This window comes from Peromyscus eremicus, chromosome 18 (genome assembly GCF_949786415.1).
Source record: "Peromyscus eremicus chromosome 18, PerEre_H2_v1, whole genome shotgun sequence".
Classification (NCBI taxonomy): Eukaryota; Metazoa; Chordata; class Mammalia; order Rodentia; family Cricetidae; genus Peromyscus; species Peromyscus eremicus.
Window position 1 is genome coordinate 42561424 of NC_081434.1, and position 144179 is coordinate 42705602.

Genomic DNA, 144179 nt, shown 5'->3' on the forward strand with positions numbered 1-144179 from the left:
TGGAACTCAGTGACATTCTCCTACCTCCCGAGAGTTGGGACTAAAGGAACGTGCCACCAAATCATGGCCTAAACATAGGGTTTTTAAGTACACATGTGGATAACAGGCAAGCTGCTTGCCTGTTTTTATCAATGGCAGAGGATCAAAACCTTGACTTTAAATAATTGATCTATTCCATTGAGTTTACCAGGAGATTTTTTTCTGCATCTTATTTTTTGGAACATCATTGCCTTTCCTTTATGATTTCTTACTCTTCTGATCCTTACAGAAAATATTAATCCCCAAGTAAAATGGGTCCAATATGAGTTTCTGTTTCTTCCTCATTGAAATCCTGCCTTAGATGCCAGACACTCACTCTCCCAGCAGACTTTCATCCTCCAGCCCCAAAGCATTAAATTCTTACAGGATAATCTGTTATTTAAAAGGGTATACTATGAGAGTATATATAAAAGGGTATACTCAAATTATTTTGAGAGAGGTTAATCATGGTGGAATTTGGAAGCCTTAGGATCAGAAGTTCTAGGCCAGCATCACTTAAAAACTTGATTCCTAAATCACCAATATTATGGGGGCCCAATTTTGAAAAGGAAAAAAAATGGAAAGAGCTATTTCTCAGTTTGCAGAGTACTTGCTTAGAATGTACTAGGCCCTGGGTTCAATCTTCAGCATCACAGATAATCAGGTGTGGTGTCACATGCCTGTAATTCCAGTACTCAGGAGATACAGACAGATACTATAGGTCATACTTAATGACAGATTGGGTAGGAGACCAGCCTGGGATACAGGAGAATGTTTCTCAAATTAATAATAATAATAGTTGTGGTAGTAGTAGTAGTACTAGTAGTAGTAGTAGTAGCAGTCATAGTAATCTTGAGGAACTCAGTTAGGAGTTTGAGGTTGGTATCCACCTTGCCTCTTCACTTAGAGTAGAGCACAATCTCTTAAATGTCAAACATGGTTTCTTCTTTTAGGCACGTGTTACTTTCTATGTAGTTGATGCCTATGTTTAGATTATTGATGGTTTCCTACACCAATGAGACAGTAAATCAAAAGGAAATAAAAATTCAGTATAGAAGTATCTAATACCATGTGGCAGGAGAGCGTAGTATAGTCACCAACAGGGGATTGCAAGCAATAAAACCCGAGAATTCAAGGAGACTCTAGTAGGTAAGGCCTGTCTGAGAAATCTGCCTTCTAGAGAGCATGGTGTGGTGGGAAAGAGAAGAGAAGAGTTTGGGCCAGGAAAGAAACCCTTCTCATTGGATAATACACAGACTCATTAATCAAAGTAATTGTTATGAGGACCAATGACATGAAAGACTGAAGCAGGAACATCACAAATTCAAACTAAACCATGACAATGTAATGCAACCCTGACTCAAAACCACACAACCAGACAAAAACCAAAATCCAAACAAACAAAGACCCCTGCCAATGCCCTGTGGGATTCTTGTGTCATCATTTTCTCTGTGCCCCACATCTACTTATCCCAACCCAATAGCCTGTAGAGATTGAGGGCATAATATTGTTTGAGGGTACTTGGTCCATGTTTATGCCATCCCATAAGTGCACTTTCACTATTGACTCTCACGGTATTTATCCAGAGGTTGGGTTGTGGAATGAAAACTGTAAACTAACCACTATAACCTGCCACTAAGCTCTGAAATCATCATATGGAGAAATATTCTTCCTTAGGAATGCCCGGCCTTAGCTGGGCTTGTGGAAAGCAGCTTTTCTGATCTTCAATTAGCCAGTCTACCTTTCGCTGCCGGGCTTTTACATTTTTCTCTTTTTGTAGAAGTTTTCTTTACCTCTTACTCTGCTTCTGGCTGTGTGGCTGGATGGGTAGGGGGCTGCTCCCCAGCATCGTCCTCTCTTTCTTCTTTTCTTACTCCTTTCTCTTCTCTTATTCTCCTTCTATTTATTTTCTCTGACTGGCAACCGCATCTATATCTCTCCTGCCTAGCTATTGGCCATTCAGTTCTGTATTAGGGCAATCAGGTGTTTTAGACAGGCAAAGTAACACAGACTCACTGTGTTAAACAAATGCAACACACCTTTGCATCATTCAACAAATATTCCACAGCATAAACAAATGTAACATATCCTCAACTAATATTCCACAGCAGTTTTTCTCTTGTGATGGGTTCTTTATTAAATACCAAAGCCATCCATTATATTCCTTTATTTCTTCTGAAAGTGCCATCATACCATTTATATTATTATACTCTTGTAAGAATTTGAAACATTATTCGAATAGCCAGGCACTTGGTCAATATTTAGCCTGGGTCATATATTCAATTTCAGAGAAAAGGAAGAGGAAAAGGTAGTTATAAATATCAACTCATATTGTACTGGATCGGGTGGTGCAAGCTTTTAATGCCAGCACTCCTCGGGCAGAGGCAGGTGGACGTCTTTGAGTTTGAGGCCTACATATGAGTGAGTACCAGTAAAGCCAAGAGGACATAGTGTGAGCGTGTCTCAACAAAACAAACTACAAAAACTAGAAACTATGGAGTAACATTATTAGAAATGTGGGCTATGTCTCTGTCCCCCCTTTTATTTTTTCTTTTATGAATTTTATGAAGAATTTTTCTATTCATTTTACATACCAACCACAGATCAGCCCTCCTCACTCTCCCCCAACCACAGCCTTCCCCCCCAAAGCACCCCTCATTCCCACCCCCTCCATTTTAAGCTCTCCCATGGGGATTCAGCAGAGCATGGTACATTCAGCTGAGGCAGGTCCAAGGCCCTCCCCTCTGAACCAAGGAAGCAAAAGGTGTCACACCTTAGGCACATGGCTCCAAAAAGCCCACTCATGCCCCAGGAATGGATCCTGATCCCACTACCTGGGTCCCACCCCACCCCCCAAATAGCTCAATCTAAACAACTGTCTCCAGTAACCAGAGGCCTAGTCTAGGCCAGTGATCGCTCCACAGTGAACCCTCTTTTAGACATGCACTCCAATACAGTGTCTGTAAAGAAAGAAAGAAACAACCAATTTTTTCCATTATAATAGTATTTTATTACTTCATAGCAATAAAAGAGATAACAGTACAGTAGGAAATATTTACAAAAACACTAATGTGCTGGATTAAAGGTTCTCCCTTCAAGGCCACTGGAGAAGAAAGGCTGGACAGGGTTTTGGAAGGTGCCTGGGGGGTACTTATATATGAGGGAACTCTTGGCAACATTCAGGAAACTTAAACATCCATCATCACAATCCAGGAATATCCCAACCCGGCCCAGTGGCCTCTCTATATAGTGCCGGAAGACTGGGCATGTGGTGAGGACACTGTAATGATTCCCCTCCTTCACACACACAAGAAGAAAGGCACCCTCATAGTCAGTCATTCGGTTGGTATTCCTTAACCAGGAATCCCTACAGACCCCTACAGCCCAGTCCCCAGAGCCCTGCAAATCCACCTCCCAGTAATATTTCCCTGAGATGAAGTTCCCGGATCCCCAAGAAGCCAAATAGTATCCAACAGAATCCACAGACGAATCCTTACGGTGATGTCCGAAGCTGAATTTTCTCAAGACATTAAACAGGTTCATCTTGTAATGGAATGTGGTTATATTTTCAAAGAAAATGTGCACCTGGATGTGCTTGAACCTTTCAGTCAGTCCAGTGATGGGTAGGGCACTGAGTTCAGGTTGCATACCCTGGGGCATGCTCAGCTGCATTGACTCACTCCTTCTGACCATGTCATCCAAACCCTGGAGCAGTACCACATATGGCTCCTGGGACATTGCCATCAGCTCCCGATACATATCTCTTAGTTCTTTGCTCTTTTGCACCATCATGGCTTCACTCTTCCTCAGTTTCTCTAAAACACATTGGCCTTCCTTTCTCATGCAGTCGATATGTTTCTCTCCCTCTTTACAGAGGAAGGGATGCAGCTCCCTATACTCGGTCCTGATCATTTCTTCCCGCAGAGTCACATAGTCCATCCACAAAGTTCTTGTTCTCTTCTCGGCCTCGATATTCTCTTGATTTTCTTGGATCTTCTCCCATAAAGATGCCATCTGCTTCAGAACTCTTTCCATTTGATGCTCAGCTGCTGCCTCAATGGGACAATGTCTGTGACCTCTGTGCTCATGGGAGTTAGAGCAGAGTTGACAGAGGAAGATCCTGCTCTCAACACACAAGATCCTCTTTGTCTCCTTGTGGGTCCCACACTTATGCTCCTCAGAGCTCAGGTCCTTCATGAGGCTGGCTTGTCTGGCAATGGACACCAGCTTCTTCAGAACAACGTTGGTTCTCATTTCCTTCTGTTGGCATGGTTCCCGACACATAGGGCAGTGGACTACAAGTTGCGTGTCCTCCCAGGAAAGCTGGAGGCAGGCTCGACAGAAGCTGTGGCCACAGCTTATGGTGACTGGCTCTGTAAGGCAGCTCAGGCAGATGAAGCAGGTGAGTTCTTCCTGGAAGGCTTGTGACATGTCTGACTCCATTTTCCCACGGAATAGACTCTGGTCTCAGCAGTGTCTGCTGGGGTCACAACAATGTTAGCTCAGCTCTGTGCAGTGATCCTCAACGTGAGGGCGAGGAGGATCTAGCAGTCTAGGAGCCAGAAGCTATGGAAACACACTCTGTCTGGTCTAGAGGAGAAGGAACCTGCCTGGCCCCTGGAGTGTGCTTATATACACGCTAGAGACCACACCCACTCTAAGTAGCAGTAATCTGATTGGATGGAAGATGGAACTAAATCTATGGCCAACACCCACAAAACAATCCTCCACAATAAGGTTTCCTGAGTCACACATCTTATCTGGGTGTGATAGCTCACACCTGGAATACCAGGGCCCTAGGGAATGGGATGTTGAGGCAGCAGGAGTTTTAGTTCAAGGCCTGCCCGGAATATACACTGAGAACTTGTCTTAACAAAAAAAACGAAGAGCAATTTTACTACGATATTTCACTGTTTCTAAATATTTTGAGATGTGCTAATATTTTTGGTTTACCTTTTGCAGTGTAACAGTTAATGATATCAATAGTGATTTTAGCAAATATCAACATTAAAAAATTCCTAATCATTCCTTGAGAATTTACTTCAACTTATTTTCATCATATTTACCTCAACTGCAATTTCTTCAAGATTCATCCCTTTTTCTACCCATTCCCCTTACTGTTCTTTCCTACTTGCATTTTTTTTATTTTTTAAATATATGGGGAAACCAGGGAAGGGATGGTGGTGGCACATGCCTTTATGCTTAACAATCAGGAGGCAGAGGTAGGCATGTCTCTGAATATTTCAGGCTATCCTGGACTACAGAGTGCATTCCAAGACAGGCTTCAAAGCTGAACAGAAATCCTGTCTAGAAAAAAAATAGAAAAACAAACAAACAAACAAAAAACAGTGATAAGGGAAAAAATATGTTTAATGAACCAAAAGCCAAGAGGCTATGGTTTGTCTTGTGAGGGAATTTTCTGAACTGAATCACTGGAATTAGGAAAGCCCACCTAAACTCAGATGTTTTGAGATGTGAGAATTCATCTTGAATCTTAGCTGTACCTTCTGTTGGCAGCCTGTATAAAGGACATGGAAGAAGGAAACTCTTTCGTCTTTGCTATTTCTCTTCTTGCTCTTGTTCTCACTGGCAAGGTCATCCCTTCACTGGTGTAGGACCCTACTTTTTGGGTTAACTATTAAGAGGACTGGCAGGTAAAGGACCTTTTCTATTATTTATGTGGCCAGCCAGTTGTAGTCATTGAGATATGTTTAGTATTTAGAGAGCACGAGGAATCATAATGAGTTTGGTAAGATAGATTCCAGAGAGTGTATAAAATGAGGATGAGGAAGACATAAAAATTAAATGTGACTTAAGGAATCCTAGACTAGTGAAGTTGTCCTGCATGGAAAGTTTTTTTTTTTTTTGAGGTTTGTAGCTAGAAATATGGTTCAGGTAAGGATTATTCCAAACTGAGTTGGGAGGAATCCTAGAGGTGAAGTCAGGAAGTGTGATATCATTCATGGTCTGGCTTCACTGTAGCATCTTTCCAGTGTTGGAATTAAAATCCCTCCAGTCGCAGGTGTTACATGATAGGAGACCAAGAGATGGAGCCTACTGTTTCCACTTAGGCAATTTCCTTTGCCTCCAAAGTCATTGCCAGATCCTGGAAAGCCTTAACCCTAGTTGATAGGATCATGGAAGCCATTTAGAAACTGCCTTTGAGAATACCAGGGCCAAAAAGGCAGATGATTTGCTTCATTTAAGTGAGCATTTGGGGTGTGAGCTAAGCTGTTTCAGAGCTCTCTGATCTTCCTCTTTGGGGGTCTGAGGATTAGGAAGTGTGGGTTGTATTTTCACTTTCCTGAATTCTCTGTTTAGCTCTATATCCCATTTTTAACTGAGTTCATTGCTTTCTTGATGTCCAGTTTTTTGACTTCTTTACTTATTTAAGATATTATCCATCTGTAGTGTGTGTAGTGGGCAAAAATCTTTTCCTATTCTGTAAGTTGTTACTTTGTCCTTGGGATGGTGTCCTTTGCCAAACAGATGTTTTCAATTCCATGAGGTTCCATTTATTATTTGTTGCTTTTAGGGACTGTACTATTGGTGTTCTGTTTAGAAGTCCTTTCCCGTGTCTAGGAGTTCAAGAATATTCTCCACTTTCTCTTTGATTAGGTTCAGTATATGTGGTTTTTGGTTGATGTGTTTGATCCACATGCAGTTGACTTTTATGCAAGGTCGTAGGTATGGATCTATTTTCAGTGTTCTGTGTTTTGAGGACATTATCAATGTTTCAGATAGAAACAATTACAGTATGATCCTAGAAAAATACAGTGGTCCACCTGCACTGGAATGCTGACATAATCCTACTTAAACCCAGATTTTTGTTGTTGTTGTTGTTGTTTGTTTGTTTGTTGTTTTGTGGTTTTGTTTTGATTTTTTTTTGTTTTTTTCTTTTCTTTTCTATTTTTCTCTTTTTTTTTTCAATACAGGTTTTCTCTGAATAACAGCTCTGGCTGTCCTGGAACTCACTTTGCAGACCCTACTGACCTGGAACTCAGTGACATTCTCCTACCTCCCGAGAGTTGGGACTAAAGGAACGTGCCACCAAATCATGGCCTAAACATAGGGTTTTTAAGTACACATGTGGATAACAGGCAAGCTGCTTGCCTGTTTTTATCAATGGCAGAGGATCAAAACCTTGACTTTAAATAATTGATCTATTCCATTGAGTTTACCAGGAGATTTTTTTCTGCATCTTATTTTTTGGAACATCATTGCCTTTCCTTTATGATTTCTTACTCTTCTGATCCTTACAGAAAATATTAATCCCCAAGTAAAATGGGTCCAATATGAGTTTCTGTTTCTTCCTCATTGAAATCCTGCCTTAGATGCCAGACACTCACTCTCCCAGCAGACTTTCATCCTCCAGCCCCAAAGCATTAAATTCTTACAGGATAATCTGTTATTTAAAAGGGTATACTATGAGAGTATATATAAAAGGGTATACTCAAATTATTTTGAGAGAGGTTAATCATGGTGGAATTTGGAAGCCTTAGGATCAGAAGTTCTAGGCCAGCATCACTTAAAAACTTGATTCCTAAATCACCAATATTATGGGGGCCCAATTTTGAAAAGGAAAAAAAATGGAAAGAGCTATTTCTCAGTTTGCAGAGTACTTGCTTAGAATGTACTAGGCCCTGGGTTCAATCTTCAGCATCACAGATAATCAGGTGTGGTGTCACATGCCTGTAATTCCAGTACTCAGGAGATACAGACAGATACTATAGGTCATACTTAATGACAGATTGGGTAGGAGACCAGCCTGGGATACAGGAGAATGTTTCTCAAATTAATAATAATAATAGTTGTGGTAGTAGTAGTAGTACTAGTAGTAGTAGTAGTAGCAGTCATAGTAATCTTGAGGAACTCAGTTAGGAGTTTGAGGTTGGTATCCACCTTGCCTCTTCACTTAGAGTAGAGCACAATCTCTTAAATGTCAAACATGGTTTCTTCTTTTAGGCACGTGTTACTTTCTATGTAGTTGATGCCTATGTTTAGATTATTGATGGTTTCCTACACCAATGAGACAGTAAATCAAAAGGAAATAAAAATTCAGTATAGAAGTATCTAATACCATGTGGCAGGAGAGCGTAGTATAGTCACCAACAGGGGATTGCAAGCAATAAAACCCGAGAATTCAAGGAGACTCTAGTAGGTAAGGCCTGTCTGAGAAATCTGCCTTCTAGAGAGCATGGTGTGGTGGGAAAGAGAAGAGAAGAGTTTGGGCCAGGAAAGAAACCCTTCTCATTGGATAATACACAGACTCATTAATCAAAGTAATTGTTATGAGGACCAATGACATGAAAGACTGAAGCAGGAACATCACAAATTCAAACTAAACCATGACAATGTAATGCAACCCTGACTCAAAACCACACAACCAGACAAAAACCAAAATCCAAACAAACAAAGACCCCTGCCAATGCCCTGTGGGATTCTTGTGTCATCATTTTCTCTGTGCCCCACATCTACTTATCCCAACCCAATAGCCTGTAGAGATTGAGGGCATAATATTGTTTGAGGGTACTTGGTCCATGTTTATGCCATCCCATAAGTGCACTTTCACTATTGACTCTCACGGTATTTATCCAGAGGTTGGGTTGTGGAATGAAAACTGTAAACTAACCACTATAACCTGCCACTAAGCTCTGAAATCATCATATGGAGAAATATTCTTCCTTAGGAATGCCCGGCCTTAGCTGGGCTTGTGGAAAGCAGCTTTTCTGATCTTCAATTAGCCAGTCTACCTTTCGCTGCCGGGCTTTTACATTTTTCTCTTTTTGTAGAAGTTTTCTTTACCTCTTACTCTGCTTCTGGCTGTGTGGCTGGATGGGTAGGGGGCTGCTCCCCAGCATCGTCCTCTCTTTCTTCTTTTCTTACTCCTTTCTCTTCTCTTATTCTCCTTCTATTTATTTTCTCTGACTGGCAACCGCATCTATATCTCTCCTGCCTAGCTATTGGCCATTCAGTTCTGTATTAGGGCAATCAGGTGTTTTAGACAGGCAAAGTAACACAGACTCACTGTGTTAAACAAATGCAACACACCTTTGCATCATTCAACAAATATTCCACAGCATAAACAAATGTAACATATCCTCAACTAATATTCCACAGCAGTTTTTCTCTTGTGATGGGTTCTTTATTAAATACCAAAGCCATCCATTATATTCCTTTATTTCTTCTGAAAGTGCCATCATACCATTTATATTATTATACTCTTGTAAGAATTTGAAACATTATTCGAATAGCCAGGCACTTGGTCAATATTTAGCCTGGGTCATATATTCAATTTCAGAGAAAAGGAAGAGGAAAAGGTAGTTATAAATATCAACTCATATTGTACTGGATCGGGTGGTGCAAGCTTTTAATGCCAGCACTCCTCGGGCAGAGGCAGGTGGACGTCTTTGAGTTTGAGGCCTACATATGAGTGAGTACCAGTAAAGCCAAGAGGACATAGTGTGAGCGTGTCTCAACAAAACAAACTACAAAAACTAGAAACTATGGAGTAACATTATTAGAAATGTGGGCTATGTCTCTGTCCCCCCTTTTATTTTTTCTTTTATGAATTTTATGAAGAATTTTTCTATTCATTTTACATACCAACCACAGATCAGCCCTCCTCACTCTCCCCCAACCACAGCCTTCCCCCCCAAAGCACCCCTCATTCCCACCCCCTCCATTTTAAGCTCTCCCATGGGGATTCAGCAGAGCATGGTACATTCAGCTGAGGCAGGTCCAAGGCCCTCCCCTCTGAACCAAGGAAGCAAAAGGTGTCACACCTTAGGCACATGGCTCCAAAAAGCCCACTCATGCCCCAGGAATGGATCCTGATCCCACTACCTGGGTCCCACCCCACCCCCCAAATAGCTCAATCTAAACAACTGTCTCCAGTAACCAGAGGCCTAGTCTAGGCCAGTGATCGCTCCACAGTGAACCCTCTTTTAGACATGCACTCCAATACAGTGTCTGTAAAGAAAGAAAGAAACAACCAATTTTTTCCATTATAATAGTATTTTATTACTTCATAGCAATAAAAGAGATAACAGTACAGTAGGAAATATTTACAAAAACACTAATGTGCTGGATTAAAGGTTCTCCCTTCAAGGCCACTGGAGAAGAAAGGCTGGACAGGGTTTTGGAAGGTGCCTGGGGGGTACTTATATATGAGGGAACTCTTGGCAACATTCAGGAAACTTAAACATCCATCATCACAATCCAGGAATATCCCAACCCGGCCCAGTGGCCTCTCTATATAGTGCCGGAAGACTGGGCATGTGGTGAGGACACTGTAATGATTCCCCTCCTTCACACACACAAGAAGAAAGGCACCCTCATAGTCAGTCATTCGGTTGGTATTCCTTAACCAGGAATCCCTACAGACCCCTACAGCCCAGTCCCCAGAGCCCTGCAAATCCACCTCCCAGTAATATTTCCCTGAGATGAAGTTCCCGGATCCCCAAGAAGCCAAATAGTATCCAACAGAATCCACAGACGAATCCTTACGGTGATGTCCGAAGCTGAATTTTCTCAAGACATTAAACAGGTTCATCTTGTAATGGAATGTGGTTATATTTTCAAAGAAAATGTGCACCTGGATGTGCTTGAACCTTTCAGTCAGTCCAGTGATGGGTAGGGCACTGAGTTCAGGTTGCATACCCTGGGGCATGCTCAGCTGCATTGACTCACTCCTTCTGACCATGTCATCCAAACCCTGGAGCAGTACCACATATGGCTCCTGGGACATTGCCATCAGCTCCCGATACATATCTCTTAGTTCTTTGCTCTTTTGCACCATCATGGCTTCACTCTTCCTCAGTTTCTCTAAAACACATTGGCCTTCCTTTCTCATGCAGTCGATATGTTTCTCTCCCTCTTTACAGAGGAAGGGATGCAGCTCCCTATACTCGGTCCTGATCATTTCTTCCCGCAGAGTCACATAGTCCATCCACAAAGTTCTTGTTCTCTTCTCGGCCTCGATATTCTCTTGATTTTCTTGGATCTTCTCCCATAAAGATGCCATCTGCTTCAGAACTCTTTCCATTTGATGCTCAGCTGCTGCCTCAATGGGACAATGTCTGTGACCTCTGTGCTCATGGGAGTTAGAGCAGAGTTGACAGAGGAAGATCCTGCTCTCAACACACAAGATCCTCTTTGTCTCCTTGTGGGTCCCACACTTATGCTCCTCAGAGCTCAGGTCCTTCATGAGGCTGGCTTGTCTGGCAATGGACACCAGCTTCTTCAGAACAACGTTGGTTCTCATTTCCTTCTGTTGGCATGGTTCCCGACACATAGGGCAGTGGACTACAAGTTGCGTGTCCTCCCAGGAAAGCTGGAGGCAGGCTCGACAGAAGCTGTGGCCACAGCTTATGGTGACTGGCTCTGTAAGGCAGCTCAGGCAGATGAAGCAGGTGAGTTCTTCCTGGAAGGCTTGTGACATGTCTGACTCCATTTTCCCACGGAATAGACTCTGGTCTCAGCAGTGTCTGCTGGGGTCACAACAATGTTAGCTCAGCTCTGTGCAGTGATCCTCAACGTGAGGGCGAGGAGGATCTAGCAGTCTAGGAGCCAGAAGCTATGGAAACACACTCTGTCTGGTCTAGAGGAGAAGGAACCTGCCTGGCCCCTGGAGTGTGCTTATATACACGCTAGAGACCACACCCACTCTAAGTAGCAGTAATCTGATTGGATGGAAGATGGAACTAAATCTATGGCCAACACCCACAAAACAATCCTCCACAATAAGGTTTCCTGAGTCACACATCTTATCTGGGTGTGATAGCTCACACCTGGAATACCAGGGCCCTAGGGAATGGGATGTTGAGGCAGCAGGAGTTTTAGTTCAAGGCCTGCCCGGAATATACACTGAGAACTTGTCTTAACAAAAAAAACGAAGAGCAATTTTACTACGATATTTCACTGTTTCTAAATATTTTGAGATGTGCTAATATTTTTGGTTTACCTTTTGCAGTGTAACAGTTAATGATATCAATAGTGATTTTAGCAAATATCAACATTAAAAAATTCCTAATCATTCCTTGAGAATTTACTTCAACTTATTTTCATCATATTTACCTCAACTGCAATTTCTTCAAGATTCATCCCTTTTTCTACCCATTCCCCTTACTGTTCTTTCCTACTTGCATTTTTTTTATTTTTTAAATATATGGGGAAACCAGGGAAGGGATGGTGGTGGCACATGCCTTTATGCTTAACAATCAGGAGGCAGAGGTAGGCATGTCTCTGAATATTTCAGGCTATCCTGGACTACAGAGTGCATTCCAAGACAGGCTTCAAAGCTGAACAGAAATCCTGTCTAGAAAAAAAATAGAAAAACAAACAAACAAACAAAAAACAGTGATAAGGGAAAAAATATGTTTAATGAACCAAAAGCCAAGAGGCTATGGTTTGTCTTGTGAGGGAATTTTCTGAACTGAATCACTGGAATTAGGAAAGCCCACCTAAACTCAGATGTTTTGAGATGTGAGAATTCATCTTGAATCTTAGCTGTACCTTCTGTTGGCAGCCTGTATAAAGGACATGGAAGAAGGAAACTCTTTCGTCTTTGCTATTTCTCTTCTTGCTCTTGTTCTCACTGGCAAGGTCATCCCTTCACTGGTGTAGGACCCTACTTTTTGGGTTAACTATTAAGAGGACTGGCAGGTAAAGGACCTTTTCTATTATTTATGTGGCCAGCCAGTTGTAGTCATTGAGATATGTTTAGTATTTAGAGAGCACGAGGAATCATAATGAGTTTGGTAAGATAGATTCCAGAGAGTGTATAAAATGAGGATGAGGAAGACATAAAAATTAAATGTGACTTAAGGAATCCTAGACTAGTGAAGTTGTCCTGCATGGAAAGTTTTTTTTTTTTTTGAGGTTTGTAGCTAGAAATATGGTTCAGGTAAGGATTATTCCAAACTGAGTTGGGAGGAATCCTAGAGGTGAAGTCAGGAAGTGTGATATCATTCATGGTCTGGCTTCACTGTAGCATCTTTCCAGTGTTGGAATTAAAATCCCTCCAGTCGCAGGTGTTACATGATAGGAGACCAAGAGATGGAGCCTACTGTTTCCACTTAGGCAATTTCCTTTGCCTCCAAAGTCATTGCCAGATCCTGGAAAGCCTTAACCCTAGTTGATAGGATCATGGAAGCCATTTAGAAACTGCCTTTGAGAATACCAGGGCCAAAAAGGCAGATGATTTGCTTCATTTAAGTGAGCATTTGGGGTGTGAGCTAAGCTGTTTCAGAGCTCTCTGATCTTCCTCTTTGGGGGTCTGAGGATTAGGAAGTGTGGGTTGTATTTTCACTTTCCTGAATTCTCTGTTTAGCTCTATATCCCATTTTTAACTGAGTTCATTGCTTTCTTGATGTCCAGTTTTTTGACTTCTTTACTTATTTAAGATATTATCCATCTGTAGTGTGTGTAGTGGGCAAAAATCTTTTCCTATTCTGTAAGTTGTTACTTTGTCCTTGGGATGGTGTCCTTTGCCAAACAGATGTTTTCAATTCCATGAGGTTCCATTTATTATTTGTTGCTTTTAGGGACTGTACTATTGGTGTTCTGTTTAGAAGTCCTTTCCCGTGTCTAGGAGTTCAAGAATATTCTCCACTTTCTCTTTGATTAGGTTCAGTATATGTGGTTTTTGGTTGATGTGTTTGATCCACATGCAGTTGACTTTTATGCAAGGTCGTAGGTATGGATCTATTTTCAGTGTTCTGTGTTTTGAGGACATTATCAATGTTTCAGATAGAAACAATTACAGTATGATCCTAGAAAAATACAGTGGTCCACCTGCACTGGAATGCTGACATTATCCTACTTAAACCCAGATTTTTGTTGTTGTTGTTGTTGTTTGTTTGTTTGTTGTTTTGTGGTTTTGTTTTGATTTTTTTTGTTTTTTTCTTTTCTTTTCTATTTTTCTCTTTTTTTTTTTCAATACAGGATTTCTCTGAATATCAGCTCTGGCTGTCCTGGAACTCACTTTGCAGACCCTACTGACCTGGAACTCAGTGACATTCTCCTACCTCCCGAGAGTTGGGACTAAAGGAACGTGCCACCAAATCATGGCCTAAACATAGGGTTTTTAAGTACACATGTGGATAACAGGCAAGCTGCTTGCCTGTTTTTATCAATGGCAGAGGATCAAAACCTTGACTTTAAATAATTGATCTATTCCATTGAGTTTACCAGGAGATTTTTTTCTGCATCTTATTTTTTGGAACATCATTGCCTTTCCTTTATGATTTCTTACTCTTCTGATCCTTACAGAAAATATTAATCCCCAAGTAAAATGGGTCCAATATGAGTTTCTGTTTCTTCCTCATTGAAATCCTGCCTTAGATGCCAGACACTCACTCTCCCAGCAGACTTTCATCCTCCAGCCCCAAAGCATTAAATTCTTACAGGATAATCTGTTATTTAAAAGGGTATACTATGAGAGTATATATAAAAGGGTATACTCAAATTACTTTGAGAGAGGTTAATCATGGTGGAATTTGGAAGCCTTAGGATCAGAAGTTCTAGGCCAGCATCACTTAAAAACTTGATTCCTAAATCACCAATATTATGGGGGCCCAATTTTGAAAAGGAAAAAAAAATGGAAAGAGCTATTTCTCAGTTTGCAGAGTACTTGCTTAGAATGTACTAGGCCCTGGGTTCAATCTTCAGCATCACAGATAATCAGGTGTGGTGTCACATGCCTGTAATTCCAGTACTCAGGAGATACAGACAGATACTATAGGTCATACTTAATGACAGATTGGGTAGGAGACCAGCCTGGGATACAGGAGAATGTTTCTCAAATTAATAATAATAATAGTTGTGGTAGTAGTAGTAGTACTAGTAGTAGTAGTAGTAGTAGTCATAGTAATCTTGAGGAACTCAGTTAGGAGTTTGAGGTTGGTATCCACCTTGCCTCTTCACTTAGAGTAGAGCACAATCTCTTAAATGTCAAACATGGTTTCTTCTTTTAGGCACGTGTTACTTTCTATGTAGTTGATGCCTATGTTTAGATTATTGATGGTTTCCTACACCAATGAGACAGTAAATCAAAAGGAAATAAAAATTCAGTATAGAAGTATCTAATACCATGTGGCAGGAGAGCGTAGTATAGTCACCAACAGGGGATTGCAAGCAATAAAACCCGAGAATTCAAGGAGACTCTAGTAGGTAAGGCCTGTCTGAGAAATCTGCCTTCTAGAGAGCATGGTGTGGTGGGAAAGAGAAGAGAAGAGTTGGGGCCAGGAAAGAAACCCTTCTCATTGGATAATACACAGACTCATTAATCAAAGTAATTATTATGAGGACCAATGACATGAAAGACTGAAGCAGGAACATCACAAATTCAAACTAAACCATGACAATGTAATGCAACCCTGACTCAAAACCACACAACCAGACAAAAACCAAAATCCAAACAAACAAAGACCCCTGCCAATGCCCTGTGGGATTCTTGTGTCATCATTTTCTCTGTGCCCCACATCTACTTATCCCAACCCAATAGCCTGTAGAGATTGAGGGCATAATATTGTTTGAGGGTACTTGGTCCATGTTTATGCCATCCCATAAGTGCACTTTCACTATTGACTCTCACGGTATTTATCCAGAGGTTGGGTTGTGGAATGAAAACTGTAAACTAACCACTATAACCTGCCACTAAGCTCTGAAATCATCATATGGAGAAATATTCTTCCTTAGGAATGCCCGGCCTTAGCTGGGCTTGTGGAAAGCAGCTTTTCTGATCTTCAATTAGCCAGTCTACCTTTCGCTGCCGGGCTTTTACATTTTTCTCTTTTTGTAGAAGTTTTCTTTACCTCTTACTCTGCTTCTGGCTGTGTGGCTGGATGGGTAGGGGGCTGCTCCCCAGCATCGTCCTCTCTTTCTTCTTTTCTCACTCCTTTCTCTTCTCTTATTCTCCTTCTATTTATTTTCTCTGACTGGCAACTGCATCTATATCTCTCCTGCCTAGCTATTGGCCATTCAGTTCTGTATTAGGGCAATCAGGTGTTTTAGACAGGCAAAGTAACACAGACTCACTGTGTTAAACAAATGCAACACACCTTTGCATCATTCAACAAATATTCCACAGCATAAACAAATGTAACATATCCTCAACTAATATTCCACAGCAGTTTTTCTCTTGTGATGGGTTCTTTATTAAATACCAAAGTCATCCATTATATTCCTTTATTTCTTCTGAAAGTGCCATCATACCATTTATATTATTATACTCTTGTAAGAATTTGAAACATTATTCGAATAGCCAGGCATTTGGTCAATATTCAGCCTGGGTCAAATATTCAATTTCAGAGAAAAGGAAGAGGAAAAGGTAGTTATAAATATCAACTCATATTGTACTGGATCGGGTGGTGCAAGCTTTTAATGCCAGCACTCCTCGGGCAGAGGCAGGTGGACGTCTTTGAGTTTGAGGCCTACATATGAGTGAGTACCAGTAAAGCCAAGAGGACATAGTGTGAGCATGTCTCAACAAAACAAACTACAAAAACTAGAAACTATGGAGTAACATTATTAGAAATGTGGGCTATGTCTCTGTCCCCCCTTTTATTTTTTCTTTTATGAATTTTATGAAGAATTTTTCTATTCATTTTACATACCAACCACAGATCAGCCCTCCTCACTCTCCCCCAACCACAGCCTTCCCCCCCAAAGCACCCCTCATTCCCACCCCCTCCATTTTAAGCTCTCCCATGGGGATTCAGCAGAGCATGGTACATTCAGCTGAGGCAGGTCCAAGGCCCTCCCCTCTGAACCAAGGAAGCAAAAGGTGTCACACCTTAGGCACATGGCTCCAAAAAGCCCACCCATGCCCCAGGAATGGATCCTGATCCCACTACCTGGGTCCCACCCCACCCCCCAAGTAGCTCAATCTAAACAACTGTCTCCAGTAACCAGAGGCCTAGTCTAGGCCAGTGATCGCTCCACAGTGAACCCTCTTTTAGACATGCACTCCAATACAGTGTCTGTAAAGAAAGAAACAACCAATTTTTTCCATTATAATAGTATTTTATTATATCATAGCAATAAAAGAGATAACAGTACAGTAGGAAATATTTACAAAAACACTAATGTGCTGGATTAAAGGTTCTCCCTTCAAGGCCACTGGAGAAGAAAGGCTGGACAGGGTTTTGGAAGGTGCCTGGGGGGTACTTATATATGAGGGAACTCTTGGCAACATTCAGGAAACTTAAACATCCATCATCACAATCCAGGAATACCCCAACCTGGCCCAGTGGCCTCTCTATATAGTGCCGGAAGACTGGGCATGTGGTGAGGAGACTGTAATGATTCCCCTCCTTCACACACACAAGAAGAAAGGCACCCTCATAGTCAATCATTCGGTTGGTATTCCTTAACCAGGAATCCCTACAGACCCCTACAGCCCAGTCCCCAGAGCCCTGCAAATCCACCTCCCAGTAATGTTTCCCTGAGATGAAGTTCCCGGATCCCCAAGAAGCCAAATAGTATCCAACAGAATCCACAGACGAATCCTTACGGTGATGTCCGAAGCTGAATTTTCTCAAGACATTAAACAGGTTCATCTTGTAATGGAATGTGGTTATATTTTCAAAGAAAATGTGCACCTGGATGTGCTTGAACCTTTCAGTCAGTCCAGTGATGGGTAGGGCACTGAGTTCAGGTTGCATACCCTGGGGCATGCTCAGCTGCATTGACTCACTCCTTCTGACCATGTCATCCAAACCCTGGAGCAGTACCACATATGGCTCCTGGGACATTGCCATCAGCTCCCGATACATATCTCTTAGTTCTTTGCTCTTTTGCACCATCATGGCTTCACTCTTCCTCAGTTTCTCTAAAACACATTGGCCTTCCTTTCTCATGCAGTCGATATGTTTCTCTCCCTCTTTACAGAGGAAGGGATGCAGCTCCCTATACTCGGTCCTGATCATTTCTTCCCGCAGAGTCACATAGTCCATCCACAAAGTTCTTGTTCTCTTCTCGGCCTCGATATTCTCTTGATTTTCTTGGATCTTCTCCCATAAAGATGCCATCTGCTTCAGAACTCTTTCCATTTGATGCTCAGCTGCTGCCTCAATGGGACAATGTCTGTGACCTCTGTGCTCATGGGAGTTAGAGCAGAGTTGACAGAGGAAGATCCTGCTCTCAACACACAAGATCCTCTTTGTCTCCTTGTGGGTCCCACACTTATGCTCCTCAGAGCTCAGGTCCTTCATGAGGCTGGCTTGTCTGGCAATGGACACCAGCTTCTTCAGAACAACGTTGGTTCTCATTTCCTTCTGTTGGCATGGTTCCCGACACATAGGGCAGTGGACTACAAGTTGCGTGTCCTCCCAGGAAAGCTGGAGGCAGGCTCGACAGAAGCTGTGGCCACAGCTTATGGTGACTGGCTCTGTAAGGCAGCTCAGGCAGATGAAGCAGGTGAGTTCTTCCTGGAAGGCTTGTGACATGTCTGACTCCATTTTCCCACGGAATAGACTCTGGTCTCAGCAGTGTCTGCTGGGGTCACAACAATGTTAGCTCAGCTCTGTGCAGTGATCCTCAACGTGAGGGCGAGGAGGATCTAGCAGTCTAGGAGCCAGAAGCTATGGAAACACACTCTGTCTGGTCTAGAGGAGAAGGAACCTGCCTGGCCCCTGGAGTGTGCTTATATACACGCTAGAGACCACACCCACTCTAAGTAGCAGTAATCTGATTGGATGGAAGATGGAACTAAATCTATGGCCAACACCCACAAAACAATCCTCCACAATAAGGTTTCCTGAGTCACACATCTTATCTGGGTGTGATAGCTCACACCTGGAATACCAGGGCCCTAGGGAATGGGATGTTGAGGCAGCAGGAGTTTTAGTTCAAGGCCTGCCCGGAATATACACTGAGAACTTGTCTTAACAAAAAAAAAAAAAAAAAAAAAGAGCAATTTTTCTACGATATTTCACTGTTTCTAAATATTTTGAGATGTGCTTATATTTTCGGTTTACCTTTTGCAGTGTAACAGTTAATGATATCAATCTGTGATTTTAGCAAATATCAACATTAAAAAATTCCTAATCATTCCTTGAGAATTTACTTCAACTCATTTTTACCATATTTACCTACACTGCAATTTCTTCAAGATTCATCCCTTTTTCTACCCACTCCCCTTTCTGTTCTTTCCTTCTTGCATTTTTTTTTAAATACTTGGTGAATCCATGGAGGGGATGGTAGTGGCACATGCCTTTATGCTTAACAATCAGGAGGCAGAGTCAGACATGTCTCTGAATGTTTCAGACTAGCCTGGACTACAGAGTGCATTCCAAGACAGGCTTCAAAGCTGAACAGAAATCCTGTCTAGAAAAAAATAGAAAAACAAACAAACAAACAAAAAACCGTGATAAGGGAAAAGAAAAAAGATGTTTAATGAACCAAAACCCAAGTGGCTATGATTTGTCTTGTGAGGGAATTTTCTGGACTGAATCACTGGTATTAGGAAAGCCCACCTAAACTCAGATGTTTTGAGATGTGAGAATTCATCTTGAATCTTAGCTGTACCTTCTGTTGGCAGCCTGTATAAAGGACATGGAAAAAGGAAACTCTTTTGTCTTTGCTATTTCTCTTCTTGCTCTTGTTCTCACTGGCAAGGTCATCCCTTCACTGGAGTAGGACCCTACTTTTTGGGTTAACTATTAAGAGGACTGGCAGGTAAAGGACCTTTTCTATTATTTATGTGGCCAGCCAGTTGTAGACATTGAGATATGTTTAGTATTTAGAGAGCACGAGGAATCATAATGAGTATGCTAAGATAGATTCCAGACAGTGTATAAAATGAGGATGAGGAAGACATAAAAATTAAATGTAACTTAATGAATCCTATACTAGTGAAGATGTCCTGTATGTAAAGTTTTTTTGAGGTTTGCAGCTAGAAATATGGTTCAGGTAAGGATTATTCCAAATTGAGTTGGGAGGAATCCTACAGATGAAGTCAGGAAGTGTGATATTATTCATGGTCTGGCTTCACTGTAGCATTTTTCCAGTATTGGAATTAAAATCCCTCCAGTCGCAGGTGTTACATGATAGGAGACCAAGAGATGGAGCCTACTGTTTCCACTTAGGCAATTTCCTTTGCCTCCAAAGTCATTGCCAGATCCTGAAAAGCCTTAACCCTAGTTGATAGGATCATGGAAGCCATTTAGAAACTGCCTTTGAGAATACCACGGCCAAAAAGGCAGATGATTTGCTTCATTTAAGTGAGCATTTGGGGTGTGAGCTAAGCTGTTTCAGAGCTCTCTGATCTTCCTCTTTGGGGGGTCTGAGGATTAGGAAGTGTGGGTTGTATTTTCACTTTCCTGAATTCTCTGTTTAGCTCTATATCCCATTTTTAACTGAGTTCATTGCTTTCTTGATGTCCAGTTTTTTGACTTCTTTACTTATTTAAGATATTATCCATCTGTAGTGTGTGTAGTGGGCAAAAATCTTTTCCTATTCTGTAAGTTGTTACTTTGTCCTTGGGATGGTGTCCTTTGCCAAACAGATGCTTTTCAATTCCATGAGGTTCCATTTATTAATTGTTGCTTTTAGGGACTGTACTATTGGTGTTCTGTTTAGAAGTCCTTTCCCGTGTCTAGGAGTTCAAGAATATTCTCCACTTTCTGTTTGATTAGGTTCAGTATATGTGGTTTTTGGTTGATGTGTTTGATCCACATGCAGTTGACTTTTATGCAAGGTCGTAGGTATGGATCTATTTTCAGTGTTCTGTGTTTTGAGGACATTATCAATGTTTCAGATAGAAACAATTACAGTATGATTTTAGAAAAATACAGTGGTCCACCTGCACTGGAATGCTGACATAATCCTACTTAAACCCAGATTTTTGTTGTTGTTGTTGTTGTTTGTTTGTTTGTTGTTTTGTGGTTTTGTTTTGATTTTTTTTTGTTTTTTCTTTTCTTTTCTATTTTTCTCTTTTTTTTTTCAATACAGGTTTTCTCTGAATAACAGCTCTAGCTGTCCTGGAACTCACTTTGCAGACCCTACTGACCTGGAACTCAGTGACATTCTCCTACCTCCCGAGAGTTGGGACTAAAGGAATGTGCCACCAAATCATGGCCTAAACATAGGGTTTTTAAGTACACATGTGGATAACAGGCAAGCTGCTTGCCTGTTTTTATCAATGGCAGAGGATCAAAACCTTGACTTTAAATAATTGATCTATTCCATTGAGTTTACCAGGAGATTTTTTTCTGCATCTTATTTTTTGGAACATCATTGCCTTTCCTTTATGATTTCTTACTCTTCTGATCCTTACAGAAAATATTAATCCCCAAGTAAAATGGGTCCAATATGAGTTTCTGTTTCTTCCTCATTGAAATCCTGCCTTAGATGCCAGGCACTCACTCTCCCAGCAGACTTTCATCCTCCAACCCCAAAGCATTAAGTTCTTACAAGATAATATGTTATTTAAAAGGGTATACTATGTTCAAATTACTTTGAGAGAGGTTAATCATGGTGGAAATTGGAAACCTTAGGATCAGAAGTTCTAGGCCAGCATCACTTAAAAACTTGATTCCTAAATCACCAATATTATGTGGCCCCAATTTTTAAAAGGAAAAAAAATGGAAAGAGCTATTTCTCAGTTTGCAGAGTACTTACTTAGAATATACTAGGCCCTGGGTTCAATCTTCAGCATCACTGATAATCAGGTGTGGTGTCACATGCCTGTAATTCCAGTACACAGGAGATACAGACAGATACTATAGGTCATACTTAATGACAGATTGAGTAACAGACCAGCCTTGGAGAATGTCCAAACCACAAGCTCAGTTTATTCAGGAAGAGGTAAGCTTTATATACCCTCCACCCCATCCTGGGGGTTGGTCTGATGAATATGCATCATCTGGTGTGACATGGCTGCCTCTAATTGTTCCAGGTCATGTCCAGATCATGTTTCAGCTGCTATTGCTAAGATCATCAGGCCGACCCAGGCTGGCTCTAAGAAAGTATCTTTTTTATTTGTTTGGGCTGTCTGGCCCTCAAGCCTGTTAGGGATGAATCATCCCACATGTCACCATGCCTGGCTGTTTCCAGTGTGGCCTTGAACTCACAGAGATCTAGACAAATTTTTGCCTCTGGAATGCTAGGATTAAAGGCTTATGCTAATTGCATGTACATGGTGGCAAAACACCATAAGTATAAAGAAAAGCATCACAAAATATCGCAACATACATTGAGGGAATTATCTCTGCTCTTCAGATATCACAAATGTTATATTTCAAGAAAACCAGAGGCAGAATGCTTTTCATTTCTTTATTTCTTTTATACAATTTCAATGAATATTCTTATTTCCAAAAATGCCTGGATCAATATACTTGTGTTTCCCTTTAATTTGGTGTACATTATGATTTCATGAACATGTGTGTACAGTGTACCACATTTTACTGGTAGCTAAATATATGACATCAAGCACACAATACATCTAGTTTTTCTCTATTATGTAGTGGGTATACATGGAGTAGGCTATGCCATCCACATCCAGAGGCAATCCCCCTGTGTATCCCTGAGGCCCATGAATGGAAAATCCTTGTGCAGCCTAAAATTCCTGGAACTTACTGAGATACATCCAAGCCTGTGAGTTCTGGGTTTACAGGAGTGTGAAACCTCATCTGACTAAAGAAGAGTCTTAGAGTGAACAGTTTGAAATTTATTTTATTCGTAAAATACATTCATTTTACTCAATGGGGGCTTTCAAAACAGAATCATTATATACAGTGTATAGCCTTAGCAAACTATTAAAACAATGACAAGATAAAAGTAATAACAAAAATTAACACAACCTTAAATGAAAATGAAGAAAACCAAAAACCAAAGCAAAATATCCCAAGATATAAAACAAAAAAAAATTGAGGAAATTGCAACTTTCTTTGGAATTTCATTCTGGAAAAACAGAAGCGGTGAGGAACTGGCTTATTCTCTGTAGAGAATTATCTTCAGCAACACTTGCCCATGACATGGCGTCAGCATCAGCACTGCATTAGAGAGGATCTTATGCTTTTGGTGCAGTCTGTCTGGATGGCAATGTGACATTAACACAGTCTTTCTTGTCAGATTTCCCATCACATATGGACTCAGGGTTTTTAGCAATTTAATTTGTGTTCTCTGTATCTTAGACTTATTTCTGACACAAACTTTTTTCTGGGGATAGTGAGCCAACAGATGTGGATCAGATTATGGCTGGATCGCCTGATGGTAGGTTGATATTTGCATCACTAGTGAGTTCAAAGCTGAAAAGAGGTGGCATTTTCTGAGGAGGCCTTGAACCTGGAGTGTAGAATGTCATGCCTTCAAGGTGTCCAGGCTGCTTCTTGTCTTCTCAGTCTTCTTAACAGGTGCTGTTATGGAAAATCATTAGAAAAATATGATTCAGAAACAGTTTTGCTGTGCCACTGGCAAGAAAATCAGGGCCTATTCATCCCTAGTAAAAAAAAGTTAAGGAAGGAAACAAACCCCATGAACACCCTGCTGTTGGAGATGGGGCTCAATGGTGGATTACTTGCCTGGGACATAGTGTTTCTGCTTCAGCAGCTCCATGTGCAGGAGGCTCTTATCCTGGACTGCTCCATTCCTGCTGGAGGTTTTCAAACCTAAGGGAAGAAGGCAGCAAGAGCAGAAGCCCATGGGGGCGGGGGCGGGACCTGCCATGTCAGCTTTTGAGCCCCAACTAGATCTACTAAGCTAGACAATCAAGCAGTACCTTTCAGATGAGTTAATTCCCTGCTTCCCCAAGGGAAAATGGTCAGAGAGGACCTGGGCAAGATTTTTTTCTCAAATTTTAAAAACTGCTAGAAGTTGAACTGGAAAATACACACTGTGCTGGATTACAAAAAAAAACAGCATATTTCTCCTCAGTCCAAAGGTATCATTTTGGAGAAATATCAGTATGACAAGGTCTGAGGCACAGATCAGGAGAGATGCAGCTGGCCTTGATTAGATACCAGGTGAATGTGAACTTCCTGGAAAACTCTACGCCTGCCCTCTAGTGGAGCCTATACAGCAATGCAGAATAGCCTTTGATTATTCCTAAAGCTCAGACCCCTGCATGGGATTAAATTGTCAACTCCTACTCTGTTTATGACCAGTGTAAATCTTCTCATGAGAAACTGATAAACACTGAAGAGAGCCAGCAATCAGCAGTAGGCTGCTGTTTGCTATATGCCAAAGGGTAGAAACTTATCTCTGAAGTGATGTTCCTGATGAAAAATAAAGTTGCAAGAGGATGCAACTTCCCTTCATGATTGATGATCCCCTCTAGGTTTCTGGCTACCATGGAAATATTTGTGAAGAGATCTAAATTAAGAGATGAGATACTCAGAGCATACTAGAGGTCTCAAAACGAAAGAAGGGGACACAATCCTCATAAGACAAAGGAGAAAGCACATTGTTTCCTGGACATAAGTTCCTGTTGACTGAGTCAGCAATGACAGTCTGAGGTATTCTTTCCCTGGCTGTGGCTGGAAGCTTTGCCAATCGAACAGAAACTCAAAGAGGACAGAGATCCAGGTACAGTGGACCCACTTGGATCCACCTGCTTCTGGAAGCCTAGGTTCCTACCTCATCTGGTACACAGTGAAGTGATGCTGCAGCTTTACTGCCAAGTCCCTTTGCCAGGTGAGCAGCTCCTTCTGCTTCAGCAGGGACTGAAGATTTTCCTCAAGTCTTTGATGTTCCTGCTCATTAGAAGATTGTGTTTTTAGGAGAGGGTTTCCTGCACCCATGAACATACAGATGCATGAAGACACACACACACACACACACACACACACACACACACAGGAGAACACATATATGTACATGGATGCATACATACAAGCACACTACATTGCATCCATTTTAGTTTCCTAGATAACACTGATGTAATAGGAGATCACCTGGGATACTATGGAGAAGAAAGTGACCTTTCATTAACCCACAGACTCTCTACTCATATTCCAGCCCAGAGGCAGGAAAACACAGGAAACTCTGAGCACAGGGATGTGGAGAAGATTGTGTACTTTTACTCTGTTTTGATAATTTTCATTTTAATTTTAATTTATATGTGCAGGTGTTTTGCCTGCCTGTGTGTCAGATTAGCACATGGGAGAAAAACTCATTGGACAGATAAGTCAATGTAGTGCTTGCCATATAAACCTGTACACCGACAGGTGAATTGCAGGGTTCCTTGACCAGTAATCTAAGCTCTCCTAGCAAGTTCCCAAGTCAGTACATTGAAGGCTTAGTTCCCCAGCAAAGGACCACTGGATGGCAGTGGACCAGCCCCTTGCTCTCACTCAATGCTTCTCAATGTCTCCAAGGGCGGCAGCTTCCTCCTAAAGAAGCTCTCTAAACCACAGGTTGCCTCAATTTAAGCCCAAAGGAATGAGCTCAGAAAACAAAACAAAACAAAAATCTCTAAAGTCAGGAGTCTATATTAACCTTTCCTCCAAGTAATATGATTACGTCAGGAATTTCTTTGAGTAACAGAAGGTTGAGTAACTCACATCCAAATGATTGCATGTATTATTCCAAGCTTCACAATATTCCATGGACCACATTGTATGTTTTCCCTAATCAAGGATGGGCATCTGAATAGTTTCTAGCTGGAGGTGTTCTGATGAGTCCTGCTGTAATCCTGTTGACCCTATACTCTAAGGACACCAACTTTACATTCTGGAATCAATGGACCACTGGAGTCTGCATTCAACATTCTGAATAATTATATATAGCTTCTCACAGGGCTGCACCATCTTACACTACTAGCAATGTCTGAGAGTTCTCATTTCTCTCAACCTTCCATCAGGCCAATTTTAACTCAGTATGAAGAAGTTTGGAATAAAAGCAGGTTCTGAATGCTGCAGACACAACATGGAGTGGGTGCTTTAGAGTATGAGGAGACTAAGGGGTGCACTGAGACAGCCTCTTACACCTCAGCATAGCTGTGGGACTTCTGCTGGGCTGAGATGCAGCCACAAGCACCTCTGCAGTGCAGAATTTCTTAGAGAATAAAATCCAGGCCAAGCTCCATGGTCAAGATTAGCTGAACCAAGGTTAGGCAAAGGTGAAAGGAAAATGGCGGCAGGCGATGAGGAGAAGAACAAAACAGGATGCAGGGAAGTCATCAGTGGTCAGCCACCATTCACCCAGAGCAGAGAAGGACACAAACCCTCAGGCACCTTTCCTGCCTCTCAATAACCTCTTTCTCACCTTCATGGACACCATTACTTTGTTTTCTCCAGAGGATTTCTTTGCAGATAAATAATTCTGCCTCTACAAAGACCTGAAAAAATTTTTAGCTTGCATCAATTTTGTGGCCTTTTGTCGTTGTTAACTGTGTGGACATGCAGAATGATGGGCAGCTCCATCTGTTCTTTGACTGATGAAAAGTGGTACTAACCAGGTGAGGCACAGTACTTTCTCATTGAAGTCTCTCTCCATCATTCTTAAAGATGTTCCATTGTTCCATGAGTGAGTGAACATACACATAGAGGCTCAAACACATATTCTCATACCCCATAAAAACACATAAGACAACACATAGGCACACACACACACACACACACACACACACACACACACACACACACCTTTCTTGAACCCAGAAGGGCAAGGGAGAATACTGGAATCTTGCAACACCTTTTGTACTACAGGGAGAGGGAGTGTGTCCTCCCTGTTGTCTACAAGCCTCTTAGACTAAGCCAGGCTTTTCTGCCCTGGCCTGAACTTGTTTCCCCTCCTAGGGAAGTTTTTGTCGCCAGACTCACTGATGGTACAAATAAATAACAACCTCTGCACAACTGAGTTTGACCACACAAGACCAAGTGCCCATGGAAGATGGCTGGACAGGAAGCCTCCCGATGGATCCAAGTTGACCCATCATAGACTCCTCCCTAAACCTACCCAGACTCCTCCACAGAAGGCAGTGATAGACCAGAGAATGGAAGTCACCCATTGTCATTACCCAACAACTTTTGACCAGATTATAGTGCATGTTATATTAAAACAGCCCAGGTCAGACAGTAGGAGGCTACCTATGTCACCCACAGCACTTTCCTGAACTACAGCACTCTATAAAACTATGAGAAGGAATCTTTCCTAAGAACACAGCCATATACATGTTAGAGTGAGCATCAAAATGTCAGGTTCCATGTGTTAAGCTAGTAAGACAAACCAGACATTTCCTGGGAAGTTACTTCTACGCCATGAAAGAAGAGAAGTCTACTTATTAATTTTAAAATAGATCCATTGTTTGGCTTTTGTAGGGGACGTTCCTCCTTCCATACTGTTTTTGCCTCTGATCTCATATGACCTATGCAAAGCAAGTGAGACCCAGACCCTTGACCTCACTCACTCAGATCTCTGTGTACTCCTATGTGGCTCACATCATAGCACTGCTCTTTCCATACTAGCATATCAGTGAGTGAAATGTGATTTACCCGTCTCCCTCGATGGACTGCAGCTTCTAGCAGAGCAGTAGGGTTTCCTTGGCAGTCATGCAATGCCTTCCAAGAGGCTAACTCCCCAGAAAGACTTGTGAATGATCACAGAAATGAACAATTAGATGAGATGGGTCAGGTGGATAAGTGAGTAGATGGTTACATGGGTGTGTGTATATGTGTGTGTATGGTTAGACAGGTGGGCAACTTGGCCTTGCTGCTTCAACCTACCTGCTGCTGCTTTGTCCAGAGGTCATAGGTCTTCCCATAGGCCTCCACATTGAGCATCCTCGCCTTGTCACAGGATTCTTGTAGTAAAATATGCTCCCCCTGCAGCTTTCTGGTGTTCTTTTTCAACATGCTCACTTTTTCCTTTAGCTGAGTCCATTCCCTCAGGAGCTGACTGTAGAGGGTGCTGAAATTTCACCAAAGATGATGAGTTCCACCTGCTTCTCCACTCCTGGCTCTAATACCATCCTTCCTGCAAGGCCCCACATCCCCATCCCCATGACCCTGGGCAGGAACCCACATTAGCCATGCCAGCATCACTCAGGTGCAGGCCAAAGCCAGAGAATAGCCAAATTCCAGATAGATTCAAACTGCTTCTGAATACACTGACAGTAAAAGGCATCCATGTACCTATGAAAACTGGATCCTCCACCTCCCCCCCACACACTCTGGTGTTTAACTGTTCACAGTATTGGGGAAACATGAGCAGGTAGAGTCAAACTATGCTCTAAGGCGGACAGAGGACCCAGTGGGAATACATTCCATCCATGCTTCCCATAGAAACCAACTCTGTAAGCTCCTGCCAGAGCCACAGAAAACATTCACGGTGAAAACCATGTTTTCTCTCTAGAAGCTCCAGACTTTGACAGGAAAATGTTGGGAGGGGCTCTAAGACTCTTCACTCTTAGGAAAACTCAGTTTAGGAGGCACAAGTCCATGAGCTATGAGGCAGGCTGCTTGCTAAGAGGTCAGACTAGAACCACAGCCCACCTTTGTTCAAAGGTGTAGAAGGGGAGAAGCTGCTGTGGGATGTCTTCTGTATGCTGTGAATATGTGTTTCTCCCGTTGGTTAATAAATAAGCTGCTTTGGCCTATGGCAAGGCAGGATGGAACCAAGCAGAAAAATCCAGGAGAGTCAGAGAAGGAAGTCAGAGGTGGAGGAGATACCAGCTGCCACCCAAGGAGCAACATGCCAGCAGCCTGGCCATGCAGCAGCCATGTGGCAAACACAGATTAACAGAAATGGGTTAATTTAAGATGATAGAGCTAACTAGCAAGAAACTTAAGCCATTGGCCATACAGTTTTTAAGTAATATAAACCTCTGTGTGTTTATTTGGGACTATTTGACTTCAGGAAGTGAGTAGGACAGATTCCTCCTGACAGCTGGGTCAGGCAGGACTGGAGAAACTTCAGACTAACAGAAGCAGTCCCTACCAGTTTTTGGAGTCCCATCTAAGTTAGACACTCACCAGTAGGAGTTGTTCTGCTCACTCAGCTCCTTGCACTTGTACGAGGCCTCACAGATCTCCTTGGGGAATTTCTTCACATCTGACATCTCCTTCTCATGCTGTGTTTTCAGCATCTCAAGCTCAGATATCAGCCTGCCGTAGGGCATGGCCCCAGGAGCAAAGAACCCCATGAACACGGGTGTCAGGGACCACATGAATTAAGGTTCTGTTTTATACTACCCTAGCCCACTGGATTTCACACCCTGAATTCTATGTACTGGACCTCCTGATGTGCATTAGACTTGCCTCACTGTCCCAGGGCCAGGAAAGGCTGGGTGTCAATAGGAAAGGAGACAGGACTACATGAGCTCCTGGAGGGGTAGACTAGCCAGCTCAGAGGGTCTGAGGAGTCTGTGCCACAGATCAGGGTCTATCTGAAATCTGCAATGACATTTCCACTGTCTTGAGAACAGAGATTCTTTCTCCTTACAAGGATATCCAGAACTCATAATCAGTAGTGCCATGAAGAAGGCACTACATGAGGATGGCTTTATAAACTCCCAAGGGGATTCCAATGAGCGACCAGGATGAGCACAAAGGCTGAGAGCAGTGATGCTCAATGTGGGGCTCCCTGGCCTCAGCACATACATCACCTGAAATCTTTGAGACATGTGAATATTCAGGCCTACTATCAATTACTGACTCTCAGGATCAGGAAGGACACACACACACACACACACACACACACACACACACACACATTGTAAGTGAGCCTCTCAGAGACAGTACAAAACACACTCAGACACACAGTTCTCAGCACAAGGAGATTTATTAACGTAGCAGGGCAAGCATAGTTTGGGAGCCTGTCTCTTGATCAGGCAAAGGCAGACAGCAAGCAGCAGGCTTTTTTCAGCCGTGGGTTTTTAAGTAGAAAAGGTTAATCTGTGCTAGGGTGAGTTGTTGAGATCTGATTGGATCAGTTAGCCAGTGTAGCCAAGTAATGAATTTTGATTATTAGACTTTTGTGTTTAGTTTCAAGAATGAGTCAGTGTCAACTAAAGAGAATGGACTTTGGGGACTAAATTTGGAATGTAATCTAATGGTTTATCAACGGAGAGGGAAGTGAAAAGGGAAAAACCTGCCACTGCCATGTTTGGGCCCCTTAGAGAGCACTTCACACACATAAACCCACACACAGTTAGGATGTCAGAGAAATGCAGGTAAGTGGCATTGTCTCATAGTATAAGGAACAAGCTCAGAGGAGTGAAGATGAATTCTAGGCCTTCTGGTGACACACAGATGGACTGAGTAGGCCCACCAGGCCATTCAAACTGCTGCCATAGCAAAAAGCAAAAAGAAATATCAATTCAGAGCACTGAGAATCTCCTAAAAGCCAATGCCTGTCAGGGCCTCTTGAAATACATGTTGTGATCTTACACCCTACTGCCCCTCTCTGTAGATTGTGATTCAGGCCACAAGCTCTGGTTTCATTGGGAGGATTCAGAACAGACTATGTCCTATCTCAATCATACAGGCTTCAGTTCTGCATCTCAGAATCACTCAGGACACAGTAGGTTCAAGACAGTCACCAGAGAAAAGGGCATGTTGAGTACCTGTTGTTCAACTCATTGTTGTTATAAAGGGCCAGGAGTTCCAGCAGTTCAATCCTCTCATTGGTCATCATCTGTAGCTGAAGGGTCAGTTTATCCACCTGGTTCAGCTGTTGCTCCTGCTCAATGAGGAAGAAGGATGTGGATGATGCCTTCCTAGTAGTCCCTGTAGGTACATAAACACAAGTGAATTTGTCCAGATGAATGGCATAGGGCCAAGAGAGATCATGTGGAGTCCCAAGAGGAGTCCTGTCCTGAGGAAGAGGAAATGCATGGCACCCAGTGAAGCCCTCAAAAATCCGAGCAGATATCCTTAAACTGGGGACCATAAGCCATGTGTCTATCTCCAATCTCTAGGGATAGATATATGCCTCAGGCCCTACTGCAGCCCCACTGCCCCTGAAAGGCATAAGCAAGACCAGTCATGTTGGTTTGGAATTCTCACCAGATACCTAATGTGATGCGAGAAAGTTCTGAACTGCCTGGTGCTTTGCATCTCTCAGCCCTGGTAATCTGTGTGCTGGACTAAAACAACTGAATGTCTCAGACCTGGGTACATGGATGCAAAGTTTCCCTTCCTGGTATTTATATCAGATATCCATGAAATCTACAGAAATCCACTGAGAATAAAGTGCAGCAACATCCTACCCTGATACCTCATTAGTGGTTCTGGGCCTCCTTTAGCATTATTTGCCAATCATAATGAACTGGAAAAGGTCCCAGCACAGCAGCTGCACCCCTGACATTTCCTGGCCCTCTGCCCTCAGAAATCCTCCACTTTGGATCTGCTCTTTAGCAACCCAGGTAAGCTGCATAGGGCCATTGCTTCAGATGTTCACAGCTACTGGACCCTGCTGTGGGATGGTCTGTATGTCAAGTGTGTTGCTGATTGGTCAGTAAATAAATCACTGATTGGCCATTGGCTAGGCAGGAAGTATAGGCGGGACAAGGAAAAGAATTCTGGGAAGTGGAAGGCGGAGAGGGGGACACTGCCAGCCGCCATCAGGAGAAGGAAGATGTAAGGTACCAGTAAGCCATGAGCCATGTGGCAAAGTAAAGATTAATAGAAATGGGCTAAATATAAGAGTAAGAGCTAGACAATAACAGGCCTGAGCTAATGGCCAAGCAGTTTAAATAATGTAAGAGTCTGTGTGTTTATTTTATAAGTGGGCTCTGAGACTGGCGGGACTTGGTGGTGGGAGCTGGAGAGAAATTCTCCAGCAACAAATGGCGTCCAACGTGGTGGCAAGAGTTTCCACCTAAAAACTTAGAAAAAAGATTCTAAAACGGACCTAAAAACAGCTTCCTAATTGTCTCTCTCAAATAAGCGGCAGCTGCCGGTTTGAGCTACTGGTGGGTTCCTAGCGTGCGCTCTCGACCTGCAGTATGGTGGGAATGAGGCCTCTGCAAGTAGCACATTAAACTGTGTGGTGAATTTAGCCTTTGCTAGTACAAAACAAAAAAAGAGGTTTCTGGGCTACACGCTACTTTGGTAAAAGTGTAGACCCACTATTTCTGAGAGTTATGGCTCCCAGAGCTGGCGGAAAGCGGACCGCCGCCGTGTTGGGAAGCTGAAGTGGGTGGAGCCAGCAGCCACTGCGCCGTTTCAGGCTTAGAAGGCTGCAGTTTAAAGCAATAGGCTCAAGCTAATATAAAAAAATAAGCCACGTAAAGATGACTACCACACAGAGAATCTGGATTATGTTCTCTTTGATATTCGTAACTGCAGAAAAACATTTGATTGTAAAAGCTGTTGAGTTATGCCAAAATGTATATTTTAAAGGTACCTTGACTTCAAAATTTGGATATAAGGATATGTTGCTTTGGAAAAGAGTCTCTGCTCTTGTTTCCACAGAAAGCCAGAGACTATGGATTTGTTCCAGATTAAGATACATCAGGTTTGACCAGCCAAGACCCCCTGAAAGGTCTCCAATGACACCATGGCCCAGATGATTCAACATCCAGAATGGTTTCAAGTCAACTGGCTCAGATATACAGCCTCACGGACTACTCCATGATCCTAAAATTTTCTTTCTGTCTCCATAAGATACAGCGCCCCCCTCCAGCAGGAAGTAGTAAGAGAAACTACGCCCAAATTCCCAAATATACCAAGCTGGCTTTAGAGATGGAATTGGCTCACTCCCCCTCTAAACCCAGACATATTGCTCAAAAAAAAAAAAAATGGTTAAGAGATTCTTGTGTCCCAAATCAGAAGAGCCCTCTGGTGTGGGACAGAGAAAAAACAATATTTTTATTTAAAGCAGGTTGATTATAAATACAATCTCTTTCTAAAGAAAAAAAGGGGATAGTTTAGATATGATAGGATGAAAGGGTAGATTAATGAACCTACTTTGAAAGAGTAACAACTTGTTTAAAATGTTTTACATTGCTATAGATTTTAGTTTATTGATACAAATTTAAACTTAATTTTGTTTTACTGTATATATATTTCTATTCTTGTTTGAGGTATTATGTTTATGTAACTCATTTAAAATTATAATGGATAATTAAAAAATAGATTAATAATTAGTCATCTATGATAATCATATTTGTAGCCATGTTAGTTAAGTCTTCTAGGTATACATAGTTATATTTCAGATAGATAGGTAGTCTTCAAACACTTCAAAGACCTACAGAATATGGCATTTAAAATGTTTTAAAAATTTAGACTTTTTGGACAGTGAGACATGTCTGCTCCTGACAGCACCGATTTACTTCAGAGAGGAGGATGGGCATCGAAGACACTCCATACGGAGTTTATCTTCACCTTGACAAAAATAGCCATTTGGGCAAGAAACTGTTCTTGCCTGGACTGCCTGATCAACTGGACATGCAGGACCCATACAAAGGTGACCACTGAACTTTGCTTGACAAAATGGTCCTTCAGGTTCCTGCTTTGCAGAGAAAACTGCCAGACATTCTACAGGACACAGAGAAAAGTGAATAAGAGACTCTAGGCCTGTGGGCTGAAGACAGATGCCCCAACCTTACAAGAGAACTTTGAATGACTGTCCAGGCTGTCAGCTGTCTCTGTCTACCCTACAAGACTCCTAAAAGTTGCTTATATCCTTCTCCATTTCTCAGGTAGTAGTATATCCTTCTGAGGTCTTTGATGTGGTTAAAGACTAGATACTTACAATTTTCCTTAGTTATAATAAAAGATAAGTTAGATATAAAACCTTAAACTTACAAATATAAGATAGATAGGATCTCTTCTTTAATATTGTAACTGTAATTCTTGCTTGATAATTGTTTTGTTATATGTAATTTTACTATGTTAAAGTTAAAACCTTCCTTTTTAAGAAAAGAAAAGGGGAAGTGCTGTGGGATGGTCTGTATGTCAAGTGTGTTGCTGATTGGTCAGTAAATAAATCACTGATTGGCCATTGGCTAGGCAGGAAGTATAGGCGGGACAAGGAAAAGAATTCTGGGAAGTGGAAGGCGGAGAGGGGGACACTGCCAGCCGCCATCAGGAGAAGGAAGATGTAAGGTACCAGTAAGCCATGAGCCATGTGGCAAAGTAAAGATTAATAGAAATGGGCTAAATATAAGAGTAAGAGCTAGACAATAACAGGCCTGAGCTAATGGCCAAGCAGTTTAAATAATGTAAGAGTCTGTGTGTTTATTTTATAAGTGGGCTCTGAGACTGGCGGGACTTGGTGGTGGGAGCTGGAGAGAAATTCTCCAGCAACAGGACCCCATTAAGAGAAGGACCAATTGTGGCATCAACTCCTGCTTAGAAAACCAGTGCTTTCTATGTGAATCAGTGTGCTCAGTTTGCCAACATGTCAATTGGTGAACCCTGTGAGCTCTTAATAAATGCCTCAAGGGCAGTTGGCATTGCCACAACACTGGTGATTTCACAGAAGATGCCAATGACTCTCCAGGATACAATAAAATTTCCAGAGAAGGGACTGCTAGGGTTACTGCTAATGTCATCACCTATCTGATAACAAACTCTTCCTCAATTCACCAAAAGCCAAGCTGCCCTTTCAAGCAGCCTTCCCTGAGACAGAGCAGGGCCTTCAGCACCTCGTCATTTCAATCCAGAGTTCACAATGATTCATTACCATCTAGTTCATTCTAATTCAATAGTTCATCATGTATGGAGGGCAAGACTCAATTTCCAAACACTGCCCATGAATGGCTCTTCTCATCCTGAAGAATGCTAACTAATAAGATAAGAAATAAAGGATACTAAGAAATTAGCTCAGGATAATGAGGAAGGAAGATCAGTTCCACAAGGTGAACAAGCACATTAGAGAAGATCCACGGGGCTGTTACAATGTATGGGGGTGGTGAAGGATTATGTGGGTCCTGTCAGAACAATGATAATCATATAGGTAATGATGAAACTTTTGCCAAAAGCTTCAGCAGAATACATTCTAACCATCATGATGTTAGCAAAGGAGTTATCAATTATTGAAAGGTATGACTGAAAATACCTAAGGACTGGGCATCCACAGGTGAGCCCTCTGACACCAAGAACAAATACTTACAGGAAGAGTGATTTCCCACTTTTCACTCAAGGTAGAGAGAAGAGGACTGGCGAGTGAGAGGAAAGGAACTCAGAAACCTTAGGGATCACTGACATGCAGCAATACTTGGTGGCTCCTGCCCTGCTAGTGGGTTGTTATTTAAACTGTGAGAACCTCTAGCTCTGGCCAGAGGACTTTACTCTCCTTGTTATTAGTGATACACACCAAAAGACATCCAGTGTGGGTGAAGTGCATGGCTGGTACTGAAACCTCTTTAGTCTCTCTGTGCTTCCTTCCCACTCAGGGAAAGCAGAGGGCCCTCAACAGAGCAGCTGCAGCCTTGACCATCCATGGCTCTCTGCCAAACTAACCTTGAAAAATCCTCAACTTTGTTCTGCTCTGGAAGAACTCAGAGGACTAGGATAGGCCCATGGCTTCTCAGAAACTCTCACCCCCTTAGCCCCACTCCTAGAAGGATCAGCTGAAGCCTTCCTCCTTCAGGAAGCTCCCCATCCCTTTCCCTGGACTCACTGCGCTTTCCCCAGAACCATTTATTTCTTGATGTGTGACATGGAGACTGAAGGCCATCTTCCTTCTGCCTCCCTTTGGTCTCCCTGTGCTCATCATCCTGTCTCTCAAGAATCCTGTTCAGTCTAGTCAGCATGTCTGTAGGTGGAACACAAGACACTACACAAATGCCCCAATGACAGTTGGCGTTGCCACAACACTGGTGACATCACATGGAATGCCAGGGCTCTCCAGGATACAGTAGAATGTCCATGTACTGATGTCACATGGTATAGCTGTTACATCCCTGTCTCATACCTCACCCAAAAGTGACTTGAAACCAAGGTGCCATTTTCAGGAGCCTCTGGGGTCACAATGGAAGCCATTAGTTATAATCCTCCTTCCAAAGCCAGAAATCTAGGCCTCTGCTTCATTGGAAACTTTATCTAAGTGAAGTTGAAAGCTCACTTTGCATGTACTGTCCAGGGTTGGATTTTCCCTCCTTAAGATTAATAATCAATAATTTGAGAAAGAAAGGATGCTTAGAAATTATGTCAGGACAATGAGACCTCTGAAGTGAACAATCACCCAGGGAAGATCCTCAGACTTGTAGAGATTGGTTGGCTGAAAGAAAAGTTAGTTATGAAGATTTCACCAGAGTGTCAGTAGAGCTAACTCAAGCTATGAGTTTATGAATGAAGATGTCACTAGCTCTGGACAGGTCTGGTTGGAGCCACTAAGACCAGGTGAGCTCTCAGATATTGAAAGCAAGCAATTCATGGAAAGAGTAGGATGACCCAATCCTTGAAATCATTGACTGAGGAAAATGTAGTGGCAAGTCAGAGTTCAGTGTTGGCTATGGAGAGGCATCATGAGTGAGACTACACATACACACACACACACACACACACACACACACACACAAAACAGGCATACAATCATGGAGTAGAACATGATGTAGATCACTGCTGTGGTGCTTCAACCAGTAAACAAAGCCAAACTCCTAGTTTTGGCGCCACCTGTTCCAATCCACATGCTCTTGAAGAGGTGGCACTGCTAGCTTTGGGTACAAGATCCATTAGGAGGACATGAGAAGGGCAGGCAAGGGGAGAGAATCAAGAGTTGTTGCATCATACAGCTTTGTTATACCCAAACCTCACATTTCTTATCATGACATCGCTATAAAGAGAAGCCAGGTCATGGTCAGCATGGAGTGCATGTTCTCCAACCAAATCTCTGGATTTTGTCCACCAAAGCGTAGGACTTATGAAACTTTTGGGTGATCTGTGTCATTTCAGATTTTGAAGCTTTAAGCAAATAAATGTGATTGTCAACTTTATTTCTAAATAGTCTTGTGAAGACCAAAAAGTTGAGTACATCCTGGAATTTGGGAGCAAGGCATGTCCTCTAAACTGATATAAAAACTATTTTAAGAACATAGATGACAGTATTGGGGGTAAAGAAATCTGAGTAGAGAGGTGGTATAGAGAGAGGGGTGAGATACTCAGAGTGTGATTGCTCACATGAATCCAGAGATGAGGCAGTAGATCTAGATGGAAAAGTATAAAGGATTGCCTGCAAATCCCAGTAATTAGAAAGAGGCCTGGAGTCAGCTGTATAGTTGAGACCTCAGACAGCTTGGTCTTTTTGACAATCAATTGTGAAACATTACACTTCCATGAACAGATACCCTGCCCAGGATATATAGTCATTTACCCAGCAAAGACAGAAATCCCTTCTGCATGGTCCTGCTTCATATCTCACTGATGTCCCATCCAGAGGAGGGTTCATGTTCTTCCAAATGCCCTGAGATCAAGCTGACAGAGGACGGCACCTGCCTTTTACAATGTTCATCTCAGCCCACTCTTGGTAGTTGGATCATGTTCAGGAAATGAACTGGGAGATAAGACTTTGCCTAGCCGCTTCTCAAAGTTCAGGCTTGAGACTCCCCCTCTGTGAATGTCAACTTTCCTGTCTTCTACGGGGAGAGGAGTGTCTCAGGTGTCTGCTGGTTTCTTCTCCTTTTCACATGCTTCAGGTTACCCAAGGGACAGCCTCCTCAACCTTACTCAGAGCTGCACAAGACAAAGCCTGGCTTCAGACTCCCCAAATCTGGCCTCAGCAGCCATGAGAATGGTGGCACAGTTCACATGACTTTTTTGAGACACAGGCTCTCCTGGAACTTGCACTACAGTCAGTCTTCCATTCTCCTCCTCATTTCCCAATTGGTTGAGATCATGGCATGCATCACTATGTCCAGCTCCTTTTTTTCTATTTCTAAATGTTCGAACATCCAGAAACAACCAGTGAGGTCAAGATCATGATGGGGAAAACAACAGAGATAGCCTACCCAAGCTGGAAACTCTTGGACTCTGGCGGGAACAAGCACAGGACCAAACTAGGTCCTCTGACTGTGGGTGACAGTCTGGGTGATCACCTGCAGCTTCAAGTGACCATGTTCAGGACTGACTGTGAACATACCTATCTGTCCTGAACCAGACAGCTGGAAGAGGCAGTCTGCTGGTGGAAGACACAGCCTACTAAGCCTTTCTCAGTATAGAAAATAAAAAGGAAGCCAGAAGTTGGCTTTTTGTATTACTTATCAGTTCCTCTTTATCTGTCTGCCTCTCAGGGAAGACTGTGTAATTCTTTTTCCCTCAAATTAATGAGTTTATTGAGGTTATTACAGGAGTATAGGTATGGCATTACTTATAGGAATATGAATAACTCTAATGTGTGGCATCACAAAGGCTCACATTAGAATGGGTGACTCATGAAGACTGGAACTCTGAATGTGTCTGCATGACTTGTTTGCAGCTGAATGAGACAGAGGGTCTCATTTCCTCAGTTCTCCTTAGTTACACCTATTTAACCTTGGGAGCAGAAGGGCCTTGTTAATCCTGTAAATTTCAGCTTTCCCAGCCATGGTTTAATTGCTGAGTATTACGAACCTCCTCTCTCTTTCCACAGAACTTTCTGAGACTTAAGGAAATAGTCCTACTCAGGGAAGAGCACACCAGTTGGATACTCAATATTAAATGATCAGTCCTGAAAACATATATGCTAGCTATACAGAATGATTGGTTTACATTTAGGAATATATAACTATATGGATACACACACACACACACACACACACACACACACACACACACACACACACACATATATCTTCATGCACATATATATGTATATGAACATAGCAACAATTAATGAATATAGAGGTCATAAATTAGAAACAGAGCAAGGAGAAGTGTAGTGAGGGTTTGAAAGGATGAAAAAGAAGAGAAAATAATGTAATTATTATCTCAAAAATAATAGAAAAGTATTTCATGTTATACAAAGGAAAATTGTTACACAACCTTTCACCCATTCCTTAAAATGTTAGTTGTTTGTATAAGTTCACATTCTCCCATGGAGCTCTGCAAAGGCACTAAAGGCAAACACAAGTCCTGAAGTCCCTGGTGAATCAACCATTTTATGTTTGACCTCTTCTGTAAGCACAGCCCAGTGCTCTATCATGCCCAGTGAATTGGCCGCAAAGCACTGTTTCTCTCATATAGATTTTATCAGGAAAACCCCATCCTTCCTTCATCATCTTCCAGTGTGTGGGAGACCTCTGCTTGTGATAACCAAGCATCCCCAATGCTTCCTGTGAGCCAGTCCATCAGGAAATAATTTCTCTCAGATTTCATTAGATTACATAGCCTGTATTTCAAGGAGGTTTTTGTAAGCGGCTCACCTACTTTCCCACTTCTATTGCACTCAGATTGATCTCATCTGTTCTCATAGCCTACAATCCCATGAGCCAAGCTTTGACAGGAGGTTTCATTGATCTTTTGAAAGTCTTTTGTATCAAGTAGTTGAGAGACACAATACTCCCTGACTAAGACAGGCTCTTTTTGCAGGCCATTTTAAGGCTATCAAATGCAAGTTCTAGCATGGATTTTCCTTTTCTCTGTATAAAAGGTTGAAACTAAGTGGCATCTTCTATCACTTTTATTTTAAACAGAGAATTACACTCTAATTGTATACAAGTGTAATGAATTTTGTCCTAAGGAATTTTAATAAATACAGCAGTTTCATATATGATCTTGATTTTTTTCTCTTCCGTAAAATTTCTGACTTATGACTTTTCTGGGTTTGAGTACAACTTTCCATTTCCATTTAGAAAACTCTACAGATTTTACCTCTTGACAAGAATTTATTTAGTCAGAAAATATTTTTGTAAACTTCATGGTAGAGAATTAATAAACACTGAATATTTCAACTCATTGAATTCATTGTATGTAAATTACATTTGTCATATAACGAAAGAAACTAAGATAATGCGTTTGCAAGTTATTAAAGTATCAAGTTATTGGATGTAGGTTTTGGGCTCGATTTAAGCAAAACTTGCATTTTTTTAACAAGCACTCCTTTACACAATATTTTTAGTGTCACAGTGTCAGAGATCTAAGGAACCTCATATTTTAGCAAGTACCAGGAAAGATAGGGATTATAAAGATTTTGGGTGGGAAAATATGGAGAATAAAACCTACAGAGAAAAGTTTTTTTTTAATTTTTTTATGATGTAATTAGCATTTTCTAAAGCCCTGTAAAAATTCAGGGAAGCAAAAATGGTTATAATATCTGGGATGAATAAGGGAAGATCAAGAAGAAGGAGAAATAAAAGAGGAAGAGTAGTTGTAGGAGAAGATGGATGGATGGATGGATGGATGGATGGATGGATGGATAGAGATAGGTGATGAAATAGATAGATAGATAGATAGATAGATAGATAGATAGATAGATAGATAGATAGGCAGAGAGACAGACAGAGAGAAACACAGAGAGACAGTTAGGAGTATATGCAGTTTTCAATCTACACACTATAGTGTTTATTGGGTTCAACAAAGGCAGGATGGACTCAGAACATTAGTCCTTCTTCCCCATATTGGTCAGAGAACTAGGTATGGTTGAAGAACTCAGAATTTTTCTTTTAGTATCTGTAGCCCTTTAATTCTGGACAATCCTAGGATTTGTGGTTCCCAAAAATAGCCCTCAAATTTAGTTCCATTCCAGTTGTCTCTCAGTGGTCCCACTTTTTCTTTGTGTTGATATGTGAGGTGAGGTGGGACAAATACTAGTTATCCAGGGGGCCCTGGCATTCTAGGCCCCCAAGAATCTTTTTAAATGAATGCTCCAGGGTTTGTATAGAACTCTAGAAAAGGAATAAGGAATCCTTGTTGCAGCAGATGATACAGAGAGGTTGAGACAAAACAGATTGGGTTCTAGCATGGATTATTACAATGGAGAGGCAAGAGTTTCTGGTCCAGAAATATTAACAGGCTAGATACTCTGAAGATTACATTTAGATCACTTTTTTCTCAGAGCTGAGGACCAAGCCCAAGGCCTTGTGCTTGCTAGGCAAGCACTCTACCACTGAGCTAAATCCCCATTGCCAAATTTTTAAGGACATATTTTAGAGAAAAGTCAGAAGGAAATGGAGGATTTAAGACTACCAATTTCTGATGCCATCTCACAGATTTTCCAGAATGTGATGGGCTGATCGTGTTTGCCTTTGGGGATGTTATTTTTATAAAGACAGCAAACTTAGTAGGGGGTTTCTAGCATTAAGCTCAGCAGCACAAGGACACCCCATTAAATAACTAGTCTGGAATCCTTTAAGTAAAGAGGAGATGCAGCAAGTTGATGAAATGAAATGTAGAAGTGCCTGCAGTTGAAAGGTCGGGATGAGATGGGTCACTCCAGAATGTTAATCAAGAAAAGTCAGAATAAGGAATATTAAATATAGGAGGAAGTCTGACAGTGTGTGGGAAAAGTCTTTATTTGCTAATGCTTTGGTGATTGGTATTACACTTCATCCTCGGAGTATAAAAATAATACAATGGGGATCCTTCTTTGAGAAAACATGTCCACATTTGATATGATATTGTATATTAAGTTCAAGTCTCTGAAATCTTGTAAGAAAAAAATGGAACATCATGGACCATGTTTCTGGAAAAAGAAATAGAGAAGAATTACTGAAGCAGATTTTGGTTGGAAATATGTTAAACATATATATATATATATATATATATATATATATATATATATATATATATATATATATATATATACCCATAAATGTATATACATACAAAATCACGAGAAACAAAATCAGTAAAACAATCCAGACAGGAGTCCAGTGGGGTCTGAATATTGATAAACACAATTATCTTGATGCCTACACTATCCACTTAATTCAAAATTCAGGCTGTCGACAAGGACAATGCTGTTCTGATGAGGATGACATCAGGGCTCCCTTTCTAGCCTTATTCGTTGGCCTGTAGATGGCAGCATTCAGCATTGGAGTGAACACACTGTTTACATCACCAAACCTACTGTAATTCTCCATGTTAATGTGTAAGAGAAGAACTGAGGTAAACTGACAGTCATGTCCTAAATATCAGGCAGACCAGCTTTCAAGCACCAAATGCAAATCATGGTTATCTGAAATATCAAGAGTATGAATATAGCCTCAGTGCAGTTTCCAGTGGTCTTTTGTCATCTTCAGCTTCTGACTCTGCATTTTAGAAGTTATGTAGACAGAAGAAATTACCTCAATAATTTTCACATATAAAAAGCAACAGTCAGATTCATGATACAGTACTGCCTTGATTCATTTAATTATAACTCACATGGGAATGTTATCAGTCAAATAAGAACACTAACATTTTCTTCAGAATTCCTCCTAACACATAATCATATTTTATATAAAACTTGATATCTCTGAAATGTTTGTAGCATATTACAACACTTGAAATAAAATAGTATCTTCTGGGCAGGACAGGACTACTGCACTCATGAACTCCAAGGTCAAGCCATGGACATTCTAGTATGGAAGAGAAAGGTGTTCACTGGCCCAAACCCCTAACTGAGAAGCTGGTGGCACTGGGTGGCTTTTGGAGGAGGAAGAGTCAGTTTACTTTAGGGTGCTGATGCCAGGTAGTTTGAGCAAACTCAGTGATGGCTCTAACACATGAGCATATGGGCATGCAGTGTTGCCATAGGTAGATGGTTTAAAACAAAACAAAAGGCATGGATTTAGTAATGTTGGGATTAGCAGAGTGGATCAGGGCCCATTTGTGAGGAATGAGTGGTAATATGATCAAAATACACTGTATGCATAGATGAAATTCTCAAAGAATTTTAAAACTGAATTATTTAAAAGTTTGCAGTTCAATAGCATTAAAATCTGATACAAATTTTATCTTTTTATGTTATAATTTAATTTAATTTTACATATCAGCTACGGATTCCCCTGTCCTCCCTCCCCCCAACCCTCCCTCCAATTCACCCCCCATTCCCATCTCCTCCAGGGCAAGGACTCCCCTGGGGCTTCAGCTCAGCCTGGTAGATTCAGTCAAGAAAGGTCCAGTCCTCTCCTCCCTTCACCCAGGCTAAGCAAAGTGTCCCATCATAGACCCCAGGCTCCAGAAAGCCAGCTCATGCACTAAGGACAGGTCCAGGTCCCACTGCCTGGATGCCTCCCAAACAGATCAAGCTAATCGACTGTCTCACTTATCCAAAGGGCCTGATCCAGTTGGGGTCTCCTCAGCTATTGGTTCATAGTTCATGTGTTTCCCCTAGTTTAGCTATTTGTCCCTGTGCTTTTTCCAACCATGGTCTCAACATCTCTTGCTCATACAATCCCTCCTCTTTCTTGCTAATTGGACTCCCAGAGCTCCACCTGGGGTTTGGCCGTGGATCTCTGCATCTGGTTCCATCAGTCATTGGATGAGAGATCTACCATGACAGTTAGGATGCTTGGCCATCCGATCACCAGAGTAGGTCAGTTCAGGCTTTCTCTTGACCATTGCCAGTAGTCTATTGTGGAGGTATCTTTGTGGATTTCTGGGGACCAATCTAGCACTTTGCTTCTTCCTATTGCCATGGGGTCTTCATTTGTCATGTTCTCTCTTTCCTTGTTCTGCCTCTCTGTTCTTGATCCAACTGGTATCTCCCACTCCTCCACTCTCTTTCCCCGATCCTTGCCCTTCATTATCGCCCCACGTCCACTTTGCTCATGTATATCATCCATTTCTCTGTCATTGAGCGATCCCTGATCTTTCTTATGGTCCTCTTTACTAGGTAGCCTCCCTGAAGTTGTGAGTAGCAGTCTAGTCATCCTTTGTTTTACATCTAGTATCTGCCTATAAGTTAGTGCATACCATGTTTGTCTTTCTAAGCCTGGATTACCTCACTCAGGATGATTTTTTCTAGATCCATCCATTTGCCTGCAAACCACACAATGTCATTGTTTTTCTCTGCTGAGTAGTACTCCATTGTGTATATGTACCACATTTTATTTATCCATTCTTCAGTTGAAGGTCATCTAGGTTGTTTCCAGGTTCTGACTACCACAAATAATGCTGCTGTGAACATAGCTGAGCATTTGCCCATGTGGTATGATTGAACATTCCTTGGGAATATGCCCAAGAGTAGTATAGTTGGGTCTTGGGGGAGATTGATTCCCAATTTTATAAGAAAGCTCCATATTGATTTCCAAAGTGGCTGTACAAGCTTGCACTCCAACCAACAGTGGAGGAGAGTTCCCCTTGCTCCACATCCTCTCCAACATAAGCTGTCTTTAGTGTTTTTTATCTTAGCCGTTCTGACAGGTGTAAGGTGGTATCTCAGAGTTGTTTTGATTTGCATTTCCCTGATGATTAGGGATGTTGAGCAATTCCTTAAATGTCTTTCACCATTTGAGCTTCCTCTGTTGAGAATTCTCTGTTTAGCTCTATAGCCCATTTCTTAATTGAACTGTTGGCCATTTTGATGTCTAATTTCTTGAGTTCTTTATATATTCTAGATATCAGCCCTCTGTCAGATGTGGTGTTGGTAAAGACCTTTATCGATTCTGTAAGCTGTCACTTGTCTTGTTGACCATGTCCTTTGCTCTACAAAAACTTCTAAGTTTCAAGAGGTCCCATTGATTAATTGTTTCTCTCAGTGTCTGTGCTACTGGTGTTATATTTAGGAAGTGATCTCCTGTGCCAATGCATTCAAAACTACTTCCTACTTTCTCTTCTATCAGATTCATAGTAATTGGATTTATGTTGAGGTGTTGATCCACTTGGACTTAAGTTTTGTGCACGGTGACAGATATGGATCTATTTGTAGCCTTCTACATGATGACATCCAGTTATGCCAGCACCAATTGGTGAAGATGCTTTCTTTTTTCCATGGTACAGTTTTCGTTTCTTTGTCAAAAATTACATGTTCATTGGTGTGCAGATTAATGTCAGAGTCTTCAATTCAATTTCATTGGTCCACATGTCAGTTTTTATGCCAGTACCAAGCTGTTTTTATTACTGTGGCTCTATAGTAGAGCTTTAAGTCAGGGATCGTGATGCCCCCAGAGGTTGTTTTATTGTACAAGATTCTTTTGGCTATCCTGGGTTTTTGTTTTTCCATATGAAGTTGAGTATTGTTCTTTCTAGGTCTGTGAAGAATTGTGTTGGTATTTTGATGGGTATTGCATTGAATCTGTATATTGCTTTTGGTAGATTGCCGTTTTACTATGTTAATCCTGCCTATCCATGAGCATGGGAGATCTTTCCATTTTCTGACATCTTCTTCAATTTCTTTTTTCAGGGACTTAAAGTTCTTGTCATACAGGTCCTTCACTTGGTCAGTTAGAGTTACCCCAAGATATTTTATGTCATTTGTGGATATTGTAAAGGGTGATGTATCCAGTTTCTGACATCTTCTTAAATTTCTTTTTTCAGGGACTTAAAGTTTTTGTCATACAGGTCCTTCACTTGCTCAGTTAGAGTTACTCCAAGGTATTTTATATCATTTGTGGCTATTGTAATGGGTGATGTATCTCTGATTTCCTTCCCAGCCTGTTTGTCAATTTTATATAGGAGGGCTAATGATTTTTTTTAGTTAATCTTGTATCCTGCTATGTTGCTGAAGGTGTTTATAAGCTGTATGATTTCCTTGGTCAAATTTTTGGGGTCACTCATGTATACTATCATGTCATCTGCAAATAGGGAAATTTTGACTTCTTCCTTTCAAATTTGTATCCCCTTTGATCTCCTTATGTTGTCTTATTGCTCTGGCTAGAACTTCAAGTACTATATTGAATAAGTATGGGGAGAGTGGACAGCCTTGCCTTGTTCCTGATTTTAGTGGAATCACTTTGAGTTTCTCTCCATTTACTTTGATGTTGGTTGTTGGCTTGCTGTAAATTGCCTTTATTATGTTTAGGTGTGTTCCCTGTATTCCAAGACCTTTATCATGAAGGGGTGTTGGATGTTGTCAAATGCCTTTTCTGCATCTAGTGAAATGATCATGTGGTTTTTTTTCTTTGAGTTTGTTTACATTGACAGACTTTCATATGTTGAACCACCCTTGCATCCCTGGGATGAAGCCTACTTGATCATGGTGGATAATTGTTTTGATGTGTTCTTGGAGACTGTTTGCCAGTATTTTATTGAGTATTTTTGCATCAATGTTCATGAGGGAGATTGGTCTATAGTTCTCTTTCTTTGTTGCATCTTTGTTTGGCTTGGGAATCAGGGTAATTGTAGCCTCATAGAAGGAGTTTGGTAATGTTCCTTCTATTTCTATTGTGGGAAACAATTTAAAGAGTATTGGTATTAACTCTATTTTGAAGATCTGGTAGAATTCTGCACCAAAACCATCTGATCCTGGGCTTTTTTTCGTTGGGAGACTTTTAATGACTCATTCTATTTCCTTAGGGGTTATTGGTCTGTTTAAATAGTTTATCTGGTCTTGATTTGACTTAGGTATGTGGCACCAATCCAGAAAATTATCCATTTCTTTTAGATTTTTCCAGTTTTGTGGAGTAGAGGTTTTTGAATTATGACCTGATGATTCTCTGGATTTCCTCAGTGTTAGTTGTTATGTCTCCCGTTTCATTTCTGACTTTGTTAATTTGAATGCTATCTCTCTCTGCCTTTTTGTTAGTTTGGATAAGGGCTTGTCTATCTTCTTGATTTTCTCAAAGAACCAACTCTTTGTTTCATTAATTTTTTGTATTGTTGTCTTTGTTTCTATTTTATTGATTTCAGCTGTCAATTTGATTATTTCCTGGCGTCTGTTTTTCTTGGGTGACTTTGCTTCTTCTTGTTCTAGAGCTTTCAGGTGTGCTGTTAAGTCACTAGTGTGAGATTTCTCCAACTTCTTTATGTGGACATTTAGTGCTATGAATTTCCCTCTTAGCACTGCTTTCATAGTGTCCCATAAGTTTGGGTATGTGGTATATTCATTTTCATTGATCTCTAGGAAGTCTTCAATTTCTTTCTTTATTTCTTTCTTAACCCATTGGTGATTCAATTGAGCATTATTTAGTTTCCATGAGATTGTAGGTTTTCTGTAGTTTTTGTTGTTGAAATCTAACTTTAAACTGTGGTGGTCTGATAGAACACAAGAGGTTATTCCAATTGTTTTGTATCTGTTGAAATTTGCTTTGTGGCCAAGTATGTGGTTGATTTTAGAGAAGGTTCCATGAGGTGCTGAGAAGAAGGTATATTCTTTTTTGTTAGGATGGAATATCTGTAGATATCGATTAAGTCCATTTGAATCATAACATCAGGTAAGACCTTTATTTCTCTGTTAAGTTTAGATTTGGCAGGTCTGTACAGTGGTGTGAGTGAGGTGTTGAACTCTCCCACTATTAATGTGTGGGGTTTTATATATGATTTAAGCTTTAGTAATGTTTCTTTTACATATATGGGTATCCTTGTGTTTGGGGCATAAATGTTCAGAATTGAAACTTCATCTTGGTGGATCTTTCCTGTGATGAGTATATAATGCCCTTCTTGATCTCTTTTGATTGATTTTAGTTTGAAGTCTATTTTGCTGGATATTAGGATGGCTACACCTGCTTGCTCCTTAAGACCATTTGATTGGAAAGAGTTTTCCCAACCTTTTATTCTTAGGTAGTGTCTATCTGCTGTGGGATGGTCTGTATGTCAAATGTGTTGTTGATTGGTCAATAAATAAATCACTGATTGGCCAGTGGCCAGGCAGGAAGTATAGGTGGGACTAACAGAGAGGATAATTGAGAGAACAGGAAGCTGGGTGAGGGAGACACTGCCAGCCGCCACCATGACAAGCCGCATGTGAAGATGCCGGTAAGCCACAAGCCATGTGGCAAGGTATAGATTAATAGAAATGGAATAATTTAAGCTGTAAGAACAGTTAACAAGAAGCCTGCCACAGCCATACAGTTTGTAACCAATATAAGTCTCTGTGTTTACTTGGTTGGGTCTGAGTGACTGATGGACTGGCGGGTGAGAGAGATTTGACCTGACCGTGGACCAGGCAGGAAAACTCCAGCTACATCTATCTTTGAAATTGAGGTGTGTTTCTTGTATGCAGCAGAAAGATGGATCCTGCTTTCATATCCATTCTGTTAGCCTTTGTCTGTTTATAGGTGAATTAAGTCCATTGATGTTAAGGGATATTAATGACCAGTGATTGTTCATTCCTGTTATTTTTTGGTGGTAGTGTGTATGTACTTCTCTTCTTTGGGGTTTACTGCTGTGGTGTTTTTCTATTGCCTGTGTTTTTGTGGGTGTATATGACTTCTTTAGGTTGGAATTTTCCTTCTAGTGCTTTCTGTAGGACTGGGTTTATGGATAAGTATTGTTTAAATCTGGCTTTGTCTTGGAATGTCTTGTTCACTCCGTCTATGATGATTGAAAATTTTGCTGGGTATATTAGTCTAAGCTGGCATCCATGGTCTCTTAGTATCTGCATTATATCTATCCAGGTCCTTCTGGTTTTCAAAGTCTCCATTGAGAAATTGGGTGTTATTCTGATGGGTTTGCCTTTATAAGTCACTTGGCCTTTTTCCTTTGTTGCTCTTAATATTTTTTCTTTATTCTCTACGTTTAGTCATTGAATTATTATGTGGCCAGGGGACTTTTTTGAGCGGGTCTAGTCTGTTTGGTGTTCTATAGGCTTCTTGTATCTTCATAGGCATTTCCTTCTTTAAGTTGGGAAAATTTTCTTCTATGATCTTGTTGAATATATTTTCTGTGCCTTTGAGTTGGTATTCTTTTCCTTCCTCTATCCCTATTATTCATAGGTTTGGTCTTTTCATGGTGTCCCAGAGTTCTTGGACATTTTGTGTTATGATTTTTTTGGCATCGGTATTTTCTTTGACTGATGAATCCATTTCCTCTATTGTATCCGCTACACCAGAGATCCTCTCTTCCATCTCTTGTATTCTGTTGGTTATGCTTGCATCTGTGTTTCCTGTTCATTTACTCAGATTTTCTATTTCCAGCATTCCCTCTGTTTATGTCTTCTTCATTGTTTCTATTTCCATTTTCAGATTTTGAACTGTTTCCCTCACCTGTTTTATTGCTTTCTCATGGCTTTCTTTAAAGGATTTATAGTTTTCTTCTGCTTTATTTGTCCTTTCCTCTAGTTTTTTATAGAGTTCTTCCCCTTTTTTGTTTGACTTTTCTTTATTGATTTCCTCCACTTTTTTGTTTATCTCTTTCTCAATATCATTTTTGATTTTTTTCTTTAAAGGCCTCTAGCATCTTCATGATGCTATTCTTAAGGTTACTTTCTTCTCCTTCTTCTACTTTGTGATGTTCAGGTCTTGCTGTTGGAGGAGGGCTAGATTCTGGTGTTGCTGTATTGCTCTTTATGTTGTTGTATGTACTTCTGCCTTGACATCTGCCCATCTCCTCGTGGATTCATTCTTGGTCTTATCAGGGCTCTTGGTCCAGTCAGAGCTGACAGATTTGGCATTTCAGGAAGCCTCTCTTGTGTAGATATAACCATCTTTTTAAATAAGAAACACAGAGTGGATTCAGACATGAAAGCCAAGAGGTCAGAGCAATAGCTAAGAGCTGAGATTAAAAACCTTACCCTTCACTGCCGCTGCTGTCCTACCTCTCCTCAAGAGAGCTACTTCCTGTGTGTTTGTGCTTTTTATTGACTTTCTATTCTGCCTTCTCATTGGTTGTAAATCCAACCACATGACCTCCTCATCACTGCCCATCTGTACAGACCTCCAGGTCTTCTATGGTTGGTATTGAGATTAAAGGCATGTGTCTCCATACTGGCTGTATCCTTGAACATGCAGACATTGGCCTAGCTTTGCCTCCCAAGAGCTAGGATTAAAGTCGTGCACCAGCACCGCCCAGCTTCTGCCATGGCTTGCTATTAGCTCTGACCCCTAGGCAACTTTATTTATTAACATACAAATAAAATCACATTTCAGTACAATTAAAATATCACCATATTTCCCCTTTTCTATTTTAATAGTGCTGTGGGATGTTCTGTATGGCAAATATGTTAATAAATAAAACACTGATTGGCCAGTGGCCAGACAGGAAGTATAGGCGACACTAACAGAAAAGAGAATTAAGGGAACAGGAAAGGAAGGAGGACACTGCCAGCTGCCGCCAGCACAAGCAGCATGTGAAGATGCCGGTAAGCCACAAGCCATGTGGCAAGGTATAGATTTATAGAAATGGGTTAATTTAAGATATAAGAACAGTTAGCAAGAAGCCTGCCATGGCCATGCAGTTTGTAAATAATGTAAGTGTCTGTGTGTTTATTTTATAAGTGGGCTGTCGGACTGCCAGGGCTTGGCAGAACCCAGAGAGCAAACTCCAGCTACAGTCTTGGTCCAATGAGAGGTGGTGGATTCTACTTCTCAGAAAGCCACTCTTGGTCTAATCAGGGCTGGCAGATTCCCTGTCTCCTGATGTTACTCTTGGTCCAATGACAACTCTTTGTCCAATGAGAGCTCTCTCTTCCTCTGGGCCAGATCGGAGCTCCCTGGGCTAGATGGGAGCTCTCTGGGCCTGATGAGAAATCTCTGGGCCAAATGGGAGCTCTCTGGGTCAGATGGGAGCTCTCTTGGCCAGATGGGAGCTCTCTAGGCCAGATGGGAGCCCTCTGGGACAGATGGGAGCTCTGGGACAGATGGGAACTGGGGGCTGGTCTCTAAGTCTCAGGAAGTGGTTAGTGTCTCTGGTGGATGGGTGTGGGGGCAGGGAATGTAGATTGCATGGTCCACTGGGGAGTCTTAGAGAAGGGGAACCTTCCCAGGGGAGCCCTGCCTGCTGGCCATCAACTAGGGCCCAGTTGGGCGGGTCTTCCCCCAGGAATGGCTGGGCCCGGGAATGGGACCTAGGGGTAGGCCTCCCTGGGTATGATCCCAGATTCTCACCTCTGGTCCAGATGGGAGCTCTGGGCAGGATCCCTTTATATTTTCAAAGAAAAGTTTGAGACAGTCACTGTCACCATAATTCAGATTTTTGACTTTGGACTAGAAGATTTTTTTCTGCAGGCATGGATGGTCAGCCTGGCTCAGTTCATTCACTTATGCTTTTAACTATCTTCTTTTTACCTTCCTTAGGAAGAATTTCATAATGCCTGTGATTATTATTGAGCATTTCCACAAATGTTTACATCATATTCAGGAAAAGGTAATCTTAAGTGGCATTTCATTATCTTTCTTTGGTGAATAAATATTTGACTGTGAAGTACCCTGGAGCCTAACTGAAGCATGAACAATTAGGAAGTTGTGTGACTTCATTACTTAAGTTTTGTTTTGTTTTGTTTTGTTTTGTTTTGAGACAAGATTTATTTGTATAACTTTGGAGTCTATCCTGGAACTCACTCTGTAGACCAGGCTGGCATTGAATCATTTAATTAATTTTAAGAAGAATCAATTACTGTTTATTTATTCCCTGTGGGCTCTGTAATTATTTTGGATACCTTCTGGCTTAATTAGGGTTTGTATTATTGTGATGAGACACCATAACCACAGCAACTTTTATAAAGGAAAACCTTTAATCAGCTGTGGCTTACAGTTTCAGAGGTTTAGTCCATTGTCATCATGGCAGGACATGGAGGCATGTAGGACATGGCAGGACATGGAGAAGGAGCTGGGAGTGGAGAAGGAGCTACATCTGGACCTCACAGGCAACAAAAGTGCTCTGAAACACCAGGAGTGCCTTTAGCATAAGAGGCCTCAAAGCCCTCCCCCACAGTGACATACAACCTCCAACAAGGCCACACTTACTCCAACAAAGCCCCACCTCCTAATAATGCCACTCCATATGAGCTGATGAGGGCCTGTTCCATTCAAATTGCCATTCCTCCAAGGTATCCTTAGAAGGGAGAATAAAACAGTTTTATTTGTTGGCTCTAATAGAAGACGTTTTTTGAAGAAGAGAGAACTTTTTTTAAAAAATGAGAGCATTATCATTTGGTTGACAAATAAGAGTTTTGGAAGAAAAATAGTAAATGCAGGAGAAAAAAAACTTTTTCCTTCTACCCACATTTAGTCCCTTGTTGGGGACTCCATAACGAAGCAGAGACAGAGAGGAGAAAAGCATGGAGACTTACCTAGTACAAACTTTCACAACACCAGATCCTTCCCAAGGAAGGAAAGCCCTCAACAAGTGCTGAGACCTGAGATTTTATACTGAAGTTGATGGCAAGTGGAATGTTATAGAGTGTGTGACAAAATAAAACCATTATGAGCCAAGCAGGTGAATGGCAAATAGTGAGGGCTTTTGGCTCCTGTCCCCTGTGTGTGCCTTCATCAGTCTGTAGCTATGAGGCTGCTCCTTTCTTTCCTCCATGGAGGGACATGTGGTGCTTCTGACCTGTTTCAGGAAATGTCAGGAAGCCCTTTCTAGGTTTTATGAGCTGCTTCAGGGTAAAAGCAGAGTCCTTCCTCACATTCATTCTTTGGCTCAAATTCTTCCTATGACTAGTCACCATGTTTTGAGATAGCATATTCTGAGCACCATCAAATATTAAATAAAGCCAAACGTCTGGGTATAATTTCCGAGTGAGTAGTTGCATTCATATAGGTCCTGAAATACAACATTTAGAGCGATTATGAATTTAAACATTAACATTAGTATATCCTGTTCTGTGTACATTATTTTGCATCATCTTTTTAGTAATTGTTGTTTAAAAAGGATTGAGAGACTAAAATGTATACGTTAATTCATCTAATTGGAATGTTTTTCATTAAGTCTTTGAGACTTTAGGATTTAGAAGGTTAACTTCTGAAGTACCTTAGAAATTTTATTTTGACACTTGTAATATTATATTTAGATGTGTGTGAAGACTACTAGAACTGATTAAATGCTAGAACCTGGACTGTCCACAGGGCCATTCATAGCACTAGTAACCCATAGTTTTACAACAGAAAAATGCACGAGAAACACAAGATAGATTCTCAGAGGCACAATGCCAAGAAGGAACATGCCATTTCATTAACTCACCCTGGAATCTTGCTTGGTGATTTTTAGTATTCAGTGGTGGTTTTCATTATGAACTCACTCACCTGCATGGCAGAGTAACTTCACTTTTGCCTTTTCCTGTCTATTACTCTGGGCAAGCAGTTTCTTCCAGCTAGACAGATAACAGTCCTTCCATCAAGAATCTTACCCCCAGGGTTAGCTTTAATTAAGAGCATCCATCATTTGAAACAAATGTCTGCACAAATCATTCACCGTGCACTTTGATATACATTGTTCTCTAAATTTCAGAACCATAAAAACCCCTCTAGGACAAATCCTCAAGTTGATCATGAAAAGTACCAGGGAAGGGACACTGAGATGACAAGGTAGGTGAAAAGAGAGAATTTCCTCCTCCCAGTTTTTTCCTTTGTCTCCACATGATCAGAATGACAGAATAGTATGGCATATATTGTTTGTCGTCTGTCTGTCTATCTATCTATCTATCTATCTATCTATCTATCTATCTATCATCTTCCCCTTCTCTCTAAATAAATACATTGTTTTTAAAGTACCCATCAGATTTCCATGTATTCATCATATGAATGTTTATTTTTAAAATGACTGAATAAACAAATACTGTTTAAAATCATGGGAAAATCACCTTTGCTAGGAGATAATAGTTTTTAACCATAGCCAAAACAGAATCTGCCCCTTAACTTTGTGGATATGAAACTCTCAATCCTTCCCTCATAAAAGGTGTGAATTTCTACTTTGTTTTAAAGGATCTATCATTTAATTTTCCCAGGTCCATCTGTTAGTTTGTTAGAACCATTGGCTTTGTGCCAGTGGTGGTTTGGATCCGCTGTGCCTGTGAGAAGAAGATAGCACTGTGGTGTGAGGCTAGTGTTTGTACTCATGTCATAAAGATGTTGACAATCTAACTTAGATGGAAAATCACTCCAGGCTCAAAATTGTTGTAAAGAGAGAGGGAGGAGGGAACTAATGTGAGAAAAGTGGCAAATTTTCATATCCCTTTCTCCTAGTTTGTTTGTCTTCTGTTTCTGGAGAAATAAAAGAGGTGTTGTCTTATTGGGTAGGACGGTTTCCCAATGCTTACACCAATGCTATCAATCTTGGTAGGCACACCTGCAAACCCAGAACTAAGAAGCAAGGGAAGAAGTATCTTGAGTTGATGGAACCCTTATCTGTCCCTCATTACTCCATTTTCTCAGCACAAGAGATGATTATATACACACGCTCATTGGTCAATGCCAAGACATGCTAAGCATGTGTCAGTTAATGGCATCAGCTAAAAGAAATGTTTTCATCACAGTGACTTAACTACTTAGTAAAGAAGTAGCATTCCCTCTTCATTACGCAATTTGTGTTTCCTATATCCTCACAGGTCTAAATTTGAAGTTTCCCATCTTGGATCATCCACGTGATGAGTACTGCAATGATGAGTCTCTTTATTGGAAGGTAATGTACAGGATTCTTAAAAGTGGAGTAAATCATGGTTCTATGAAGGTTCAGATGGCCAAGGACCCATTTTCTATAACAGACCAAAGCCATAGGTAGACAAGGAGAAACTCTTCAAATGCTGTTCTTTGGCAGCTTCTGCTGTTTTTACTTGTTGGGGAGCATCGGTAGGGACAGTGACTAGGCAAGGACAATGACAAGTGGTTTCTTCTAGTGTTATATTTCTCCTGAGGCACAATGGATCAGGAACTTTATGGGATTTATCACACACGTGCCCATACCCAGTGTTACTGATTTCATCCTGGGCTATAAGACTCTTGTTCTAGGAGACATGATCATGCATTTGAACTCTTATGATACCCAGAGTTTTAGGTCCCCTTCTCTGGCTGCTCATAGACTTCTTTTTCTTTAGTCTTACCCCTGTTTTCTGTTCATTTCTTTCCATTTCTGATGGCTGCCACCTTCTTTTTGCCCTTGCTGTTCTTGAAAGATTCAAGGGTTTTTGCAGCTGAGATCCTCTCTCAACCCTATTACTGCCATTGGGAGTAATACCCAGAATGCTCTCCTCAGTCATTTTATTTCTGGTATCAGCTTGGGACATTCAGTACACCAGGAACAAAGTAGGCCTCTTGGAAGTATTTCATATGTGGGGAACCAAGTGCTTGTTTTCCAAACACTGCCCAGGAATGTCTCATTGCTTCATTAAAATCCCCCTTTTCATCATATTGAGAAATAAAATACTACTTGGAAATGACATCGTTTGAATGGGAAGGAGGGAGGATCACCTGGCTTAAATACAGGAGCATGGAAACACACCTGGGAAGATCCTGCAGGGCTGGTTACAATGTTGGAATTGGGTTGGGGGTACACTCAGAGAAGCCACATGCCTAGCTGTTGAAAACTTCCTCAGAGGTGCCTCAGCAGATAGACAATACACCTGTGAGGATGCTGTAATGAACTGCTGACAGAGGTAACTTGAACAGTGCAACCCCCAGGAGAAAAATCCCTCAGGTTGAGTGTGGTTCCCCACATTCTGCACTTAAGAGACCAAAACGAGATAGATTGCATGCCTCTGTGAGATACACATTGAGATTAACTGTTGAAAAAAGAAAAAGCAGTCAGGCAGTGGTGGTGCATGCCATTAATCCCAGCATGTAGGAAGCAGAGGCAGGTGGATTTCTGTAAGTTCGAGGTTAGCTTGGTCTACAAAGCAAGTTCCAGAACAGCCATAGCTGTTACACAGAGAAACTCTGTCTCAAAAAAAATCAAAAAAAGAAAAAGAAAAGAAAAGGCAAAGGGGGAAAAGACAATAGCTGTGGACATGACTCAGTTGGCAGAATGATTCCTACCATGTAGGAAGCTCGGGGTTCAATCACCACCCACACTCGGCAAGTTCCCACTTCTTTAGTCCACACAGGAGGGACTGGAGAGTCCAGAGTTTGTTCACCCAGGATATTTCTTCTAATCATAGAGCAGTTTCTATGCCTAGAGAGGTGAGGAGGTTTGGGTGCATCCTCTGGTACACTGTGATTTTCATTAATTACTTGATGTCTCACAAAGCAAGTTTACATTTTTGTTGAGTTCCTGTCTCTGTCTGTGAACAAGGAAGGATGTGGGGCTTTTCATTTCACCAGCATCCTGACAGTCTAGAGTTCAAGCCCAAGCTTTTGCTCCTCATTTGTTTTTGAATTCACTTCCTAAGTGTTTAAGGCTCTGTCATTTCAGTATTAGAGGAAGTTGAGGTTCCCAGCAGCAGCCATGCTCACAGAGTCCACACAGAAGGGTCTCTGTGAGAAACATGACCTCCTCCTTAACATCACTACTTTTTGAGTATACTGAACAAACTGCCTGATAGGGCTGAACACAATCAAAGCAGAAGAATATAAAATATACTTCTATTCCACCTGGTAAGATAGAAAACCAAGTCTGAACTTAGGTTAATGTACAGGAATCTCTGGGATACTTGTGGAAATGAGGGATTACTTCCCTGTCACTGTGAGAGTCTGAATTGGGAACTGGAATCTACATAACAGTTCATATGAAAATAGAAGGTTTAACTACATTAAGTCCATAGTACTGAAATTCTTTCCTATGAATGTATTCTTTCTCCTCCATATATTAAAAACACATCAAAAATCATGCCATACATGCTAATTTGTGCCTTAAATTCCAGGACTCAGAAAGCATAGACAGATAGACCTCTGTGAGTTCAAAGTCATCCTAGTCTGCAGAGTGAAATTTAGGATAGTCTTGGCTGTAGAGTGAGATCCTGTCTCAAAAGACAAAACGAAAACAATAAAAAGAAGTTACCCCAAAAAAGGTGGGGCATAATGATGTACACTTGTAATCCCAACAGAATGGATGCAGAGGCATTTGGATGTCTGTAGGCCAGCACAGGCTACATGATGAGTTTCAGGACTACATACAGAGACCCTGTCTCAAACATCATCAACAATAAGAATGTTACCAGAAACTGCATAACACATGAACCTACACATGAGAATAGTTTGTGAATGTTTCAGTAAGGATCTAAGATCCAGGACACTAAAAATCTCCCTTCATTTTCATTTTATGTGTATGGGTGTTTTGCCTGAATGTATGTCTCTGCAGCACATCATTGCACTGCCCAAAGAGGTTGGAAGAGGGCAAAATGTCTTCTGGAACTGGAGTTAGAGAGGGCTGTGAACTACCTTTAGTGAGTGGACTGCAACCTGGGTACTCTACAAGAGCAATCATACAGTGAAATTTGTATTAATGCATCTGAGTAGTAGGTCCCTGTAATTCATACTTTGAATTACAACTTGCAGAATATTCCAAGGTCAGTATTTGTTGCTTTGTACATCAGCAGAGGTTACCATTTCTTTTTATTTCTTTTTATTTTTTTTGGTCTTTCGAGACAGGGTTTCTCTGTGTAGCTTTGTGCCTTTCCTGGATGAGGTTACCATTTCTAATGGGAGCAGTGCATTCAGTAACTACTTGATAAATTAACATGTACATTTTGTGCACATGCACTTTCCAGGTATTTCTGGTTCCTACCTATGTGGAAAGATGCTGATGTCTATGTACCATCATTAATACAAGGCTAACATTTTTATTTTAAATATTGTGTTAATTTAGTTTTATATTCATATTTTTATTTTAAGTTCTTTGAGACAATTCTATTCCTGGAAGTGTGTCCTAAGTTCAGCCCAAGGCAAGGGCTGCAAGCATCAAGCATGAAGAATTTGCACAGACTTAATGGTAAATAGTCATAGATCCCTTAAGGACCCATCTGTTAGAATATCTGTAAGTAAGATCTCTGAAATATTTTTAGAATATAAATGTGAAGGTAACATAAAGGGCTGTAGTTGTTAGGGTACATCACTCAATAAGGTTAAAGCAAAGGGATGATGGCTGCATTAGCCCATTCTCTGATGATTTAGCCAAATTCCGGATGGTGTGTACTATACAAAGAAGGGAAATGTTAAGCAATAGAAGACACAAGTTGCATTTTACTAAAGAGTACACACTTAGAAAAAAACTCTGTTAGAGCCAGAGACATCAGAAGTCATCAGTTTTCTTTTCTAGGAAAATGTCTAAGCAGAGATAATACATTTACGTACCTCACAATATTAAGGGCTTTAAGAGGCAGTGAACAAAAACAGAACCTGGGTCTTTCCTGCAAGCTTTGAGTGTCCCAGGATGATATTAGAGAAGATGGCTTGCTTAGTATGGTGGCTATGTGCTGTCCCTGCATCTCACTTCCAGCATCAGCAAGGTTCTAGAGTGATCAGGCAGATGACCTGGGCATCTCCATCCACATGAGTGTTTGTGAACTGTGCCAATTTTCTCTTGGCTTCTGAGGTCAGACTTGAGGGTTGTAAAACTAAGCTGTATCCTGTGCCACTCTAAATGAGCTTGAGGAGGCTGTCCCCTGGTTACCTGAAGAATGTAAAAGGAAGGAAAAAAGCTAGCTGACCGATGAGACTCTCTCTTCTGTAGAGTGATGGGTTAGGGTTGTCATCCAGGGACTGATAGTCTCAAGACTACATTTTGAGAATCTGCTAGGCAAAGTCTTATCTCCCTAAAAGCAAGGCAGGAATAGTATGTTCAAGACTTTCCTGGGTAAGCTCAGAAGCAGCATTCCATGGAGAAGGCATAAATGATTCATAAGGAAATTTCCATCAACCCAATATCCTCAAATTGTACAAATATTAAAAGTGCCCCAAGTATGTAACAGGTGGAGATGTAAACCAAAGGTGGCATGGCAGCCATGATGTGGCTCAGTTTTGCTGGATCTTTGTCAAGCAGCTGTGCTGGCTTTATAACTTCTGCCATTCCATTCAGATATGGTTGTGCCAGCTAATCACATCTTCACTCACAGCCTCATAGCTTGAGTGAGCTCTGTTTACTCTCAAGGGGAAATGTTTATTACTACCTATGTGACTTCTCTGTTTTGAACTCAGGAATCTCTAAAAGTCTGAGGATCTTCCCCCATGATGTTTACTTCAGAGGACTCATTGCTCCTACTCCCCATCATCCTGACCTAATTTCTTAGCATCATTTATTTCTCATCATACTGAGTATGGATCTGAAGCAGGGGAAGAGCCATTCCTGTACAGTGTTTTGAAAGTGAGCCTTCAACTCCCCATAGATAGTTTCTAATGAAGCAGAGAGCTAGATCTCTGACTTTGGAAGGAGGGTGTGCCACAGAAGTTTCTGTGTGACCTCCCAGGGAGGTTTCTGATCTGGCACCTTGGTTTCAGATTAGTTTGGAGTGCAGTAGTTATCAGGGAAATAAAGGCTGTACTATGGACATCAGCCGACTCCTCCCTGGACATTCTACTGTATCCTGGAGAGCCCTGGCATTCTATGTGATGTCACCAGTGTTGTGGTAACACCAACTGCCATTGGGGCATCTGTTCATTGCCTAAAGGTTTCACTTGCAGCCATGTTGGCAAGACTGAGCAGGCTCCTTGGGAGACGGAAGGGAGAACATAATGAGACTAGAGAGAGGCAGAAGGAAGCTGGCCTTCATTCTCAGTGCCACACATCAAGGAATAAATGGTTCCGGGGAAAGCACAGTGAGTCCTGAACAAGGGATGGGGAGCTTCCTGAAGGAGGAAGGCTTCAGCTGGGTTTTTCAGATGGGACTCAAGATCTTGGAGCATTTTGGAAGAAATGGACCTATTATGCTTCTCTGAGTTCCTAAAAAGCAGACCTGGAGTTGAGGATTTCTGGTGGATAGTTTGGCAGAGAGCCAGGAATGGTCATGCCTGCAGCTGCTCTGCTCAGGGCCCTCTGCTTTCACTCCGAGTGGGAAGGAAGCATAGAAGGGAGAATGAGGCTTCAGTTACAGCACTGAACTTCACCCTCAGTGGACATTGTTTGGTTGAGTAATACTTATAACAGGCAGAGTAAAGTCCCTTGCCCAAAGTTGGAGGTTCTCACATTTTACCTCATAGCCACTTGCACCAAGCATTGTTGCATTTCAGTGACCCTTAAGGTTCCTGAGTTCCTGCCCGCTCACTAGCCAGTCATCTTTTCTCTACCTTGGGCGCAGGAATGGGCCATCACTCTTCCTGCAAATGTTTGTTCTTGGTGTCTGAGTGCTCACCTGAGGATGTGCAGTCCTTAGGTATCTCCAGCCTGTCCTGTCACTAGGTGGTCACACCTTTGCTAACATCATGATGGATGGACTGTATTCTGCTGAAGTTTTGGAGAAATTTTCATCATTACCTATGTGACTTATTTTTGGTCTGACAAGACACTCATAATCTCCCACCACTCACGCACAGTGTAACATCCCTGTTCATCTTTCCTGATATATTCATTCACTTCATGGAACTTATCTTCCTCCCCCATCATCCTGAGCTGATTTCTTAGTATCCTTTACTTCTCATCTTATTAATTAGAGATCTTAGGGAAGGGAAGAGCCCACTCCTGGAGAGTGTTTGGAAAGAGAGTCTTCACCTCCACAGGTTGAACTAGAGAAAAGTTTCTAATGAATCAGAGATCTCTTGATGCTGAAGGTGCTGAAGGCCTTCCCCTGTGTCTCAAGGAAGGTTATTGGAAAGGGAAGCTTGGCTTTTTAGTGAATTGAGGAAGAGGTAGTTATCAAACAAGTGATGACAGTTGGCAGTGACTCTAACAGTCCCTCCTCTGAACATTCTATTGTCTCCTGGAGAGCCCTTGACAAGATCTGTGAATTCACCATGGTTGTGATAACACCAACTGTCCTAGGGGCATACATTAAGTGCTTATAGGGTTCACCAGAAGACATGTTGGCAAGATTGATCACACTGATTGACAGAGAGACCTTGCTTTCTAAGGAGGAGGTGAGTCTTGGGGTGGAGCTTCCAAAAATAGGGTTCAGTAGCTGGGTTCTTAAAAACACATAGGTCTATGCTGCTTCTCTGGATTCCTGAAAGGGTAGACTCAGAGTCAAGGATTTCTGATGGTTAGTTGGCAGAGAGCCAGGAGTTGTCAAAGTTGTCAAGGCTGCAGCTGCTGTTCTGGGAGTTCCTTAATTTCATTTTGAGTGGCAAAGAAGGCCAGCAGGAGTCACAGACTAAGGAGGTGTCAGGGTAGGGTGTTCCTACAGTTCATTGTCAGTGGATTCCTTTAGGTTCCATGGATATCTGATGTGAATACCAAGGAGGGAAACTCTCCATCCATGTACCAAGGTCTTAGACATTCAGTTACTTTTAGTCCTGGACACAGATGAAAAGGGATTGGTGGTGCTAAGCACTAGGGACTTCAGGAGTTCCTGTCTCACATCAGATATGAGCTGATATTTCCAGAGCTGCATGGCTGGGTAACATATGCCTTCCAGGGACAGTGGAGCTGCAGTAGGGGCTGGTGCACATATCTAGCCATAGTGACTGGGGACAGAGACATGGCTTATGAGCCCCAACTTGAGGACAGATGTCCTGCTCTTTGGGTCTTCACTGGGTTCCATGCATTCCCTCTTTCTCAGGCCTCTTCTTGGGACTCAACATGATCTCTCCTGGCCCTGTGCCATACAGCCGTACAAATTCACTTATGTTTATCTTTATACAGGGACTACTGGAAAGGCATCAACTCCAACCTCCCTCACTGAGCAAGAACAGCAGATGAACAAGGTGGATAAACTGACCCGTCAGCTACAGATGATGACCAATGAAAGGAATGAACTCTCTATAATGCTGGCCAATTTCACCAACAATGATTTGAACAACAGGTAGTCATTATGTCGAGTTCTATGGTGACTATCTTGATCCTACTGAGTCAACCCCAGCAATCCTCAGGTCATTGGAGGCTGTGCCTTCAGGGTATCCTCATGCCCAAGCTAATTTTTCTGAGTGCATCTGAGAGGCAGAACAGAAACCTAGTTGGGAGTGAGATGGGGATACAGGCTGCACTGCTTCCTCCAAATGAAAAGAGAGCTTGTGGCCTGAATTACAGTCTGGGGATAAGGGCAGTAGTGTGTGAGCTCTCACATGCATTTCAAGAGTCTTTGACAGGTGTTGGCTTATGGGAGATGCTCTGTGCTGTGAGTTTATGGTGACTCTTTGTTCTGACCAGCAGGTGCTTGGGTGCTGGTGGCTTTTGGAAGCAGCAGGAGGGGCCAGGTACCACTTGGTCCATCTCAGTGTGTGCTTGAAGGCTGAACTTCATCACTGCTCCTCTCTGGTCTTGATCCTTATACTCTGAGACAATGCTACCTCCCTATATTTATTTGGCACCCTCAGTGTGTGTGTGTGTGTGTGTGTGTGTGTGTGTGTGTACCCAGTCCTGGCAGTTGGAGGTCTCTGGCAGGGCATGTGGTTCTTCCTGTGTTAGGAAGTTTCCAGGCAATGTCAGGAACTCACTGTGAGCAACAGTGTTCTTGGCCTGTGTGCTCATGTTGGCAGCCCATTGGAATCCACTGGAGACTTATAAATTTATCCTTAAGTTGGGTCTACTCTCTGAAAATACTGATTATGTGATCTGGGCATCCATGTAGCAATAGGAACCTGGGATCAAAAAATCCCCATTCTGAAGACACGAACAACATTATCATACATTTCTGGTGGACCCAGACTTGTGACATAGACTCCTGAGGACTTCTTAGAGGAGCTAACCAATTCCTGCAGTCCCAGTGGTGGCACTCATGCAGCCCTGGCTCACTCTCTTAGCACCACCTGACTGCTGGTCTGAGGCCAGGACAGTGAGTTTAATAAACACCACATTGTCTTACTTTATAGGTACCATAATGTGACATCAACTGTACTGGGGCAGTTGAGGGCACCGCCTGAATTCATATGGTCATTGGGTCCTGTGTTCATGGGGTTCTTTGTTCCTCGGCCATGCCCTACCACAGGCTGAATTTTGAGGTGGAGATGCTGAATATGGAGCATAAAAAAGTGATGGTGGACCTGGAGAAATTCCCTAAAGAGATTAGTGAGGCCTTGAACAAGTGCAAGGAGGTGACAGAGGAAACTCTCTCCTGCAGGTGAGTAACTGACTTCACTGTGACCCCATTACTTGGGAGTGACTGCTTTTTACCATGTTTTTGTCTTTGAACCAAAGTCAGGCCTTTTGTTCTAGCCTGTGTGCCCCATAGCAAGCAGTCTGCCTTGTACTCTTGACTTGGGCCTCTTGGACCAGTTTTGCTAAGAGTGAAGTGTCTGTGAGGCACTCCCATCATTGTCCTGCCAGCCTCAGAGGCCTCTAGATAGAAAAACTCTTAGCACCATGATGGGGTATCAGGCATTTGTGTGTCTCTGGGGCTCTGGCAGGGGCTTACAGAGCTGGTTCACATAGGACCCATAGATGGAATGTATTCCCATTGGATCTTCTGTCCTCCATCAAGAATGTTTACCCTCTACCTGCTGTTGTTTTCCCAATACCATGAACAGTTAAGCACATGTTGGGGGAGGCAAACCCTGCTCTCAGAAGTACATGGATCCCTTTCAGTTTCAGGGTTTTCAGAAACAGTCTGAGTCTTTCTGGAATTTGGCTCTTCTCTGGCTTTTGCCAGCTACTAGGTTATGCATGGCTACAGTGGACTCTAGTCTGGGCATGGGACCTTGCATGAGTGATGTGGGAGTGGCATATGGAGGCTGGATGGGGCTCACCTTGTTCTTTGTGGTGGTTCAGCATCCTTCACAGCCAGCTCCTGAGTGAGTGGACTCATCTGAAGGAAAAAGTGAGCATCTTGAGAGAGGAGAACCGAAAGCTGAGGGGGGAGCAGATTTCACTACAAGAGTCCTGTGAGGAGCTGAGGACGCTCTGTGGGGAGGCCCATGAGAAGATCTATGACCTCTGGGCCAAGGAAAAGCAGGTAGGCTGAGGTATTGTGTGCAGGCTGCCCACCATCTTTAATCATACAGATGTGCATCCACATGCAAACACACACACACGGGACCATCCACCCACTTATCCATCAGATCACCAACATCTCATCCAATTGTTGGTTTCTGTGATCGTTCCTAAGTCTTTCTGGAGAGTTAGCCTCTTGTGAGATCACAGGTTGTAAACAGCTTTGAAGGAGCAGTGCCCTGTGAAAATGCCAAAGGAGTGGTTCTCATTGTCACCCTTTTTGTCTTCTCTCATATGTTACATCTCAACATCAGTTCCCCCTCCACCCCTCCTCCCACTCCTTCACCCCCAGATCCCTCCTACCCCAGGTCCACTCCTCCTTAATTTCCCTTCAAAAAGTAGCAGGCCTCCCATGCTTTTATTTAATTATTAAAATAATATTGAACCCCTGGCTTTGCAAATGCTTGTTACATATTCTAACAATGAGCTATATCCCCAGTCTTTTAAAATCTTAATTAATGGTCACACCAAGTTGCACAAATTAACTTTGAACTCACAGCATAGTTCAGAATAGCCTTTAACATTCAGTTCTTCTGTCTCAGCCTCTGAGTAGCTAGGATGACAGGTGTGCATCACAAGCTCAAACCTAGTCTAAATACTTCAATTAAAACTAATACTTAAACCAAATGTCAAAGGTCAATGGATTACAAATTTGTGTTTTTCAGACATAGGTGCTAAATTATGAGTGATCTCAAAAACATCAGTGAAAATATAATTTAGATGTGTCATCATTAGTAGACAGGTATCTTTAAAAAGAATAACATAATGGTTTCTTTTCAAGAATATTTCCTGGAAGTCACATAAATGCCAGGAAGTAAGATTTACCTGGAACAAACAGATAAGATGTCTGTCCTGAAGGAACTAAGGAAGTTATTACCTTTTATCCGTCTCGTGCATTACAGCTGCTTTTTGCTCTGGGCAACCAACCCTCCAGCTCTTCTTATGTCTGAGACCTCCAATAGAAGAGGATTTTCCTGCAGGAGGCAGCATCCAAACCCTCCTATTGATTTGTCCCCGAAATTCAGTCTCCACAGGAAAGGCAATCTTACCTCCTGCCCATTATTCACAGCCTGCAACTCACTGCTATATATGAAAATGATTATATGCCATCAAATCATAGGAATTTCAGCACCTTGTTAATATTTTAGTGGAAGGAAATTTTAAGCTTTCCTTTGGGTAGATACTACATAGTTAATAACTATTTTAGACTGTTATAACTATTAAACAATTTATTTTTATTTTTATTGAGTGAATATTTTATTTCTTTTTTACTGAAAATAGATCATTCTCTCATACAATAGTTCCCAACCATAGTTTCCCCTCCCTCCACTCCTCCCAGTGCCCACAAACCTCCTCTCTTCCTCAGATCTGCTCCCCCTTGGCTTCTTTTCAGAAAAGAACAGGCCTCCAAGAGATAACAGCCAAACATGACAAAACAAGATAAGACAAAACAAAAATAAGACAAGACAAAAGCCATCATATAGGCTGGACAAAGCAATCCAATAGGAGGAAAGATGTCAGAGAGGAGGCAAAAGAGTCAGAGACAAACCCACTCCTACTATTAGGTGTCCCATCAAAACTCCAACATATACGCAGAGAAGCTGGTGCAGACACAAGCACGCTCTATGTTTGCTGCATCAGTCTGTATGAGTTCATGTGAGCTCTGCTTAGATGATTCACTGGGCCATGTGACCTGATAGAGAGTTTCAATTTAGACTCCCACTTCCACACAATGACTGGCTGTGGGTCTCTGCACCCATCTGCTGCTAGAAGAAACCTCTCTAGCAGATGACAACTGGCAAGACACCAATCTATGAGTATAGCAGAATATCATTAAGAATATTAGCAATCATTTTATTGATTTTTTTTAGTTACATTTGGTTCTACCCTAGGTCTGTGGGCTATTTGGTCTCCAGTTCCTGACCATGCTGGCAGTGTAGGGCATGGACTGCTTTTCCTTCCATGGGCCTCAAGTTAAACCAGACATTGTATGGCCACTCTCTCAAGTTCTGTGTCTTCATAGCCCTAGCACAACTTTCAGGGAGGACAGACTATATGTTGAGGCTTTTGTGGCTTGGTTGGTGTCCATGTTTCTCTTTCTGTAGCCTGCAGAGTACCTTTCCAGGCCAAACAGAATAGAAGATAGGGGTGAGAGCTCCATGAAGGCAACAGCTTGATCTCTCTATGTTCAATGAACTGTGTAGATGTTGCCCACAACAATGGTACCCCACTGTCAATTTTCAGAGAGGATCACTTTGTCCTAGCACCAATATGGGTTGTTTAGGGATCTCCACAAAATCCCCTTCCCAACAGTTCAACTGACTGCAATCCAGTCTCACCTGTAGCCTTGCCTGGCTACAGAAGATGGTCAGTTCAGACTCTGTATGCTCCATTACTAGGAATACTCACTAGGATCACCCATGTAGGTTGCAGGAAGTTTTCTCTGCACTAGCTTTCCACAACACGCTCTAAAGGCCCCCAACTCCAGCTGTCTCTCCCCATACTCCCTTCCTCTATCCCTTCCCCCTAATACATGATCCCTTCTAATCCTGCCTCCACTAACCTCAAGTCCCCCTGAAAAATATATTCAATTTTTTCCCCAGGGAGAACCATGTGTTTCCTCTAGAGACATCTCTTCATCTAACTACTTTGTATCTGTGGAATGTAGCTTGATTATCCTTTACCTAACAACTAATAATAGAATTACAAGTGAATACAAATTATACTTGTCTTTCTGGGTCTAGGTTATCTCCCATAGGATGTTTATTTCTAGTTCCACCCATTTGCTTGCAATGCCAGTTGGATGTCATTTTTTAAACACCTGGGTAATACTCCCTTGTGTAAATGTGCTACATGTTCTTTATTCATTCATCCATTGAGGGACATCTAGGTTGTTTCCAGTTTGAAGTTATTATGAATAAAGCCACAATGAACATATTTGAGCAAGTGTCCTTGTGGTAGGATAGAGCATCCTTTGGTTACATGTTCAAGAATGGTATACCTGGGTCTTGAGGTTGATCAATTCCCAATTTTCTGAGGAGCCACCATATTGATTCCACCGAGGCTGTACAAGTTTATAGTCCCACCAGAAATGGAGGAGTGTTCCCCACTGAGAAAGCTTTATTCTCAGTCTCATTGCCTGCTACCATTTTCTTTCCACCTTGGCCTCACCATTGCTGAGTTGACCTTGGCCTTGAAGCTTGGCCTAAATTTTATTCCCTGAGAGATTCTGAATTGCAGGGGTGCTTGTGGTTGCATCTCAGCAGAGCAGAAGTCCCACAGCCATGCTGAGGTTTGAAAATAGGGCTGTCTCATTGCACCCCACTTACGCTCATTATAGTCTAAAGCACTCACCTTCTGCTGTGTCTGCAGCATTCAATAACTGATTTTATTCCAAAGTTGTTAAGTCTGAGTTAAAATGGGCCTTATGGAGGGTTAGGAGAAATAAAGAGTCTCAGACATTGCTGGTGTTGTAAAATTGTGTAGCCCCATGAGAAGCTATGTACAATTTTTCAGAAAGTTGAACTGCTGTCCCCAAGTAACCCAGTGATTCTGGAATGGGAAATAAGTTGTTCACAGAGAAACTAGCTGACACCAGGGTTGGAGCAGTCATCTTCAGAGCAGCCCTGAAGTCAAAACTATTCAGATACCCATCATCTGTGAGTGTAAAAGTACAATGTGGTCCGGGATTTCCATGGAATCTTGTTTAGTAAGAAATAATACATGCAATCATTTGTCTGTGACTTAGTCAACCTTCTCTTACTCAAACAAATCCCTGACACAATCACCTTACATGGAGGAAAGGATTATATTGGCACCTGGTTGAGGATTTTCTAGTTTCCTGGGCTCATTGCTTTGTGTCTGAAGTGAGGCAGCCTGTGGTTTAGAGAGCTCCTTTTGGAGGAAGCTGTTTACCTTGGAGACACTGGGAAGCACTGAGTGAAGCTATTGGCTGCTTCACCACCATCCTGTTGTCCTGTGCTGGGGATCCAAGCCTTTAGTGCACGGACTGGGGAACTTCATGAACAGGCATGGCTTATAGGCCAAGCACCCCACGAGTCCATTTGTTCGTGTACTGGATTTACAAGGTTTGTGCACTTCATTGACTGATCTGTCCATCTGACCTGCCCACTGTGTTCTTCCATCTAAGGAATGTTCAGTTTCTTCTTAAATGTCCTGGGTGATCTTTTCTTATATTAGCATTATCTGGGAAACTAAACATGTGAATGCAATGAAGTATGCCTGTATGCATACACACTTGTATGTGTGTGTTCAAGAGTGTGTGTGTTCAGAAGAGTGTGTGTCTGTGTGCATATGAGTGTTCAACCCTGCACTAAGAACATAATCTTCTACTAAACAGAAACAGGAAAGATTGGAGGAGAGACTGCAATACCTGCTGAAGCAGAGAGATCTGGTCACCAAGCACAAGGTCTTGGCAGAAAAGCTGCAGCATTACTTCACTGTCTCCCAGATGAGGTAGGACCCCAGGCCAGGAGGGAGTGGCACTCAGTGGTTCCCCCCTACCTGAATCTCTGTCCTATTTGGATTTCTGCCCATCTACATGGCCTTTCAGTCACAGCCAGGGAAAGAACATCTGAGTGTATGAGCTGGTTCAGTCAACAGAAATGTCTGTCCAGGAAAAATATGTATTATCCTTAATCTTGCTAGAGATTGTGTCCCCTTCTTCATTTCTGAGCTCTCATATGTCCTGAGTTCATTGATCTTTATGTCTCCCCACACATGTTCCCATGGCAGCCCCAAACCTAACAGGGAGAGTGTTAGACAGTGTGCCCTCCTGCCTCTTCATTTTCCTTCAGGATGGCACCTTTAGAGGTAAGGTCCTACCCTTGTGCAGATTTGCATGGAGCCCCTTCTTACTGATTACAGGTTTTCTGCAGTGAGCATCTGTTTGCTGTGAGAAAGTTTCTCTGGAAATAAGCAGGTTTAGAGTTTGACAGGTTGAAGCCAAGGAAGTTTCTGTGCTGAAGGCATAAACAGAGCCTGCACACTGCAGTGTTGTGTAGACACCACTAGAGGGCCTCATACAGTTCGGTTCCAAGGTTGCTGAGTTGCCTGCATCTGTTCAAGGCCATGCATATCTCTCCTGAACTATGACTCTGACATTGCTATGCTGCTATTTTTTTTTCTCAAAATAATGTATCTGAACTTTTGGAGAAATGTGCTGGGGTTTTTTTTGTTTGTTTTTTTTGTTTTTGTTTTTAGTTTAGATTAGATTCAGTTTAGTTTAGATTCAGTTCAATCTCTAGCAATTTTTAAAGGCTGAGAAAAAAATCCAGGGCCAGCTGCTCTCTGGCCCTTCTCTCTTGAGGAAGAAAGGAATAAGCTCAGATGAAAGGTAATGTTGATAGTCAAATGCTGGCATGGCAGGTCCCCACCAGGCCTATATTTCAGCTGCCTTCCTCTCCTAGGTCTAAAACACTCCAGCATGATCTAGAACAGGCCACAGCCCAGGGTCAGAGCCTGCTGCAGACAAACCTGCTTCAGCAGGGACACTAAGTGCACCAGGCAAAAGAGCCACCATTGACTCCTATCCCCTGCAACCATGGCATTCGTGGGGTGGTCTTTCTTCCTTCACATTGGTGTCCCGTGAGTGAATCGGCCCTGGTTTTGTCTAGGCCATGGCAGAGTTAGGATGCTTATGGGAATAATTGCCATTCTTTCTCTTGACAGCACCACTTAAGAGAACTCACTCTAGCATCAACACCTCCTCAACAAAAGACATCTTGTAGCTGTGAACTAACCAGTGAGGAAAATCCCAACCTACCAGCAAGGGATCCATGTGTCTGTTGGTGCATTATTCCAGGAGAAAATAAATCATCAGAAAGAAGCTTGAGCTACAGAGGACCTGCCAACATTATTCAGAACCCAGACATCTATTAACAAGTGTTCCTCAAACGGGGCACAGCAGCATGGGGAGGGTATGTTGGTGAGCCAGAGTTACTCTGTCAGTTTACTCTCCATGTCTTTAGTAAGCTGTCTTAAGTCCTCCACATGTGGTGAGAAATCTGACAAGAAAGCCTGCATGGCTGTCATGCTGTTATCTATACATACCACATGGAGAAGAATAGGATTCCCTCCCCAGGGCAATGCTGAAGCCAACTCCATGTCACGTGAAAGTGTTGCTGAAGATGACGCACTGCAGATACTACAGCACTCCCTCACACCTATGTTAGTCAGTCATCGGATCTTCCATCAAGAAAATGACTAGGGATTCTCCAGTGTCACAGCCTGGACTGGCATGACTGGTCCTGAGAAAGAACTTATAGAGGAGGTCTGAGTCATCTTTGGTGCTTTGGAAAGCCAAATGTATTCCATTGATTTGTTGAGTCTAGAGTAGAAGAATATTTGTAGCTTAAGTTTTTGGAGGGGTCTTTTCTTTGCTGGGGTTTTGTTTGCTTGGTGTTTTTAGTTTACTTTAGTTAGAAATTTTGTTATTTTTTGTTAATTCTTTTATTCTTGTCAGTGTTTTAATAGTTGGCTAAATATATACACTGCATTTACCGACTGCCTTTTAAAAGTCCCCACTGAAGACTTTTTATGAATAAAAAAGCAATTTACAACTCTTCACTTTTACAACTCTTCTTTATTCAGGCATGGTGTTGCACTCCTGTAACTTCAGAACTCAGAGGCAGAGATGAATCTCTGCAAGTTCCAGGAGCCTTGGCTACAAAGTGAATTCCCATCTAACCAGGGCTACATAGGGGGTTGACACCTTGAATGTGGATGGCATGGTCTACTCCGGTCTTCATGACCTAGCCTTTATGTTAACAGCCAGATTTAGAGAATGTAACAATGATGAGCTTGTGGGAAGAAAGGAATCTCCCTTCTGCACTACATTAGTCCTTTCCCCATGCCCTTTCACAATTGCCCTTTGTGGTTCTGGGATAGCAAAACAGTGAAAGTGGCCTTGAAATGCATGAACAAAGTTTACCACTACCCACAGCAGAGGGGAACTGCTGAGCTGCAAGTGTGAATACTGGAGATGCCTTCTGACCTCTCACTCCTTTAGCATGGCTGTTACATTGGGGAGATGTAGAGTAATGACCTGCTCTGGCACTGTTATCTGCTTCCATTAGGAATATTGTGAACAAAGCCTGAAGGATTCATTCCAATCTCTGAAATGGTGTTTCCTGTTGGTTTATGACACAAAACATTTCATAAAATTCCATAAGGCTGTCTCAGATACGTTACTCAGAACATCAATTCCATCTGCTAAATTTAAGTATGAGTTTGGGGCTTGGGGAGATGGTTCAGTAGTTAAGAGCATTTGGGTTTGGTTCCCAACACACATAAGGGGGCTCATATCCATCTGAAATTCTAATTCCAGAGGACCCAATGACTTCTGACCTCCGTACCAAGCATGCCTCTGGTACTCAGATATACATGCAAGCAAAACATTCACACACAAGTATACATAAAAGTAAAATAGGTGAGTATTACCAACTAACTTAATGCTACTTGGCAGATGAAAAGCTTCATCTACTTTTACTTTTAAATATTATCTCCAGATTTTTCTCAGGCTACATCAGAATTCAGTATCCTACTTCGGCATCAAATATCAAGTTTGTTTATTTTATTTTTCTAATAAAACTAAATTTATCAATACCCTAGAGTAATGGTTTTGATAATAACTATCCAAGAGTATAAAAAGTATAAGACATATTTGTAGATTTAGTATATTAATACAAAATGCATGCCTAAATACAGTATGTTTACAGGCAGAGAGTTGAGTGGGAGAAAACTGCAGTTGAGGTCTAATAATAAATATATAAATGCAGAAATGGAGATGCTCAATCATTGGGCACTCTGTGCATATGGTGGCTTGTACTAGGTAGGTTTTTCACAAAAGGAAGAAGCACACAAGGTAAAACTATAAAACTACAGGTTGTCATAAAAACTGTGGCTCTCCTTGTTGTGAAACACTAACAGACTTTAAAAATCCAGTTTTCAAAATAATCACGAGTGACAGAATACTAAGGCAGCATGTACCCTTCCCTCTAAGAGATGTCTGACACGGCAGTAATGTTTTTTCCTGAATTTTGAGAAAAAGCCATTGGACAGCTTCAGGAGCATTCTGGAGAAACCCTCTCTGAGATCTTAATGTAAGGCATTCCGTTCAGCTACCTGGATGTTCAGAAGCCCAAATCCAAGAAACCAACTCAACTAACCAACTTAATCTCAATACACAACTCTTCTCTTTAGCCTACTTTAAATAGTGGGAGAAAAGCAACAAAAGCCCAAATCCTAATAAGGTCAAGACAAGGCAAAGGGCTACTCTATAGATAAAACCTCCACAAAGGTCAGCTGAGGAAATCCAGCGCTAGAACTGAATCATACAGATTTCAGTGAGTCCCATACAGTCATGTAACAGCAATGTCAGTTATTTATATACTGCAAGTTCTCTAAGAAATGTGCCTCAAGCAGCATCAGCTATGCCCAGTGCATCCCCAGGACTTACACATTCTAATAAGTGGTATCTAACCGTGTGTTCTCTACTGTATGGTGATGTTTTGATACTATCCGTGTAGGACCTTGCCCATCCTACAGACTTGCCTTCCCCAGAAGGAGCTCCAGTTCTGTTTTAGAAGATTCACATAAAGTCTTCTTATCAAATATTAAGATGAAGGGAGGTGACACGATGCTACCTGTGTGTTCAGAAATTGCTTCCTCCTCCAAGCTTAATAGTCAGTACTACAGGTCTGAATCATCAGATGTTTGGTAATGCTGAAGCATTCCAAAATTTTTAACTGTCTCTAGAGGCAGGTCATGCTACTGAATTATGACAGATTATCATGAGGAAAAGTAAGTGTAGCCAGACATTTTAAAATGCCTCAACCACAACCTTTCCACAGAAAGACTAAACTACATATGGTTTATCATAGAACAATGGCACCTCTGGACCCTGAAATCCCCTAATTTCATTCATTTGGGGGTATTAAACAAGCAAAAACACTTAACTAGTACTTTACAACAGCATTCAGCTTTCCTATGAAATACTCAGCATCTTAAATATTATGTACACTTTTTTTTCTTGCAGTAAGCTAGACACTGGCTTCTGAGTTTGTTGGATGGGGAGTAGGTAACACATTAAAACTGTTATATCAAATGTCTTTTGGCAGAATAATAGGTATCCAAGTTAAAAATAGGAGGGTCAGTTTGTTACTTTGTGGTCTTTTCAAAGTTTAAATCAATCTTTGTTACCTTCTACTGAACCTCAGTCACTACTCCTGAGTGGAGACAGGGAGGTGCCAGCCCCTCCTCCTCAGGCTTCATAGCAGTTGCTTGCTTTATGCTGCAGCAAGGCTTGAAGAGATGGGTGTCAATGAGGACTTCGCCAAAACTGCCCTTAGAGATGATCCCACAATGTATTCTCTGTCTTTTCCAGTAGGTAATATCTAAAAAGGAAAAACTGGAGTCCTCTTAGAGCTGGAGGCCATCTCTGTATCTGAGCCTTGATCTGACTGGTTACTGAAGCAGAGACTGGGCTGGAAAGGCACTTGAGGTGCTGTGAGCATCAGGATTGTGGTGTTTAAATTCCTTCCACAGTTTACTGATCTGGTTGCTTTTCATCCTGTTTCCAGATAGAGTTCTCGCTTTTTTTGTTTAAATGTTGCCTTTAGACTGGGTCCTGCCCTTGCATCTACCACATGATTCCAGTTTTGTTGGTTTTTCGTTGTTACTTTGTTTTTGTTTTTTGTTTTGCTTTGTTTTTCTGGATCTGCTGGCAACTTCTTCCATCTTTCCACAAGCAACACACAGACACTGCAGATGTCATGTGCAACCCAAAATAGCTCTGAAAATCCTTTTTGTAATGTTTACTGTCCATGAACCAAGAGCTGGAAGACTTGGCTCTGCAGATACAGCAGTCCTCTGTTCTTCAGTGCACCTTTGGCTTGTGAAAACCAAACATATTTCCTTCTGGGCAATAGCTTCCATGTGCAGCAGCATCCACACAGGGCAGGCTGCACCGAGAAAACCTCTGCAAGCACTCACTGTGCCCACAGTGAACCCAGCAAGTTTGCTGATTTTATATGCTGCCTAAGTTAGAAAAAAAAATTTAAAACCTACCCAAATGGTATAGCCTAGAGCAGTAATGAAACAAAAATGCTCAGGCAGATTAATGATTAAAAAAAATGTGAATGTGTATATACTTGTCAAAATTCTTAAAGCGGTAGTGTGGAGCTATTCTAATGGTTGTAGCAAAAGAGATGGAGTCGAACCACAGGGGGAAAAATGAGTTTGATGGGATATACTTCATAGTTCTCATTCATTGTTTGCTCCTCATTATGCAATTTATTTTAAGAGAACAAAAACAATTCCCCATATTTATAACACTTTTATTATCTCCCTCTATTTTGTAATCAGAAGGTCCTATGGTATATACATGTGGTTACTTTACCATGATATGGACCATGTGGAAGATAGAAACAATGAAGATGATTGAGGAACAAAGATATGAAAATGTTTTCATCAGCTCCTATTTAGACATCAAAAATAATCCATATCATGGTGTGTGGTGGTGCATGTCTTTAGTCCTAGCACTAGGGAGGCAGAGGCAGGACGCAGTGTTTGACACACACCCCAATTGTTAGTTTCTGCCACCCCGCAGCAGCCTGCATCTGCTGCTGCCACCACAGCAGTTACATCATCACTTGTCATCGGGTTCTTTCCACCCTCAGCTCTGCCACATGTGCAGCCTTAAAAATGCCCACCAGGCACAGCTCACTCCCTTTCCATCTCTCTGCCTTTTTCACATCTCTTTGCTTCTCCTCTCTTGCCGCTTCTTTTCTCTCTTGTATCTCTTCTTCCTCTTGTCATTCTGTCTCTCTCAAGTCCCCACTCCCACACAGCCCTTCACACTTCCACTCACCATTCCCCAATGAAGCTCTTTGCACTAACTGTTGCTGGTGCTGTGTGTTGCTTAGTGGCATACATTGGCAGGACCTGCTGAAAGATACTCAGTATCACCTCGCTTTCTTTTTTATTTATCATTTCACCAATTACTTAATTTAGTTTATGTGTTTGGGGGTGTGGGATGGGGAGAGGTATGCATGTGGAGTTAAGAGGACAACTCTTTGGAAGTCTTTTTGAGAGGATGCCAGGGTTGCAGCCATCTTAGAGAAGGGTCAGACAGGGGACAACAGGCCCTTGGATAAATTGTTCTTAAAAAACCCACCAGATGATCTGCTGCCCCTTCACCCCTAGACAATTAGGAGCTGCACACCAGGCATTTCCTGCCATAACCTAAAGGATATGCTATAACATAACTGGCATAATAAACAAAGCACCAGATATGTCCTCTGAGATGTTTTCTGCTGTTATAGATTGTATACCATAGCTCTCATAGGGAATGAGTTTCCTGCAGATAAAAATGGGATGTCTAACTATCAGAGGAAATGGATCTGCTGGTCAAATGGATACAATAACATAGATTGCTAGAGGATAGGGCAATTTCCTTTCAGTTGCAACTCTCTAATCAGTTCAAACCAAGCATCTCTAACCTGACGTAAGCACCAGTCTTGAGCTTGTAATGATATAGAGTTGGAATTCCCCTAGATCTCCTACCCTAACCATTAGAAAGCCCTGGTTGAGTGCTACTCAGGGTCTCTCCTGCTCTGCTGCATCAGATGGATGGAGACGCCCAAGTTAACTGGCAGCAATAAAAAGACTTTGCAGAATTTGGTCTCTTGGTGGTCTTTGGGGGACTCGGTACAACATGTTCCATCCCGCTACCTTGTGGGATTTCAGGGTTGAACATAAACTCTCTGGTCTGCTTGGAAATGCCTCTCCCCAATGAGCATTGCTTGTCCTCAAACAGTTTGTTGAAGAAGAACTCTTTTCCCCAATTTTATTTAAATTCCAAGTAAAGTTTTTCTGCCTTATTGTTGAATTTCAGACTTGATAGAGGAGCTGACAAGATGGTTCAGCTGGTAAATTAGGCACTTGTCACCAAGCCTGATGATCTGAATTCAGTCCTTGGGACCCACATTTGGGGGGGCAGAGTACCAATTCCTTACATTAGTTTCTGACCTCTATACATGTACTGCGGCATGCATGTCACAAAAGTGCCCAGAAATAATAGGAGCAATAATAAATCTAATTTAAAATTGATGGAGAATATTGTTATGCCTATCTCACCAAATTTTAAGTTTTACTGGAGCTATATGTCAATAAAAATTATGTTGATTTGTATATTTTGTAAACCCAAAATCTGTGTTAACTTTGTATTAAGATTAAAAAAAATAACAAATATGCTTCTAAATTTATATAACTCAGTTGTGCTGTGTTATTAGTTGCCTATGTCTAAACATGAAAAAGAGCACCAGACTCTAGTTACAGAGATTATAATGCAGGACTAACACTTGCCTCTAAAACAAACATGTTTTTGTCAGATGACTTGCAGGGTGCACAGTCAGAAACTGAGGCCAAACAAAAATCCAGCATCTTTCCAAAGAATCCATTAAGGCCCAGGATCTAACTAGAGCAAGTATACAAAAATGCTTTGAACTCAAGGTGAGGTCAAGGTCACTGGGTCTTAATAAGGCAGCACAGTGTGATTGATGGCACAGAACTCAGAGCCTGGAGGCAAGGCAGGGTGTCCAAAGCCAGGGCTTTGCTAGCCTTGTTCTCAGGCATTCACTCAACCTCCCAGCTTTCATTTCAGATGGTGAGATGAGAATTGTTACAGTTGACCACCTTCCTTCTTTGTGATTGTGAAGAGCATTAAGAGTTCTAACAGCAAATGACCGCCATTGTTAATTGTTAATTATATGCTAATTGCAGACTGAATGTCCCTTTTATAAAATGCTTGGGATCAACAGTTTCAGATTTCACAGCATTTCGTATTTCAGACGTTTTTAGATGTGAGATGTCCAATCAACCAATGCAAGGTAAGCATGGGGTGCACGGGGTGGTGGTGGTGGTGGTAAATTTAGTTATATATAGAGAGAGTGAATTGAATTATGTCAGTACTCACTTTTGAGGAGATTTATTTAACAGGTTTCAGACATGCTTCAGGGTATGGAATCTTCTGTGCCAAGCACAGTAGCACACATAGAAGAAAGAAATACTCAAGTTTGAGTCAGCCTGGGTAGCTAGACTTAAAACAAAAAGAAAGAGGACAAGATAGACAGACAGATAGATAGATAGATAGATAGATAGATAGATAGATAGATAGATAGAATGAAAGATTAAAACCTTCTCATCTTGGCCACTTCTATTCCTGATAATTATTTACCAATGGGGTCCTTGCTGTTCTCTGGAGCTTATATTTCCAGATAATTCCAGTATTTGCCCTTTGGCAATGAAAATCTTGGAGAGTCCTAAGATCCATCCAATAGATTCTTATGAAATCCTTAGGTTTTGTAAGAGGCCCTTCCTGAGGAGAAGAACAACTCAAATGCCCAGAAGAAGCCAGGATCTTCTTATGACTACTTCCATTCCTGGTTCTTAACGACATTACTGTGTTGATGAACTTTAACTTATGTGTAACAACAGCTCTAGTTTTCCTGGAACTCACTCTGTAGCCCAGGCTGGCCTTGAACTCACAGAGATCTGCCTGTCCGCCCAAGTGTTGAGATTAGAGGCATGCTCTCCAACCACCTGGCATTAAATTGTATTTCTTTTTTTTTTCCATTTATTATAGGCCAAGCATCCCACGAGCCCATTTGTTCGTGCACTGGGATTACAAGTTTTGTGCACTTCATTGACTAATCTCTCTATTTGTCCTGCCCACTGTCTTCTTCCATCTAAGGAATGTTCAGTTTCTTCTTAAGTATCCTGGGTGATCTTTTCTTATATTAGCATTATTTGGGAAACTAAACATGTGAATGCTATGTAGTATGCTTGTATGCGTACACACTTGTATGTGTGTGTTCAAGAGTGTGTGTGTTCAGGGGAGTGTGTGTCTGTGTGCATATGAGTGTTCAACCCTGCACTAAGAACATAATCTTCTACTAAACAGAAACAGGAAAGATTGGAGGAGAGACTGCAATACCTGCTGAAGCAGAGAGATCTGGTCACCAAGCACAAGGTCTTGGCAGAAAAGCTGCAGCATTACTTCACTGTCTCCCAGATGAGGTAGGACCCCAGGCCAGGAGGGAGTGGCACTCAGTAGTTCCCCTCTACCTGAATCTCTGTCCTATTTGGATTTCTGCCCATCTTCATGGCCTTTCAGTCACAGCCAGGGAAAGAACATCTGAGTGTATGAGCTGGTTCAGTCAACAGAAATGTCTGTCTAGGAAAAATACATATTATCCTTAATCTTTCTAGAGATTGTGTCCCCTTCTTCATTTCTAAGCTCTCATATGTCCTGAGTTCATTGATCTTTATGTCTCCCCACACATGTTCCCATGGCAACCCCAAACCTAACAGGGAGAGTATTAGATGGAAGACAGTGTGCCCTCCTGCCTCTTCATTTTCCTTCAGGATGGCACCTTTAGAGGTAAGGTCCTTCCCTTGTGCAGATTTGCATGGAGCCCCTTCTTACTAATTACAGGTTTTCTGCAGTGAGCATCTGTTTGCTGTGAGAAAGTTTCTCTGGAAATAAGCAGGTATAGAGATGACAGGTTGAAGCCAAGGAATGTTCTGTGCTGAAGGCATAAACAGAGCCTGAACACTGCAATGTTGTATAGATACCACTAGAGGACCTCATACAGTTCGGTTCCAAGGTTGCTGAGTTGCCTGGCAACTAACTGTTCAAGGCCATGCATATCTCTCCTGAACTGTGACTCTGACATTGCTATGCTGCTATTTTTTTTTTCAAAATAATGTATCTGAACTTTTGGAGAAATGTGCTGGGGTTTTTTTGTTTGTTTTTTGTTTTTGTTTTTAGTTTAGGTGTATATTTCTCAGTTCAATCTCTAGCAATTTTTAAAAGCTGAGAAAAAAATCCAGGGCCAGCTGCTCTCTGGCCCTTCTCTCTTGAGGAAGAAAGGGATAAGCTCAGCTGAAATGTAAAGTTAATTGTCCAGCTGAGTAGAGCCGGTGGGGACTCAAATGCTGGCATGGCAGGTCCCCACCAGGCCTGTGTTTCAGCTGCCTTCCTCTCCTAGGTCTAAAACACTCCAGCATGATCTAGAACAGGCCACAACCCAGGGTCAGAGCCTGCTGCAGACAAACCTGCTTCAGCAGGGACACTAAGTGCACCAGGCAAAAGAGCCACCATTGACTCCTATCCCCTGCAACCATGGCATTCGTGGGGTGGTCTTTCTTCCTTCACATTGGTGTCCCGTGAGTGAATAGGCCCTGGTTTTGTCTAGGCCATGGCAGAGTTAGGATGCTTATGGGAATAATTGCCATTCTTTCTCTTGACAGCACCACTTAAGAGAACTCCACTCTAGCATCAACAACTCCTCAACAAAAGACATCTTGTAGCTGTGAACTAACCAGTGAGGAAAATCTCAACCTACCAGCAAGGGATCCATGTGTCTGTTGGTGCATTATTCCAGGAGAAAATAAATCATCAGAAAGAAGCTTGAGCTACAGAGGACCTGCCAAGATTACTCAGAACCCAAACATCGATTAACAAGTGGCCCTCAAACGGGGCACAGCAGCATGGGGAGGGTAAGTTGGTGAGCCAGAGTTACTCTGTCAGTTTACTCTCCATGTCTTTAGTAAGCTGTCTGAGTCCTCTACATGTGGTGAGAAATATGACAAGAAAGCCTGCATGGCTGTCATGCTGTTATCTATACATACCACATGGAGAAGAATAGGATTCCCTCCCCAGGGCAATGCTGAAGCCAACTCCATGTCATGTGAAAGTGTTGCTGAAGATGACGCACTGCAGATACTACAGCACTCCCTCACACCTATGTTAGTCAGTCATCGGATCTTCCATCAAGAAAATGACTAGGGATTCTCCAGTTTCACAGCCTGGACTGGCATGACTAGTCCTGAGAAAGAACTTATAGAGGAGGTCTGAGTCATCTTTGGTGTCTTTGGAAAGCCAAATGTATTCCATTGATTTGTTGGGTCTAGAGTAGAAGAATATTTGTAGCTTAAGTTTTTGGAGGGGTCTTTTCTTTGCTGGGGTTTTGTTTGCCTGGTGTTTTTAGATTACTTTACTTAGAAATTTTGTTATTTTTTGATAATTCTTTTATTCTTGTCAGTGTTCATTTGCATCCCTTGAACTAATCCCTGGAAACTCCCGGAAACTGGAGCTAGCTGAAAAAGGAGTCCAACCAAAGCTTGTGATGAAACCCAGATAGGGAAGGTCATAGTGCTGCTGCTGCATCTGTTAGGGATAGCAGGATGCTGAAAACAGCACAGGAACAGCTGGCCATGGTCATATAGGTGAGAACCTGATGGAGGAAAAGTGAGGCAGGCATCCACCTAGTCTTACTCAGGACCTTCCTGCCACCAGGTTGCCTTCTGATTCTTTAGTCTCTAAGCCACTCTCGACCCTTCTTTGAGTCCAAAAGCCTTCCAAATACTTCCTGGTGCCCAGCTGCTTTACAGAGCTTTCCAGGGTGGCCCCAATGCCTTCTGAGACTTCAGGTACTGCAAGAGTCTTGGAATGTTCCAGAGACAGCATGGGTGATACTCATAGGTAAGCTCCTTGGTAAAACTGGAAATGTTATAAGCTAAAAAACCTCATAACTATATTTTGAAGCATTATTAATTTTGTATTTAAAAATCTAGTTATATTTGCTATTATCAAAATTATGGAGCATGTTGATATTATAAATTGCTGCTCTTCCTATAGATTGTGGTTAGACAAGTCAGGGTTAGACAATTGTTTGGAAGCTCCCTCTTATATGGGGAACTGTCATGTTTTGAATAATGAGTCAATGATATAGAATAAAATGTTTATTGGAATTTTTTGTTTGTTTGTTTGTTTTTTGAGAGGGTTTCTCTGTGAAACAGTCCTGGATATCCTGTAACTCACTCTGTAGACCAGGCTGGCCTTGAACTCACAGAGATCTGCCTGCCTCTACCTCCTGAGTGCCTGGATTAAAGACATGTACCATCACCACATGGCAAATTTGTCTTATGTTCAATATGTATTATTTTATATTTGTTTTATATATTCCATATTTTCAATACGTATTATTCATTAAACTATACAGTGTGACTTTTAGACTAGCTAGAATTTTCTAATGGGACCTTGTCTCAAACAACAAAGTAAGATTATATTCAACTATATTTGTGTGTGTGTGTGTGTGTGTGTGTGTGTGTGTGCTCGCGCGTGCGTGTGTGAGCACTATGTAGGCCAAATTCAAAGAGATCTACCTGACTCTGCTAACATAATCAAATAGATTCATTTATGAAAATGATTTTTCAGGGATCAATGGCTCACACCTAAAATGAATTTGAGATATTGTCCTTAACCTGAGGACCTCTGCAGTGGTTAAGCTGGAACCCTTCAGCGCATATTGGAAAATGTTTTCAGGATGAGTCAACACAAATCAGAGTTGGAATTTTACTTTGAGACAGGGTTTTTCTATATATCTCTAGCTGTTACTGAATTCAGAATGTAGGCAAGATTGGCCCTAAACTGACAGAACTCTGTCTGCCTCTGCTGTACAGGTATTGGAATAAAAGTTATTTGCCACATCATCCTATTTTAATTTTATTATCTATTTACTTATGATAGTTTGTATGTATGTGCTCATTTCTTTGTGGAAAGGTGTGCATATGTGTCATGGTTTGGGTGTTAAAGTCAGAGAGCAATTTGGAGTGCTGGTCTTTCCCCATACCATGTTTGAGATGGCGTCTCTAGTTTGCTATCACATGTAAATAGGCTTGCAGGATTTCTCCCGTCTGCCTTTTCTCTTGCCTTAAAAATTCAGGATTATAGGCATGCACTCTTGTAACTGTTTTTGTAATGCACAAGTAAAGGGATGGTTGCAAGGTGAGCACTTTATGTGTTGAAACATTTTCACAGCCCTAAAGTTTATGAAACAGAGAAATTTGGAGTGAGTCTGTTTTGAGACACAATCCCACATTCTAACCTTGTCTGGCCTGGACCTCACTGTGTAGTAAATGGGCTAGGCCTGGAACTTGAAGAGGTCCACCTGCCTCTGCCCCATGTGATGACACTTGGGTAAAAAGAAATTTTTATTACGGATTTAGTGTAGATATTGGTAGAAATAAGTTTGGGAAAGTGTAGTCTTGTGAGGGAGAGCCACACTTAATTGATAGAAAGCCATGTGACAGTTTGTGCCTTTCTAAGATCCATTTCAATGGGTTCTTAGGGAGTTGCTCTCTTTGTGTCTCTCTCTTCTCAGTGTCTTTCTGTCTCCTTCTCTTTGGAAACAAGATCATGGTTCTGTTCCTGAGGATGCTTGGGTGTGATTCTGTTTTAATGAGGTAAAAGCATGGGTCAGGAGAGTTCTGCACTGTGCCGTACTCTACATGAGGTTCATAATTCTGCCCTGCAATCCTCAGACAATTGCTGCTCACATCTGGGAAAGGAGTAAGTCCTTATTCAAAAGGTTTTACATGCTTTGGCCTCAAATATGGCTCATTTGTGCTTGAGATATCACTTAAAAAAGGAAAATTTTCTATCTACACAGCAAATTTTATTAATTTTGTGTGACAGTTAATATTGATTTTCAATTTGATAAGATCTAAAATCAGCCAAGGGAGACTCCTCCAGGCCCATGTTTGAGGCCTTATCTAGATCATGTTTTTCTCTGGGGTGTGCTTATGAGAGATTATCTTGTATATGAAGTTCATTGAGATGAGAAAACTTTTGTCCCTTCCAGGAGTGATAATACCATTTCATCCCATTGTCTTGGTACTGGATTATGTAATAAGAACCAACATTTACCATTCTCTGACACCTGACTGTGGATACAAGGTGATCAGGTTAATAGGAGAATTAACATACAATAGATTAAAGGAATAGAAACTACCCTTACTTGCTATCTGGCTAGAGCCCAGATATTTGGGAGTTTGCTGAGATTTTTCTGTCTTGGTGTCTTGACTGCCAATCCAAGATTGAAGAGCTCATGGAGAGCTGATGACCATGTCAGAGATTCGAAACACCTGCAGAAAGGGCCTGAGAGGACACTGCTTACAGCAGACATCCGAAGCTGTGGTAGATTCTAGAACCTTAGGATAAATAAGGAGAGTTGCCAGTGTGGAATAGTATTGGCACTGTAGGAAAGTTGTGTGTACTAGGGATGGCAAAGTCTAAAACATGGAGCTTCTCTAGTCCATGAGATCCCAGAATATCATTAACAGGCTCAGAATTTGCACAATGTGATACAGGAAGCTGTTCAAAAAGGAAAGAACAGAAGTATTGCTTCCTGTTTTGTTTTCCTTAAATGTGATTGATTATTCACTATGATCCTGTTCTTCCCTTTTTGAAAACAGTGGGATGTTACTTATTTTTTTCACAAAATATACATTTAAGAGACTGTAGACTTTTTAAATGTTGGAATTTTTAAAGGCTATGGGATTTATGAATTTGAAAGTGTTTATGTTATGATTAACATGAGACTCTGGGGAACATGGATGGAAATATTTTGTTTGATAGGAATGTATTGTAAAATTATGAGTCAAATGAATAATTTCCCCCAAAGTTACTTTGGGTCAGGTTATTTTATCCACTTAAGCCACCAAAGCCACATCCTACCAGAAAAGGCCAGCCTCCAAATAGAGCCACATGCAACACATCCAATCATAAATGGCATGTGAGGCTTAAGCCCGCCCCTGAAGCACTCTGGCCCAATGAGCATCCACGCAGAGACTCTAAACCTCCCCCATTCCACCTGTTCTTCTGGCCTGGTGCATTGAGCATGCTCAGACTTGAGGACATGAAGGAACTGTTGAGGAGCTGCTGAACCGTTGTGGAGGAGGTCTGTGAAGTTCATTCTGGTGAAGGCTGCCCCAGGCCAGGGTGGCCAGGCTCAGGGTCTCTGAGGGGTGGACCACACAGGTGGGAGACCGCCATCTCCTCAGAGTCTGCACTTCCTCACAGCCCCGGTTCTGGGGAGGCTGAGGTGAAGGCAAAGGCCTTCTTGGCAGCAGTCTCCTCTTAGGCCAGGTCTAGTGAGGGCTAGGGCAGTCTTCTCAGAGCCTGGAGACTCCTCACAGCCCAGTTCTCATGAGGCTGTGATGCCTGCTGTGAAGATCCAGGATGGCAGGATGCAGTTCTGAAAGAATGATTATAGGCTTTCCTCCAAATTGTTATAGGCTTAACATTTTCTGTATTTCTTTACTTCATCTTAGTGCCTGTGGGATCTGCAATATCTTTTTTCTCATTCCTTATGTGAGTAACTTTAGTATTCTTTCATTTTTCTTCGCTAGTGTGCCTAGAGATTTATCAGTGTTATATAGATATGTATCTTTCTCTTACTTCTTGTCATATTTATTTTCAATTTATTGAATTTTAAAAATTGATTAGAGGCTTCTTAGTCACTTTTTTTAGTATTTATATAAAATTTATGTCACATATTACAAATTACTTAAGTCAGGTGTTAAGTATTTCATACCTATAATCCAAGCCCTTGGGAAACAGGATTCCATGAGTTTGAGAACAGACTGGGCTCCACACGTAGCCCTGGCTACACTGGGCTATGCTACAGAGTGAGATCTTATTGTAGAACATACACAGAAAATCCAAATGTATTCACGTTCATATAAAATCATTTAATGTTTTAGTTTTTTTCTAATTATGGTTTAGCTTTATTCCATAAATTTTGTTATCTTTTATTTCCACTTCGATACTTTTACTCTCACTATGACTTTATCTTTTAATCTGTTTATTATTTTAAGAATGAAATGTTTAATTTTCATTTATTGGGGATTATTAAGATACTATTCTGCTATTGACTTGTATTTTAATTTCCCTGTAGTCACATTGCACACATCACTTTATATCGGGTCTTTTATGTTTATTTAAACCTGTTTAGTATCTTGTAACATGGAGTGTGTTGAAAAGTGACTTGCGTGTTCTGGGAATGTTGTCTTAAGCTGTCATTTGAGGAGGTGTTCTGTAAATGTCTGTTAGGTGAAATTGATTGACAGCAGTGTTCATGTTCTCCTTATCCTTAATGACTTTCTCTGCTTCTTTCTTATTTTCTCTTTTTATAGTACAAGAACTTAATTTAATTACAATTTAAATTTTTTTCTTATCACCCAATCTTATCCTGTGGATATATTAAGAGTAAAAATGGAGCCGGGCGGTGGTGGCGCATGCCTTTAATCCCAGCACTCGGAAGGCAGAGCCAGGCATATCTCTGTGAGTTCGAGGCCAGCCTGGGCTACCAAGTGAGTTCCAGGAAAGGCGCAAAGCTACACAGAGAAACCCCGTCTCAAAAAACAAAAAACAAAAACAAAACAAAAAAAAAGAGTAAAATGGAATTTATGTTACAAATGCATCATCTTTAACCCTTGTTATATAGGAACTTTTGTTCCTATGTCAAAATTGCACTGAATTATTCCATATGTTCATGTTTTTTAAAAGTCAAAAACCTCATTCATTTGACTTCTTATTGTTTAGTTCATGTTAACAAATGGTAGAAAGTGAAATTTGATTTTTTTAACCTATGCATTTTTTCTTTTTTTATTGATTCTTTGGGAATTTCATACCCTGTACCCCAATCCCACCCATCTCTCAGTCCCTCCATATCTGCCCCTCACTCTTTTAGAGTCCCCCCACAAAGGAAAGAAAAGGAGAATATAAATGAGACAAAATAAACAATAATTAAAAAGAAGAAAAAAGTAAAGCACTTCACTCCCCCGACCCCCATCTTTCCCACCTCTCCATCATCTCTTCATCATCTTAGTGGCATTGGGAGCTGCTGTGTATCATGCAGGTCTAGTATTGATGGTGTACCGAAGCCAAGGACCTTGAACCTGACCAAAATCTCATTACACAACAAACATTTGCAAGTGAAGCTGTTGGACTTTCCCTGCTTTTGTTCTGTTGACTCCCATCTCCAACTTTAATTGTAGATTTTTCAGTTCCCATCCACTTTCTCATCCAGGTTGGAGGATTCATAAATACTTTTTAAGTAGAGTGTTCTGTCTGCCTGGAAAATTGATCCCTTTTCACCACACACATGTATATTATAATATTTGTGTTATTCATAATAGATACTTTCCTAGTAAAACTTATTGTTCAGCAGTTTACTTTAGTAGTAACATAGGTACTAGGACATTTTAAAGAACCCTGCCTTTTCCTGCCTCCTAACTCTGACACTCTGCCCATATATTTGTTTTCTATTCATCATAGAGTGAAATCCTTTGTGGTTGTTTATCTAGTCTGGCAATTTCTCCCATCTAGACCTTTATGTTTAATGCAATTACATGGTTAATTTGAGTCTTCTATCTTGATAGTTTTAACTTCACGGGTTCTGTCCAAAATGCCTTTCTGTGTCTGTTTTTGGGTTTTTATTCTATGGATCCCCTCACCTAGCTTGTTATTCAGACATCTTTTAAGAAAATTAATAGCTGTTTTTCATGCACTGAAGAACCATGGGATACTAAACTCAGAGCTCCTTTCTTAGTAACTTATGTCAGAAGCTGCCAGACCTCTGGAGTTTGTCCATTGTGTGTTGAGTCAGCCAGACCAAACAATAGTTTATAGTTTACAGATTATTCATGCCAAAATTTCTGTCTTTTGTTATGGTGGACTTCAAAGCTTTTGTAAACCTTCTTAATTAAATATACATGATGAATGACAATATGGTGATGGAATTTAGGCACACTGTAACTTTCAGTGACTAAAACTAATGAAATGTTAAGAAAGCCCTTATAATGTTTAAATTTTATGCAGATTTATTTGCATCAACTTTATACAACTCAGATTCTTACATGGTCCATTTAAATTGTCTCTTCAAATTGGACTTCTTATGGTCAACATTAAGTCTGACCACATATCTCTCATTGGGTTGGCAGGAGCTCCCTTGATTTTCGGGTTTGTGGTTTCTCTTCATCAATGTCTGTGGTTGGCCTGTAACATTTCCACTTTTGATTTTGCCTGGTTTGTTCTTTGAGCTTTGTATGAGCTCTGAATTCTTCCCAGTCAATATTTGCCCCAGACCTGCTTCTGCATTTGGTCCTTGGTGTCTTCAGAATAAGGATTAGAGCTGGGCATGGCTGTTTTCTTGGTTTTCTCTAGGTGTTCCTTCTTTAAGGAGATGGCCCAGTCCCACTTCTCTTCTTTATTAGGACCCAGACATTCATAGTGAGGACTGGACTCAGGCCCACTAATTTTCTTGGTTTTTGCCTGGTATTTTTCAGCCTTAAGGTTATGATGTGGCCCACATCTCTTCTTCCTTAGGCCCATACTTCATCAGGGTAAGGATTATAGGCAGACAGTTTTTTTTCTTGCTTTGTTCTTGGCCTCTGTCATTTAAGAGAATGTCCCAGGTCTTCTTCTCTCCTTGTTTCGTCTAAGGCTTTTGTCAGGGTAAGTGTTAGGCCCCTGTGTTTCCTTTTCCTGCTTTGTCCCGGCCTCTCATTTGAGTGATTGTTCTGGGCCCACGTCCTTCTTAGTTTGGCCCAGTCTTCTTCAGGGTCAGAGTTATGCTAAGGCCAACTTCTCATCTTGATGGGGGCACAGGCTTCAGTCCAGGTAAAGTTGAGGCATGGATATTCTCCTTTTCTTTCTTTGAGCCAGGTCTTTTTCTTCTGAGGGATAGGGTAGAACTAATTTCCCTTTCAGTTGGGGCCAACCTTCTTCAGGGTCAAGGTTAGGTATGGCTATTCTTTTCTTTTTGTTGCATTTCATTTTGTTACTTTTCTTTCTCCTTTGGCCTTAGCTCTTCCATGTAATGGACTGGCCCAGGGATACCTCTGTTTTTCCTCTGGGTCAGAGCTTATTCAGCTTCAGGTTTTGGTGCAGGCCTCTTTTAGGTCAGGGTTTGGCAATTTTATTCTTAGGGTTGGTCCCTGGCCTTTCTGGATGAGGGAAAGCCATTGCTAATTTAGGCTTTATTCCTGGTCTTCATCAGGTTCATCCTCAGGCCTTGGAATACTTTTGTCTTGACATCTTGGTTTGATGGTTAATCCTGGTCTACTTTCACTTTAGGTACTTAGCATGGGCTTTTTCAGGGACCATGTTGGCCTGGGCTAATTTCAGGGTATGGTGGTATCCAGGCAGTTTTTGTGTTAGAGTTAAGCCTGCTTACATTGATATTCTGGGACTGTCTGGTACCTGTTTCTCTTTAGCATTGAAGCAGTGGATACATTTGAGTCCAGGTTTGTCTGAATCTATTTGTAATTTGTAATTAGCCTTGGATTATGCTCAGCATTTCTGAAAAAAATAACATGTGGATATTGATAGAGGACAGTGTTTACAGCCCTTCTCTTACATCTCAAGTATATTCTGAGGAACATTGGCTCTTTCCAAATGAAGTTGGCACAGACACCAGCACACACAGCAGAGACTCCAGATGAAATGAACTACATATTACACAAACAGAAAGGTGAAGTAGGGAGGAGACAGTGGTGCTTGGGAGAGACCTTGGTGTTGCATTGGTGACTGTGGCCATGGTAAAGAGGCACCATGGGAACATGTGAAAAATTATTGCTTCTCAGTAAAGATACCAAAATAGAGTCCCGACAAGGTCTCTGCTGCATTTCCTTCCTTCTGTGCTCTGCTCCCATGTAGGCATATCACAGGCAGTTAATATAACAGCAGAGGCTGGTCCTCCAGTGATCTAAGGCTGCCTTGTTAGGCACATGACAGTTGTGCAGACCTTCTTGTTGCCTCTTGTGCAGTGTGGGCATGATGTCCCCTCCTGTATGTCATTCATGGCATGGACTATGAGGGTGCTTCTTTGGTCCTTGCTATGGAAACACTTCTCAGTTTGTCATTTGACTTCTGCCTTGAAAACCCTTGGAGCAATGAACCATGCCTTAGTGATCCCTTTCAAGAAAGCTCCTTGTCATGTCCATTCACTGACGTGCGATCAGGTCTTCCCACAAAGAATGTCTGCACTGACTTAACAGAAATTGATTCCTGCTCACATTATTACTGTTGTGAATCACAGGCCACTTTAATAGAGTGAGCTGCCAACCTGTCAAAGGCACACATGTAACCATGAAAGTGATTCCTTATGGAAAGTCACAGAAGCCAGGCCTCACTGTGCTCAGGGGAGCACAAATGTGGTCAAACTATTCAGATGTTTTTGGACTGGTAATTAGGGAAGGTGCCCGAAGGCCACAGTTATCATCATTGCTTGGGGACAACTTCCCATCCAATCATCGTCTTCTACTACAGAAGTTCACTGCTGAGAAGAGGAAGGTCATTGGGGATGGGGCAGACTCAGGCCATATGTTCACAGTTCAAATACTGGTCTATCATTTCTGAGACTCAGTTTATCATCAAGATTCTCTTATCATGAGGCTTGTATTGTGCCATCTGCAGTAACTGGGGCTTAGGGAACAGAGCTGTTTGAAATTTGCCCTCCAGCCTGTCCCTTCACCAATATTAAACACAACTTGAAGTGGGATTGACCAGAAAGCAGAAAGCCATGAGGCTTTCCCTACCTCCTCTCATCATGGTAATTGATGACTTCTGAGGCTGTCACTCACTGGATAGCAGTGTATCAGTAGTTCATCCTGTCCCATTTTGGAAAGTGGAGTCCTGGGACAGGTGCTGACTCTGCCTCAGCTGTTGTCACCTTTTCTAACAAATGCTAGTGGAGATTAGTAGTACAAAATAATGGACATATCTCACTTTGAGCAAACCCCTTCCCAATCTCCCATTGTCCTTTGCCTTCATGCCTCTCTCCTTCCCTGAAATTTTATCTCTCACAGCTGGTCTCAGATATCCTGCAATACTTCTAGCTCAGACTCCTTAGTGTTGGGTTTCCTATTTATTTATTTATTTATTTATTTATTTATTTATTTATTTATTTACTTATTTTACCATGGATGCTTTTTTCTTGCCCTAATATGACATTTAAGGATAGTGGGAAGGAGGCATCTTAGAGATCTGAGGAGTTAGTCAAGGTATCACAGTGTTCCATTCCTCTATCTTATGAGGATGGAAACATACACTTAAGAATTGTAGCATACAAAAAGAAAGAAAACCAAACTGAATTAACATGTTTTTCTAGTGGTCCTCAACCAACAACATCTCAGTTATAAAAGAAAAACTCTTGCGAATTTCTTCCTGTTTTCTCTAGATGCAGCGTAAGCATTGTGCTATCCTCAAAGCCAAACAGGGTTTAGGGAGGGTGGCCTCAATAAAACAAGGTATCTAATCACAGACTTGAAATGATTTTCCTGTCTGCAGCAGCAGAATCCGGAAGAAGAGAAGTTATACAGTTGCCCAGCAGAGATGCCTCTTTGCTGTCTCAGGCTGGAGGCCTGTGGTAACAGTTACAGTAGGAACATCCCACCTGGAAGTCTTCCAGTGGACATCATTGTATCCTGGGAACCCACAATTTCCTGGTCTTCACCAAGTTCTGGATAGCCAGTAAGTGTTTTTAGTTTTACTTGATGGTGATGATTTACTATAATCTGAAAGTGCAGTAGAAGAGGAAGGAGAAACTGAAAACTTACATGTGCTTGGTGTCAAATGTTGTCTGAAGGGCTTAATATGTGACATAGATTGTAGATATCCATCTAAGAAAGATCCTGAAACATCTACACATTGTTAGCAACATCTTAGACAACATCAGTATTCTAGAAGCATGGAAATTCCATGCACAAAATGCAGCATGATAAAGCATGCCCCACCCAAAAGTAATAGTGCCACTAGCCCATCATAAAGGATGAGGGCACCATCATTGTTTTGCCACAATACACACATGCTTTTCAGCACACTATACTCACATATATGTGCCCACATTCATACATTTAGAAACATGTATTTGTCTACACCTTTGCATGCACACACACACACACATACACACACACACACATGCAGACACATAGAAATATACATTAAATTAATTAGATGTACAATAATTTGGCATAACAAAAATAAAAAGAAACAAACAACCTTTGTGGTATTGTTAAGCATGTGTATGGTATGCATGTTGTACACAGAGCTATGGGTATAGATATGTGCATGTTTTCATAAGTACCTATATGGTATACATAATATGTACAACCATATCTAACTGCATATACATGTGTGTATAAATATAAAGATAAACTGAAATCCCAACTCCCAGACACCCCCCAAGGAGGCAGCAGAACTTTCTGAGTGGCCAGCTTGCTGTGTTAGCTCTTTTCTACCTTCAACTCTGAGTACCTGTTATGTTTGTTTAAAAGGGATAACTTTTAATTCACAACAGAGAAACTTTTTTGCCTTGTTAGAAAATATGTAAAATGTAACTTTCAAAAACAGAAACATGAGAAATAATCTTTGCTTTCAGTATCTAGAAATGAATATCAAAACTTCCTTCAACACTTTTTTCTATAACTGTATATCATTTCAGTACTTTAATATTAATCTTATTTTTTAATTTTTTCTCCCCTGAATAATGCAGTCTTCAATATATATAAGTCATGAGGTATCATTATCCGTGATGGTAGTGGCCACTACTGTCTCTATCTAAAACATCTTCTAGTTGCCTAGAAGTCGAGTTGTTAATTCCTTCATAGACTAGTTTGTTTCTTTGTAGACTTAGGAAACATTAGACATGGAGGTAACTAGGGTGAGTAGCATGGGAAGGAGACGGCTTGGGTGGGCTGACTGTATGTGTTGGGAAAGTTCTAGTTAAATGAGTGAAAGGTTATGGCTGAAGTAATAGGAGGGAAAAAGGCAGAACACAAGAGAAAGGTATTTCTGACTCTGCATGCTGCTACTCAGTATAGAACAACAGATCAGCTCTTACCCACTGCATGACACATGGCTGTCCCAGATTTCTACTTAGCATGGTGAAATGATTGTCCTTGGCTTGCTCTACAGTGATGTCTATAAAGATGATACAGGTCTAAAAGCATTTGTAACAAATACACCTAAATGTACAACCCCTTACAAGGTATTCTGCATCAGAGCTGGTTTATACCAAAGTCCATGCTCAAAGGGTCGTCCAGAAGTAGAATTCTTTCTTGAGTCCAGTGTTCTCTGTGATTATGTTGGATACCTACTGTCTTAGTTAGGGTTTCATTGCTGTGAAGGGACACAATGACCACAGCAACAATTATAAAGGAAAACATTTAATCAGGTGGCTTACGGTTTGAGAGGTTTAGTTCATTATGATCATGGCAGGACATGGAGGCATGCAGACAGACATGGTGCTGGAGAAGGAGAAAATGTGGAGATGAAGCTACATCTTGATCCACAGACAGCAAAAAGTGCTCTGAGACACTAGGCATGGCATGAGCATAAGAGATCTCAACCCTCCCCCACTGTAACATAATCCTCCAATAAGGCCACACTCTCTCCAACAAAGCCACACCCCCTAATAGTGCCAATCCCTATGAGATTATTGGGTCTTATTGCATTCAAATTAACAAACGTCCAAGATATCCTTAGAAGGCATAATAAAACAGATTATGGTGGGGCTAATAGAAGATGTTTTTGAGAGGAGAGTACTTTTTTTAAAAAAAGGAGAGTCTTATCATTTGTTTCTCCCCATCTTAGGTTCCTTTTTAAGGACTCCACAACAAAACAGAGATTACCAAAAGAAAAGCATATTCACTTACCTAGTGCAAACTTTCACAGCACAAGTCTTCCTAAGGTAGAAAAAAAACCACCAAAATTGCTTAGACATGAGATGATTTTTTTCAAGATTGTTTTCATCCAGAATTGTCATTCCATAGAATATCCTGTGCTTAAGAAGTAACCCTTAAATGTACATATTTTCACATAATATTAAGTAAATATTCTAATTTACAATTGAAAGAGTCAGGTACTTTAAATGTACATTAATAGCAACATTTTGACTTCACTTACTCAGTATCAAATTAATTAAATGTAAAAGCATGTAGTATTGTTGCTCAGCCATTGAGTGAACAAGGGAGTTGGGAGAAGACAAACACAGCATTATCAGCTGCCATCCATCCCCACCTCACTGTCATTTGCCCTGGGGTGCCTCTAACCCTGAATCCCGGATCCCCGTGCACACAGCCAGGCACCATACTCATTTGGAGAGTTCCCTCTTAGACCCAACTTAATGAGCTTCCAGCTATCAGGAAAAGGATGGAAAGAGTTATCTTTCACTGAAACTGTTTGATACGTATGAAAGTATAAGAGCAACTGCTACCACTGTACATGCCTGCACTGTCTTTGAACAGGTCTCATTCCCTGGTCTATGCTACCCCTAGTCAGGCTACCAAGCATGAAAGACAAGAACAAACCCTTTGACACCAACATCTCACTTGTGCCTAAAGTCTCAACAGGAAGAGCAAGCAAACAGAATTAATCCATCCCCAGAAGTCCCCATGTCTCATCCAAATGGCAGCCACAAGCTTCACTCCTGCCAAAAACTGTCCCAAGTGACACCCAGCAGCCCCAGAACACTCCTTAGTTTAGAAGTGGGGTAACATCCCAGCACAGGTCAGAGTGACCCATGGAGCACATGGAGATGGTGAAAGGGCATCAATCCTGCTGTGGAGATCATCTCAAGAGGAATTACTGACCCTGCAGGCAGCTAGAAACCAGAACAAGGCTACCAAAGAAAGTGAGTCTTCCAAACACTCATCTGGTCTCATATCCGGCCTGGGTCCCCACATTCTACAACATGTAGGGACAGAGGTGCACATGGCCCCAAAATTATGGGCCCTTACTCTAGATTTCATTATGGTCCTGATCCTTGGAGTGGGCTACAGCCTTCATGTTCACCAGAGTTCCTTCCCTACCACAAAATGATGCCTTTATGTATCTTCCATGTTTCCCAGTACCCTTACCCTTCTCACCTCGGAGAAGTTTCCTGATACTCAACTCCCTGTGGGCCCAGTCATTTCACCCATGCAGCATGACATGAGGCGTGGACATGCACCATGGCTCAGGGCCAGCACTCTGTCTCTGAGAGCATGTAGTAGACCTGACCTTTTGTTCTAGAGTTGATGGAAAGAGGAATGTTATGAAACGTGTGTCAAAATGAAAGCAATAGGAGTCAAGCAGATAAATGGCAAATAGTGAGGGCTTTTGGATCATGTCCTCTCTGTGTGCCTTCATCAGTCTTCAGATATGAGGCTGCACGTTTCCTCCATGGAGAGACATGTGGTGCTTCTGACCTGCTTCAGGAAATTGTCAGGAAATCCTTTCTAGGTTTTATGAGCAGTTTCAGGGGAAGATCTGAGTCCTTCCTCACATTCATTCATCCACTCAAATACCTACCTATGTCAAGCCCCATGTTTTGATATAGCATATTCTGAATGCCAACAAGTATGAAATAAAGCAAAAGTCTGGGTGTAATTAATGACTGTGCTCATATTTGATCCTGAAGTGTAACTTTTATATAAATTTAAAGATGAATCTTAGTATATCATGTTCTGTGCATGTCATTTTGCATCAACTTTTCAGTAATTCTTGTTTTAAAAGTATCTAGAGATTGAAATGTACAAGGTACTTCATCTAAGTGGAATGTTTTTCACTGAGTCTTTGAGACCTTAGTATTCTAAAATGTTTAGTAAACGTGAAGGCTATTTAACTTCTGAAGTGCCTTGGAAATTTTGACTTTTGTAAGAATGTTATATTTGGATAACTATGTGATGATTGCTATAACTGGTTAAATGCTAAAACCTGAACTGTCAAGAGGGCCCTACAGAGCAATAGTGACCAATAGTCTTAGTCCAGAGAAGTGCACGGGGCACGTAGGACAGACTCTCAAAGGCACAATGCCAAGAAGGAACATGGCATTTCAATGACTCACCCTGGAACCTTCCTTGGTGCTTTTTCACTGGTTATTTCCAGTGAACTCACTGACCTGCATGGCAGAGTAACTTCACTTTTGCTTTTTCCCATGAATTACTCTGGACTAGCAGTTTCTTCAAGCTAGACACACAGCAACCCTCATCCCATCAAGAATTCTTACCCCGAGGGTGAGCTTTTATTAAGAGTATCAATCATTTGAAACAAAAATCTGCACAAATTTTCCAATGCACTTTAATATTAAAATATGCTCTAAGTTTCAAACCACAAGAAAATCCTCTAAGGCAGAAAGCCACAAGTTGATCATGAAAAGTACCAGGGAAGGGCCAATGAGATGCCTAGTTGTGTGGAAGGAAAGAGCTTACTCCTCCTAATTTGTTCATTGACCTCCATGTGAACAGAATGTTGAAATGTCATGGTGTGTATTGTATGTTCATTCTCTCTCTATCATATATATGTATATATGTATTTTATCCTCTCTAAATAATTAAATGGATATATGTTATTGTTTTAAATCCCCACCAATAAATTTCATTCTCTCTATATCGTATATATGCATGTTTGTATTTCCCCCTTTCTAAATAAGTAAACATATAGATGTTACTATTTTAAATACCCAGCGGTACATTTCCATAAACTCATCAGATGAAATAATTTTTAAAATAATGAAAAAATTGATACAGCTCACAACTGTTTGTAACTTCAGTTCCAGAGGATTCGACACCCTCACACAGGCATACATGAAGGCAAAACTCCAATGCACATACAATAATGAATAAACAATTAAATTTTTGTAGGAGATAGTGGGGTCAAGAGCCCCATAAGCATCTCACAGAACAAACTAACCTAGGCTCATAGTGACTCAGAGCCTGAAACACAAATCACAGAGCAAGAGTGGGACTGACCTTGGCCCTTTGGATATATTTTATAGTTGTATATCTTGGTCTTCTTGTGAGACTCCTAACAGTGGGAGCAGAGCTTGCCTCTAATGCCTGCTTTTGGGACCCATTCCTCCTACTGAATTGCTACATCTAGCCTTAATAGAAGAAGTCATGCCTAGTCCCACCACAACTTTATATAACATAGCAGGCAGATATAAAAAGGAGGCCTGCCCATTTCTGAAGAGGAAAAACAAGAAGGAGGAATGGATGGGGATCAGGAAGAGTGGAGGTGGGTGGATGGTTGAGAGGAGAGGATGGAGGTGAAATTTTGGTTAGGATGTAAAAATAAAAATAAACAAAAATAAAGACATTCATTCCAAAAGAAGGGAGAATATCGATGGTTATCATATTTAAATTTGAGATACTAATAGAGTGTCCCTCATGAGACATTGCCACATATTCGAACTTTATAATATGTTTGCAGTTATATAGGGATAGTTAAATCATGCTAGGCATAATTTTGAGCTGGTCTAAATCATAATGTGTTTGCTTTGTACTTGGTATAATTTTATCATATTTGGGCATTATTATGACCTGGTTATTGTTTTACATTTGGAAATTAATCATGACATAAAAAGATATAATTGTGTGTCAAGTTGACATGGGGTGCAGTTGTGATAGCTACTTTTAGTTGTCAAATTCATTACATCTGGAATTAACTAAAACTCAAAAATGGAGGGGCATACCAGTGAATTACTTTTGCTTAATTTGAAGAGAGAAGATCCACATGGAATCCACCTCTTTGCAGTAGGAAGACATTCCTTTAATCTGGATGTTGATGAGGAAAGAACCACCTTTAAATTGAATGTTTTGAGCCCCTAAACCCTACCTGTAATCAGCCAGTCCTTGTGCTGGAAGCCCATATACAAAAATGGAGGAAGGGAGTTTTTGCTCTTTAGCTGTTTGCTCTCACCTTGCTAGCAAGTCCGTAACTTCACTGGTATTGGAGCCAACTTCTTGGGAATTCCAGACTATACTACTGATGGGTTAGGATATCAAGCGTAGTGGATTGAGCAACTACTGGATTCTTGACTTTGCCATCATAGCCAGCCAGTGATAAATTAGCTGGACCAAAGACTCTAAGTCATTCTAAAAAAGCCTTCTGTATATATAGAAATGCATTCTTTAAGTTGTTACCCCACAGAATCTTGACCAATACACCAGACATGTATAGAACTTTTAGAGTAGTTAGGGCCTCACAACAGCCTTATCTCAGTTATAAATTGCACAGAATCACTCTGCACCAGAGACATGTGGCCCCTGAATAAGCCTCCATCCACTCCACCTAGTCATAATTTCCTCCCAACATTGCTTATATGGACCATCAAGAGGGATTCCTCATCCTACCTCGACCCCCAGGAGGGTCTTCTCAATTCTGCATTTCATCAGACAGGCTAAATAAGTGTTGTCAACCTAGAAGAGATCTAGGAAATCTGTTCCATTCTGACAGTCAGTGAGACTGGGGCAGGATCCTGAACCTATGAGAGAGCCCTGAATGGATGTGTGGCAGCCTAAGACAATTAGCATGCCTGTCCCTACAGTTTTCAAGAAACTTCAGTCTTTGGTGGGGAGTGATCCAATTCACCTAATACAGCACACATGGATGGGAGGACAAGGGTCAATTGCAGGGACTGGAGAGATGTCTCATCCATTAAGAGCATTTATTGCTATCTCAGAAGACCCACAGGGCAGCTAACAAACCTCTTTAAATTAAATTCTTGGTGGAATCTGCCCTCACCTGGCCTCTGTGGGAATTGCATGACGTGTTGGCAAAACACCCATAGGTCTAAAGAAAAGCATCAGAAAAAAAAGTCCCAACATGTTATGCAGGAAATGATCTCTGCTGTTCAGTTGCCACTCATGTTATATTTCAAGAAAACCAGAGGCAGAATGATTTTCATTTCCTGATTTTGTTTATACAATTTTAATGAATGTTCTCATTTCCAGAGAAGCCTGGAGCAAAATATTTTTGTTTCCCTTTAATTTGGTCTACATGATGATTTCTTGAACATGTGTGTACAGTGTACCACAGTTTACTGGTAGCTAAATATATGACCTCAAATATACAATATATCTAGTTTTTCTATTATGTAGTGGGTGTCCATGGAGTAGGCTATGCTATCCACATCCAAGGAGCAATCCCCCTGTGTAGCCCTGAGACCCATGAATGGAAAATCCTATTGCAGCCCGAGGTTCCTGGAACTTACTGAGATAAGTACAAGCCTGTGAGTTCTTGGTTTACAGGAGTGTGAAACCTCATCTGACTAAAGAAGAGTCTTAGAGTGAAAAGTTTGAAATTGAATTTTATTCATAAAAATACGTTCATTTTATTCAATGTGGGCTTTCAAAACAGCATCAATATATACAGTGTAGCCTTAGCAAACTATTAAAACAATGACAAGAATAAAAGAAATAACGAAAATTAACACAACCTTAAACAAAATGAAGAAAACCCAAAACCAAAGCATAAATATCTCAAGAAATAAAACAAACAAAAAAAAACCAAACAAATTTCAGTTTCCTTTGGAATTTCACTATGGAAGAGCAAATGAGTTGAGAAACTGGCTTATTCTCTGTAGTAAATTATCTTCAGCAACACTTGCCCATCACATATGGACTCAGGGTTCTTAGTAATTTGCGTTGTGTTCTCTGGATATTATACTTATTTCTGACACAAACTTTTCTCCAAGGATAGTGAGCCAACAGACGTGGATCATATTATGGCTGGATCATCTGATGGTAGACTGATATTTGCCTCACTATTGAGTTAAAAGCTTAAAAGAGGTGGCATTTTCTGAGGAGGCCTTGAACCTGGAGTGTAGAATGTCATGCCTTCAAGGTGTTTCTGGCTTCCTCCAGCCTTCTCAGTACTCTTAACAGGTGCTGTAGGGAAAATCAGTAAAAAAAAAAAAATATGATTCAGAAACAGTTTTGCTGTGCCACTGGCAAGAAAATCAGGACCTATTAATCTCTAGTAAACAAAAGTTAAGGAAGGAAACACACCCCATGAATACCCTGCTGTTGGGGATGGGGCTCAATGGTGGCTGACTTGCCTGGGACATAGTGTTTCTGCTTCAGCAGCTCCAACTGCAGGAGTCTCTCATCCTGTACTGTGGTCTGCTCCAGTTTCTGCCGGAGGTTTTCAAACCTAGGGAAGGAAGGCAGCTGAGAGACAAGCCTGGTCATGGTGGGGGGAACCTCCATGTCAGCTTTTAGCCTCCATCTGCTCTACTCATCTAGACAATCAGCATTACCTTCCAGCTGAGTTCATTCCCTGCTTCACCAATGGAAAAGGGTCAGAGAGCTACTGGGCAGGATTTTTTTCCTCAACTTTTAAAAACTGCTAGAAGTTGAACTGGAAAATACACACTGTGCTGGATTAGAAAAAACAGCATGTTTCTTCAACAGTCCAAAGTCATTATTTTGGAGAAATATCAGTATGACAAGGTCTGAGGCACAGGTCAGGAAAGATGTAGCTGGCCTTGGTTAGATGCCAGATGAATGTGAACTTCCTAGAAAACTCTATGCCTGCCCTCTAGTGGAGCCTACACAGCAATGCAGAGAAGGCTCTGATGATTCCTACAGCCCAGACCCCTGCATGGGATTAGCTTGTCAACTCCTACTCTGTTTATGACCAGAGTAAATCTTCTCATGAGAAACTGATGAACACTGCAGAGAGCCTGCAATCAGCAGTAGGCTGCTGTATGCAAATCTTCCAAAGTGTAGACACTTATCTCTAAACTTGATGTTCCTGATGGAAAATAAATTTGCAGGAGGACACACTTTCCTTCATGATTGATGACCCTCTCTAGGTTCCTGGATGCCATGTGAATATTTGTGGGGAGATCTAATCTAAGAGATGAGATACTCAGAGGATACTATAGGTCTCAGAAGGGAAGAAGGGGACACAATCCCCATAAGACCAAGGAGAAACCATATTGCTTCCTGGACATAAGTTCCTGTTGACTGAGCCAGTAACGACAAGGTGTTCTTTCCTTGGCTGTGGCTGGGAGCATTGCCAATCAAACAGAAACTCAAAGAGTACAGAGATCCAGGTACAGTGGACCCACTTGGATCTACCTGCTTCTGGAAGCCTGGGCTCCTACCTCATCTGGGACACAGTGAAGTGTTGCTGCAGTTTTACTGCCGAGTCCCTTTGCCGGGTGAGCAGCTCCTGCTTCATCAGGGACTGAAGATTTTCCTCAAGTCTTTGATGTTCCTGTTCATTAGAAGATTCTGTTTTTAGGAGAGGGTTTCCTGCACCCCTGTACATACACACACATGCACATATACAAACACACACACACACACACACACACACACACACACACACACACACACAATTGAGCACACACATGTATGTGGATGCATACATATAGGCATACTACATTACATCTATGTTTAATTTCCCAGATACCACTTAGGTAAGAAGAGACCACCTGGTACACTATGGAGAAGTTAACTTTCCTTAACCCACACTCCCTCTACCCATATTCCAGCCGAGAGTCAGGAAAACACAGGATGCTCTGAGCACAGGGATGTGGAGAAGATTGTGTACTTTTACTCTGTTTTGATAATTTTTCATTTTATTTTTACTTTAAATGTGCAGGTGTTCTGCCTGCCTGTGTGTCTGTATAACACATGCATGCCTGGTGATCTGGAAGAAGAACTCAGTGTGCAGATCAGTCAATGTAGTGCTTGCCTTATAAACCTGTCCACAGACAGGTGAACCCCAGGGTTCCTTGACCAGTAATTCAAGCTCTCCTAGCAAGTTTCCCGTCTGTGCATTGAAGGCTTAGTTCCCCAGCACAGAACCACTGGATGGCGGTGGACCAGCCCCTTGCTCTCTCTCAGTGCTACCCAGTGCCTCCAAGGAGGGCAGCTTTCTCCTATGAAAGTTCTCTATACCACAGGTTACCTCAATTTAGGCCCAAAGCAACATGCTCAGAAAACTAGAAAACCTCTAAAATTAGGAGTCTATGTTAACATTTCTTCCAAGTAAGATGATTGTGTCAGGGATTTCTTTAAGTAATAGGATGACTAACACAGCCAAATGATTGCATGTATTATTCCATGCTTAACTATATTCCATGGACCACATTGCATGTTTTCACTCATCAACGATGGGCATCTGAATTGTTTCTAGTTGGGAGTGCCGTGATGAGTCCTTCTTTTTTTTTTTTTTTTTAATGAAAAGAAATGTTTTATTGTGAGGAAAATTTTGAACATGTATTCTGCAAATTCAAATACTGCACTATTTCAAATCTTTTTTTTCCTCTTTTTTTTTAATTTTTATTTTGCAATATAATTCAGTTCTACATATCAGCCACAGATTCCCTTGTTCTCCCCCCTCCCGCCCCCCTCACCTTCCCCCCAGCCCGCCCCCCATTCCAATCTCCTCCAGGGCAAAGCCTTCCCCACAGACTGAGATCAACCTGGTGGACTCAGTCCAGGTAGGTCCAGTCCCCTCCTCCCATGCCGAGCCAAGGGACCCTGCATAGGCCCCAGGTTTCAAACAGCCAACTCATGCAATGAGCACAGGACCCGGTGCCACTGCCTGGATGCCTCCCAAACAGATCAGGCCAATCAACTGTCTCACCCACTCAGAGGGCCTGATCCAGTTGGTGACCCCTCAGCCATTGGTTCAGATTTCATGTGTTTCCGTTTGTTTGGCTATTTGTCTCTGTGCTTTACCCAACCTTGGTCTCAACAATTCTCGCTCATATAAACCCTCCTCATTCTCGCTAATTGGACTCCCAGAGATCCACCTGGGGCCTAGTCATGGATCTCTGCATCCAGATCCCTCAGTAGTTGGATGAGGTTTCTAGCATGACAATTAGGGTGTTTGGCCATCCCATCACCAGAGTAGGTCAGTTCGGACTGTCTCTCGACCATTGCCAGCAGTCTGTTGTGGGGGTATCTTTGTGGATTTCTGTGGGCCTCTCTAGCACTTTGTTTCTTCCTATTCTCATGTGGTCTTCATTTACCATGGTCTCCTATTCCTTGTTCTCCCTCTCTGTTGTTGATCCAGCTGGGATCTCCCACTTACCCAAGCTCTCTTTCCCTCGACCCTCGCCCTTCACTACCCCCACTCATGTCCAGGCTGTTCATGTAGATCTCATTCCATTTCTCTGTCGTTGGGCGATCCCTGTGTCTTTCTTGGGGTCCTGTTTTCCAGGTAGCCTGCCTGGTGATGTGAGTAGCAGTCCAGTCATCCTTGTTCCACATCTAGTATCCTGTTATGAGTGAGTACATACCATGTTTGTCTTTCTGAGTCTGGGATACCTCACTCAGGATGATTTTTTCTAGATCCATCCATTTGTCTGCAAACCTCATGATGTCATTGTTTTTCTCTGCTGAGTAGTATTCCATTGTGTATATGTACCACATTTTGTTTATCCATTCTTCAGTTGAAGGGCATCTAGGTTGTTTCCATGTTCTGGCTATTACAAACAATGCTGATATGAACATAGCTGAACAAGTACTCTTGTGGTGTGGTTGAGCATTCCTTGGGTATATGCCCAAGAGTGGTATAGCGACAGCCTACAGAATGGGAAAAGATCTTCACCAATCCCACATCTGACAGAGGACTGATATCCAGAATATATAAGGAACTCAAGAAATTAGACATCAAAATGCCCAACAGTCCAATTAAGAAATGGGCTATAGAACTAAACAGAGAATTCTCAACAGAGGAAACTCAAATGGCTGAAAGACATTTAAGGAATTGCTCAACATCCCTAACCATCAGGGAAATGCAAATCAAAACAACTCTGAGATACCACCTTATGCCTGTCAGAATGGCTAAGATCAAAAACACGGAAGACACCTTATGCTGGAGAGGATGTGGAGCTAGGGGAACTCTCCTCCACTGCTGGTGGGAATGCAAGCTTGTACAACCACTTTGGAAATCAATATGGCGATTTCTTAGAAAATTGGGAATCCATCTCCCCCAAGATCCAGCTATACCACTCTTGGGCATATACCCAAGGAATGCTCAACCACACCACAAGAGCACTTGTTCAGCTATGTTCATATCAGCGTTGTTTGTAATAGCCAGAACATGGAAACAACCTAGATGCCCTTCAACTGAAGAGTGATGAGTCCTTCTGTAACCCTATTGTCCGCTATTCTTTGTGGACACCTACTTTCCATTCTGGAATCAATGGACCCCTGGAGTCTGCATTCAACATTCTGAATAATTATATATAGCTTCTCACAGGGCTGCACCATCGTACACTACTAGCAATGTCTGAGAGTTCTCATTTCTCTCAACCCTCCATCAGGCCGATTTGAACTCAGTATGAAGAAGTTTGGAATAAAAGCAGGTTCTGAGTGCTGCAGACACAACATGGAGTGGGTGCTTTAGAGTATGGTGAGCCTAAGAGGTGCACTGAGACAGCCTCTTACACCTCAGCATAGCTGTGGAACTTCTGCTGGGCTGAGATGCAGCCACAAGCACCTCTGCAGTGCAGAATTTCTTAGAGAAAAAAATCCAGGCCAATTCCATGGTCAAGATTAGCTGAACCAAGGTTAGGCAATGGTGAAAGGAAAATGTCAGCAGGTGATGAGGAGAAGAACAAAACAGGATGCAGGGAAGTCATCAGTGGTCAGCCACCATTCACCCAGAGCAGAGAAGGACACAAACCCTCAGGCAGCCTTTCCTGCCTCTCAGTAGCCTCTTTCTCACCTTCATGTACCCCATTACTTTGTTTTTCTCCCAAGGATTTCTTTGCAGATAAATAATTCTGCCTCTACAAAGACCTGAAAAAATTTTACCTTGCATCAATTTTCTGTCTTTTGTTGTTGTTAGCTTTATGGGTATGTCAAATGATGAGCTGCTCCGTCAGTTCTTTGACTGATGCAAAGTAGTACTAACCAGGTTAGGCACAATACTTTCACATTGATGTCTGTCTCCATCATTCTTAAAGATGTTCCATTGTTCCATGAGTGAGTGAACATACACATAGAGGCTCAAACACATATTCCCATACCCACATAGATACACATAAAGACAACACACACACACACACACACACACACACACACACACACACACACACACCTTTCTTGAACCCAGAAGAGCAAGGCAGAAGACTTGAATGTTACAGCACCTTTTCTACTCTAGGGGGTGGTAGTGGGTCCTCCCTGCTATCTACAAGACTCAGACACATCCAGTCTCTTCTGCCCTGGCCTGAACTTATTTCCCCTCCTAGGGAAGTTTTTATCACCAGACTCACTGATTGTACAGGAAAGTAACAACCTCTGCACAACTGAGTTTGACCACACAAAACCAAGTGCCCATGGAAGATGGCTGGACAGGAAGCCTCCGACAGATCCAAGTTGACCCATCATAGACTCCTCACTAAACCTACCCAGACTCCTCCACAGAAGACAGTGATAGAACAGAGAATGGAAGTCACCCATTGTCATTACTTTACCCAATAACTTTTGACCAGATTACAGTGCATATTATATGAAAACAGTCCCAAGGAAGTCACTAGGAGGCTACTTAGGTCACCTACAGCACTTTTCTGAAATGCGCACTCTATACAACTATGAGGAGGAATCTGTCCTAAGACACAGTCATATACATGATAGAGTGAGCATCAAAATATCAGGTTCCATATTGTGTAGCCAGTAAGACAAACTACAAATATCCTGGGATGTTACCTCTATGCTGTGAAAGAAAAGTCTATGTTGATTTTTTCAAATAGCTCCATTGTTTAATTTTTGCTATTTATTACAAAATGCATTAATTTCAAAGTAATAAAAATGTATAAAAATGAAGAGAAACCAACAAGTCAGTTCTTTTTCTGACCAAACGAATCATTTAGCAATGAGATGAGACAGAAAAAGACATGAAGCTCTACTGTGAGGAGACAGGAGATTCAAAGATCTATGGCTTTCCAACTTAGCCAGAAGAGAAAATTTCAGATTCAGTGAGAGACCTGGGCTAAAGGGAAAAAGGGAGAACGCAACAGAGGTCACTTGATGTAGCCTTCCAACAAACAAATGTGTGCATCCTCAAGCATGCATACAACACACACACACACACACACACACACACACACACACACACACCTCAAATCATAAGTGAACAGAACACAATGAGGAGGACATCAGCTGAATGAGGATGACATTACCACTTGAATTTAGACTCCTCACACTAACTGTTTCAAGTGAGACCCACTGTTCTGCTATCCATCATTTTGAGACTAAATAAGCCTGGGGAAGCATGCTGTGCTTCTGCAGGCTATGTTGGTGCAGTTGGAGAAATAATTCTCTTAAAATCTCAAATCTGCCACCCTGACGCCCATCCATCATAAGCCCTTGCCACATCCCTGGTAATCCAGTGAGCTTCTGAGTGTAAGATCCAGGATGGGAGAACTGGCCAATGCTAGTCACAGGAAACAGTATTGAGAAACTGTTACTTAAGTTTCTGTCAGTGTGAACCAAGAGGTTGACCAGGTAAGGGGAACACCATGGCAGTCGGGGAACAAGAGCGTAAAATGCCATATGACACCCAAAAAGATGTCCGCAAGACCCAGTCATTTGGCTTTTGTACGGGACGTTCCTCCTTCCATACTGTTTCAGCATCTGATCTCATATGACCTGTGCAAAGCAAGTGAGACCCAGACCCTTGACCTCACTCACTTAGATCTCTGTGCTACTCCCTAAGTGGCTCACATCATAGCACCACTCCTTCTATACTTACATATTGGTGAGTGACATGTGATTTACCCATCTCCCTTGATGGACTGCAGCTTCTAGCAGAGCAATGGGGTTTTCTTGCCCGTGATGCAGTGCCTTCCAAGACGCTAATTGCCCAGAAAGACTTGTGAATGATCAGAGAAATGAACAATTAGATGGGATGGGTCAGGTGGATAAGTGAGTAGATGGTTACATGGGTGTGTGTATATGTGTGTGTATGGTTAGACAAGTGGGAGCTTGGCCCTGCTGCTTCAACATACCTGCTGCTGCTTTGTCCAGAGATCATAGATCTTCCCATGGGCCTCCTCACAGAGCCTCCTCGCCTCCTCGCAGGACTCTTGTAGTAAAATCTGTTCCCCCTGTAGCTTTCTGTTGTCCTCTTTCAACATGCTCACTTTTTCCTTAAGCTGAGTCCATTCACTCAGGAGCTGATTGTAGAGGTTGCTGAAATATCACCAAAGATGATGAGCTGCACCTCCCTCTGCCACTCCTGCCTCCTAATACCATCATTCCTGCAAGGTCCCATGTCCCCATCCCCAGATCCCTGGGTTGAATGCACATTAGCCATGCCAGCATGACTCAGGTGCAGACTAAAGCCAGAGAATAGCCAAATTACAGAAAGATTCAAACTACTTCTGAATACCCTGACAGCAAAAGGGATCCATGTAACTCTGAAAACTGGATCCCCTACCTCTCCACCGCACACCCTGGTGCTTACCTGTTCACAGTATTGAGAAAACATGAGCAGGTAGAGGGAAACCATGCTCTGAGGGGGGACAGAATACCCGATGTAAATACATTCCATGTTTCCCATAGAAACCAGCTCTGTAAGCACCTGCCAGAGCCACAGAAAACATTCATGGTGCAAACCATGTTTTCTCTCTAGAAGCTCCAGAAGCTGACAGGAAAATGTTGGGAGGGGCTCTCAGACTCTTCACTCTTAGGAGAACTCAGTTTCAGAGGCACAAGTCCAAGAGCTATCAGACAGGCTGCTTGCTAAGAGGTAAACAGGCTAAAACTAGAGCCCAACTTTGTTCAAAGGTGAAGAAGGGGAGAAGCTGCTGTGGGATGTCTTTCTGTATGCTGTGAATATGTCTTGCTCCCATTGGTTAATAAATAAGCTGCTTTGGCCTATGGCAAAGCAGGATGGAGCCAGGCAGAAAAATCCAGGAGAGGCAGAGAAGAAAGTCAGATGTGGAGGAGATGCCAGCTGCCACCAAGGAGAAACATGCCAGCAGCCTGGCCATGCAGCAGCCATGTGGCAAAATATAGATTAATAGAAATGGGTTAATTTAAGATGATAGAGCTAGCTAGCAAGAAACTTAAGCCACTGGCCAAACAGTTTGTAAGTACTATAAGCCTCTATGTGTGTCTTTGGGACCATTTGGCTTCAGGAGGTGAGTGGGACAGATTCCTTCTGACAGCTGGGTCAGGCAGGATTGGAGAAACTTCAGACTACCAGAAGCAGTCCTTATGAATTTCTGGGGTCCCATCTAAATTAGGCACTCACCAGTAGAACTGGGTATTCTCACTCAGCTCCTTGCACTTGTACGAGGCCTCACAGATCTCCTTGGGGAATTTCTTCACATCTGACATCTCCTTCTCATGCTGTGTTTTCAGCATCTCAAGCTCAGATATCAGCCTGTGGTAGGGCATGGCCCCAGGAGCAAAGAACCCCATGAACACAGGCCTCAGGGACCACATGAATTAAGGTTCTGTTTGTACTACCCTAGCCCACTGGATGTCACACCCTGAATCCTATGTACTGGACCTCCTGATGTGCATTGGACTTGCCTCATTGCCCCACGGCCAGGAAAGGCTGGGTGTCAATAGGGAAGGAGACAGGGCTACATGAGCTCCCTCAGTACACCTATAGCGGCAGACTAGCTGGCTGAGAGGGTCTGAGGAGTCTGTGCCACAGATCCAGGTCTATCTGAAATCTGCCATGACATTCCCACTGTCATGAGAACAGAGATTCTTTATCCTTACAAGGATATCCAGAACTCATAATCAGTAGTGCCATGAAGGAGGCACTACAAGAGGATGGTTTATAAACTCCCAAGGGGATTCCATTGAGGCACCAGGGTGAGCACAAAGCTGAGAGCAGTGATGCTCAATGTGGGGCTCCCTGGCCTCAGCACGTACATCACCAGAAATCTTTGAAACATGTGAATATTCAGGCCTACTATCAAGCTCTGACTCGGAGGATCAGGAAGGACACACACACACACACAACACACACACACTGTAAGTGAGCCTCTCAGAGACAGTACAGAACACACTCAGACACACAATCCTCAGCAAAAGGAGATTTATTAACCCAGCAGGGCAAGCATAGTTTGGGAGCCTGTCTCTTGATTAGGCGAAGGCAAACAGCAAGCAGCAGGCTTTTTTAACAGTGGGTTTTTAAGTAGAAAAGGTTAAGTCTGTGCTGGGTAAATTGTTGAGCTCTGAAGGGACAGGTTAGGCAGTGTAACCAAGTAATGAATTTCGATTGTTGGACTTTGGTGTTTAGTTTCAAGAATGAGTCAGTGTCCACAAAAGGAAACAGACTTTGGGGACTAAATTTAGGAATGTAATCTAATGGTTTATCAAGGGAGAGGGAAGTGAAAAGGGCAAAACCTGCTACTGCCATGTTTGCAACATTTGAGCCCCTTAGAGAGCACTTCACACACATAATTCCACACACAGTTAGGATGTCAGAGAAATGCAAGTAAGTGGCATTGTCTCATAGTATAAGGAACAAGACTAGAGAGGAGCCGGGATGAAATCTAGGCCTTGCAGATACACAGATGGACCGAGTAGGACCACAAGGCCTTTCAGGCTGTTCCCAGAGCAAAAAGCAAAAATAAATACTCGAATATAAACACTCAACCCAGAGCACAAAGCATCTCCTAAAAGCCAATGTCTGTCAAGGCCTCTTGAAATGCATGTTGTGATCTTACACCCTACTGCCCCTCTGTACATTGTGGTTCAGGCCACAGGCTCTGCTTTTTCATTTGGAGCAATCAGAATAGCCTGTGTCCTATCTCACTCCTACAGGCTTCAGTTCTGCCTCTCAGATGCACTCAGGACACAGTAGGGTTCAGACAGTCACCAGAGAACAGGGCATTATGAGTACCTGTTGTTCAACTCATTATTGTTATAAAGGGCCAGGAATTCAAGCAGTTCATTCCTCTCATTGGTCATCATCTGTAGCTGAAGGGTCAGTTTATCCACCTGGTTCAGCTGTTGCTCCTGCTCAATGAGGAAGAAGGGTGTGGATGATGCCTTCCTAAGTCCCTGTAGGTACATAAACACAAGTGAATTTGTACAGATGAATGGCATAGAGCCAAGAGAGATCATGTGGAGTCCCAAGAGGAGTCCTGAGGAAGAGGAAATGCATGCGACCCAGCGAAGCCCCAAAATTCAGAGCAGCTATCTGTAAACTGGAGACCATAAGCCATGTGTCTGTCTCCAATCTCTGAGGATAGATATATGCCTCAGGCCCTACCTCAGCCCCATTGTCCCTGAAAGGCATAAGCAAGGCCAGCCATGTTGGTTTGGAATTGTCAGCCAATACCTGATGTGATGCAAGAAAGTCCTGGACTGCCTGGTGCTTTGCATCTCCCAGCCTGATAACCTGTGTGCAGGACTAAAAGCAACTGAATATCTCAGACCTGGGTACATGGATGGAAAGTTTCACTCTCTGGTATTTATATCAGATATCCATGAAACCTACAGAAATCCACTGAGAATAAAATGTAGCAACATGCTAACCTGATACCTCATTAGTGGTTCTGTGCCTTCTTTGGCATTCTTTGACAACCAGAATGAACTGAAAAAGGTCCTAGCACAGCAGCTGCATCCTTGACCATTCCTGGCCCTCTGCCAACTACCCATCAGAAACCTCCACTTTAGATCTGTTCTTTAGGAACCCAGATAAGCAGCATAGGCCCATGGCTTCAGATGATTACAGCTACTGAACCCCATTACTAGAAGGTCTAGTTCTGGCCTCAACTCCTCCCTAAAAAACCAGAGATCTCTCTTCCAGTGAGTATGCTCAGTCTTGCCAACATGTTGATTGGTGAACCCTATACGCACTTAATGAATGCCTCAAGGGCAGTTGGCATTGCCACAACACTGGTGATTTCACAAAAGATGCCAAGGGCTCTCCAGGATACAACAGAATTTCCAGAGAAGGGACTGTTAGGGTCACTGCACACAGCCTCCACCTATCTTATAACAAACTCTTCCCCAATTCACCAAAAGCCAAGCTGCCCTTTCCAGGAGTCTCAGGGGAAGGCCTTCAGCACCTCCTCTTTCCAATCCAGAGATCTCTTTGATTCATTAGAATCTAGTTCATTCTAATTCAATAGTTCATCATGTATGGAGGGCAAGACTCATTTTCCAAACTGTGCCCAGGAATGGCTCTTCTCATCCTGATGATCTCTAACTAACAAGATGAGAAATAAAGGATGCTAAGAAATTAGCTCAGTATAATGGGGAAGGAAGATCAGTTCCACGAGGTGAATAAGCACTTCAGAGAAGATCCATCAGGCAGTTACAATGTATGAGGATGGTGGAGGATTGTTTGGTTCCTGCCAGAGCAATGGTAAGTCATATAGGTAAAGATGAAACTTTTACCAAATGCTTCAGGGAATACATTCCATCAATCATGATGTTAGCAAAGTTGTTAACAACCATTAAAAGTGTGACTGAAAATACCTATGAACTGGGCATCCACAGGTGAGCCCTCTGACACCAAGAACAAATCCTTACAGGAAGAGTGATGTCCCAGTCCTGCACTCAAGGTAGAGGGAAGATGACTGGCTAGTGAGAGGCAGAAATTCGGAAACCTTAGGGATCACTGACATGCAGCAATACTTGGTGGCTCCTGCCCTGCTAGTGGGTTGTTAAATGTGAGAACCTGTGGCTCTGGCCAGGGGACTTTACTCTCCCTGTTATTAATGACACACACCAAAAGAAATCCAGTGTGAGTGAAGTGCATGGCTGGTACTGAAACCTTTTTAGTCCCTTTGGGCTTCCTTCCCACTCAGTGAAAGCAGAGGGCCCTCAACAGAACAGCTGCAGCCTTGACCATCCCTGGCTCTCTGCCAAACTAACCTTGAAAAATCCTCAACTTTGTTCTGCTCTTGAAGAACTCAGAGGACTTGGATATGCCCATTGCTTCTCAGAAACTCTCACTCCCTTAGCCCCACTCCTAGAAGGATCAGCTGAAGCCTTCCTCATTCAGGAAGCTTCCCAGCCCTTTCCCAGGACTCACTGTGCTTTCCCCAGAACCATTTATTTCTTGATGTGTGACATGGAGACTGAAGGGCATCTTCCTTCTGCCTCCCTTTGGTCTCCCTGTGCTCTCCATCCTGTCTCCCAAGAATCCTGTTCAGTCTAGTCAGCATGTCTGTAGGTGAAACACGAGACACTGCACAAATGCCCCAATGACAGTTGGTGTTGCCACAACACTGGTGACATCACATTGAATGCCAGGGCTCTCCAGGATACAGTAGAGTGTCCATGTGCTGATGTCACATGGTATAGCTGTTACATCCCTGTCTCATACCTCACCCAAAAGTGACTTGAAACCAAGGTGCCATTTTCAGGAGCCTCTGGGTTCACAATGAAAGCCTTTAGGTAGATCCTCCTTCCACAGCTAGAAATCTAGGCCTCTGCTTCATTAGAAACTTTATCTAAGTGAAATTGAAAGCTCATTTTGCATGTACTGTCCAGGGTTGGATTTTCCCCTCCTCAAGATTAATAATCAATAATTTGAGAAAGAAAGTATGCTTAGACATGAGATCAGGATAATGGGGTGTAGTAGGGATGAGACCTCTGAAGTGAACATTCACCCAGGGAAGATCGCCAGAATTTTAGAGATTGGTGGGCTCAAAAAAAGTCACATGGTTAAGATTCCCCCAGTGTCAGTAGAGCTCACTCAAGCTGTGAGTTTGTTAGTGGGATGGTATCTTAGTGTCATTTGATTTGCATTTCCCTGATGGCTAAGGATTTTGAGCAATTCCTTAAATGTCTTTTGGCCATTTAATATTTTTCTATTGTGAATTCTCTGTTTAGATATGTACCCCATTTTTTTAAGTTGGATTCTTTGGTGTTTTGATGTCTAGTTTCTTGAATTCTTTATATATTTTGGAGATCAGCCCTCTGTCAGATGTGTGTTTGGTGAAGATCTTTTCCTATTCTGTAGGGTGTCATTTTGTCTTGTTGACCCTTTCCTTTGCCTTACAGGAGCTTCTCAGTTGCAGGAGGTCCCATTTATTAGGTGTTGCTCTCAGTGCCTGTGCTACTTCTCTTCTATCAGGTTCAGTGTAACTGCATTTATGTTGAGGTCTTTGATCCATTTGGACTTGAGTTTTTTGCATGGTCATAGATAATGGATCAATTTGCATTCTTGCATGTGTCAACATACAGTTATGCCAGTAGGCCAGCACTATTTGTTGAAGGCGCTTTCTTTTTTCATTGTATAATTTTAGCTTCTTTGTCAAAAATCAGGTATTTGTATGTCTTTGGATTAAAGTCAGGGTCTTTGATTCAATTCCATTGATCTATGTGTCAATTTTTATGCCAATACCAAGTTGTTTTTATAATATAGCTCTATAGTAGACCATTTGGTCAGGGATGGTGATGCCAGACATTCCTTCATTGTAGGTGATTGTTTTGGATATTCTGGGTTTTGGTTTTCAATATGAAGTTGAAAATTGTTCTTTGAAAATCTGTGAAGACATTTATTGGGATTTCGATGAGGATTAAATTAAATCTGATGATTGCCTTTGGTAAGATCGCCATTTTCACTATGTTGATTCTACCTATCCAAGACCATATGAGAGCTTTCCATTTTCTGATACCTTCTTCAGTTTCTTTTTTAAAAACTTAAAGTTCTTGTCAGACAGGTTACTCCAATGTATTTTATGTTGTCTGTGGCAATTGTAAAGGTGGATGTTTCTCTGATTTCATTCTCAGCCCATTTATCATTTGTATATTGGAGGTCTTCTGATATTTTTGAGTTTGTTGATCTTGTATCCTCCCACATTACTGAAGGTGTTTATCAGCTGAATGAGTTCCCTGGTAGAATTTTTGGGGTCACTTATGTATACTATCATATCATCTGAAAATAGTGAATGTTTGACTTATTCCTTTCCAATTTGTACCACCTTGATCTCCTTTTGTTATCTTATTGCTCTAGCTAGAACTTCAAGTCCAATGTTGATAGATATGGAGAGAGTGAACAGCCTTGTGTTATTCCTGATTTTAGTAGAATCTCTTTGAGTTTCTCTTCATTTAGTTTGATGTTGGCTGTAGGCTTGATGTATGTTGCCTTTATTATATTTAGGTATGTTCCTTGTAGTTCTGATCACTCCAAGACTTTTATCGTGAAGGAATGTTGAATTTTGTCAAAGACCTTTTCAGCATTTAATGATATGTTCATGTGGGGTTTTTTTCTTTTATTTTATTTATATGGTGGATTCCATTTACAGACTTCCATATGTTGAACCACTGAAACAATGGGATATAGAAAAGGTAGGACAAAGTGTAGATTATTGAATCTACTCTGAAAAGAAAAAAGAGAGGATATAGATATGGTAATATAGAAAGTTAGATTTTCGAATCTACTTTTAGAACGGAACTACTAGTTTTAAATGTTTCACATTGGATTTGATTTTTGTATATTATATATAAATTATGCATATTGATACAAATTTGAGTTTGATTTTGTTAGAAAATACTGTACATATATTTCTAATCTTATTCAATGTATCATTCCTATACAGTTCATTTCACAATGCAATGCAATTTTCTAGTTCTTGAAATTTATGGCCAACTACTTAGGATAATAAAGAAATGCAGGTTAGTACTTATTCATTACAATGAAACATGTAGTCATATTAGGTTTGTTCTCAAGGTCAAGCAGAAATATATTTTAGATAGACAGGTCATCTTAAAGCACTTCAGAGATCTGCAGGATATGGCATTTAAGATGATAACATAGAGTTTTTTTTCTTTTTTTATGACTGTGAGACATGTCTGCTCCTGGCAGCATCAATTTACTTCAAAGAAGATGATAGACATTGAAGAAACTCAAGATCGTGTTTACTTTATTTGTGGCAAAAGTTAGCCACTGGGTAAGAAAGTGACCTTACATCAATTGCTGACAGTATGCTGTCCAAAATGGACAAGCATGACACAAAGGAAAGGACTGCTGCACCTTGCCAAGACAAAGTAGGAAGGCCCTTCAGAAAATCCTTCTTCCCAGATCAGTCTGACAGATATGCTAGGCCTGTAGGCCAAAGATGGATGTCCCAATGGTGCAGAGAAATCTTGAGTGATTGTGCAGGCAACCAGCTGTTTCTGTCATTTCTCACATGTTTTAGAAGTCGCTTAGTTGTACTTCCTGTTTACTCAGTCAATGTTATTTCCTTCTCAGGTCTCTCAAGGAGTTGAATATTAAATAGTTATAGTTTTCCTTGTTAAGAAATTCAGAAAAGAAACTCACTAAACAGGTGTGAAGTGCATAAGTTTGAAGGACATCAAAAGATATTTTTCGGTTGGTAATGCAAATTAGGATAGAAGGAGAATTAGACACAGTCCTTTGGATTCACAAAAATAGGATAGAAAATAGAGTATTTTTTCTGATTTTGTCAAATGCAAATGGAAGACATGGTTGAAGTATTTATTGCCTGTATATATTGTATATAGTTATTGTACTTATTATATTTATTGCCTGTATATATTTTATATAGTTATTGAACTTATTGTATATAGTTTTCTTATATTAGTTATAACCATTTTTTACTTTAGACAAAAAAGGGGAAATGTGGTGATATTTTATTTGTGCTCTAACAAAGCTTGCCTGAAAATCAGAAGGAGGAGCTAGCTATTAGTTAACCATAGAGGTCTGGAGGTCTGTACAGACAGAAAAGAAGTGATAGGGCTGGGCAGATAGAGGGAGTGATAAGGTGGGATGAGAGAGGTGCTTACTCTTTTTTGGTGAAGGATTTCATAGGGTTAAAAACTATTGGCTTACTGCTCTGCCTCTCTGATTTTTCAGCTTTTGCCCCAATATCTGACTCTGGGTGATCACCTGTAGCTTCAGGTGACCATGTTCAGGACTGACTGTGAACATACCTATCTGTCCTGAACCAGACAGCTGGAAGAGGCAGTCTGCTGGTGGAAGACAAAGCCTACTAAGCCTTTGTCTCAGTACAGAAAATAAAAAGGAATCCAGAAGTTGGCCATATTTATATTATTTATTCATTCCTTGTTATGTATCTGCCTCTCAGGGAAGATTGTGTAATTAATTTTCCCTCAAATTAATGAATTCTGAATGTGTCTGCATTACTTGTTTGCAGCTGAATGAGTCAGAGGGTCTGAATTCTTCAGTTCTCCTTAGGTACCACCTGTTTAACCTGGGAGTGAAAGGGCCTTGTTAATCCTGAAAGTTTCAGCTTTCCCAACATTGGTTTAATTGCTGGGTATTATGAACCTCCTCTCTCTTTCCACAGAACTTTTTGAGACTTAAGGAAATAGTCCAACCCAGGGAAGAGCACAACAGTTGGATACTCAATATCAAATGGTCAGTACTGGAAACATATATTCTAGCTATACAGAATGATTGTTTTACATTTAGGAAATATAAATATATGGATATACATACATGCACACACACACATATATATATCTTCATGCACATATATATGTATATGAACATAGCAACAATTAATGAAAATAGAGGACATAAATTAGAAACAGAGCAAGGAGGAGTATTGTGAGGGTTTGGAAGGATGAAAAAGAAGAGAAAATAATGTAATTATTTTCTCTAAAATAATAGAAAAGTATTTCATGTTATACAAAGGAAAATTGTTACACAACATTTCACCCATTCCTTAAAATGTTAGTTGTTTGTGTAAGTTCACATTGTCCCATGGAGCTCTGCAAAGGCACGAAAGGCAAACACCAGTCCTAAAGTCCCTGGTGAATCAACCATTTTATGTTTGACCTCTTCTGTAAGCACAGCCCAGTGCTCTACTATGCTTAGAGAATTGTCCATAAAGCACTGCTTCTCTCATATATATTTTATCAGGAAAACCCCATCCTTCCTTCATCATCTTCCAGTGTATGTGAGACCTCTGCTTGTGATAACCAAGCATCCCCAATGCTTCCTGTGAGCCAGTCCATCACGATATAATTTCTCTCAGATTTCATTAGATTACATAGCCTGTATTTCAAGGAGGTTTAAGTTAAGTAAGTGCATGACCTACTTTCCCACTTCTATGGCATTCAGATTGATCTCATCTGTTCTCATAGCCTATAATCCCATGAGCCAAGCTTTGACAGGAGGTTTCATTGATCTTTTGAAAGTCTTTAGTTGAAAGACAGAATACTTCCTGATTAAGACAGGCTCTTTTCACAGGCCATTTTAAGACTCTCAATGCAAGTTCTAGCAATGATTTTCCTTTTCTCTGTATAAAAGGTTGAAACTAAGTGGCATCTTCTATCACTTTTATTCCAAACGGAGAATTACATTCTAATTGTATACAAGTGTACTGAATTTTTGCCTAACGAATTTTAATGAATTCAGCAGTTTCATATAAGATCTTGATTTTTTATCTTCCATAAAATATCTGACTTATGATTAACTCTATTTTCTGGCTTTGTGTGCAACTTTCCATTTCCATTTAGAAAACTCTACAGATTTTACACCTTGACAAGAATTTATTTAGTCAGAAAACCTTTTTGTAAACTTCATGGGAGAGGACTAACAAGCACTGAATATTTCAACTCACTAAATTCATTACATCTAAATTACATTTGTCATATAAAGAAACAAACTAAGATGATGTGCTTGCAAGTTATTAAAGTATCAAGTTGTTGGATGTAGGTTTTGGGCTCGTTTTAAGCACAACTTGCATTTTTTTTTAACCAACGCTCTTTTATACAAGATTTTTAGTGTCACAGTGTCAGAGATCTAAGGAATGTCACATTTTAGCAAGTGCTGGGAGAGATAGGGATTACAAAGATTTTGGGTGGGAAAATATGGAGAATGACCCCACAGAGAAAAGCTTTTATTTGTTATGATGTAATTAATATTTACTAAGGCCCCGCAAAAACTCAGGGAGGCAAAAACGGTTATAATATTCTGGATTAATAAGGAAAGATCAAGAAGGAGAAATAGAAGAGGAAGTGTAGCAGCAGGAGAAGATGGATGGATGGGTTGATGGATGGATAGTGTTAAATGGATGGATAGATTGATAGAGATAGGTGATAGAAGGATAGATAGATAGATAGATAGATAGATAGATAGATAGATAGATAGATGATAGATAGATAGATAGATAGATAGATAGATAGATAGATAGATAGATAGATAAAAGTATATACAGTTTTTCAGGCTATACAATACAGTGGTTATTGGGTCCACCAAAGGCAGAATGGACTCAGAACATTTGTCCTTTTTTCCATATTGGTCAGAGAACTAGATATGGGTGAAGAACTCAGAAGTTTTTCTTCAACATCTGTAGCCCTTTGAATCTGGACAATTCTGTGACTTCTGATTCCCAGAAATAGCCCTCAAATTTAGTTCCATTCCAATTGTCTCTCAGTGGTCCCACTTTTTCTTTATGCTGATATGTCAGGTGGGGGATAAACGTTTGTCATCCAGGGGGCCCTGTCATTCTAGTCCCCCAAGAACCTTTCTAAATAAATCCTCTCGGTTTTTTGTAGAACTCTAGAAAAGGAACAAGGAATCCTGGATACAGCAGATGATACAGAGATGTTGTGACAAAACAGGTTAAGTTCTAGAATGATGATATGGATTATTGTGATGGAGAGGCAAGAATTTCTGGTCCAGAAATATGTCACAGGCTAGATACTCTGAAGGTTACATTCAGACCACTATTTTCTCAGAGCTGAGGACCAAGCCCAAGGCCTTCTAGGCAAGCACTCTACCACTGAGCTAAATACCCATTGCCAATTTTTTAAGGACATATTTTAGAGAAAAGTCATGTCATAGACTTTCCAGAATGTGATGGACTGATCGTGATTGCCTTTGGGGATGTTATTTTTATAAAGACAACAAAATTAGTTGGGGGTTCTTAGCACTGAGCTCAGAAGCACGAGGACACTCTACTCAGTGATTAGTCTGGAATCCTTTAAGTAAAGTGGAGATGCAGCAAGTTGATGAAATGAAATGTAGAAGTGCCTGCAGTTGAAAGGTCAGGATGAGACGGTTCACTCCAGAATGTTAAGAAAAGTCAGAATAAGGAAAATTAAATATAGGAGGAACTCTGACAATGTGTGAGAAAAGTCTTTATTTGTTAATGCTTAGGTGATTGGCATTACACATCATACTGGGAATTTAAAAAAAATACAATGGGATCCATCTTTGAGAAATCATTTCCATCCTTGATCTAATATTTTATATTAAGTTCAACTCTCTCAAATCTTGTAAGAAAAAAGAAACTTTATGGACCATGTTTCTGTTAAAGAAGTAAAAAAGAATTACTGAAGCAAATTTTTGGTTAGTCTAAGCTTCTTGGTAGGAAGGGTTACTCCTATGTTACTTTTGAGACTTGTTTGTTCCTAAAAATATCAGCTGAAGTCAAGATATGGAGTTATATCAGGCCACAACAGCATGCAGTATAACACCATTTGTGTTATGGTATGTCCATATTCATTGGTTACTCAGATGAGAGCTTGGATCACATGGTGAGTGGCCCATCCTGGCGTTCATGTATTGAGGATAGTTCGTGTTGTAAATGAAATATCTGTGATCCACACAGTTGGTACTCAGGATGTCAACTTATATCTGTACATGAAGTCTGTGAGTCTAAGATTTTCAACCAACATTCTTCTGTATGTCTCTTTTGAGGCCTTGATTGACTGTAAAATATCAAGTGAAATCAAAATCTGGGATCAGAATGCCTCAAGGTTCCCTCTAACTATGAAATATGTTAATGATTTCCATTTGCTTTCATCTGTAAGGGAGCCATTGGCTCTATTGAGAACATGGTGTTTCTGGCTCCCTTTTGGTTAGGGTGTTGGATGAGGAAGAGAGTATTCTGCCCACACATCCTTAATGTTCAGGGCTTCTGAGTTTAATTCTTGCTCAGTAGGCTGCAGGTCTCCACTGATAGCAGTTGATGGTCAGGCGTGTTTCTCTTCTGGGATTGACTGGACTCCTTTCACACAGGTCTTGGTCCTTGGCTACTTGATATCAGTGTTTGGTCTAGGAAGAGTTCTCCATTGTGGTTGAAGCAGGCTCCACTTAAATTGTCTCTTCAAACTGGACTTCCTAGGGTCAACATTAAGTCTGACCACATATCTCTCATTGAGTTGGCAGGGGCTCCCTTGATTTTGGGGTTTGTGGTTTCTCTTCATCAAGGTCTGTGGTTGGCCTGTAACATTTCCACTTTTGATTTTGCCTGGTTTGTTCTATGAGCTTGGTATGAGCTCCGAATTCTTCCCAGTCAATATTTGCCCCAGACCTATGCTGTGGGATGTTCTGCATATTAAATGTTTTGCTCTGATTGGTTAATAAATAAAACACTGATTGGCCTGTAGTCAGGCAGGAAGTATAGGCGGGACAAGGAGAGAGGAGAATTCTGGGAACAGGACATCTGGGGCAGAGGAGACGCCACCAGCCGCCGCCATGAGAAGATGTTAAGATACTGGTAAGCCACACGCCACGTGGGCAACTTATAGATTAATAGAAATGGGTTGATTTAAGATATAAGAACAGTTAGCAAGAAGCCTGCCACAGCCATACAGTTTATAAGTAATATAAGTCTCTGTGTGTTTACTTGGTTGGGTTTGAGCACCTTCGGGACTGGCATGTAGAGAGACATGAACTGACCGTGGGCCAGGCAGGACTGGAGAAAATTCTAGCTAAAGACCTACTTCTTCATTTGGTCCTTGGTGTCTTCAGAATAAAAATTAGAGCTGGGCATAGCTGTTTTCTTGGTTTTCTCTGGGTGTTCATTCTTTAAGGGGATGCCCCAGCCCCACTTCTCTTCTTGATTAGGGTCCAGGCATATGCATAGCTAGAATGGGACTCAGGCCCACTACTTTTCTGGGTTTTGGCCTGGTCTTTGTCAGCATTAAGGTTATGATGTGGCCCACATCTCTTCTTGCTTAGGCCCATACTTCATCAAGGTAAGGATTATAGGCAGACAATAGTTTTATCTTGGTTGATCCTTGGTCTCTTTCATTTAAGAGAATGTCCCAGGTCTTCTTCTCCTCTTGTTTCATCTCAGGCTTTTGTCAGGGTAAGTGTTAGGCCCCTGTCTGTGTTCCCTTTTCCTGCTTTGTCCTGGCCTCTTTCATTTGAGGGATTGGTCTGGGCCTGTGTCCTTTCTTAGTTTTGGCCCAGTCTTCAGGGTCAGAGTTATGCTGAGGCCAACTTCTCATCCTGGTGAGGGCCCTGCCTTCAGTCCAGGTAAAGTTGAGTCATGGATACTCTCCTTTTCCTTCTTTGAGCCACGTCTTTTTCTTCTGAGGGATAGGGTAGAACTCATCTCCCTCTTGGTTGGGGCCAGCCTCCTTCAGGGTCAGGATAGATATGGGTGTTCTTTTCTTTGCTTTTTGTTTCATTTCATTTTGTTACTTTTCCTTTTCTCCTTTGGCCTTGGCTCTTCCATTTAATGGACTGGCCCAGAGATACCTCTGTTTTTCCTCTGGGTCAGAGCTTATTCAGCTTCAGGTTTGGGTGCAGGCCTCTCTTAGGTCAGGATTTGGCACTTTTATTCTTAGGGTTGTTCCCTGGCCTTTCTGGATGAAGGAAAGCCATTGCTAATTTAGGCTTTATTCCTGTTCTTCATCAGGTTCATCCTCAGGCCTTGGAATACTTCTCTCTTGACGTCATGGTTTAATGGTTAATCCTGGTCTACTTTCACTTTAGGTGCTTAGCATGGGCTTTTTCAGAGACCATACTGGCCTGGGCTACTTTCAGGGTATGGCTGTATTCAGGCAGTTTTTGTGTTAGAGGTAAGCCTGGTTACATTGATATTCTGGAACTCTCTAGTACCTGTTTCTCTTTAGGGTTAAAGCAGTGGATACTTTTGAGTCCAGGTTTGTCTGAAGCTATTTTGTAATTTATAATTAGCCTTGGATTATGCTCAGCCATTCTGAAAAAAATAACATGTGGATGTTGATAGAGGACAGTGTTTACAGCCCTTCTCTTACAACACAAGTATATTCTGAGGAACATTGGCTTTTTCCAAGTGAAATGGGCACAGCCACCAACATACACAGCACAGAATCCAGATGGAATAAACTACATATTACACAAATAGAAAGGTAAGGTAGGTAGGAAACAGTGGTGCTTGGGAGAGTCCTTGCTGTTGCATTGGGGATTGTGAGCATGGGTAAAGAGGCACCATGAGCTCATGTGAAAAATTGTTGCTTCTCAGTAAAGATAACAAAATTGAGTCCCAACAAGGTCTCTGCTGCCTTTCCTTCCTTATGTGGTCTACTCCCATGAAGGCATACCACAGGAAGCTAATATAACAGAAGAGGCTGGTCCTCCATTGATCTAGCGGCTGCCTTCATAGGTACATGATGGTTGTGAAGAACTTTATGGAGCCTTTTATGCAGTGTGGGCATGGTGTCCCCTCCTGTATGTCATTCATGGCATGCACTAATGAGGCTCTTCCCCTGGTCTTAGCTATGTAAAAACTTCTCAAAGTGACATTTGTCTTCTGCCTTGAAAACCCCTGGAATAATGAACCATGCCTTTGTGATCCCTTTCAAGAAAGCTCCTTGTCATGTCCACTCACTGATGTGTGATCAGGTCTTCCCACAAAGCATGTCTGCACTGACTCAACAGAAATTGATTCCTGCTCACGTTATTATTGTTGTGAATCACAGGCTACTTTAGTAGAGTGAGCTGCCAACCTGTCAAGGGCACACATGTAACCATGACAATGGTTCCTTATGGAGTTTCACAGAGGTCAGGCCTCACTCTGCTCAGGGAAGCACAAAGGTGGTCAAGCTATGCAGATGTTTTGGGGCTGGTAATTAAGGAAGTTGCCCAAAGGCTACAGTTATCATCATTGCTTAGGGACAACTTCCCATCGAATAATCCTCTCCTACTACAAAAGTTCACTGCTCAAAAGAGAAAGGTCAGTGGTGATGGGGCAGACTCAGTCTGTATGTAAACAGTTCAAATAATTGTCTACCATTTCTGAGACTCAGTTTATCGTCAGTATTCTCTTATTATGAGATGTGTATTGTGCCATCTGCAGTACCTGGGCCTTGGGGAATAGAGCTGTTTGAAATTTGCCCTCCAGCCTGTCCCTTCACCAATATTAAACACAACTTGAAGTGGGATTGACCAGAAAGCAGAAAGCCATGAGGCTTTCCCTACCTCCTCTCATCATGGTAGTTGATGACTTCTGAGGCTGTCACTCACTGGATAGCAGTGTAACAGCAGTTCATCCTGTCCCATTTTGGAAAGTGGAGTCCTGGGACAGGTGTTGACTCTGCCTCAGCTGTTGTCACCTTTTCTAACAAATGCTAGTGGAGATTAGTAGTAGAAAACAATGAACATATCCCACTTTTGAGCAAACCCATTCCGAATTTCCCATTGTCCTTTGCCTTCATGCCTCTCTCTGTCCCTGAAAGTTTTCTCTCTCAAGGCTGGCCTCACATTCCCAGGAATCCTTCTAACTCAGTCTCCTTAGTGTTGGGTTTCCTTTTTATTTATTTATTTTTTTTACCATGGATGCTTTTTTCTTGCCCTAACCTGCCATTTGATGGGTAGTCAGAAGGAGGCAGCTTAGAGATCTGAGGAGTTAGTCAAGGTATCACAGTGTTCCCTTCCTGTATGCTAGATCTTATTGCAGATGGAAACCTACTCTTAAGAATTGTGGCATGCAAAAAGAAGGAAAACAAAACTGAAATAACATGTTTTTCTGCTGGTCCTGAACCAATAAAATCTCAGTTATAAAAGAAAAACACTTTGGAATTTCTTCCTGTTTTCTAGATGAAGTGTAAGTGTTGTGCTACCCTCAAAGCCAAACAGGATTTAGGGAAGATGGCCTCAATTAAACCAGCTATCTAATCACAGACCTTGAAATCCTTTTCCTGTCTGCAGCAGCAGAATCTAGAAGACGAGAAGTTATACACTTGCCCAGCAGAGATGCCTCTTTGCTGTCTCAGCCTCAAGGCCCGTGGTAACAGTTGCAGTAGGAACACCCCACCTGGAAGTCTTCCTGTCAATATCATTGTATCCTGGGAACCCAAAATTTTCATCTCCCCACCAAGTTGTGGATGGCAAGTAAGTGTTTTTAGACTTACTTGATGGTGTTGATTTACTATAACCTGAAAGTGCAGTGGAAGAGGAAGGAGAAACTGAAAACTTACATGTTTTGGTGGCAAATGGTATTTTAGGGTCTTAACATGTGACATAGATTGTAGATATCCATCTAAGAAAGATCCTGAATCGTCTGCACATTGTTAGTAACATCTTAGACAACATCTGTGCTCTAGAAACATGGAAGTTCCATGCAAGGAATGCAGCATGATCAAGCATGCCCCACCCCACTGTAATAGTCCATCATAAAGGATGAGGGCACCATTATTCTTGTGCCACAATACACACATGATTGTTTCCACACAGTACACACATATATGTGTCCACAATCATAAATTTAAAAACATGTATTTGTCTACACCTTTGCAGGCACACACACACACACACATAGAAATAAACTTTTAAATTAAATTAGATGTACAATAAATTGGCATAATAAGAAAATAAAAAGAAACAAACAACCTTTTGGTATTGGTACACATATATTTGGTATCCATGTTGTATGCAGAGCTATGAGTATAGTTATGTGCATGCTTTTATAAGTATCTATATGGTATACATAATATGTACAACCACATCTAACCACATAAATATGTGTCTATAAATATAAAGATAAACTGAAATCCCAACTCCCATATACCAGCCAAGGAGGCAGCAGAACTTCCTGGTTGGCCAGCTTGCTGTGTTAGCTCTTTTCTGCCCTCAACTCTGAGTGCCTGTTAGGTTTTTTTGAAAGGCATAACTTTTTAATTCACAACAGAGACACTGCATTTGCCTTATTAGAAAATATGTAAAATGTAACTTTCAAAAAGCATAAGTATCAGAAATAACCTTTGCTATCACTATCTGGAAATGAATATCAAATCTTCCTTCAGTTCATTTTTCTATACCTGCATATCATTTCAGTAGTTTAATATTAATAATATATTTTTATTTTTTTCTCCCCTGAGTAATGCAGTCTTCATTATATATATATATATATATATATATATATATATATATATATATATATATATATATGTCATGAGGTATCATACTCCATGATGGTAGTGGCCTCTATGGTCTCTATCTAAAACATCTTCTAGTTGTCTAGAAGTCGAGTTGTTAATTTCTTCATGTACTAGTTTATATTTCTGTGTAGACTTAGGAAGCATTTATTACACTAGGCTTTGAAGACATGGAGGTAACCAGGGTGAGTAGCATGGGAAGGGGTTCATTTGGGTGGGCTGACTTCATGTGCTGGGAAAGTTCTAGTTAAATGGGTGAAAGATCATGTCTGAAGTAATAGGAGGAAAAAAAGGCAGAACACAAAGAGAAAGGTATTTCTGACTCTGCACGCTGCTGCTCAGCATAGAACAACACATCAGCTCTTACCCACTGCATGACACATGGCTGTCCCAGATTTCCACTTATCAAGGTGAATTGATTGACCTTGGGCTTGCTCTGCAATGATATCTACATAGATGATACATATCTGAAAGCATTTGTAACAAATACAGCTAAATGTACAAATCCTTACAATGTATTCTGCATCTGATCCATGCTCAAAGGGTGGTCCAAAAGTAAAATTGTTTTGAGTCCATTGTCCTCTGTAATTATGTTGGATACCTGCTGTTTTAGTTAGGGTTTCTATTGCTGTGAAGGGACACCATGACTGCAGCAACAACTAAAAAGGAAAACATTTAATCAGGTTGCTTACAGTTTCAGAGGTTTAGTCCATTATGATCATGGCAGGACATGGAGGCATGCAGGCAGACATGATGCTCGAGAAGGAAAAGAAAGTGGAGAAGAAGCTACATCTTGATCCCACAGGCAACAAAAAGTGCTCTGAGACACTAGGCATGGCATGAGCATAAGAGATCTCAACACTCCTCCACAGTAACATACATCCTCCAACAAGGCCACACTCTCTCCAACAAAGCCATACATCCTAATAATTCCACTACCTATGAGCTTATAGGGGCTTATTACATTCAAATTAAAAAATCTCTAAGATATCCTTAGATAGCATAGGAAAACCGATTATGGTGGTGCTATAGACGATGTTTTTGATATGAGAGTACTTTTTTTTTTAAAGGAGAGTCTTATCATTTGGTTCTACCTATCTTAAATTCCTTGTTAGGGACTCCACAACAAAACAGAGATTGCCAAATGAACAGCATGATCACTTACCGAGTACAAACTTTCACAGCACAAGTCTTCCTAAGGAAGAAAAGCCCCCAACAAATGCTTAGACCTGAGATTTTGTTCAAGATTGCTTTCATTCAGAATTAATTGTCATGACATAGAATATCCTTTCCTTAAGAAGGAATCCTTAAATGTGCATATTTTCAAATAATATTAAGCAAATATTCTAATTTACAATTTAAAAAGTCAGGTACATTAAATGTACATTAACAACAAAATTTTGGACTTCACTTAATCAGTATCAAATTACTTAAATATAAAAGCATATAATATTGAAGCCCAGCCACAGTATACAGGGGAGATGAAAGAAGATGAACACAGCATCATCAGCTGCCATCCATCCGCCCCTCACTGTAACTTGCCCTGGGGAGCCTCTAACCCTGAATCCCAGACCCCTGTGAACCAATCCAGGCACCACGCTCATTTGGAGAGGTCCCTCTTGGACCCAACCTAATGAGCTTCCATCTAACAGGGAAAAGATGGAAAGAGTTATCTCTCACTCACACTGTTTGATATGTATGATGGTATAAGAGCAGCTGTTACCCCTGTACGTGCCTGCATTGTCTTTGAACAGGTCTCATTCCCTGGTCTATGCCACCCCTTGGCAGGCTTCCAAGTGTGAAAGACAAGAACAAAGTCTTTGACACCAACATCTCACTTGTGCCTAAAGTCTCAACAGGAAGAGTAAGCACACCAACATCTCCCTTGTGCCTAAAGCCTCTAGAGTCCCAGAACACTCTTTAGTTTAAAGATGGGGTACCATCCCAGGCACAAGTCAGAGTGACCCATGGAGCACATGAGATGGTGAAGGGCATCAATCCTGCTGTGAAGTTCATCTCAAGAGGAATTACTGACCCTGCAGGCAGCTAGAGACCAGGACAAGTCTACCAAAGAAAGAGAGTCTTTCAAACACTCATCTGGTCTCATATCAGATTTCTGTCCCCAAATTCTACAACGTGTAAGGACAGAGGTGCACACAGCTCCAGAACAGATGGGACCTTACTCCAGATTTCATTATGGTCCTGATCCTAGGAGTGGGCTACAGCCTTCATGTTCACCTGAGTTCCTTCCATACCACAAAATGATGCCTTTATGTATTCCCCCATATTTCCCAATACCCTTACCCTTCTCACCTCGGGGGCCTTTCCTGATACTCAACTCCTGGTTGGCCCAGTCATTTCACCCATGTAGCATGGCATTCAGCCATGGACATGCACCATTGCTCAGGGCCAGCACTGTGCCTTTTAGAGCATGTAGTAGACCTGAGAGTTTATTCTAGAGTTGATGGAAAGTGGAATGTTATAAAACATGTGTCAAAATGAAAGCAATAGGAGTCAAGCAGATGAATGGCAAATAGTGAGGGCTTTTGGATCATGTCCTCTCTGTGTGCCTTCATCAGTCTTCAGATATGAGGCTGCACGTTTCCTCCATGGAGTGGCATGTGGTGCCTCTGATCTGCTTCAGGAAATTGTCAGGAAATCCTTTCTAGGTTTTATGAGCAGTTTCAGGGGAAGATCTGTGTCCTTCCTCACATTCATTTATCCACTCAAATAACATCCTATGTCAAGCCCCATGTTTTGATATAGCTTATTCTGAATGTCATCAAGTATGAAATAAAGCTAAAGTTCTGGGTATAATTAATGATTATGCTCATACTTGATCCTGAAGTGCATTAAAGAAGAACCTCTGTATATCGTGTACTGTGCATGTCATTTTGCATCAATTTTTCAGAAATTCATGTTTTAAAAGTATCTAGAGATTAAAATATACAAGGTAATTCATCTAACTGGAATGTTTTTCACTAAGTTTTGAGACCTTAGTATTCTAAAATGTTTAGTAAACATGAAGGCTATTTAACTTCTGAAGTGCCTTGGAAATTTTGACTTTTGTAAGAATGTTGTATTTGGATAACTATGTGATGATTGCTATAACTGGTTAAATGCTAAAACCTGAATTGTCAAGAGGGGCCTGCAGAGCATTAATGACCAACAGTCTTAGTCCAGAGAAGTGCATGGGGCACATAGGACAGACTCTCAAAGGCACAATGCCAAGAAGGAACATGGCATTTCAATGACTCACTCTGGAACCTTCCTTGGTGCTTTTTCAATGGTTATTTCCAGTGAACTCACTGACCTGCATGGCAGAGTAACTTCACTTTTGCTTTTCCCATGAATTACTCTGGACTAGCAGTTTCTTCAAGCTAGACACACAGCAACCCTCATCCCATCAAGAATTCTTACCCTTAGGGTGAAAAGTTATTAAGTGTATCATTCTTTTGAAACAAAATTATGCACAAATATTTCCTAATGCACATTAATATTAAAATATTCTTTAAGTTTCAAAGCACAAGAAAATCCTCTAAGGCAGAAAGCCACAAGTTGATCATGAAAAGTACCAGGGAAGGGCCAATGAGATGCCTAGTTGTGTGGAAGGAAAGAGCTTACTCCTCCTATTTGTTCATTGACCTCCATATGAACAGAATGTCGAAATGTCAGTGTGTGTTGTATGTTCATTCTCTCTCTATCATATATATGTATGTATGTATTTTATCCTCTCTAAATAAGTAAATGGATATATGTTATCATTTTAAATCCCCACCAATAAATTTCCATATACTCATCATATGAAATAATTTTTAAAATAATGAAAAAAATCGATGGAGCTCACAATTGTTTGTAACTCCAGTTCCAGAGGATTCTACACCCTTATACAGGCTTACATGAAGGCAAAACACCAATGTACATAAAATAATGAACGAACAATTAACATTTGTAGGAGCCAGTGGGATCAGGAGCCCCAAAAGCATCCCACAGAACTAACTAACCTAGGCTCATAGTGACTCAGAGCCTGAACCACCAACCAGGGATCATGCATGGACCTGACTCAGTCCCTCTGCATATATTTTGGAGTTGTATAACTTGGTCTTCTTGTGAGACTCCTAACATTGGGAGCAGAGCTTGCCTCTAATGCCTGCTTTTGGGACCCATTCCTCCTACTGAATTGCTACATCTAGCCTTAATAGAAGAAGTCATGCCTAGTCCCACCACAACTTTGTATAACATAGCAGGCAGATATCCAAAGGAGGCCTGCCCATTTCTGAAGAGAAAAACAAGAAGGAGGAATGGATGGGGATCAGGAAGAGTGGAGGTGGGTGGATGGTTGAGAGGAGAGGATGGAGGTGAAATTTTGGTTAGGATGTAAAAATAAAAATAAACAAATAAATAAAACATTCATTCCAAAAGAGGGAAGAATATCAATGGTTATCATATTTAAATTTGAGATATTAAAGAATGTCCCTCAAGAGACATTGCCACTTATTCGAACTTTATAATATGTTTGCAGTTATACAGGGATAGTTAAATCATGCTAGGCATAATTTTGAGCTTGTCTAATACATAATGTGTTTGCTTTGTACTTGGTATAATTTTATCATATTTGGGCATTATTATGACCTGGTTATTATTTTACATTTAGAAATTAATCATGATATAAAAAGATATAATTACGTGTCAAGTTGACATGGGGTGAAGTTGTCATAGCTTCTTTTAGTTGTCAAATTCATTACATCTGGAATTAACTAAGACCCAAAAAATGGAGGGGCATACCAGTGAATTATTTTTGCTTAATTTGAAGAGGGAAGATCCACATGGAATCCACCTCTTTGCAGTAGGAAGACATTCCTTTAATCTGGATGTTGATGAGGAAAGAACCACCTTTAAATCGAATGTTTTGAGCCCCTAAACCCTACCTGTAATCAGCCAGGCCTTGTGCTGGAAGCCCATGTACAGAAATGGAGGAAGGGAGTTTTTGCTCTTTAGCTGTTTGCTCTCACCTTGCTAGCAAGTCCATACCTTCACTGGCATTGGAGCCAACTTCTTTGGGATTCCAGACTATACTACTGATGGGTTAGGATATCAAGCGCAGTGGATTGAGCAACTACTGGATTCTTGGACTTTGCCATCATAGCCAGCCAGTGATAAATTAGCTGGACCAAAGCCTCTAAGTCATTCTAAAAAATAGCCTTCTGTATATATAGAAATGCATTCTTTAAGTTGTTACCCCACAGAATCTTGACCAATACACCAGACATGTATAGAACTTTTAGAGTAGTTTGGGCCTCACAACAGCCTTATCTCAGTTATAAATTGCACAGAATCACTCTGCACCAGAGACATGTGGCCCCTGAATAAGCCTCCATCCACTCCACCTAGTCATAATTTCCTCCCAACATTGCTTATATGGACCATCAAGATGGATTCCTCATCCTACCTCCACCCCCAGGAGGGTCTTCTCAATTCTGCATTTCATCAGACAGGCTTAATAGGTGTTGTCAGCCTAGAAGAGATCTAGCAAATCTGTTCCATTCTGACAGTCAGTGAGACTGGGGCAGGATCCTGAATGATGTGTGTATGAGAGCCCTGAATGGACGTGTGGCAGCCTAAGACAATTAGTATGCCTGTCCCTACAGTTTTCAAGAAACTTCAGTCTTTGGTGGGGAGTGATCCAATTCGCCTAATACAGCACACATGGATGGGAGGACAAGGGTCAGTGCAGGGACTGAAGAGATGGCTCATCAATTAAGAGCATTTATTTCTGTCTCAGAAGACCCACAGGACAGCTAAGAAACCTCTTTAAATTAAATTCTTGGTGGAATCTGCCCTCACCTGGCCTCTGTGGGAATTGCATGTACGCAGTGGCAAAACACCCATAGGTATAAAGAAAAGCATCACAAAAAAAAGTCCCAACATGTTATGCAGGAAATGATCTCTGCTATTCAGTTGCCACTCAAGTTATATTTCAACAAAACCAGAGGCAGAATGATTTTCATTTCCTGATTTCGTTTATACAATTTTAATGAATGTTCTCATTTCCAGAGAAGCCTAGAGCAAAATATTTTTGTTTCCCTTTAATTTGGTCTGCATGATGATTTCTTGAACATGTGTGTACAGTGTACCACAGTTTACTGGTAGCTAAATATACGACCTCAAATATACAATATATCTAGTTTTTCTATTATGTAGTGGGTGTCTATGGAGTAGGCTATGCCATCCACATCCAAGGTGCAATCCCCCTGTGTAGCCCTGAGACCATTAATGGAAAATCCTTTTGCAGCCCGAGCTTCCTGGAACTTACTGAGATAAGTACAAGCCTGTGAGTTCTTGGTTTACAGGAGTGTGAAACCTCATCTGACTAAAGAAGAGTCTTAGAGTGAAAAGTTTGAAATTGAATATTATTCATAAAAATATATTCATTTTATTCAATGTGGGCTTTCAAAACAGCATCAATATATACAGTGTATAGCCTTAGCAAACTATTAAAACAATAACAAGAATAAAAGAAATAACAAAAATTAACACTACCTTAAATAAAATGAAGAAAACCCAAAACCAAAGCATAAATATCCCAAGAAATAAAACAAACAAACAAAAAAAAACAAACCAATTTCAGTTTCCTTTGGAATTTCACTATGGAAGAGCAAATGTGGTGAGGAACTGGCTTATTCTCTGTAGTAAATTATCTTCAGGAACACTTGCCCATCACATATGGACTCAGGGTTCTTAGTAATTTGTGTTGTGTTCTCTGTATATTAGACTTATTTCTGACACAAAATTTTCTCCAAGGATAGTGAGCCAACAGATGTGGATCAGATTTTGGCTGGATCCCCTGATGGTAGATTGATATTTGCCTCACTATTGAGTTCAAAGCTGAAAAGAGGTGGCATTTCCTGAGGAGGCCTTGAACCTGGAGTGTAGAAAGTCATGCCTTCAAGGTGTTTCTGGCTTCCTCCAGCCTTCTCAGTCTTCTTAACAGGTGCTGTATGGAAAATCATTAAAAAAAATATGATTCAGAAATAGTTTTGCTCTGCCACTGGCAAGAAAATCAGGGCCTATTCATCCCTAAAAACAAAAGTTAAGGAAGGAAACACACCCCATGAACACCCTGCTGTTGGACATGGGGTTCAATGGTGGATTATTTGCCTGGGACATAGTGTTTCTGCTTCAGCAGCTCCATCTGCAGGAGGCTCTCATCCTGGGATGTGGTCTGCTCCAGTTCCTGCTGGAGGTTTTCAAACCTAGGGGCAGAAGGCAGCTGGAGCAGAAGCCTGGTGGGGACCGGCCATGTCAGCTTTTGAGCCCCCACCAGATCTACTAATCTAGACAATCAAGCAGTACCTTTCCGCTGAGTTCATTCCCTGCTTCCCCAGGGGAAAAGGGTCAGAGAGCTAGTGGGCAGGATTTTTTTCTCAAATTTTAAAAACTGCTAGAAGTTGAACTGGAAAATACACACTGTGCTGGATTAGAAAAAACAGTATATTTCTCCAACAGTCCAAAGACATCATTTTGGAGAAATATCAGTATGACAAGGTCTGAGGCACAAGTCAGGAGAAATGCAGCTGGCCTTGATTAGATACCAGGTGAATGTGAACCTCCTGGAAAACTCTATGCCTGCCCACTAGTGGAGCCTACACAGCAATGCAGAGAAGGCTCTGATGATTCCTACAGCCCAGACCCCTGCATGGGATTCGCTTGTCAACTCCTACTCTGTTTATGACCAGTGTAAATCTTGTCATGAGAAACTGATAAACACTTGCAGAGAGCCTGCAATCAGCAGTAGGCTGCTGTGTGCTATCTGCCAAAGGGTAGAAACTTATCTCTAAAGTGATGTTCCTGATTAAAATAAAGTTGCAAGAGGATGCACTTCCCTTCATGATTGATGATCCCCTCTAGGTTTCTGGCTACCATGGAACTATTTGTGGGGATATCTAACTTAAGAGATGAGATACTCAGAGCATACTATAGGTCTCAGAATAGAAGAAGGGGACACAATCCTCATAAGACAAAGGAGAAAGCATATTGTTTCCTGGACATAAGTTCCTGTTGACTGAGTCAGCAATGACACTCTGAGGTGTTCTTTCCCTGGCTGTGGCTGGGAGCTTTGCCAATCGAACAAATACTCAAAGAGGACAGAGATCCAGGTACAGCTGACCCACTTGGATCCACCTGCTTCTGGAAGCCTAGGCTCCTACCTCATCTGGTACACAGTGAAGTGATGCTGCAGCTTTACTGCCAAGTCCCTTTGCCTGCTTCAGCAGGGATGGAATATTTTCCTCAAGTCTTTGATGTTCCTGCTCATTAGAAGCTTGCTTTTTTAGGGGAGGGTGGTCTGCACCCCTGTACTTACATATGTGTGCAAGCACACACACACACACACACACACACACACACACACACACACGTACATGTATGCACACATACAAGCACACTACATTGCATCTGTTTTTAGTTTCCTAGATAACACTGATGTAATAGGAGATCACCTGGGATACTATGGAGAAGAAAGTGACCTTTCATTAACCCACAGCCTCTCTACTCATATTCCAGCCCAGAGGCAGAAAGCACAGGAAACTCTGAGCACAGGGATGTGGAGAAAATTATGTACTTTTACTCTATTTTGATAATTTTCATTTTATTTTTAATTTATATGTGCAGGTGTTTTGCCTGCCTGTGTGTCAGATTAGCACATGGGAGAAAAACTCAGTGGACAGATAAGTCAATGTAGTGCTTGCCTTATAAACCTGTACACCGACAGGCGAACCCCAGGGTTCCTTGACCAGTAATCTAAGCTCTCCTAGCAAGTTCCCAAGTCTGTACATTGAAGGCTTAGTTCCCCAGCAAAGGACCACTGGATGGCAGTGGACCAGCCCCTTGCTCTCACTCAGTGCTTCTCAGTGTCTCCAAGGGCGGCAACTTCCTCCTAAAGAAGCTCTCTAAACCACAGGTTGCCTCAATTTAGGCCCAAAGAAATGAGCTCAGAAAACAAAACAAAACAAAATCTCTAAAGTCAGTCTATTTTAACCTTTTTTCCAAGTAAGATGATTTTGTCAGGAATTTCTTTGAGTAACAGAAGGTTGACTAACTCAGCCAAATGACTGCATGTATTATTCCATGCTTCACAATATTCCATGGACCACATTGTATGTTTTCCCTAATCAAGGATGGGCATCTGAATAGTTTCTAGCTGGAGGTGTTCTGTTAAGTCCTGCTGTAACCCTGTTGTCCCCTATTCTCTGAGGACACCTACTTTCCATTCTGGAATCAATGGACCACTGGAGTCTGCATTCAACATTCTGAATAATTATATATAGCTTCACACAGGGCTGCACCATCTTACACTACTAGCAATGTCTGAGAGTTCTCATTTCTCTCAACCCTCCATCAGGCCGATTTGAACTCAGTATGAAGAAGTTTGGAATAAAAGCAGGTTCTGAGTGCTGCAGACACAACATGGAGTGGGTGCTTTAGAGTATGAGGAGCCTAAGGGGTGCACTGAGACAGCCTCTCCTCACACCTCAGCATAGCTGTGGGACTTCTGCTGGGCTGAGATGCAGCCACAAGCACCTCTGCAGTGCAGAATTTCTTAGAAAATAAAATCCAGGCCAAGCCCCATGGTCAAGATTTGCTGAACCAAGGTTAGGCAAAGGTGAAAGGAAAATGGTGGCAGGCAATGAGGAGAAGAACAAAACAGGATGCAGGGAAGTCATCAGTGGTCAGCCACCATTCACCCAGAGCAGAGAAGGACACAAATCCTCAGGCAGCCTTTCCTGCCTCTCAGTAGCCTCTTTCTCACCTTCATGGACCCCATTACTTTGTTTTCTCCAGAGGATTTCTTTGCAGATAAATAATTCTGCCTCTACAAAGACCTGAAAAACCTTTAGCCTACATCAATTTTCTGTCATTTGTTGTAGTTAGCTGTGTGGACATGCAGAGTGATGGGCAGTTCCATCTGTTCTTTGACTGATGCAAAGTGGTACTAACTAGATTAGGCATAGTACTTTCTCACTGAAGTCTCTCTCCATCATTCTTAAAGATGTTCCATTGTTCCATGAGTGAGTGAACATACACATAGAGGCTCAAACTCATATTCTCATAGCCCATAGAAACACAAGACAACACATAGACACACACACACACACACACACACACACACACCTTTCTTGAACCCAGAAAGGCAAGGGAGAATACACGAATCTTGCAACACCTTTTGTACTACAGGGAGAGGTAGTGTGTCCTCCCTGTTGTCTACAAGCCACTTAGACTCAGCCAGGCTTTTCTGCCCTATTCTGAACTTCTTTCCCCTCCTAGGGAAGTTTTTATCGCCAGACTCACTGATTGTACCAATAAATAACAACCTCTGCACAACTGAGTTTGACCACACAAGACCAAGTGCCCATGGAAGATGGCTGGACAGGAAGCCTCCTGATAGATCCAAGTTGACCCATCATAGTCTCCTCCCTAAACCTACCCAGACTCCTCCACAGAAGGCAGTGATAGACCAGAGAATGGAAGTCACCCATTGTCATTACCCAACAACTTTTGACCAGATTATAGTGCATGTTATATTCAAACAGCCCAGGTTAGTCAGTAGGAGGCTACCTATGTCACCCACAGCACTTTCCTGAAATGCAGCACTCTATAAAACTATGAGAAGGAATCTTTCCTAAGAACACAGCCATATACATGTTAGAGTGAGCATCAAAATGTCAGGTTCCATGTGTGAAGCTAGTAAGACAAACCAGACTTTCCTGGGAAGTTACTTCCATGCCAAGAAAGAAAAGAAGTCTACTTATTAATTTTAAAATAGATCCATGGTTTGATTCTTATAGGGGACGTTCCTCCTTCCATGCTGTTTCGGCTTCTGATCTCATATGACCCCTGCCAAGTAAATGAGACCCAGAGCCTTGACCCCACTCACTCAGACCTCTCTGCTACTCCCTAAGTGGCTCCCATCATGGCACCTCTCCTTCCGTACTAACATATCGGTGAGTGATATGTGATTTACTCGTCTCCATCAATGGACTGCAGCTTCTAGCAGAGCAGTAGGGTTTGCTTGCCCGTCATGCAATGCCTTCCAAGAGGATAAATCCCCAGAAAGACTTGTGAATGATCACAGAAATGAACTGTTGGATGGGATGGGTCAGGTGGATAAGTGAGTAGATGGTTACATGGGTGTGTGTATATGTGTGTGTATGGTTAGACAGGTGGGCAGTTTGGCCCTGCTGCTTCAACCTACCTGCTGCTGCTTTGTCCAGAGGTCATAGATCTTCCCATGGGCCTCCTCACAGAGCCTCCTCGCCTCCTCGCAGGACTCTTGTAGTAAAATCTGTTCCCCCTGCAGCTTTCTGTTGTTCTTTTTCAACATGCTCACTTTTTCCTTTAGCTGAGTCCATTCACTCAGGAGCTGACTGTAGAGGGTGCTGACATATCACCACAAATGATGAGCTCTACCTCCATCTGCCACTCCTGCCTCCTAATACCATCCTTCCTGCAAGGTCCCATGTCCCCATCCCCATGAACCCTGGGTAGGAACCCACATTAGCCATGCCTGCATCACTCAGGTGCAGGCCAAAGCCAGAGAATAGCCAAATTACAGAAAGATTCAAACTACTTCTGAATACCCTGACAGCAAATGGATTCATGTAACTCTGAAAACTGGATCCCCTACCTCTCCACTGCACACCCTGGTGCTTACCTGTTCACAGTATTGGGGAAACATGAGCAGGTAGAGGGAAACCATGCTCTGAGGGGGACAGAAGACCCAATGGGAATACATTTCATGTTTCCCATAGAAACCAGCTCTGTAAGCTCCTGCCAGAGCCACAGAAAACATTCATGGTGCAAACCATGTTTTCTCTCTAGAAGCTCCAGAAGTTGACAGGAAAATGTTGGGAGGAGCTTTCAGACTCTTCACTCTTAGGAAAACTCAGTCTAGGAGGCACAAGTCCAAGAGCTATCAGGCAGGCTGCTTGCTAGGAGGTCAGACTAGAACAACAGCCCAACTTTGTTCAAAGGTGAAGAAGGGAAGAAGCTGCTGTGGGATGTCTTTCTGTATGCTGTGAATATGTATTGTTCCCATTGGTTAATAAGTAAGCTGCTTTGGCCTATGGCAAGGCAGGATGGAACCAGGCAGAAAAATCCAAGAGAGAAAGAGAAGGAAGTCAGAGGTGTAGGAGATGCAAGCTGCCACCCAAGGAGCAACATGTAAGCAGCCTGGCCATGCAACAGCCATGTGGCAAACATAAATTAATAGAAATGGGTTAATTTAAGGTGATAGAGCTAGCTAGCAAGAAACTTAAGCCATTAGCCATACAGTTTGTAAGTAATATAAGCCTTTGTGTGTTTATTTGGGACCATTTGGCTTCAGGAGGTGAGTGGGACAGATTCCTCCTGACAGCTGGGTCAGGCAGGACTGGAAAAACTTCAGACTGCCAGAAGCAGTCCCTACCAATTTTTGGAGTCCCATCTAAATTAGGCACTCACCGGTAGGAGTTGGTCTGCTCACTCAGCTCCTTGCACTTGTACGAAGCCTCACAAATCTCCTTGGGGAATTTCTTTACATCTGACATCTCCTTCTTATGCTGTGTTTTCAGCATCTCAAGTTCAGAATTCAGCCTGTGGTAGGGCATGGCCCCAGGAGCAAAGAACCCCATGAACACAGGCCTCAGGAACCACATGAATTAAGATTCTGTTTTGTACTACCCTAGCTCACTGGATTTCACACCCTGAATCCTATGTACTGGACCTCCTGATGTGCATTAGACTTGCCTCACTGTCCCAGGGCCAGGAAAGGCTGGGTGTCAATAGGGAAGGAGACAGGACTACATGAGCTCCCTCAGTAGACCTATAGGGGCAGACTAGCTGGCTAAGAGGGTTTGAAGAGTCTGTGCCACAGATCCAGGTCTATCTGAAATCTGCAATGACATTTCCACTGTCTTGAGAACAGAGATTCTTTCTCCTTACAAGGATACCCAGAACTCATTATCATTAGTGCCATGGAGGAGGCACTACATGAGGATGGCTTTATAAACTCCCAAGAGGATTCCAATGAGGGACCAGGGTGAGCACAAAGGCTGAGAACAGTGATGCTCAATGTGGGACTCCCCGGCCTCAGCACTTACATCACCTGAAATCTTTGAGACATGTGAATATTCAGGCCTACTATCAAGCTCTGACTCACAGGATCTGGAAGGACACACACACACACAAACATACACACACACACACACACACACACACACACACACACACACTGTAAGGGAGCCTCTCAGAGACAGTACAGAACACACTCACGCACACAATCCTCAGCACAAAGAGATTTATTACCCCAGGGGCAAGCATGGCATTGGGAGCCTGCCTCTCGATCAGGCAAATGCAGACAACAAGCAGCAGGCTTTTTTCAGCAGTGGGTTTTTAAGTAGAAAAGGTTAATCTGTGCTAGGGTGAGTTGTTGAGATCTAATTGGATCGGTTAGCCAGTGTAGCCAAGTAATGAATTTTGATTATTAGACTTTGGTGTTGAGTCTCAAGAATGAGTCAGTTTCCACTAAAGGGAATGACTTTGGGGACTAAATTTAGGAATGTAATCTAATGGTTTATCAAGGGAGAGGGAAGTGAAAAGAGCAAAACCTGCCATTGCCATGTTTGCAACGTTTGGACTCCTTAGAGAGCACTTCACATACATAATTCCACACACAGTTAGGATGTCAGAGAAATGCAGGTAAGTGGCACACAGATGGACTAAGTAGGCCCACCAGGCCATTCAAGCTGCTCCCATAGCAAAAAGCAAAAATAAATATCAATTCAGAGCACTGAGCATCTCCTAAAAGCCAATGCCTGTCAGGGCCTCTTGAAATGCATGTTGTGATCTTACACACTACTGCCCCTCTCTGTAGATTGTGATTCAGGCCACAAGCTCTGGTTTTCATTTGGAGGAATCAGAACAGCCTGTGTCATATCTCACTCCTACAAGCTTCAGTTCTGCCTCTCAGATGCACTCAGGACACAGTAGGTTCAAGACAGTCACCAGAGAAAAGGGCATGTTGAGTACCTGTTGTTCAACTCATTGTTGTTATAAAGGGCCAGGAGTTCCAGCAGTTCATTCCTCTCATTGGTCATCATCTGTAGCTGAAGGGTCAGTTTATCCACCTGGTTCAGCTGCTGATCCTGCTCATTGAGGAAGAAGGGTGTGGATGATGCCTTCCTAGTAGTCCCTGTAGGTACATAAACACAAGTGAATTTGTCCAGATGAATGGCATAGGGCCAAGAGAGATCATGTTGAGTTCCAAGAGGAGTCCTGAGGAAGAGGAAATGCATGGCACCCAGTGAAGCCCTCAAAAATCCGAGCAGATATCCTTAAACTGGGGACCATAAGCCATGTGTCTATCTCCAATCTCTAGGGATAGATATATGCCTCAGGCGCTACTGCAGCCCCACTGTCCCTGAAAGGCATAAGCAAGGCAAGGCCAGCCATGTTGGTTTGGAATTCTCACCAGATACCTGATGTGACGCAAGAAAGTCCTGGACTGCCTGGTGCTTCGCATCTCTCAGCCCTGATAACCTGTGTGCAGGACTAAAATCAACTGAATGTCTCAGACCTGGGTACATGGATGCAAAGTTTCCCTTCCTGGTATTTATATCAGATATCCATGAAATCTACAGAAATCCACTGAGAATAAAGTGCAGCAACATCCTACCCTGATACCTCATTAGTGGTTCTGGGCCTCCTTTAGCATTCTTTGCCAATCATAATGAACTGAAAAAGGTCCCAGCACAGCATCTGCCTCCCTGACATTTCCTGGCCCTCTGCCATCAGAAAACCTCCACTTTGGATCTGCTCTTTAGCAACCCAGGTAAGCTGCATAGGCCCATTGTTTCAGATGTTCACAGTTACTGCACCCCATTAAGAGAAGGACCAATTGTGGCATCAACTCCTGCTTAAAAACCAGTGCTTCCTCTGCCAATCAGTGTGCTCAGTTTTGCCAACATGTTGATTGGTGAACCCTGTAAGCCCTTAATAAATGCCTCAAGGACAGTTGGCATTGCCACAACACTGGTGATTTCACAAAAGATGCCAGGATACAATAGAATTTCCAGAGTAGGGACTGTTAGGGTCACTGCTAATGTCATCACTATCTGATAACCAACTCTTCCCCAATTCACCAAAAGCCAAGCTCCTCTTTCCAGCAGCCTTCCCTGAGACAGAGCAGGGCCTTCAGCACCTCGTCATTTCATTCCAGAGATCTCAGTGATTCATTAGAATCTAGTTCATTCTAATTCAATAGTTCATCGTGTATGGAGGGCTAGAATCAATTTCCAAACCCTGCCCAGGAATTTCTCTTCTCATCCTGAAGAATGCTAACTAATAAGATGAGAAATAAAGGATGCTAAGAAATTAGCTCAGGATAATGAGGAAGGAAGATCAGTTCCACAAGGTGAACAAGCACATTAGAGAAGATCCACAGGGCTGTTACAATGTATGGGGATGGTGAAGGATTATGTGGGTCCTGTCAGAACAATGATAACCATATAGGTAATGATGAAACTTTTGCCAAAAGCTTCAGCAGAATACATTCCATTCATCATGATGTTAGCAAAGGAGTCATCAACTACTGAAAGGTATGACTGAAAATACCTAAGGACTGGGCATCCACAGGTGAGCCCTCTGACACCAAGAACAAATACTTACAGGAAGAGTGATGTCCCAGTTTGCACTCAAGGTAGAGGGAAGACGACTGGTGAGTGAGAGGAAAGGAACTCTGAAACCTTAGGGGTCACTGACATGCAGCAATACTTGGTGGCTCTTGCCCTGATAGTGGGTTGTTATTTAAATGTGAGAACCTCTAGCTCTGGCCAGGGGACTTTACTCTCCTTGTTATTAGTGATACACACCAAAAGGCATCCAGTGTGGGTGAAGTGCAGGGCTGGTACTGAAACCTCTTTAGTCCCTCTGGGCTTCCTTCCCACTCAAAGGGAAAGCAGAGGGCCCTCAACAGAGCAACTGCAGCCTTGACCATCCCTGGCTCTCTGCCAAACTAACCTTGGAAATACTCAACTTTGTTCTGCTCTTGAAGAACTCAGAGGACTGAAATAGGCCCATTGCTTCTCAGAAATTCTCACCTGCTTAGCCCCACTCCTGAAAGGATCAGCTGAAGCCTTCCTCCTTCAGGAAGCTCCCCATCCCTTTCCCAGGACTCACTGCGCTTTCCCCAGAACCATTTATTTCTTGAGGTGTGACATGGAGACTGAAGGCCATCTTCCTTCTGCCTCCCTTCGGTCTCCCTGTGCTCGCCATCCTGTCTCCCAAGAATCCTGTTCAGTCTAGTCAGCATGTCTGTAGGTAAAACACGAGACACTGCACAAATGCCCCAATGACAGTTGGGGTTGCCACAACACTGGTGACATCACATGGAATGCCAGGGCTCTCCAGGATACAGTAGAATGTTCATGTGCTGATGTCACTTGGTATAGCTGTTACATCCCTGTCTCATACCTCACCCAAAAGTGACTTGAAACCAAGGTGCCATTTTCAGGAGCCTCTGGGTTCACAATGGAAGCCATTAGTTATAATCCTCCTTCCAAAGCCAGAAATCTAGGCCTCTGCTTCATTAGAAACTTTATCTAAATGAAATTGAAAGCTCATTTTTCATGTGCTGTCCAGGGTTGGATTTTCCCCTCCTCAAGATTAATAATCAATAATTTGAGAAAGAAAGGATGCTTAGACATGAGATCAGAATAATGGGGAGTAGTAGGAATGAGACCTCTGAAGTGAACATTCACCCTGGGAAGATCCTCAGAATTTTAGAGGTTGGTGGGCTCAAAAAAAGTCACATGGTTATGAAGATTCCCCCAGTGTCAGTAGAGCTCACTCAAGCTGTGAATTTGTTAGTGGGATGGTATCTTAGTGTCATTTGATTTGCATTTTCCTGATGGCTAAGGATTTTGAGCAATTCCTTAAATGTCTTTTGGCCATTTAATAGTCTTCTGTTGTGAATTCTCTGTTTAGATCTGTACCCCATTTTTTTAAGTTGGATTCTTTGGTTTTTTTTGATGTCTAGTTTCTTGAATTCTTTCTATATTTTGGAGATCAGCCCTCTGTCAGATGTGGGTTTGGTGAAGATCTTTTCCTATTCTGTAGGCAGTCATTTTGTCTTGTTGACCCTTTCCTTTGCCTTACAGGAGCTTCTCAGTTGCAGGAGGTCCCGTTTATTAGGTGTTGCTCTCAGTGTCTGTGCTGCTACTTTTCTATCAGGTTCAGGGTAACTGGATTTATGTTGAGGTCTTTGATCCATTTGGACTTGAGTTTTGTGCATGGTCATAGAGAATGGATCAATTTGCATTCTTGCATGTGTCAACATACAGTTATGCGAGTATGCCAGCACCATTAGTGGAAGACGCTTTCTTTTTTTCATTGTATAATTTTAGCTTCTTTGTCAAAAATCAGGTATTCATCCGGGCAGTGGTGGCACACGCCTTTAATCCTAGCACTTGGGAAGCAGAGCCAGGTGGATCTCTGTGAGTTCGAGGCCAGCTTGGGCTACCAAGTGAGTTCCAGGAAAGGCACAAAGCTACACAGAGAAACCCTGTCTATGAGACCTCTGAAGTGAACAATCACCCAGGGAAGATCCTCAGACTTGTAGAGATTGGTGGGCTCAAAGAAAAGTCACATTGTTAGTTATGAAGATTTCACCAGAGTGTCAGTAGAGCTAACTCAAGCTGTGAGGTTATGAGTGAAGATGTGACTAGCTCTGGACAGGTCTGGTTGGAGCCACTAAGACCAGGTGAGCTCTTAGATATTGAAAACAAGCAATTCATGGAAAGAGCAGGATGACGCAATCCTTGAAATCATTGACTGAGGAAAATGTAGTGGCAAGTCAGAGTTCAGTGTTGGCTATGGAGAGGCATCATGAGTGAGACTACACACACACACACACACACACACACACACACACACACACACACCAGGCATACAATCATGGAGTAGAACATGATGCAGATCACTGCTGTGGTGCTTCAACCAGTAAACAAAGCCAAACGCCTAGTTTTGGCGCCACCTGTTCCAATCCACATGCTCTTGAAGAGGTGGCACTGCTAGCTTTGGGTACAAGATCCATTAGGAGGACATGAGAAGGGCAGGCAAGGGGAGAGAATCAAGAGTTGTTGCATCATACAGCTTTGTTATACCCAAACCTCACATTTCTTATCATGACATCGCTATAAAGAGAAGCCAGGTCATGGTCAGCATGGAGTGCATGTTCTCCAAACAAATCTCTGGATTTTGTCCACCAAAGCGTTATCCTTCCAGCCTAGGACTTATGAAACTTTTGGGTGATCTGTGTCATTTCAGATTTTGAAGCTTTAAGCAAATACATGTGATTGTCAACTTTATTTCTAAATAGAGTCTTGTGAAGACCAAAAAGTGGAGTACATTCTGGAATTTGGGAGCAAGGCATGTCCTCTAAACTGATATAAAAACTATTTTAAGAACATAGATGACAGTATTGGGGGTAAAGAAATCTGAGTAGAGAGGTGGTATAGAGAGAGGGGTGAGATACTCAGAGAGTGTGATTGCTCACATGAATCCAGAGATGAGGCAGTAGATCTAGATGGAAAAGTATAAAAGATTGCCTGCAAATCCCAGTAATTAGAAAGAAGCCTGGAGTCAGCTGTATAGTTGAGACCTCAGACAGCTTGGTCTTTCTAACAATCAATTGTGAAATATCACTGTAGTGGGTAGCCATTCCAGCTTTGATCTGGAAGTTCCAACCCCCATTGAGACTTCAGCAACTGTCACGCCTACAAGGTGGTGCCAAGGGAGGCGCCTGGGGACCAGAGATCTGGATCGGAAAACACTCGCTCCGTTCCAGGAGCCTGGATGGTGAAGGTGGACAAAGCAGAGCTCCAGAGAACACCGCTGGACTGTGATACAACTTCCCCAGACCCCGCGACCTACCTATCCCTTAATTTGTAAGTTACGCCATTAAATAAATCTCCTTTTAACTACGTGGAGTGGCCTTAATAATTTCACCAATACATCACACTTCCAAGAACAAATACTCTGCCCAGGATATATAGTTATTTACTCAGCAAAGACAGAAATCCCTTCTGCATGGTCCTGCTTCTTATCTCACTGATGTCCCATCCAAAGGAGGGTTCATGTTCTTCCAAGTGCCCTGATATCAAGCTGACAGGGGACGGCACCTGCCTTTTACAATGTTCATCTCAGTCCACTCTTGGTAGTTGGATCATGTTCAGGAAATGAACTGGGAGATAAGACTTTGCCTAGCCGCTTCTCAAAATTCAGGCTTGAGACTCCCCCTCTGTGAATGTCAACTTTCCTGTCTTCTACAGGGAGAGGAGTGTCTCAGGTGTCTGCTGGTTTCTTCTCCTTTTCACATGCTTCAGGTTACCCAAGGGACAGCCTCCTCAACCTAACTCAGAGCTGCACAAGACAAAGCCTGGCTTCAGACTCCCCAAATCTGGCCTCAGCAACCAGGAGAATGGTGGCACAGTTCACATGACTTTTTTGAGACACAGGCTCTCCTGGAACTTGCACTGCAGTCAGTCTTCCATTCTCCTCCTCATTTCCCAATTGGTTGAGATCATGGCATGCATCACTATGCCCAGCTCCTTTTTTTCTATTTCTAAATGTTCGAACATCCAGAAACAACCAATGAGGTCAAGATCATGATGGGGAAAACCACAGAGATAGCCTACCCAAGCTGGAAACTCTTGGACTCTGGCGGGAATAAGCACAGGACTAAACTAGGTCCTCTGACTGTGGGTGACAGTCTGGGTGATCACCTGCAGCTTCAAGTGACCATGTTCAGGACTGACTGTGAACATACCTATCTATCCTGAACCAGAAAGCTGGAAGAGGCAGCCTTCTGGTGGAAGACACAGCCTACTAAGCCTTTGTCTCAGTATAGAAAATAAAAAGGAAGCCAGAAGTTGGCTTTTTGTATTACTTATCAGTTCCTCTTTATCTGTCTGCCTCTCAGGGAAGACTGTATAGTTCTTTTTCCCTCAAATTAATGAGTTTATTGAGGTTATTACAGGAGCATAGGTATGGTATTACTTATAGGAATATGAATAACTCTAATGTGTGGCATCACAAAGGCTCACATTAGAATGGGTGACTCATGAAGACTAGAACTCTGAATGTGTCTGCATGACTTGTTTGCAGCTGAATGAGACAGAGGGTCTCATTTCCTCAGCTCTCCTTAGTTACACCTATTTAACCTTGGGAGCGGAAGGGCCTTGTTAATCCTGAAAGTTTCAGCTTTCCCAGCCATGGTTTAATTGCTGAGTATTATGAACCTCCTCTGTCTTTCCACAGAACTTTCTGAGACTTAAGGAAATAGTCCTACTCAGGGAAGAGCACACCAGTTGGATACTCAATATTAAATGATCAGTCCTGAAAACATATATGCTAGCTATACAGAATGATTGGTTTACATTTAGGAATATATAACTATATGGATACACACAAACACACATACACACACACACACACACATATATATCTTCTTCATGCACATATATATGTATATGAACATAGCAACAATTAATGAATATAGAGGTCATAAGTTAGAAACAGAGCAAGGAGAAGTGTAGTGAGGGTTTGGAAGGATGAAAAAGAAGAGAAAATAATGTAATTATTATCTCAAAAATAATAGAAAAGTATTTCATGTTATACAAAGGAAAATTGTTACACAACATTTCACCCATTCCTTAAAATGTTAGTTGTTTGTATAAGTTCACATTCTCCCATGGAGCTCTGCAAAGGCACTAAAGGCAAACACAAGTCCTGAAGTCTCTGATGAATCAACCATTTTATGTTTGACCTCTT

At 41.7% G+C, this 144179-nt stretch overlaps 2 protein-coding genes and 1 pseudogene across 4 annotated transcripts; 1 reads left to right on the forward strand and 2 right to left on the reverse strand.

Moving 5' to 3' along the window:
* Positions 1 to 23593: 23593 nt before the first annotated feature.
* On the reverse strand, positions 23594 to 35733 carry LOC131895021 (uncharacterized). Its single transcript, XM_059245404.1, has 6 exons — positions 35536 to 35733; positions 30530 to 30692; positions 28938 to 29069; positions 27690 to 27873; positions 24601 to 24716; positions 23594 to 23633 (listed from the first exon to the last, which is right to left on the reverse strand). The coding sequence occupies exons 1-6, from the start codon at positions 35666 to 35668 to the stop codon at positions 23594 to 23596; spliced, it is 768 nt and encodes a 255-aa protein (XP_059101387.1). The 5' UTR covers positions 35669 to 35733.
* A 15134-nt stretch (positions 35734 to 50867) lies between these two features.
* On the forward strand, positions 50868 to 70158 carry LOC131895253 (disks large homolog 5-like). 3 transcript variants are annotated; one of them, XM_059245682.1, is made up of 8 exons: positions 50868 to 50993; positions 53079 to 53155; positions 54175 to 54248; positions 61290 to 61449; positions 62572 to 62703; positions 63351 to 63534; positions 67933 to 68048; positions 69264 to 70158. In XM_059245682.1, the coding sequence occupies exons 4-8, from the start codon at positions 61343 to 61345 to the stop codon at positions 69271 to 69273; spliced, it is 549 nt and encodes a 182-aa protein (XP_059101665.1). In that variant the 5' UTR covers positions 50868 to 50993; positions 53079 to 53155; positions 54175 to 54248; positions 61290 to 61342; the 3' UTR covers positions 69274 to 70158. The 3 variants fall into 3 exon arrangements, with proteins under 3 accessions (XP_059101665.1, XP_059101664.1, XP_059101666.1); XM_059245681.1 differs by lacking the exons at positions 50868 to 50993; positions 53079 to 53155; positions 54175 to 54248 and adding an exon at positions 59095 to 59311; XM_059245683.1 differs by lacking the exons at positions 50868 to 50993; positions 53079 to 53155; positions 54175 to 54248 and adding an exon at positions 60424 to 60565.
* Positions 70159 to 72275: 2117 nt separating this feature from the next.
* On the reverse strand, positions 72276 to 74086 carry LOC131895255 (SIN3-HDAC complex-associated factor-like; annotated as a pseudogene).
* Between the last annotated feature and the right edge of the window lie 70093 nt (positions 74087 to 144179).

What these genes read in the sequence shown, in the direction of transcription:
- LOC131895021 (XM_059245404.1), bottom strand. Translation starts at nt 35,668, where the DNA reads ATGCTGACTAGACTGAACAGGATTCTTGAGAGACAGGATGATGAGCAC. An exon ending in ATGGTTCTGGGGAAAGCGCA is followed by an intron (nt 30,693 to 35,535) that starts GTGAGTCCAGGG and finishes ATGTACCTACAG; the next exon opens with GGACTACTAGGAAGGCATCA. An exon ending in AACAATGAGTTGAACAACAG is followed by an intron (nt 29,070 to 30,529) that starts GTACTCAACATG and finishes GCCCTACGGCAG; the next exon opens with GCTGATATCTGAGCTTGAGA.
- LOC131895253 (XM_059245681.1), top strand. Translation starts at nt 59,179, where the DNA reads ATGTTGGCAAGACTGAGCAGGCTCCTTGGGAGACGGAAGGGAGAACAT. An exon ending in GAGGAAACTCTCTCCTGCAG is followed by an intron (nt 62,704 to 63,350) that starts GTGAGTAACTGA and finishes GTGGTGGTTCAG; the next exon opens with CATCCTTCACAGCCAGCTCC. An exon ending in TCTGGGCCAAGGAAAAGCAG is followed by an intron (nt 63,535 to 67,932) that starts GTAGGCTGAGGT and finishes TCTACTAAACAG; the next exon opens with AAACAGGAAAGATTGGAGGA.